General features: G+C 39.5%; 4 protein-coding genes across 11 annotated transcripts; 2 read left to right on the forward strand and 2 right to left on the reverse strand.

Annotated features, from left to right (window-relative positions):
* Positions 1-11649: 11649 nt before the first annotated feature.
* wdr27 (WD repeat domain 27) lies at positions 11650-65303 on the reverse strand. 2 transcript variants are annotated; one of them, XM_063492275.1, is made up of 24 exons: positions 65137-65303; positions 63054-63195; positions 62695-62819; positions 62157-62270; positions 61993-62044; positions 61589-61659; positions 61394-61508; positions 61202-61304; positions 59531-59622; positions 59271-59335; positions 58451-58563; positions 57455-57528; positions 53643-53712; positions 53388-53459; positions 53210-53310; positions 52706-52795; positions 51851-51972; positions 50554-50687; positions 50246-50343; positions 48418-48539; positions 43903-44000; positions 29316-29418; positions 26032-26130; positions 11650-12490 (listed from the first exon to the last, which is right to left on the reverse strand). In XM_063492275.1, the coding sequence occupies exons 1-24, from the start codon at positions 65173-65175 to the stop codon at positions 12377-12379; spliced, it is 2328 nt and encodes a 775-aa protein (XP_063348345.1). In that variant the 5' UTR covers positions 65176-65303; the 3' UTR covers positions 11650-12376. The 2 variants fall into 2 exon arrangements, with proteins under 2 accessions (XP_063348345.1, XP_063348344.1); XM_063492274.1 differs by lacking the exon at positions 65137-65303 and adding an exon at positions 64030-64489.
* A 110-nt stretch (positions 65304-65413) lies between these two features.
* Positions 65414-93192, forward strand: psme4a (proteasome activator subunit 4a). Its single transcript, XM_063492273.1, has 47 exons — positions 65414-66016; positions 67128-67268; positions 67457-67573; positions 70228-70272; positions 72264-72413; positions 76126-76189; positions 76280-76354; positions 76645-76767; positions 76898-76990; positions 78473-78738; positions 78872-79058; positions 79138-79227; positions 79345-79409; positions 79723-79873; positions 81008-81106; positions 81184-81253; positions 81368-81435; positions 81546-81761; positions 82679-82836; positions 82945-83040; positions 83199-83254; positions 83373-83429; positions 83543-83598; positions 83772-83870; positions 84018-84080; positions 84162-84257; positions 84394-84525; positions 84615-84824; positions 86611-86747; positions 86949-87002; positions 87090-87219; positions 87351-87432; positions 87528-87681; positions 87829-87898; positions 87996-88121; positions 88211-88363; positions 88603-88707; positions 88794-88885; positions 88976-89107; positions 89220-89428; positions 89528-89613; positions 89730-89858; positions 90158-90313; positions 91371-91533; positions 91626-91759; positions 91841-91981; positions 92092-93192. The coding sequence occupies exons 1-46, from the start codon at positions 65820-65822 to the stop codon at positions 91973-91975; spliced, it is 5487 nt and encodes a 1828-aa protein (XP_063348343.1). The 5' UTR covers positions 65414-65819; the 3' UTR covers positions 91976-91981; positions 92092-93192.
* A 598-nt stretch (positions 93193-93790) lies between these two features.
* Positions 93791-96519, forward strand: gpr75 (G protein-coupled receptor 75). Of its 6 annotated transcripts, XM_063491777.1 has the most exons (4): positions 93791-94003; positions 94099-94179; positions 94308-94430; positions 94531-96519. In XM_063491777.1, exon 4 carries the CDS (start codon positions 94624-94626, stop codon positions 96265-96267), a length of 1644 nt encoding a protein of 547 aa, XP_063347847.1. In that variant the 5' UTR covers positions 93791-94003; positions 94099-94179; positions 94308-94430; positions 94531-94623; the 3' UTR covers positions 96268-96519. The 6 variants fall into 6 exon arrangements, with proteins under 6 accessions (XP_063347847.1, XP_063347845.1, XP_063347849.1 ...); XM_063491775.1 differs by having other exon boundaries at positions 93791-94179; positions 94305-94430; XM_063491779.1 differs by having other exon boundaries at positions 93791-94179; positions 94308-94361.
* Positions 96501-102888, reverse strand: erlec1 (endoplasmic reticulum lectin 1). 2 transcript variants are annotated; one of them, XM_063491783.1, is made up of 14 exons: positions 102601-102888; positions 102336-102440; positions 101247-101327; positions 101020-101097; positions 100864-100924; positions 100718-100761; positions 100399-100622; positions 99676-99817; positions 99438-99599; positions 99293-99352; positions 99044-99168; positions 98873-98950; positions 98665-98740; positions 96501-98226 (listed from the first exon to the last, which is right to left on the reverse strand). In XM_063491783.1, exons 1-14 carry the CDS (start codon positions 102739-102741, stop codon positions 98155-98157), a joined length of 1449 nt encoding a protein of 482 aa, XP_063347853.1. In that variant the 5' UTR covers positions 102742-102888; the 3' UTR covers positions 96501-98154. The 2 variants fall into 2 exon arrangements, with proteins under 2 accessions (XP_063347853.1, XP_063347852.1); XM_063491782.1 differs by having other exon boundaries at positions 100864-100927.
* Positions 102889-144179: the final 41291 nt, after the last annotated feature.

Here is a 144179-nt window from a genome sequence, read left to right on the forward strand (position 1 = left end):
TGGAAGCTTCAATTTTAGCTGGCGAGCAATGGCTTGCGTCTGGAAATTATCTGGTATTGCCAAAGCTTCCCCCTCTGTGGTGTCCGGGAGAGAAACGCTGATACAACGGCTCATTCCTGGAGGCTTTAGAGGGGTCTTGTGGGTAGACCTTTGTGTACCAAAAAGACACAACTGGGGCATTTGGTTCTGCATCAGTTGGAGTTGGAGACGTGCATTCCGTTCAGGGTTGAAGAACACAAAGTTTCATACCACATGGAATCACTGCCTTTCAACAACATGGATTCACTTGACCTGACAGATATTAGAAACTGCAGCTCGCAGTCAGACACACAAGAGTATGGTAAGGATGGTGGATGAAGTGACCAGAAGAAACCTCTTAGGAGTAGAAAATACACCACAGAGTTATTAATTGTGGTTCAAAAAATGTTTTAGTGGCTTCTGTGGAGAAATATATAGTTAGTTATACTGAAGCTGTATCTAAAATGCTACACATTTTATTCCAATTACTTTTCTAAGTGATACCACCTTTAATTTCTAAAACCTGGATTCCCTCTTTTATTGGTAGTAGGCTTAAAAAGTAATGAGGTTTTACTAGGGTGGTGGGAAATGGCACAAAAAAAAGTTTACTGGCATTCTAGGCATCTCTTTAATAAGTACGGAGCTACTGCAGGGCAGATTTAAACAGCGGAAATTAAATTGCAAAATTCTGTATTCACAAGGGAGAAGAGAAGAATAGGTAGCGTGTCCATATCCATGCCATATTTGTTTGGACCAAATTGGCATGAAGAAAGAAACGAAGAAAAACAAGGGTGAGAGGTTTTTCATCAGTGGTTCTTTTTTCAACATTTTTGCATCATTTTCTGGGTCAGTTGGACCGCATTAACATCCAGTGCTTACCTAGTAAACAACAGAGATCAAATGTTAATGCAGATTCGTCTATTAAGGCTATAAACACCAAAGATCTGAAAGGAAAGAAGAAATGAAGGTGATGGATGTCAGTTAGGCTGATAAACAACAATAGTTTCCAGTTCTCTTCTCCAAGCTGTGACTTCACCATGGAGGTTTTAAAAAAAGAAAGAAAGAAAGAAAGAAAGAAAGAAAGAAAAAAGTTCAGAGTGACTCTGGATCGTAGTCTTAAAAGGAAATCTGGCACCCAAAATGTTTAAAGTACTGAGAACTGGAGAGAGTGACACATGTAACATGCAAATCTCAAAATTTCTGCAAAATACAACAGTTTTAGGAATGCTGAAGGTAGATTGCGCCCTTTTTTCTTCATAAGATTTACTTTAAATATCCCCTTTAGCACAATCGCGCCAAAAAGCTGAGTAATGCCAATGAAACACATTTGGCCGGAATGACTGGCATTGTAAAATAAGCTTGCATAATCTCCCAAATGCAATGAGGGCTCTGTTTGCATGACAGTTGCACTATAATGTATAGTGTGTCCTTCAATATCTGAGAGATTGGGGGGGGGGATGAGATGCTACTGTCATTATTATGCATTTAATGTGCACTTCACAGATTTCTATTAGTAGTTGGGGCTGCTCACATCTCCAGTAAGGTATGCCTGATCTAGAGCTGCATTTCAGCTGCAGACTCTTGAATGAAACTTTATAGTTATATATAGAATCAAACAGATTTAGTGCAGGACAGATAGCACACGCCCTTCTTAGTGAAACAAGCTGGAAAACCACATTTACCTTCAAATGAAGCGAGTTCAGGCAGAGCTCGGAAGTTGCACTTTTATAGGCTAATTAGCTTTATCTGGCTCAGTCACAACTGAGTGGCAAGCATGATCCAGTCATAAATATGCAGGTGTACACAATTATACTGTCTGACTGCACTGTCTGACTACACTGTCTGCTGACTGCACTTCAGGAAGAGACTGTAGTTTAAGATCAGGACATAAGTGGTGTGACTGGGAGGATTTTACCATGCTAATGTTAGTATTTAGCCAAAAGCACTAATATCGCTGCTCAAAGCAATTCAGCGGCACAGCGTAAATGTGCGGTTGCATTTGTTTTCTTCAAGAGTTCACACAATAGCAGTTTCCAGTCTTGCTTTCTTTGCCAAACACGGTTCAGTGACTGTCACTGACTTCATTTGTTTTTTGCCTGTATAAACATTTGTGAGCTCTGCTTTATTTTCTTTCCTTACACTTTAGACAAAACGTGTCTTCCTACTTGACCTGATGAAAAGCTTTACGGTTTACACCGTTGATGACGTATAGAGCCACAACACAACAACCCACCAATCAAACATCTGGGCAACAGAAAAGCTATGGAAAATGCAGGTCTTGTACAGAAATAGATCCTAACTCTTAAAAATGATAAACTTTTGGGTTTCTAAAAATGTCCTCGCTTCAGATCTCATCCCTAAAGGAAAAGAAAAAAGTTTTTTCTCACACTGAGATGAATTTTAACAAGTAGTAATTTACAATGTTTGAGTTGCCCAACAGGGAGTTGGGCAACAAAACAGAGCTCTATGAATTGTTCTCATAGGTTTTGTGAAGCAATTGAGAAGTCAACAGGAGAGCAAGAAGACTGTGGAAAACACTCAAAGACGTGTGTGCACACCATTAATCACTGTATTGTAACGTCACAAGACTTCCAGTTTTGACTTTTGGGCTTTCAGGGAAATTCGAACTGTGCAGTGACATGCTAATGCTGCCTGCTGGTCACCCTGTATCTCTGAGTAAAGGGGGGGCTGATACTATAACGAGCATGGCTTATGCAGTCATCGCTTGAAAGGCCAGCAGCTGCAAAGAATCCAACATGATAAGACAAAAACAGAGTTGGTTTCATTACGTGACACCACAAGTTTGCTTTCAAAGCATTTTAATAGCCAGTTTTCAAGTAAGAATGGCTCACATACCTTGGCTTAGAGCAGACATTGCATCAAAGTGAGATAGCCAGTGTTTGACTTGTTCTCCTCCCAAAAGTTTACGTGTGACCTGTGTGGGTGGGATTTGTTGACACACGATTTGTAAATCCAGCACAACAGAATGTTTCCTGCATGATATTATGCTTGGGATCATAAGTGGATCCGGGCAACTTTTAAATTGTATTGAAACAATAAGAGCAAAATCAGATGGTTCTGGTCTTTGTTTGTGTGCTCAGCCAACATCCTAAGCGGAAGGATGAACAGAGGGAATCTTGTTTACTTCCTTTGTTGCCTGCAGGACCGTTGAAGGATGGCAGGCTGTGACGGCCCCATTAATCGCCTGTTGGTTGCTCATGTTTAGCGAGCGCCGAGCGCTGCCAGCTTTACGCAGCGTTGCTTGTCGCAGTGATGTAACCCGGCCTCGGTCAACTCAGCGGGTTAAGACTTATTCCCAGATGTGTATTTGAACCGTTGGACTCGAACGCAGGCAAAACGTCCCCAAATTGCAGGTCTCAAATACAAGTTTGGCGTTGAGTACTGAACTTCAAATAAACATGACATCCTTTCAAAGAATGAAAGAAAAAAAGGGGGGGGGGGGGGGGGGGAAGAGAAAGTAATAGCAGTGTTTCCCTAAATTTACTTTGACTCACACTTCCCTACATTTAGGTTAATATGCGAGTGATTACAAGAACAATCCCCATTTTGCTTTCACTCTCTTTTCTCACAAATGCATTTTCATTACTTAGATGCAATCATTTGGTAATGACTTCCAGATTCCCATTTTCCTCTTTGAGCTGATGGGATGTGTGGAGTTATAGCAGAACAGTAAGATCTCTTACTGGAAATTTATGAGAGCCTAAGAACTGTGAGAATTATGGGTTCTTTTTACAGAAGACTTGTGCAAGAGTGACTAAGAAATCTACAGGGAACAGCAATGTGAAACCTACAAAAAAAAAAAAAAAAAGATTGTAGGTATGGACAGTTAATGCAAGAATTAAGAGGAGTGTTGTGTGAGAGAGTGAACAAAGTGAGAGTGAGATCTCTTCAGCGGAGAGGAAAGGAGGAGGAGCTCTGGCCTTGGGTCCCTGGGCACAGAAGGTGCTGCAGCATAGCTGAAGCTTCAGTGCCGATACAAACTCATCCTGCATTTTAGAGGCTCAGGGATGTAAAATGCAGGTAAAGGTTTGAGTTTTTGAGTACTGTAAAGTACATACATCACAACAAGGCATCCTGCAGAAGTGTTGGAGAGTAGATAGCACAATATTTCCTGGCTTCCATTTTTCATTTATATGGTTTTACTTCCTTACAGTTTAAAAGTATTGTTTCATATTATACTTTTCATTTTGATGCTTTGACAGTTACAGTTTCATGAGACAAAAAAGAAACCTGCTTTTATGTACCCACGAAACATTTAATAACTACAATTTAAAAAAATCCACCCCTTGACCAGTAATTTAAAAGTTTGAGTAATCAAAAACTGGACTACATAATATTTTCTCCATTTGCAAAGGAAGATGGTAAACGTGCCTCACAGAAAAACAGGAACATGAGCACCACGCAGGGTTTTATTGTCTTTTTTGGTTGTTACAGTACAGGTCACTGCTCACCGCTGTTTTCAGAAGTTCTTCTTTCAGTAGCCATTTTCACACATGCACAGCAGCCTTGAACCTCTCTAGACTTCAGGCTATATCCAAAAAGATGCGTTCATCTTCCAGATCTGACAGTTGAAGCCAACCGGAGACATTATAACCAGAATTCTGAATGTAAATCTATGGAAAAAATCCCCAAATGCTAAAAACTGACGATTGTTGCACTCCTGTCACCAAGGAGCAAATCAACTGCTGGAACAGGAAACATATTAGTCGACCATGTTGTTGCATTAATCCGTGCATGCAGCAGAGATTTCAGAAGTTGTAACTGTATACCTTCTCTTGGCATACCGTATACATAGGGTGAATTAGGATGGCAGTCTGTTAAGTGCTCTGCTGGGATGAGCCAAACATATTGATTGTGGTGGTACTCCTAACTGGCCTGTGTGTGCCTTTGCACATGTGCAGTAGAAGTAGTGTACTTGTGGAGGAAATATGAGCTTTTTAAAGCTTACTTTGGCCCACGTTGCCAAACTTGATGGATTTGAGAAGCAGTTCATGCAGTTTCTATCCATTTATTTAGATAGTGGTTTTATAATACAGACAACAAAGTTCACAGGAGGCCTCCTTGTGACAGTCTTATGAGCATTAATTGTCCTTGGTTTTTTATCAAGAGAGCAGCACTGAAAATGCTCCAGTCAAGTCATCTTTTACAAACAGTCAGTTTTTTCTGACATTACGTGAACGTGCTGTATGTGACCGGGCAAAATGTAGGAACATCAACAGTGCCGTTAGTCCTGACTCCTGCACGCTGTGCTGAGGCAGCATCCTCACCTAAACCAGAAGGACTACTTCCAGGAATGAAACTGTATCTCATGCTATTACCTGTTGTGTGCTGCATGTAAGAATGAGGAATTGAAAACTTGCATATATTGTTCATTACTCAAAGTGAATTGCTTTATGAGCCACAGGTAATAAATCTATTTGGTATTTGAGTGGGGAAACAAGGAGATAAATTCGATTTATGAAAAAGGCAACAAACGTATGTGGTTTTAAACAATAACTTCATTGTTTTAACACCTAATTTGAAAGCAACAAATCTGTCAAGTGGAGGGGAGAATGTGCTGCATGCTGGTTTTTGATATAACAGAAAAAAAAAAATCACTGAATCATACACCGAGGGTCGGTGCAGTTAGAAGGAATGTTCCAGAAGAGAATTTCCTGCTCATTATTGACTCCAGGTTTCATTGCTGGCAACCTGACTCTGTCTGTACACCGAAAGCTTTAAACATTTGAGGTGAGTTAGTGTGACGCAGCTATAGTTTCCTTCAAAAACCAGCTAAAATTCGATTTTGAGATGTTTTCCCTTCTGCTGAACCAGAGTTCATTCGAGGGTATGAAAACTTGGCACCTTATGAAATGGAGTTCTGCCATATACATACTTTCTTCCACAGATTTAAGTTACCCAGGTAGGTGAAAGCCACGGCTAGTTGGCAACCACATAAGCTTAAAACTAGGCTCGCAAGGATGACACATGATGTATGTATGTGTGTTTTTTAATATCTCTCACTTTGATGTGTTTTCAAACACTGCCGGCACACTAAATTGGAGCAGAAATATTGATCACATCTTCCTCTTCAAAGCTTTCCCATTGTTTGTTTTATGGCAAGCGTAAAACTCTAAGAACCAGAGCTTAATGTTATGTAGCAATAGTAATATTAAAAAAAATGACAGATTAACAGGCTACACAGAGACACATGCACTGAAATGGAGCTCAAGCACATGTGCTGGTAATTTCCCAGCTTACTTAAACATGATTAAAGAGGAAAACATAAAATTGCCTCTTTAAGGAAATAAATTCAGCCATAAAAACAAAGGAATTCACTAATGGTAGAGGTTAATGTTCAAATGCTATCTTTGTTCAGCGAAAGGTTAGAGTTTAGTTTGATGAACCTGAGAAATGGGCAGAGACTTGATGGTTTATACTTACTTGCCAAACTATCATCTTATCTCACCCTTGCGCCTCGGCTTAATGGAGCTGACGAAGTGCCTTAACCTTATAAATACTGTGCGCTCAGTGAGGAAGTTCTTGTTTTAAGGCCATTATGACACCTCTGGATTTCATGTTATGTTTAGCTTTTTAAAAGATCAACAGTATTTGAATGCATTTTACCTCAACAGGGTTTGTTCACGGATCTGGAATCCTGTGTTACGTGCTCCTGTTTTTCCCATTTATCCCGCTAACTCCGCAAGGGTCTCGTGTTGATTTATCAGAGTGTTAAGGGTTTCAATGTTTATGCCTCGTACCCTGGATGACACCATCTGGTACTAATCTGTATTTCCGTTGTTGTCTGCACAACGCAGCCCAGAGCTGCTCAGGACAGAGTCAAGTACAGTAAAGACGCTAATTGCTTGTCTGTCTTCCTGTGTGGCTCCATCGGGATATTTCACCAATATTTATTAGTGACTTTAAACCTTATCTTTCATGGTCATTATTTACAGTTACCTTGAATGTTGCAGTCAGAAGGGGTTAGGCTGGGACATGCGCTACACCGTTCAAAATAGAATCTGTAATTTGTGGACCGCAAAAGGAGAAACAGAGGGCAGCGACTACACAGCATGTTATATCTGATGTATGAACTAATGTATGTACTCAGGGCCTCATACTAGATGGTTTTCAGGAAGGGTGTTGGGTCAGATAAAGTCAAAAATGTTCTTGACTGGCTGAGTGACAGATTTAATGTGAACTGGACTCTGAACAGCCATAGCTTGTTGTTTTACACAAACGAGGTAAAGTACCGTACACGGGTGATCAAAAACAAGCCTTCTAGCATTGACACCATCAGCAATAATCTTCCCTCTTTTCCTTCTCCGATGTTAATGAGCATTGATTGGTTCATTTTGATAAGACTTGAGAGTTTGTCAATGTGGTGGGGTGACTCACAAATAGGTTACGCCGTGCTAGTCTGAGGTCTCCCTTAGAGGAAGGATGAGAAGTTTGGCCATTTTGGAGAGTGTCAGATCAGCGCTGCAACTCCTCCACATGGAAAGGAGCCAGTTGAGATGGTTTGGGCATCTGTCAGATGACTCCTGGGCACCTTTTAGGTGAAGTGTTTCAATCATGTCCTACCAGAAGGAGACCAAGGACACGCTGGGGAGGTTACGACTGCTGACTAGCTTGGTGTTCTGGGTGTCCCACCAGAACTGCTGGTAAATATTTTCCCAGTGAGTTATTGATCTAAATTGCTAGTTGCGCGCCTTATTTAATAGAGAATTATGTTCATTTTGTAAATTATAATCACACTCAGAGTAAACTACAAGATAAATTGGGTTATGTTTCCAGACGTAGCTACTTTGTGATTCCCAAATTGCTTCCGTATGAGAATCCTCTGTTGCTGGCTTCTCAGTCTGAGCCACCTCTGGTTTCAAGAAGATGCCAAAATGCCATCATCAGGTGGAACAAACTAAGATGGAAGTAGCTAACATAATGCATAAAGGTCACATTAGCTACTTCCATCTTTTATGTACAGCTTATGGTTGTATGGTTGCTTCCACTGTAACACACTGATGCTCGATGACTGATACCATCATTAGTGTCTGAACATTTGAAGACTCTCATTAAATAGATTGCTTATAAGCTGAATCACAGTTATTTTTCCTGTAATTTATGTATAGAATATAAATCATTACAGATATCATCAGTTTGGATTTCTTTGGCACAATTTATAGAACATTATAAGTTGTTCCGTTAGCTTTGCTTATACTGGAATGAACTGAGAGAGCAGAACAGCAGTTTTTGACACGTGTCCACTCCCTTAGCTTTGAACTGTTGAGAACAAAAGAGCAGAAATCCTCACGAGTCTGTAGATCATCAGTAAAGTTCACGTGCCTCATTATGACCCAAGGGAAATGTGTTCAGAGTGCTGATGAGACTGTGACCAGCGAGCCAAAAGACCACCAAACCACATAGCGGGGAATGACGTCTACATATTTGTATATTATGCTGGGGGCTCTGCATATCTTCCTCCAACGTTACACCATGTTCAGTGCTGTCATATCCAGCGTCTAATAATTCCAAAGCTGGAGACAAAGTTCTTCTTTCTGTCAGTTTCAATGACAAAAGACTGTGAGAGATTGAATGTTGGACACTCATAATGTTTGGGTGTGGATATCATTGAAGTCCTTTTTATTTTCAAGTGTACTTCATTCTTTAGTGGTGAGCTCGATGAAGGGAGTGGACCCAAAATGACCTCACACAGACAAAGGATTTGCACATATGGCAATATATTACTTTGTTTTGAGAGCACATGCTCACTGAATTCAGGTTAATTAATTCAAGGAAAGACACTGAATACACACATTCCAGGACGAAAATAGAGAAAGAACATGGCTGCGTCAATTTACCCCAAAGACAATTTATCGTTCTGCTCCGATAAAAAGTGTCTCCTACTTGCAGGAACACTAAAGCTCACCGTGACAGGGAAAACGCAGCGTTGCCAGTACATACCTATCTTTGTGGCATAAACACACGCACCTACACACACACACACGCACACAGTACATACATAATGTAATGCATGACAAAGCAAGAGGTACCACCCTATAAATCCTATCCATATCTGGCAGCTGGTACTGTGCAACTTCAAAGCTATACTTCGTGATCTAGCTGATGATCGTGCTGCACATCTTCACAGACAGCCTGCCTTGGTATCAATTAAAGTAAGCAGTCCAAAAAGGGCAGAGTAAATCAAATACAGAATACTGGACAGGGGACAAGACACAGATGAGCAGTTTTCGGAAAACAGTCTGAGGAAGTTAAGACTGAGCAGACTATCAGTGGATTTAGCGCCATCACATAATGCGTCAACTATGATATCTTTTCCTAATGGACAGGGGATGAGTGATGCTTGAAATTATGTCCCCCTGCAGATAGGGGATGAGTGTTCCTCCTTTCTGTCTGAAGACTGAGTTAAGGCTTATAATATGGTGGAGGTAACAGGAGCAGCAGAGCAGGAGATAGTAACTGTTTTTCCAAAGAAAATGAAACATCACCAGGAAACGTTACTTAGCAATAAACTGTGGTATTAAACTTGAGATAGAAAGCTTAATGTTGAACCTAAGAGGACACGCGATATAGGATTCATGACTTTGTGACTTCAAAAATTATTTTTGATTTTATTTCCAAATCAATGTAAGAGAAAACATATTAATCTGTCACCTTGTTTGGAGATATAAGAATGACACAAAAGAATAGAGACAGTGGCCTCTGGCTGAGCCATTTAAGGACTTTCACAGAGTGGTCCTGAAGCCACTACTTTGTTATATTAACTGTGTGCTTAGGTTTGTTGTCCTGTTTGGAGCTGAACCTTCAGCCAAGTCTGAGGTCCAGAGCGCTCTGGAGCAGGTTATCATCAAGGATGTCTGTACATTGCTGCATTCATCGTTCCCTTGATCCTGACTGGTCTCCCAGTTCCTGCTGCTGAAAAACATCCCCACAGCATGATGCTGCCACCACCATGCTCTGCTGTAGGGATGGTATTGGCCAAGGGATCAGTAGTGGCTGGTTTCCTCCAGACATGATGTTTGGCATTCAAGTCGAAGGGTTTAATCTTTGTTTCAGAGAATTTTGTTTCTCTGGTCTGAGAGTCCTTTGGGTGCTTTTTGGCACTTTTTGGTTGTCATGTGCCTTTTACTGAGGAGGGGCTTTTGTTTGGCCGTTCTGCCACACAGGTCTGATTAGTGGAGTGCTGCAGAAATGGCTGTCCTTCTGGACCTTCTCCTCTGTCTACAGAGGAGCGTCATGGCTTGGTTAATGCTCTGACATGCACTGTCAACTATGGTACCTTATGTAGACAGGTGTGTACCTTCATGTCGAATCAAATTAATTAACCACAGGTAGACTCCAATCAAGCTGACCAGCAGAAACAGGATGCCCCTGAGTTCAGTTCTGAGTGTCATGGCAAAGGCTGTGAATGCAAATATACATGTTATATTTTAATTTAGTATTTTTAATAAATTTAAATTTTTTTGTAGAATTTTGAGGTGAAGAATGAATTGAATCTATTTTGGCATAAGACTGTAACATCACAAATGTGGAATAAGTGAAGAGTTTGAAAAAAGCTCACTGAAAATAAACTGGAATCTTGCATCAAATGGGAAACATCCATCCATCCATCCATTCGCTTCCGCTTATCCTTTTCAGGGTCGCGGGGGGCGCTGGAGCCTATCCCAGCTGTCATAGGGCGAGAGGCGGGGTACACCCTGGACAGGTCGCCAGTCTGTCGCAGGGCCAACACACAAGGACAGCCAACCATTCGCACTCACATTCATTCGCACATCCACACCTAGTGATAATTTGGATTATCCAATTAACCTATCCAGCTTTCTTGTAAATACTGTTGTTTACAAGAAAGGCAAGAGGAAACCTGAAAGAGGAAAACTAAAGCTAACTTATTGGTGCAGTTCCTTAACTGGCCACTTGAGGTTTGCTTCAAAATTGAGTCAGTCCCCTACAGCTGAAATAAGCATGTTTACAGTGTTGTGCACAAAACTGTTTTGGTCTCTGCAGCTAATTTCATCTTTATACTGAACTGTGCTATGGAAACTATTTTATATAGGATTCACCGATTTATTTTGTAATACATCTCAAAGGTATGTACAAATAGTGGTATGGACATTTGTGTGCCAACACAGGTGGCTACAGCTGGTAGCAGGTTCAAATGTCACTTCTTAACTGAACAACAATCTTTGTGTTGTTATTGAGTTTTGGAACATTTTAAATGTTTTTAATAATCTGATTCATAATCAGAGGTAGGAAGTAACATAGTACAAATAATTAATTATTGTACTTTATCTGTACGTGAGTACAAATTGGTTCATTGAACATGACAGTGAGTTCACTGTACTCATGAACTCCACAGTCACCAAATCTCAATCCAACAGAGGACCTTTGTGAAGTCTGCAACTGTGTGATGCTATCATATCAACATGGACCAAAATCTCTGAGGAATGTTTACAGCACCTTGTTAAATGTATGCCACAAAGAATTAAGGCAAAAATAAGTCTGACCCAGTACTGATGTCTCCTGAGTGTAACATCAGAGTATCAGAGCAACATATTGTTAAACACAACAATAAAAATGAGTAAATATAATACACACAACCAGGATGAAACAGTTTATTCATACGCCACACTCACATTAACATCAACAATGTAGCCATGTCAAATGTAAATTTCACATTGAGCCTTTATATCCTCTACTATGTATTAGAATACCTGACAGTTTGTTGTGACTGAGGTAGAAAGGACTAAACGTCCAGCACAAACAATGGAGATGGGTGTATCAGTATGAACAGTAGGAGCATCTGTGTGTCTGGCAGCCAAAGAGGTTGCACCCAGTTGATGTCATAGCTCTACGTGCTGATCTGCTAAGTGGAGGTCACAGCCAGCGATATAAGAAGTACATCTGTTCCACATACTGAACAAACTAAACGTTATGCTTGACCATTCAGAATGTGCAACAGATGTGAATAACTGCTAATAATAATTGTTTTTGGCAAATTTAGCGATATTATGTTTAATTGACTAAATCGTGCATCACAAAAAATGTGGCTAAACGAGTTCAAAGAAAGCACCGCGCTTCCTTTAAATAAGAAATGCGCTGGAAGCATGGGCAGGAAGTTTAACAAAGACGAATGATCTGAAATGGCTGGTTTCTACTGACAATTTTAAGCACTGAGGAAGAACACACAAGAGCACATTTTTATATAACTCTACCTGTTTTTCATTAAACCAAGAGCAAAAAAAGAAAACGTTTAAATTCTTCTTTCCCAATGAAAATCCCACTCATTGGGTTGGAACTGCATTAATAAAACCTGCATGGGCTCTGCAGGGGCCAGCTGTAATTACACAGTCTTGTTGAGGACACTGTGCACGGCAGCGCTGGTGTCACAGGACAAAGAAGAGCCACTGCTGGACTTAAACAGCCTGAGCTTCCCATCCAGGGTCCCAGTTAGCAGCTGTGAGGAAAAGAGAAAAAGCATGGCATCATATTACGCTTTTATTTTTGCACACTTTTTTTCTGAAACCGTGTCAGACATCACTCTTCTTTTTACCACCTCTCTATTTAGAATACAGAGTTTCATAACGGCACACCTAGATCCCTGAAGAAGAAGAGCACCACTGAGGTCAAGATCATACTGTGTTCCCCACCAAAATTCTTGATTTTCCATACCTGCCATTTATCACCAAAACCCCCCCAAAACATCATGTTGCCAGGCCTTAACTCTGTTATATAACTTTGTTTATTCAAACAAGGAGATTGAGGTTCCTGCCAGCAATACTCTCAGTGAGTCAAACATTTGGAGATTAATAAGGCACCCACACAACAACACAACAATAAACTAGCATTAATCCACACCCTGTAGGCAAACACACACGCACACACTACACACTTAATGACATGTGCAGGCTGCACACAGATGAGCACAAATACAGACAATCAATGCTTGACTATAATTTTTAGTGAGACGTACACAGTGAATCATATGTCTCTATCAGCCAAGAGAGCAGATGAGGCTGAGGAAGCATTACCTCAGCACTCTGACAGTCCGTCAGAAGCAGTGGGAAACCCTCTATGTGGGCTTTGCAGTGAGACCTATAGCACATTTTTACATGTGCAATTGTTCAGAATATAAAAGTATACCATATTATGGAAAAATAACTCAAGATAGCTCACAAATAGCGGTTATAACCTCTATTTCATGCCACTTCAACCCAAGTGTATTTTTACCACCCAGTCTTAAAGGACAAATGAGCATAGACTTTATATAAAGTAACGGCCTCCGGGGCCTGAAAAGTGAATGCTGAGGTGCCTTTAGCTTGCATTCTTTCTAATGGTCTAACAGGGGGTGACGCCTCTGGCTTGAAAAAAAAAAAAGAAAGACATCTTGTTGTATAGAAGTCAGGGGTAAAACAAACCTTAGGCTCACTTTGACCTTTGACCCTCAGTAAACATCTACATGATGAGTTGATGGTCTTAATTGTTCAGTTCTTTTTCATTTTTTTAGTTCATAATTTAGTAAATTATGGTGTCCTCCAGAGTCTTAAAGGGCAATAAGACAGGTAATGACTCATATGTGACTGACAAGTAGCTACCATGTGAGCGTGTCCAGTAAGATCCACTCGTTACTTTCCATGTTTCAAAAACCTCAATGATGACACTCAAAACACTCAGACTTCCCTAACCAATGGATGATGTCACAGTATGTCCATCGTCTATATGACACCTTTGTAGGTAAGTGGAGAAAAACAAAGAACCAATCAAAAAAAACCAACATTTTACAAAATGGGAATACTCCATCAGGGAGTTTTACCTATGGTGATTATCTAGACCTGAGGTGGCTGTAAAGACAGCATCTTTTTTAAAAGCATGATAACATCAGGAATCTTGGCAAACAATGATTTGCCAAGTTGTGATAAAAAACACATTTGGTACAACAATGGTCCAACATTTTTTCCCTTGTACTAAAAAGGTTTTATGCGGGAGAAATAATCCTTTACCAGCAAGCAGATGCCTGTGCTGGGAAAGGGAGTCACAATAGCTGAGGTCTGAGGATGACTCAAACACACTAAACTGGGCTGGATGCATTCTTCCTTTGAAGAGTGAAAGTTGCAGTTTCTCTTCTATAGACACATTAAAGAATTCCTGGCGAGTGTGAATCCCAGAGACAAGTTAACTTCCTCATAAAGGCGACCCAGTGAGCACAAACATATTACATCTAAATATGCATAGTATGTGATCGTGAGTCTTTGTACACCATGACGTCCACCTCAATGACCTTAATCAACAACAGCCAGGCTGTCTGGTTCTTGCTCCCAGGCAGCTGAAAAGCCTAAAACAGGGATGTCAAACATAAGTCCCGGGGGCCAGAATCAGCCCAGGAAAGACTCCAATCTGGCCCACTGGAAGGCTTTGGAAAATGTGAACTGTATTTTCATACGTTTTATAGCTTTTCCTAATAAAAAAAATACCTCCACCATGGCCATTCATATTGCACAAAAGTAAAGCAAAAAAAAGAAAGAAGAATTCCTGATTTTCATTTTTTGTTCACAACTGTAGACATTTCCAACTTTTCCAGTTGGGTCACAGTTAACAGTTAAAGTTAAAAAAGTCAGTTAACAACTTTCTACTTTATTATTACAGGACTTAACTGGGGAATGAACAACTAGAACATTTACTGTCATTTTACACATTTATTTCTGACATATTTCTTTAATATGGCAGATTTATGGCACAATTAGGCAAGATTTTGTAATTATATAGAAAAACTGAGACTTATTGTCAAAATTGCACTTCATTTTCATTTTCTTAGGGATTAAATGTGTAGTTAAGTTTCTTTACACTAACAGAAAGGGGAGTTACACTGGTCTAGCCCACTTAAGAGCTAAGTGGGCTGTATACAGTCCACAATGTAAAATGAGTTTGACATCCTTGACCTAAAACCTATGAGAGTTAGACGACAGCTACAGTAGCAACCATGGTTTTGGATCAACTCTGATCCAAAACCACTGTTACTGTGATAATACACCAATGTAAGCATGTAGTGTTAAGAGATATACACAGAAAAGTCCAAAAGAATCCAACACATTCCATCTCCGCAACCTTAAACTTTTATTTTGCCCCAAACAAGCCCAAATAATAAGGTTAGCTGAAGGTTTTATGTGACCTTTGGTATCAGATGTTTTTGTTAAAAATACTGACTTACTATAGAAACACAGAAAGGAGTCATTGTGGGTCATGACAGGTTTGGCTGTCATTACAGCTTCATTTTCAAGACAGACACAGTTTTCATCAAGTTTGATTTCTGTGGAATTTTAGATAACCTTACGCACATAACCTGAGGCTCCATTTGTGAGTTTTGTTCATTTGTTTTCAGGTTTGGTTGAACAAAGTCCAAGTCCAAACTTTTTAGGAATTCTGAGTAAGATCAGAAAATCCTTTGCATGGTTTGTCACGCATGTTGCATAATTTATTGTTAGCAACTGGCTCAACACCACGGAAAAGAGACCACAAATCAACAGTTCAAAGCCAGAATAAAAATGCCGATTGAGAATGCAATGTGGATTAGATTTTCAATGGTGAGTCAAATTTTGGCACTCTGGATGACAGAAAGTATATGTCTATAGAAACCGGTATGAGCAAAAGCTAAGGATTTGATAATATGGCGAACAATGTGTTTTCCCCTCCCAGAGGATGCCATTCATCAGCTGTGGAGCACAAATTTCACAAACGCCAACGTAGCAAGATGTTCTGTAGTGAACATGCTGAGAGTTGAAGGAGGATCCAGATGACAGATGGAAAAAGGGGCAGACGGTCACCACGGTTATCTCAGTCATGACTTTACATAGACATGGGATCAATAAAAGAAATGTATAGTCTGTTGCTCGTGGTGATAAATAGTTGGTAACTTATGGATATATTCACACTCAGAACCTTTTAGACATTAGACAACAGACAATACCATCTGGGTGAATATAAGAAAGTAGTTATATAAAATATAATGTTTTATATCCTCCGCTTACCCTTATATTTTTTAAAAGTAAATCTTTATATCTGTGTATCTTTAAAACATTACAATTGCATAAAATGAGGGAAAATAGAAAAAATTGAGAAATCTGATTGTACTCACGGCTCTGTACTTAACATTTTGAGTACTGGGACAAAGGAAGTTCACCATTATTACCTAAGACCACAGCCAACTGAAGAAGTTCTGTCTAATGCATGTGAAAGGTTTCGATACTTAAAAATGTCTCTTGTGACTTTGAAACTTCCTGTTCATTGCAGTTCCAGCTGTGCTGAACACAGGCCAGGCTGTCTCAGCTCAGTCTGTGTCTCACTGTAATGTCACATTCTGGAGTAGACAGCAGTCCACCTCTGTATTTATTCTCTGGCTGTGACAGTAAGAAGGGGGTAATGTCTGAGGTCAAGAGGAAACATATCTATCTATCTATCTATCTATCTATCTATCTATCTGTCTGTCTGTCTGTCTGTCTGTCTGTCTGTCTGTCTGTCTGTCTGTCTGTCTGTCTGTCTGTCTGTCTGTCTGTCTGTCTGTCTGTCTGTCTGTCTGTCTGTCTGTCTGTAATCAGCCAATCAAATGGGCAGCTCAATGGGCAAGTAGACACATTGAAGTTGACTTGAACATGTCTACTTGAATGAGACATGGTTGTTGGTGCCAGATGCTTTGGTCTGAGTATTTGAGAAACTGCTGAATACCACACCCAGACCACACTGGGTAGCACTTGTGTCAGCTAACAATAGGAAGCTGAGGCGACACACAGGCTCACAAAAACTGGGGAACCGGAGACTGTAAAAATGTTGCTTCCTCAATTTATGCTGCAAGGTTTGGATGGTAGGGTCAAAATTTGAAGTAAACAACATGAAAGGAGGGCTCCATTCCACCTTGTATCAACAAATTAGTGGTGTTATAGCGTTGAACATCACTGAATTGCCACAGTTTTCCTGCTAACTGTGTCATCCCTTTTATGCTCTCAGTGTACTCATCTTCTGATGGCTGCTTCCAGCAGGATTATGCACCATATCATGAAGCTCCAAACAAACTTCATCCAACAGAGTACCTTTGGGATGTGACAGAATGGGAGATTTGCATTTGGATATGCAGCTGGCAAATCTGCAGCAACTGTGGTATCATGTCAATCTCCCAGGAAAGTTTCCAGCATCTTGTTTAATCTGCCTGCAGTAGTTCTGACGGCAAAATAATGGTCAACCCACTGCTAGAAAAGTGTGCCTAATAAAGTGGCTGTGAGTGTACAATGTACATGAATCAAAGTGTTGCGCTGACATCATTGGTATTCGTGATAAACCAAGATTACTGATATATTGGCTTGTGTGGTGCTGTTAGGTAAAATAGGTAGCAACAACCAATGATTTTTACTGTTAAATAACCTGAAAACCATTGTAAACTAATAAAGTAATAATGTAACAGCATCAGAAAGTGCATCTTATTTCACTGGAGTCCTCAAATGTGCTACTTTTTCCAACCAGCAGTTGCAACCACGAAGATATAAAATTGAATTGCTATTCATTACAGCTGTAATTGTGCTGATCGTACTGTGCTGCATCCCAGGGAAAAACTCCAATGATCCTTTTATATCCTAGACCATCCCTGCTGTGTGAGTAACAGCTGCCAAATGGCCACGAATTAAAAATGATACAGTAAAAAATGTCTACTGGGACAACAGCTGGGTTTTTTTTGCCCGGCTGCGAAAAGTAAAGATGATAAAAGCTGACATAGAGAGACAAGAAAAGCACTTAGCATGAAAAGTCACAGATATGACTCACTCTTTGTTCATCTTAGTTTGGATGATCGTACGTGTTAAAGTTTTGCAGACAACTGATTGTGTCAGCAAGTGGTCATGGTCCTGCGCTACCTCCAACACACTAAGTGCAAATGAGAACCAAGTACCTCAGAGTTCAAAAACGTTCACTTAGTCCAAAGACTCTAAAAGGAGACAGTAGGTTATAACAAAAAACAAAACAAAAACAGATGTATGACTCAGAAACTGACCAGACGTGTAGCGAGGTGGTCCAGTAACTTACAGTAAGATACAGTGGTGTGAAAAAGTATTTGAGCCATTAGTGATTTTTTAGTTTTTTTGCACATTTGTTACACTTAAATGTTTCAGATCATCAAACAAAGTGTAAAATTAGATACATTTTAAATGTTAAATTATGGTTTTATTTACTAAAGAAAAAAGCTATCCAAATCTACCTGGCTATATGTGGAAAAGTAATCGACCCCTAAATCTAATAACTGAATTGCACTGAATAAAAACAATTTGGCAAAGAAGAGTGGGCCAAAATTCCTTCACAGTGATGTGAACGACTCATTGCCAGCTATTGCAAATGCTTGATTACAGTTTTTGCTGCCAAAGTGGTTAACCAGTTATTATGTTTAGGGGGCAGGGCTGGACTGGTAATCTAGCATACTACGCATTTGCCTGGTGGGCCAACGTACTTGTGGGCTGATGGGTCAATATTTTTTTTTCTTTGTTGATAATTATACAGGCTACAGGCCGGCTTGTGGGGCTGCTGCACCCCGGCCATGCAAGCACTAACAGAAACCCATTTGTTCATTAGTGACACTGGATTGCCCAATCAAATCTGGCCCCTATGTTCCCATTGCACTCATGCACCTTGTAGAGTTTATTGTTGAAGACGCTGATAAAGATGGACAAACAAAAGTGAAATGGTGCAATATATGTCAAATTAACGGACATATAAGCAGCAATAGTACCAGCAACAACTGGCAACAACCCCTCGTAGTCACAAGAGGCGCTAAACAGAGAAATGCAGGAGAAGGGATAGTAGTCTCAATAACAGAGTGAGAAAGAGATGGAGGAAGGTCTAAATAACATGGTAAGAAAATGGATGGAAAGTAGAGATTCAAATTTTAAAGTAAAATTAATGACTACTAGTGATGTGTGATGCCACAAATTTCAGTACAATACCAAGTAAATACAGGACCACTTTTGCCAATACTAATACTGATATAAATACTTAACCTATGAAGACAGCCTATGTAGAGGAGTGCAATGTGTCATGACTTATGAGATGAATCATCATGAAATGCATATTCTGAACACATTTTAATAACCACAAAATCACTGTGATTTTTACTTTTCACAATAGTTGCCTAACAGAACAAAAGAGATCTAATCCCAGTGGAAGCATCAATACTATCAATATTTTGATCGATCCGTCTCCCGCTTAACTGCTTTGACTAACAGTTAAAGAGTAGTTTTTCATTGTCACATGCATGCAGTGCTACTAAAATGTCTGAATCCAACAACAACTTTACAACCTGATTAAAAAGAAAAACTTTCAATATCAATAATCCAACAAATTGAAATTGAAACATAATACAGTATGTGTATGCATATTATATATACATACAGTTGCACTGCAGTTTCTACAGTATGTGACAATTAAGAGCTACACTTTATATTTAACTAGTATCAGCTAAGATGTCCTAATCCAACAACTCTACCAACCAGATAAAAAAAACTGATACACATAATGATAGTTTCAAATATTTTTATGTGCGCATATTTAACTGGACCATTTGCGACCAATCATGGTGGCCTGCTTGGACCAAAAATGCTAGGGCTGATTTTTTTTGTCTCAGTCCATACCTGTTAAGGGCCACTTATTATTTTACACACAACGAGATAGGTTGGTGGCTGATTTTTCCCTTGATAAATGAAATCATTTTTTAAAAACTTTTGTATTTTCGTCTAATATTAAGCAGATGTTTTTTTTTTCTATCCATCTTTTTACCCCTATAAATATCTGAAAATTAGGTAGACCAGTGTACCCTGCCTGGGATAGGGTTACCGGGGCCCCACCCTGGAGCCAGGCCTGGGGAGGGAGCCAGAGGGGGAGCATCCAATGACTGAGCTGTAGCAGCCTTGGGGTCTGGCCGGTGCAGCCCGAAGGAGCAAATTGGGCCCACCCTCCTGTAGGCCCAGCACCCGCAGGAGGCGCCATATGGGTTGGCTGCAATGTGTGCCGAGCAGCAGTCAGGGGCAGAAGCCCATGACGATCTGATCCCCAGCTGTCAAGGCTGGCTATTGAGAAATAGAACGTCACCTCTCTGGTGGGGAAAGACCCTAAGATGGTGTGTGTGGTTGAGTTATAGTTGGGTTCACCTCAACACAAGCCTTTGGCTCTGAACCAGTCTGGAATCGCCTTCATTGAGAATTGGCGGGCAGGGGTGGGTATTCTTATATCCCCTCAGCTTACTCAGTATGTGGCCCTAACTTTTTGGGGTCACACACCGTCATTCTTCTGGGAGACTTCAATGCTCATGTGGGCAACGACAGTGATCCCTGAAGGGGTGTAATTGGGAGGAATGGCCTTTCTGATCTGAACCCAGGTGGTGTTTTGCTATTAGACTTCTGTAGAAATCATAGTTTGTCCAAAAAAAACACCATGTTTGCACATAAATATGTCCTTAAGTGCATGTGGCATCAGGCCAGTGATCGATTATGTAATGGCATCATACATAGCCATATGTTCTGGACACTTGGGTGAAGGGAGGAGCTGAGCTGTCAACTGATGATCACCTATCAAGGGGTAGGGGAGGATGCTGGAAAGACCTGGCACACCTAAATATATACTAACAGTGAGCTGGGAACATCTGGGAAAGGCCTTAGTCTGGGAGATCTTTAGCTCCCATCTCTGGCAGAACTTCGACAGCATTCCGAGGGAGGCTGGGGACATTCAGTCCAAATGGATCATGTTCTGTGCCTCCATTGCCGAGGCAGCTGCAAGGAGTTTTGGCCGCAAGGTGTCATGGTGGTAATGCCTGAACCTGATGGTGGACACTGTAGGTGAAGTGAGTAATCAAGCTGAAGACGGAGTCCTATTGGGCTTGGTTAGCCTGTGGGACTTTGGAGGCAGCCAATGGGTACTGGCAGCCGAAGCTCCACTCACAGGGTGTACAGTGTAAGTGTGGTGCTGCTGAATTCAACTGAGGATATAGTCAGGCAGTCATGGAATACTTTTAGGACCTCCCTAAACCCACTGACATGCCTTCTGTAGAGGAGTCTGGGGACTAGGGGAACTTTAATTTTCGTAATTAAAATGAAAACTTTATTTCTACAGAAACAAAATTATCTACAACTGATACTAACAACTTTTATAGGAAAAAAATTCCAATGAGGAGCACAGAATTAGATGCAGGCTTTCAATATTCATCTATATTCAGTGCTAAACCAAATCACTGAGAAGGCATCAGTAGGCAAAAAAGCAACACAAAAAAAAACACTTTAAGCATCAGCTGGCTTCAGTTTGTTTGCTAAATTACTCACTGAGGTTTAGATGAACAAGGTCCTTAACTTAAAGATCAAGTGTCAGAAAGAAGAATGACATGTCTGTAAGGTTCTCAGTCATCCAGGTCATCGTAGTCTAAAGAGCTTGGAAAGAAAAGCGTCTGGACTTCTTTAAGTTTCTTGAAGACGTTTCACCTCTCATCCAAGAAGCTTCTTCAATTCTTAGAGCAACTGCTTTTAGAACCGAAGAAGATGAACCATTTTATTTGCAAGCTCTTTAGACAAAGAAGAGGGACATTTTCAAAAAGAGAGTAACAACTGGTTCAACAGATGCTTAGAAGAGCTCATCTACACCAATAATGAACCGTCTTTTGAAGTGAACTGCTGATAGTCAAGCTATCAGCAGGTCAGGATGACACAGTACAGAAATATGAGTAATCCAAACAGTGTGCAGCGCCATGAAATCTGTGCCCCTCATCTGACCCAGTGACCCGTTTCTTCACTTCTGGCTAAAGCATTTTTCTTTACATATGAATCCAAAATTCCAAATTCAGTGGAAAAAGTACCTGTGGATACAGTAGCATGACTGCCTTGTTTAAAGGCACTACTAAATTGTAATCTCAAAAAAGAAAAAAAGAACATCCTATTTTGTATTATATGCAAGGAATGACAAGAACACCCCTGTTGCATGTGAAAATCCTTCTGCTGTAGCACATTAAAGTCCAACACGGGTAAGCAAACAAATTGCAAACAAATTTACAGCTGCATACAATGCAACTCCCACACAATTTTATAAGACAGCATTGTGAAGTGACAATAAAAGCTAAAACCCCTAATTACAGACTAAAGTACAGGAATAAACCTAAGGGAATAAACCCTGAGGTGGATCTGTCTGCTTGATTCTCTTTTAAGTATTCAGGTGGAAAACATGAGTGATAAACGAGTGGAAAATATGCATTGCATTATCTGTCTGTGTCTCCCATCAGAAGTTTCTCACAGCTGTAAATATGGAGAACATCTGGCCCTCAAATGTAGATCAACAGCAAGGTGAACACAGGTTAGGGACATTTTTTTCCAGCACTTTGTCTTAGGAGAAAGCATGGGCACAGGGAATACCGCACATTTCCAATATATCACATGGTTAACTTTAGAACTAACCGGCCATTTCTCAGGACTTCTTGAACTTAAAATAACTTTTGACTTATTGCTTTTGGCTCACAAAAATTCAACCACAGATAGGTAAGCACGCAATTCCACACAGGCAAACAAACCTAGATAAACTGAGTAAAGTATAAGTTAGCACCAGGTGAACAGGCACTTCTGCAGGGTTAAAATAAACTATCTGCTTCACAAGTAAGCAAACAAGATTTGCTAATGATCACATCTGGCAAAATTATGGACAAAGGGAGTAACTGAACTTTTGAGAAACTGAGGAAAAATTAAAGAACCAGTAAATAAAGTCATACCAGTGCTATGGATGGAATCATAACATTTACTGAGCTTTTATGTCATCAGACCCATCTCCAATGACAACTGAACAAAACTGCCTCCCTAAACGGGTTTTGTCAAACCACCCTGAAATCATTTTGGGAACAGCGATCTGTGGTGGATGCATGCAACTGTGCCCAGCTGTGTACTAACCGCAATCAGATAATTGGTTGACAAAATGCAGAGGACAATTTACCAGTAAGCTAAACTTGTGACGTCCACTAAAATTCAACAAAACAGGCAAAAATGACTTGACTAATCCACAAGACTCAGATAAATTACCTAACTAAACATTTAGATGCCAGTACGTCTTAACATCAACATAATTCTTATATCAACTTTCAGCCTAGTTTGACCTAGTTTGTGGCAAGGCTGTACTGGTTTTTACAGCAAAACCCTCATTTTTTATAATGTATTCTGTATGCAAAGGCCTGTTACATGAATGGGAGAATTGAAATACTACTACTAGAGTATATGTTCATCATTAATACATTATATACATTTACTTTCTGATAAGATATATATCACTATTTCAATCTACAACCTGACACCTGTGGTGGAAACTAAGATAAAGATCCAGTCTATTGATTCAACATGTCTTGTTTTTGAATTTCTGCTTTGTCCCATCAAGTAAAACAAAATGTACAGAAGTACTAATGTTGAGCAAGCACGCCCTGACTGATGAAGTGTGTCTTCAAACTCTGCAGATCACTGTACTTCAGCCAGATAATGGCTATGAACCAAGCTTTCCACTTTCAAGCTGGGAAATCTGAATGTATCATTGTGCTCCAAAATTTCGCTGAATTGAGTTACAAAAATGGACATGCAGATTTAAAACATGTGCCTTGAGTTGACAACACAGTCAACAAATCTTAAGAGATGTTCAGCAAAGGCTGTGATATTATAACATAGAATCTATATTTTAGATTTTATTTTTTATAAGTATTCTTGCTTTGGATATTTTAAAAGGAATGCATTGCTTTATTAAAAAGGCACTAGATATGTTGTTAGTCACTAAAAGCATGCTGGTATAAAGCAGCACTGTAATGGCAATTCAAAGTAAGCACATATCTTTTCTGTTTTTCTTTGGTGCAACTCCCCACATTCCATGAATTGTTTTCTTCTAGATTGATGGAAGGCCAGGCAAAGAAAACAAACAGCTTTAAATCCTTTATGTGGATAACTTTTAATAATTCATAGATCACAGAAAAACCCCTGCAAGAGACTGGCAACCTGTGTAGGGTGTACTCTGCTGATCTGTGTTAACTTTGATAAGCTCCGGCCCAACCATTAGTAAAAGAAGATGGATGGATGACAGCACAAACTAAATCTTTCAATAATTTTGTAATTGAAAGCAGCTTTGAGTCACAGGTGAGTGAAGATATCACAGGTCACATGATTTTTCATTACTGAGGCATTTTGACCGGTTATAAAACCGTGGGTGATGTAACTTAGCATTAAACGATTCATACTCAACGCTATCGAGTACAGAGCTCACAGTGTCTATGATCTGAAGATTCCTGCATGCATATGCACCTATGCCCTGGCTCCACGGATTGGATTCTGTAGGGTTTTATCCCAGTCAAACAAGTGCAGGATCAGGAAGTTCTAGTTTCAGAGTTTTGCTGACTTATGATCACTTCAATGGGAAAAGGTTGCCCCAATAATAAAACTGGCTGAAGTGCCATTATAGTAATTCCAGTCTCCAGTGTGGTACTAGAATCCAGACTGAACACTGGCTGGCTACCGGAAGCAAAGATAAAAAAAACAAATGACAAAAGATCCTGTAGCAATCTGTCTTGATGTGTTACATTGTGTACAGCAATCAACCAGCTTGGAAACCAGCTTGTTTGCTTTTGCTTATTTAGGTCTGATGGCTGCAGTGTTTTGGTTCCCTGCTGTGTGTAGTCTTTCGTTGGCTCATTTTCATTCATCTTCAGTCCTGAAAGTCCTTGAACCTAACCACCAGAGGAATGTTTTTTCTTTGTTTGGCCTAGGAATCATTTAAGCAAAGAAACACCAAACTCCCAAACTCAAGGGATGAACCAGTGTTGTATCTACACATCACAGACAATTTAACTGGAACCAGTTTTAAACTTTGCTACCAGTCACAGAGAATCAGGGAGAAAAGGATGAGTTATGCCAACTTACAAAAGAACTGGACTGAAAATCATTGCCAACAGGTCTTGTGGAATGATAAATTCAACATTTTTATGGGGGCTTTTTAGCCTTTATTGTGATAGGAAAGTCCAGAAAAGACAGGAAAGCTGGGTGAAAGACTAGGGGAAGAATGCATAAAATGGCCTTGGGGCAAATTTGAAACCAGACCTCTGCATTAGCCTTATAATATATGGGCGGCTTGCTGAACTTACTGAGCTAAACTGGCACCCCAATGAATTGTTGTTCTATGTATGAAGGAGGTAAAGAGAGAGGTACAGCCATCTGTAAGACACAGAAGGCTCTGTCATGGCTTGGGGCTGGATTTCAGAAAATTACCATCAATGGAACACTTTCAGTCATGAATAGGCCTCCCCAGAGCTTGGACCTCCACATTATTGAAGCAGTTTGCGTCCATCTTTACGGAATCAAAGGAATCAAAGGCAGCCAACATCCAAAGAAGCAGAGCTTTGGATGTTTTTAAGAAGCCTGGAGAACTATTCCTGAAGACTACATAAAGAGGAGTTCAAGATGTGTTGAAGAATAATGATTGTCATACCAAAAATTGACTTTCAATCACTGGAATTATAGAATCTGTACTTTTGGCTTGCATGAATTCACATGTTTCAAAAGAAATGCTGCACCTATTTCTTATTTTCATAGCATAATGTAAAGAAATGAGCAGTACCTCAAGATTTTTGTATAGTATTGTAGATATCGCACTATAAACTGCTTGGTTACATAGGCTACCTTGTTCACTAACCTAGCTAGGGTTAGGTCCCTACAAAAAAAAGGTGAATATTGCTAAAATGTTAAACTCAGTTCAATCCACAAACTGATGGGTGACATCAAGTCAATCATTTGTCACATTTAAGGTATTGTGTTGACTATACCACGCAGTGAGTACAGACAAAGACACCTTAATAAGTTGTGGCATGTGATGTTACCCAGAGGAGATCATTCAGTTTTCATTGGAATATGAAGCAAAGATATTTTATCGAGGCACGTCATTGCATATTTATCTATACACAAAGACAAACAGTAATCAGAGTCTTACCTGTGGAGTAGCAGGGTTGAAAGCCACATTAAGCACAGTGTCTGAGTGTTTTTGTAATCTGTGGAGATAGTTGCTGCTACGGATGTCATACACATAGGCCTGCAATTAAGGACACAATGAATGTATACAGAAGCTTAGTGTGTACTATTGTACATACAACACACAATTATGTTCTGATCGAGCATGATGATAATGCAGATCAACTTGAGTATCATTTCAGCTTCAAGGGTAAATTTTTATTTTTTTTTTTGTACTTTCAGACACAAATGACATTTAATATACAGTGCATGTATATAGTAAAATGTCCAGCCAGGATTGATTGCTAGGGGTAAATGTCCAAAGCCCAAATTTCTTGTAAACAGGAGTATTAAAGTGATTAAAGCTTTGGAGTTTGTCCAGAAATCAGACATGTAGCAGACACTAAAAATCATGCCAAAGTCAATCATCCTCCGTGCTCGACGAATCTCAAAATAACTGAAGTTCAATAGAGTAAATAAACACTGAATTTTAGCAATTTTTCAGTAATTAACAAAATCTGTAATTTATCAAAAAAACGGTTTGCTTTCTTTTTATGTCCTATGCTTCTTCTTATATTTACTGAGTAGTTTCCTGATTCCCGAGTGCTCGGATAACCTGTGATATAAATAATGGTAAACAGTGATGAAAACGGTCACTTTAAACACCTGAGTGTTGGATGCTGATTTTCAGCTTTAAAAACTGTGTAAGTGTAAATTGAAATGTTAAAACATAAATACTCATACTGAAGTTTGTTGCACAGACAGATCTCAAAATAGTGAACATCTTAAAATCAAGCTGCCATTACCAATTATAACAAAGCCTTGCAGATACTGCGTGTTACTAGTGTATTTTGCTTTGAGGTAGTTAGGAATTGTTAATCACCCCTGTGGGAGTTATACTTACTCTCGTTGATTTAAAAAAGAAAACCCCCAAAAATCGTTAGCGTACTGAGTGTCTCCATCTGTTTCATTTGAGACCTTAGAACAGAAAGTTTGTTATTTTATGCTTTTTCTAAATATAATCAGTAAGTTTTTAGAAAAATGTATTAACCTCAGTGCCATAAGGACAGATAAAAACAGATGTGGGGATGTCTGCTACAAGACGAAGACTCATCAAATTCCTGCAGCTGTTTTGTATCATGTTTCCCCGAAAAAAAGAAAAAAAAAAAACCCCGCTTCAATTGAATCCTGTCAAAAGAGTGACTCCTGTCTAAGGCTTATGAAGTGTGTGATGCCTGAAAGGGATTTAGGTATATGGAAGAAAAAAGTTCTCTTAGGAATGTTTTAATATCACATGGATCACATGATGTATCAGTTTATGTCAATAGTAACTGAAACGGAGCAGAGCTTAGGGTCAGGAGGGTTTGCAATATATCACTGAGCATATATTCTGATTAATAAATTGATAATTAAGTCACAGTTTCATGATAAGAAATAATACATATTTCATCTGTATATAGAAAAGCTTAATATCAGCCATGCTAAAATGATATTCCACTTCGGTTACTTTTGGGCTAAGTTTTTTGGAAAATGTGTAATATGATCTAGGGAGTCTTTTTTAGACTATTCAGGTTCCTTTTTTTTTTCCATGATTGCTTTTTGATATATTAAGACAAGTACAAATGTGTCTGGCTCATATAAGTCTCAAGGCAGCTACAAATAAATACGATGTAGCTCACTACCGTATACTCTCCCAGTTTCCAAGAAACGTTGGAAATGACCGATCTCAACAGAGATGCAAAAGTCTGCGCTGTGCTGAGTCCCCATAATTAATAAGAATCAGCAGCATGCATATATTATTCCACTGCTTTCAACAAGCACGTATACGAGAAGAACAGAGAGATGGATAAGGAAAAGGGAGGCTGTCTTCTGAAAACGTCTTGAAAGTAAGGCAAGCTCTGGAAAAGCAATTAAACAGTTGTGCTTCAACATGAATGTTGACTTCTTTGGAAAAAGGCTTGAATCCAAATAAAAATCTCTGAGTCAAGCACAAACAGTCCTTTCCTTAAATGGAGGTAAAACTGATAAAGATATTAATCATTTTTGCTGCTATTTTTACCTTCCTAAGGTCAGTTATGTTGTAGTTTCAACTTGGGTGACAACATTTATTAGCCAAACATTAGGAGGTAGAGAACTCTAAAACTAGGGTGCCACATGTGAGACAGCTCTGACATCCATGCGAGCAATTCTGAGACTGAAAGTGAATCTATAGGAAGGAGGATCGGGAGAGCAGGCGGTGAGGAGATACGGCATCTTGGGAGATATGAGAAGGTTAGGGTTTGGGAATTCATTTTTAAAGTTAATCTTGTAGGTCTCAGTGATTTTGCGATGAGTAGAGGTATTATATAATTAGTGGATTTAGAATCAGTCTTGTTGAAGCCATCACATTTTGCCAAACCAAGGCCATAGCTTTTTTTCTTTGTCCCGAACTGAAGTTTAACCACTCGGTTCTACAGTGCACAAGTCACGTGTTTGGTTTGCTTTCCTTCTTAACACCAGTTTGAGTGATCTTACCTGCAGTGTCCTGTAATGGTACAATTTAAATTTCCATTTCTACCAACTCCTCCAAAAGCCATTCTGAATACCTGTGCCATGGGCACAGGTATTAGCCAAGCAGGATCATGTAACATAAATGTTTTACAACCAGGACATGTATATCTATTTTATGTCTATATTATGTCTAAAATACTTGGCCATCTCTCAGGTGCTGTGTCAGGTCTTTGCTGGATTATTCCTGTTTCTTAAGGACACGAGATGCACTTGATCAGTGTGTCCGATGACATGAGAAAGCCAACTCTGCTTTTAAGTGCTTTTTACGTTAGTTCTGCATAACCTATGCAGACTTTATCAATCAATAAATAAATGAAACAAAACGTCTGACACTTTGACCTCACCCTCAACCAGGTTGCCCATCCCTGAGCCTGGTTCTGCCAGACATTTCTTCCTGTTAAAAGAGAGCTTTTCCTTCCCACTGTTGCCAAATGGATGCTTGTAGTGGGTTGTTTGACTTGTGGGGTTTTCAGTTATTGTACAATCTTTACCTTACATTATAAAGCACCTTGAGGCAACTGTTGTTGGTGCTATATAAATAAACCTGAATTGAACTTTTATAGGAAAAAACAAGATGAAGAACAGCCTAAATATTGCAAAAGGTCAAAACCTTTCTGTTTCACTTTATAATGTTTTAATCCCTACGGTGAACATAATTATTATCTGTTTGCAATGTATACAGGTGGCTTTGATGGACCCAACAGTGAGACTGCTTACACAATTATCCTCAGAGCCCGTGGCAATGAAGCGTCCACATGGCGAAATGGCTGAAGAGCAGGGTTGGCAGCGATTTACATGGTTCTCATAACGCCGTACACACCTGGTGAGAAGAAGCACACAGTGGTAAGAAATCACCAGAAATCACTGATGTTAATAAATTCAAACAACTTTATGTGACGGACAGACTTGATGCCTGACCAGTGATCCTTTATATTAGTTTGTATGTTATAAGGCAATCTAAAAGGTTTTACTGGGTCTAGTAAACGTAAAATAAATGTTTGGGAACTGGGATATCTTTGGTATGCATGCTATTTCACAGTGCACCCATTACGATGCTGAAGCGTTGAGCTGAAGGTGCAAAATATATGGAACCGAAGGAGAATGGCACTCCATGGACTGCTTTACAAACAACTGAACCAGCTGAGCACAGGGAGTTGAGCATGACTCAAGGAAAACACAGGAAAGAGACTTCGTTAATGAAAAATGTTTCCCTCATGCAACTTCTGTGCTGTTTCATTTGGTTTGCAAAGGCATGTAATGTCTTTACAATGCCACTAACAGGTAACTAAGCTAGTGCCTCTATATGGGCTGGCATACTGGCAGGCCAGTGCTTTGACAGCATCTGGTGAGAGCATGTCTTTGACATTCACATGCTAATGTCATTAAGTTGGGCTAAAAGTAGGGCATATTCACTGACCATAAAGAAATCTGATATACCCAGTACCAGAACTTTATGGAACTTATAATGTTGAGTTGGTGCTAAGACTGTGCCAGAAAACTGTTGATTCAGTTTAATGGCATGCTTTCTTTCATTGCTCTTCTCTCGTATTCAATGGGATTACTTAATTATCTATTTTTTTCAGGATGACGACATTGTCAGCTGACTATGACATTTGCTCATGTAGCCCTCAATAAAAAGGCCATATGACAGAACAAAAGCAACAAGATGGGACAGCCCATAGGTTTTGCTCTTCAGATTTTGGAAAGATTTCGAACAGTTATTTCTTAAATAATGAACTTTTTCGTCACAAAAAAACTTCTTTTCTTTTATAATACACAAACTTTCTGTCTGTGTTTGCTTCATTTTTCATCAACTCCTACAAGATCAGGAGTTTAGCAGCCAAACTTGACATGCAGGTACATTTTAGGCCCATGAAGGTTCTTATCTATATCAGCAATGGGGTAAAATGACCTTTGAGTTATATGTAACACAGTAAGGGGAATTGTTGAAAAGAATATATCGATGGGCCAATAGGCTCGACTATAGGAGCACAGGGGTGTGTTTAAATAAGATACAGAGACAAGAATGTAACTCAAAAGAACCAGACGACTTTAGTGGAATACACTATAAGGTTGACAAGCACAGGTTAATGACACTTTACAATGGTAGAAAGGAAACTTATAAAAATAAAAGAAAAGTAAAACACATAAACTACTAGAACAACGACTTGGCCAAGTGTTACTTTTGGTTTTCAATGTTCGGTTTCAACATTCGGGTTTCAATGTTCGGGTTTCAATGTTCGGGTGCACCCTAGTAACCTGACTCCTTAACTCTTATAGAAACAGATTACACGAATCTAATGTACATTCAAATGAAAATCTCACACTCTTTTCACATGTGGAGAATGTTCTACACAACAGCTTATTATTTAAAGTCCCAAATAAAAAATGTCCAAGGGGTAAAGTCCAAAATATTCCCAGGGTGTGAAAGAAAATAGGGGTGGAAGAATGTCAGTCAGTGGTCTTATGTATAACCAGCTGTGTGTGAAAGTGTGAGTGATACAGTCCTACCACACCGCAAGGTGCAGCAGATCATCAAGTGGAAAAGAAGCGAATCTCAGTCTCTCTAAGTCCAGGTGGGAAGGCTCGCCATCTATTTCACCAGAGGAATCCACCTCAGGAACAATTCAGCATACAAAAAAAACCTGACCTGTCAACAGACAGGGTCAGAAGAGCAATTCAAATATTAATTATACTGTTCTAGCTATAGTTCACAACTTAGAATTTTGTTGACATCACATTCAACATCAATTTGCAATTAAAATACTCAAATTTGCAAAAATAAAACATCTCTCTTACACAAACTATGCATTAACCCAAGTAAAGTCAGTGCATATGCGACAACTATTAATCAAACAATTCAGTTAAATTCAGTTTCTCAACGATAAAATGTGACACAGACGTGAACTAACTGAGACATACAACATGTGCTCACCGATCTCAGTGCATCACGGCCGAAGACAATGGTATGGTGTCTCTCGGTCGGAAAATGCGGGGCTCTAAATAACGTAACAGGACATTGTTTTTTCTCTTTAATAACAGTAATACGACGTGAAGGAAAATAAGCATAAGTTGCGCTTCAAGTGTTACCTTACTTCTGGAAGCAGATTGAGATGAACTTTAAGGCAGTTGATAGCAAATAGAGCTAATGAAGGCTAACAGTTTAGCTCCACGCGGTACTTTCTAAAGTCGCCAGAAAACTGCAGCATTCGCCTGTTTACTCACTGTGGCTACTCTTACCATGGAAGGTAGCTGATAACCAGCGAACTTATGTGCAGCACAGTTGGTTGCAACTAATATCTAACACTTTTTCCAGCTCGAAAGCTTCAGACTCTCTTTTCTCCTGCCAGCACGCGACTACCTCCACACATAGCAGCGAACACAGAGCAGGTGGGTGGGACACGCAGCGGCAGGCTGCTTTCCCATTGGTCAAAGCATACTGGGACCTGTGCATTTCGATTGGTTGGGCAGGCTGTCCATCTCTCCTCATATCAGTCCTTAAAGTGGTACCCTCATTTTATGTGGGTTACACCCTCCCCTCTTGATGGTATGCCCGTCCCTGGGCATCTGCAGTGTGGCACTGAGTTACACTGCTTTAACCTTTCCAACATAATTGCTGGTTGGATCCTCAAATCCATTTAAAGAGCTAGTCAATGCCTCACTAAGGCCTTGGAAAGGAGAATTCACCACTGTTATCAGAGGATTGCCAAGTTTTACATAATGCAATCTCTTGGGCTTTGCATGCATTCTGTTAGAACGACGGAGAGGAAAAGATGGCTCATCATCTTGAAATCTGTTATTCTGGATCGTCACAGGTTCAGGCTGTTCGGTAACAGGTCTGTTCACATCACTCAATCCTTCATCACATGCTGCATCAGAGCTCGTCTCATCATCTGGAGGAGCTTCCTCAGACTGCTGCAATTCTGAACTTTGAGGAAGTCCTTTGGCTGAGTCAAGCCCAGGCAATATGTTTGATTCAGGTGAGTTGTCACGTTCAGGTGAGTTGTCATGTTCAGCTACATCCTGAATCACTCCTTCACCTTCCTCTACTACAAGGGATTCAGTGGCAGGAGGATCAGGTGGAAGTGAAACTATAGGCACCTCTGGTTCTGCTGATTGTCTGACCACACAAGGAGGTTGACTCAACTTGTGAGTTTCATGTACTGGGACATATACGTCGGGCTTTGATGTAATGAGAGGGCGAAACGTCCAATCAGGTACATCGTCCAGATCAGAGGGAATTTCATCTTCACTCTCAACAACGGAACACTGCCTTGTTGTGGGTCTCCTGTTTGGGTGGGTTTTGACTGTCTCGGGTTCTGCAGCTGCTAACAGAAATCCACATGGGAGAAGCAAGTCACGATGTAGAGTCCGCACAGGTCCATCTTTACCCTCAGGTTTAACTGTGTAGACTGGCATCTCTCCAGCTCGCTTAAGGACAATGTAAACATCCTCTTCCCACTTATCTGCCAGCTTATGTTTTCCACGGAGCTTCACATTTCGTACAAGAACTCTGTCTCCAGTCTGCAATGTTGATTCAACAACTCGTCGGTCAAATCTCACTTTGTTGCGACCTGCATTCTTTTGTGCATTACTGGTGGCAATCCGGTAACTTTCTTCCAAACGAGATTTTAGATTACCGACGTACTGGGAATGAGTCTGCTTAGTAGCATTAGTGGGCAACCTAAAGATAAGGTCGATGGGCAGTCTTGGTTGCCTCCCAAACATCAATTCATAAGGGGAAAATCCAGTCACGTCACTCTTCGTACAATTATAAGCATGTACCAGAGGTTTGACGAAGTCTCTCCAGTGGAGTTTATCTGACCGATCCAGTGTCCCAAGCATCTGGAGAAGAGTGCGGTTGAATCTCTCAACCGGATTCCCTCTAGGGTGGTAAGGAGTTGTACGCACTTTCTTCATGCCAGTAAGTTCACAGAGTTCCTTGATGGTCTTTGATTCAAAGTCAGGACCCTGATCACTAAGAAGCTTTTCGGGAAAACCATAATGGACAATGAAGTTGTCCCAGAGACACTTTGCTACAGTCCGTGCTCGTTGATTTGGAGTTGGCACTGCTACTGCATACTTTGTAAAATGGTCAGTTATGACCAATACATCTTTTGTGTTTGAGCGATCTGGCTCTATTGATAAAAAGTCCATGCACACTAGTTCGAGAGGTCTGCAGGTCTTAATGTTTATCAATGGAGCAGCTTTCTTTGGAGGCGTTTTTCGACGAATACATCGCTCACAAGATTTGACCATTTTTTCTATGGTCATGTGCATTTTCGGCCAATAAAATCTGGCCCTTGCCAAGTCTACTGTTCGTTCGACTCCAAGATGGCCCATATCATGATGAAGGCTTGTAAGTGCTGTGGCTCTTAGCTCCTCAGGGAGCACAAGCTGATATGAGATGTTGGGACCATCTTGCCGTTTACGATAAAGCACTCCGTTCTGCATTTCAAGCCGATTTAACTCTCTGAGTAACAGAGGAAGTTCTGGTAGCTCTAACCTAAGGCTGGGAGGTGGAGTTTCGCCAGTCTCCAAGAGTACAATTACTGCATTGATAGCAGGGTCCAATGTCTGCTTCTGCCTCAACTCCTCCTCAGAAATTGAGTGGACAATGGGAAGCCCATCCACCTGCTCCTGTTGGAAGCAGTCGGGAATAGCTGTGGACTGGTGAGTGAGGGATTCAACTAAGGTCAACCCAGAAGTGGTGGATTCAACATTAGCTACGGCTGAGGTGACCATATGGCGTTCACAAATGGCCTGAATTACATCCGAGGGAACAGTCTCTGGACTTTCAGGGTTGCTCAGATGGTACAGTGTGAACTGCCGGATTCTCTCACTCTCCTTCTTAGATGCATAATCATCCTCTGGTGGACTGTGAGGACGGCGCGAGAGCGCATCAGCATCCAGATTTTGTTTTCCCGCTCTGTACTGAAGACTAAATGAATAGGTGGAAAGACTGGACAACCACCTATACCCTGTTGCATCAAGCTTTGCAGAGGTCAAAATGTACGTAAGAGGGTTGCTGTCAGTCACTACTACAAAGTCTGTACCATATAAATAGTCAGAGAATTTTTCCGTGACTGCCCACTTAAGGGCCAAGAACTCCAGCTTATGGGCTGGGTACTTCCTCTCACTTTTTGAAAGACCACGACTTGCAAAAGCTATGACCCTGGACTGTCCATCTTGTACCTGGTACAATGCAGCACCAAGGCCAATGGTACTGGCATCCGTATGTAAAACATATGGAAGCTGGGGGTCTGCAAATCCCAAGATTGGAGCTGAGGTTAGCTTTGCTATTATTTGGTCAAAGGCCTCCTGACATTGAGGTGTCCAACGCTGACCAAAGGGTTCCTTTGGGTTGCGATACTCTGAATTTGCGTTTGTCCTTGGCTTGTTGTTCCGCTTCCTAATTGGTGGATAACCTGAGGTTAGTTCGTTAAGTGGTCTGACAATGACAGAGTACCCCTGAATAAACCTTCGGTAATATCCAGCAAATCCTAAAAAAGACTGAAGTTCCTTAAGATTTGTGGGGATAGGCCAGGTCTTTAAGGCCTCAACTTTGTCAGGGTCAGTCTCTACCCCTCTTGCGGAAACAATGTGACCAAGGTATTTTACCGAGGTCTGAAAGAATTTGCACTTTTCTGGTGCCAGTTTCAAGCCATATGACATCAGTCGTTGCAGGACATGCTTCAAGCGCTGTTCATGTTCCTCCAGGGATGATGAGAAGACAATCAGGTCATCAATGAACACCAGAACCTCTTTGAGATTCATATCTCCCACACACTTCTCCATCAATCTCTGGAATGTCGAAGGCGCATTTGTGATCCCCTGGGGCATCCTGCTAAATTCCCAAAATCCAAGTGGGCAAACAAATGCTGTCTTATGCTTGTCTGCTTCCTCCATCTCGACCTGATAGTATCCAGACTTGAGGTCTAGAACCGAGAACCACTTAGAACCTGCAAGAGCACTGAATGCATCTTCCAATTTTGGAAGGGCATAGGCATCTTTGATGGTCTGCAGGTTCAGCTTTCTGTAGTCCACACACAGACGAACAGACCCATTCTTTTTGCGAACGACAACAATGGGGGAAGCAAATGGAGACTCAGATTCTCGTATAACACCAGAATCAAGGAGTTCCTGTAGATGTTGTCTCACAGCATCCACATCATTGGGATGTATGGGGCGCGCTCTTTGTTTAAAGGGTGTCTCATCACTGAGTTTGATATGGTGTTTGACTTTGTCAGTGTGCCCAAAGTCCAATTCGTTTTGAGAGAAGACATTTGGCATGTCGTTTAACATGTTTGTAATTCGCTCCTTCCATTCAGTGGGTAAAGGCGAATCTCCAAAATCAAAGCTCAGTTCTGAAGAAGACTTGGCTTGAAATTTAGAGCAGTCTGGTTCTCTGACAGTTTGCTCTTTGTGTAGCACTTGCACTATAGCATTAACATCTGCCAAAGGTGTTTTGGGGGGTATGACAATGTCATGGTTCGTTTCATTTCTCACTACGACAGGGAGAAGACACTGACGTTTGCGTGGTAAAGTAACTACAATTGCTGAAACTAGCAAACCATTTGGTAGTGAAGAAGCTGAAGGATGTTCAAGGACAACATCTCTTTGCATGTTCACAGGATTTACATTGACAGAGGCCTCCAGGACAACTGTCTGTCCTGCAGGAACGACTGCAGGCATCTTACCTGTTAGTTTTGCACAACCAAGGCTACCAGAGCTAAAGTTTCTTTGTCGTATCGCAAGTATTTTGAGAACTGCTTGATACCCATTAAACAAAGGCTGAAAGGGTGAAAGCTTCTGGTAATCAGCATAGAGGACATCAAGGGTGTTTGTGCCTATGAGAACCTGCTCATGGGCTGTAGAGCAGAGATGGGGGATAACCAAGGCCAGAGTGTGAACATCAATATCAGAGCCTACAAACTCTTTAGGAAAGGTGATGGTAAGCTCAACATATCCTAAGTAGGGGACAGACTGGCCATTGGCACCCTCCACTTCAAGCAGCTCATTTAAGGGATGAATGGTCAGATCTGCAAGATGTTCTTCATAGAAAGACTGGGGTACAGTTGTGACTTGTGAACCCGTGTCCAAAAGACAGTTTGTGTCTCTTCCGGCAACAGTTACTTGAGCTGTGGTCTTAGTTCCTACAAGGCCATGTGGAAATTTTGATCCTTCCACTTTAACGTTTTTAGTGGCAGATTTCATGATTTTGGGACTGACATTGTGAGACTCCACTCCCATATGTCCCTCTATGGGAGTAGACTTCAGTTTAAATGTGTCTCACTTCGAGAAGCATTAGAGGCTTCCCAAGCAGCCTGTTTTTCTTTCAGCTGTTTTTTCTTAGCTGCTACAAGCGAAGGATTTGGCGCTTTATCACAAACTGAGACGACATGGCCATCCTCCCCACACTGGAAACAGTACCATGGACGTGGTCTGCTGTTGGTTTTAAATGCGGAGGGATGCTGACTGGCCACTTTTGGTCTCACACCGTGGGTGTCAGGTGTGACACACAGAGGGACGGACCTCGCTTTTTGCTGCTTAGGTTGTTTCGGCTTATGATTCTCAGATACAAGACTCTTAAGCTGAACGCTTATGTCAGCAACTTGTTGCTTTAGTGTCTCAAGATCAGACTTGTCCACCAGATTATTGGTGGTGTGTGCGAGTTGCACGTGTGACATGGCGTGCTGCTTGCTAAAGTTTTGGGCAGACTTAGCATGACTAAAATGCTGCCTCATGCGACTCAATTTTGCCGCCTGTTTATCTTCTTCTGTCCTAAGAAGAAGCAGCAGCTCTGCAAAGGAAGGTGGGTTTTCCTTTTTTTGTTCTAGTTGAAGATCGATTATTAATGTATTCTCCCAACAACCTCGAATGAACTGCTTTAAGAGCTGTTGGTCAAAATCATGAGCAGACACACCACCACGTCTCATGGTTCTACTTAATGCAGTGTGCAGCCTTTGCAGGAAAACAGAAGCTCTCTCTCCATCATTTTGAAATGTGCTCATGAACCTAGCGTACAGCTCATCACCATCTTCGACTGTTCCGTAGGCAGAGTCAAGCAACTCAAGATAAGCAGAGGGTCTAGACTGTGGACTCAGATGTTTAATCATCTCGGAAGCAGGAGGAAGCAGACTGTCTAGTATACGTTGTGTGCAGTGCAGATCAGACACAGAAGGATCTCTAATAAGGATTTCAACACTAGCTCGCCACGTATCATAATCTGCCTCATGGCTAGGACGTGGGCTCTTGCCTGAAAAAGCCCTGAGTCTACCAGATGAAGCGAACTGGGGTGAGCTCTCATTGCTGCGCACTACATGTTCAACAACTACTCGCTGAACAGCAGTTGGATTAACATCAATTATGGGGCTAGTAGTGGCCCCAGAAGAAACTGGAAGAGTCTGTGAGGGGCTGAAATCAGTCAGGTTTTCACTGATATTGGGAGAGGTAAGAGGCTTACTTGCGTTATTTGGTGATGTCAAAACTGTGGAGTCTAGGGGTGACACTGATTGAGGGTCCTCAGAAAATGAAACGTCTCCCTTGCTGGTTAAGTCTTTCTGTGGAAGTGGGCTCTGTACAGTTGAGGATTCTGGACCAGTTTGAGGTGATTGGGAAATAGCACTTCCTGCAGATGAAACCAGATTTGTAAGTTCTTCCTTCAACATCTCCTCTAATGAATTTCCACTAAGTTTGGCAATTTCACGGAGTTGTTCCATGTATATTTTAGTGGCTTTGTTTCTGGCATCAAGGGTATAAACACTTCCTAAGGCCTGTAACTCATACACAATGCATGCTTGGGTTGTGCTTGGAAGCCGCAGAGGTAACAGTGGCTCCAATGTGTGCATGGCAGTCTCATGAGTAAACTCGATGATCATGTGCTTATGGTAATCTGACTCAGGATCATCTAGACGAAAGTAACGGTTGATGGAACCATATTTTTGGAGGAAAGTGGACACTTCCTCATCAGTCTCTGATCCTGTAAGCCCACTAACAACTACAGAATTGGGAATACTGACAGATTCACGTAGTACAACATCCATTTTTTCTCTAGAAGTTGCAGCTCAGATTAAGCACGTTTAAACACCACACACAAATTGTTTGGCACTTAAACACACACAACCATGCTCCTGGCTGGCTCGCCAGAGCTCTCACTGTAACACAGTAAGGGGAATTGTTGAAAAGAATATATCGATGGGCCAACAGGCTCGACTATAGGAGCACAGGGGTGTGTTTAAATAAGATACAGAGACAAGAATGTAACTCAAAAGAACCAGACGACTTTAGTGGAATACACTATAAGGTTGACAAGCACAGGTTAATGACACTTTACAATGGTAGAAAGGAAACTTACAAAAATAAAAGAAAAGTAAAACACATAAACTACTAGAACAACGACTTGGCCAAGTGTTACTTTTGGTTTTCAATGTTCGGTTTCAACATTCGGGTTTCAATGTTCGGGTTTCAATGTTCGGGTTTCAATGTTCGGGTGCACCCTAGTAACCTGACTCCTTAACTCTTATAGAAACAGATTACACGAATCTAATGTACATTCAAATGAAAATCTCACACTCTTTTCACATGTGGAGAATGTTCTACACAACAGCTTATTATTTAAAGTCCCAAATAAAAAATGTCCAAGGGGTAAAGTCCAAAATATTCCCAGGGTGTGAAAGAAAATAGGGGTGGAAGAATGTCAGTCAGTGGTCTTATGTATAACCAGCTGTGTGTGAAAGTGTGAGTGATACAGTCCTACCACACCGCAAGGTGCAGCAGATCATCAAGTGGAAAAGAAGCGAATCTCAGTCTCTCTAAGTCCAGGTGGGAAGGCTCGCCATCTATTTCACCAGAGGAATCCACCTCAGGAACAATTCAGCATACAAAAAAAACCTGACCTGTCAACAGACAGGGTCAGAAGAGCAATTCAAATATTAATTATACTGTTCTAGCTATAGTTCACAACTTAGAATTTTGTTGACATCACATTCAACATCAATTTGCAATTAAAATACTCAAATTTGCAAAAATAAAACATCTCTCTTACACAAACTATGCATTAACCCAAGTAAAGTCAGTGCATATGCGACAACTATTAATCAAACAATTCAGTTAAATTCAGTTTCTCAACGATAAAATGTGACACAGACGTGAACTAACTGAGACATACAACATGTGCTCACCGATCTCAGTGCATCACGGCCGAAGACAATGGTATGGTGTCTCTCGGTCGGAAAATGCGGGGCTCTAAATAACGTAACAGGACATTGTTTTTTCTCTTTAATAACAGTAATACGACGTGAAGGAAAATAAGCATAAGTTGCGCTTCAAGTGTTACCTTACTTCTGGAAGCAGATTGAGATGAACTTTAAGGCAGTTGATAGCAAATAGAGCTAATGAAGGCTAACAGTTTAGCTCCACGCGGTACTTTCTAAAGTCGCCAGAAAACTGCAGCATTCGCCTGTTTACTCACTGTGGCTACTCTTAACATGGAAGGTAGCTGATAACCAGCGAACTTATGTGCAGCACAGTTGGTTGCAACTAATATCTAACACTTTTTCCAGCTCGAAAGCTTCAGACTCTCTTTTCTCCTGCCAGCACGCGACTACCTCCACACATAGCAGCGAACACAGAGCAGGTGGGTGGGACACGCAGCGGCAGGCTGCTTTCCCATTGGTCAAAGCATACTGGGACCTGTGCATTTCGATTGGTTGGGCAGGCTGTCCATCTCTCCTCATATCAGTCCTTAAAGTGGTACCCTCATTTTATGTGGGTTACATATAGGTGCATCTTCACCATATAAAAGTGTTTTATCAATTTAAATTTACGACGATAAAGTCTTATTCATATCCACAAAAGCTAAATTTAAAATCTTACACTATAACTATATAGTGTTGCCTAGCAACAACCTAGCAACAAAACCAATTTTTGTATTTATGCACTGAAAATTATGAAAGAGGATTAGGGCCACTGGGGAAAAAAAGTGGTCACGTCTTTTTTTTCTTCTTTTCCAGACTGACTTTTTCAGAATTCTGACTTTTTCCTCAGAATTATTTTTTCTCAGATTTCTGACTTTTTCCCCAGAATTTCGAGATTAAAGTCAGAATTCGGACTTTTTTCTCAGAATTCTGGAAAAGAAGAAAAAAAAGACTTGCCCACTTTTTTTTTTCCGGTGGCCCTAATCCTCTTTCGTAGAAAATACCTCATAGAAACATCATTTTAATTTCAACAGCACAAACAGGCCAAACAATACTGTAGCACATACAAGTTATTTAGATGAACAGCGAGATAAATGGAAATTACCTGTTCTGTTTTCTTACATTACTACATCTTAACATTTCTGCACTGCAACAGTGCTTACACAAATTGTCACTACTGCACTTTAAAAAACACTTTAGCAGTTCACAGTAAGCACTCATCTGGTTTTCTAGGCCAGTGTGTGAAGCTAATGTTTTGACTGAAGAAGGGAAGATGAGTTACACACATACACACTCTATGTTGTGTAAGTGATAACTATCTGGCATTTTACTGATGACTACACCAGAGGGTATGATCCTCTTGAGTGAGAGCCGATACAGTTATTGAATCCACTTGGGTATTCGGTGTCAGTCATCAAGGTAATCAGCAAGGTAATCCTAGCTCATTATATGCTGCCAATACATTTCAGAATATTTAACTGCCCCAGAGCATATCAGATAAGAGCTGGCTTTTTCTTAATATTACTTCATGTAAATACATTGTTTATGTATTTCTTCACATAGATTCACACTGATTAAATTATGTAAAGAGAAGCAGATCACCATCTGTTCTCTATTTTTAGAATCAGCATGTCAGCGATTTTGAATCATGCTTAATGCTGGTGTGTACACCCTTCAACTGGAACATTGCATACATATCAAAATACAAGTGGTGACTGAAAGGTTATGGCTTTAAAAGTACTTTAACCAATATAGTGGATCTATACAGTATACTAAACTAATTGTTTGGCAAAGTGGCCATGGTCATCACGTGCTGATGGACAACAGCTGTCCTGACAATCCTGCAGCTGTCAAACGAAACATGACCACTTATTTAATCAGCACCTTCTAAGAAAATGCCTGGTCTGATTGAGTTCCTGAGTAATCTTATTCTCTGCTTGTCAGCACAAATTCAGTGCATCATCGTATAAAATTTTTTGATGAAAAGACATTTCCATTTTAACTATTGTGCATTTCCCTTGAAATAGTTTAACGCCATTACAATTATCATGGGATAGAGACAACATTTGCGTCACATATCTGAAATGTCCCGGTACATATAAGGGTCAGTTCATCAAACTTACACACACACGCACACAGTCGTGTTTTCATATCCTTGTGCGGACATCTAATTGACAAAATGCTTTCCCTAGCCACTTACCCTAACCCTAACCATCAAAAGTGAATGCAAAGCCCTAACCCTTACCCTATCCCGAACCCATAACCTAATTGTAACCCTGACACTAAAACCACATTTTGAGTATCAAAAATGCCTTCAAACTTATGGGGCGATAGATTTTGTCCCCATAAGGGACTTGTTGGTCCCCACAAGTTTAGTAAACTTCGAATTTTGGGTCCCCACAAAGATATTTGATAAACAATTTTAACATTGATTTGATTACTTTGATTAGCAGTAAACAAGACTGAAATATTCATTTAGTGGCCTTGCGCCATGTTTTGTGGTTAATAGTGGTTAATTGTTTTCATCCATGCGTATGTTTCACCGCCAAAGAACTCTGCGTACTGAGGGATGTTTGATAAAACCTCTTAAAATGAGGGGTTGACCTAGAAACGAGCCACAAATATTTATCAGATAGCATTAAGATTTGATGGAGGGACGGAAGAGGAGTTACACATGGAAGCAGCTTCAGACATGAAAGAATGAAATACTCAATAATGCCGTTCAACTCGGCCAAAAAAAAAAGAAGAAAGGAAAAAAAAAATCCAAATCACTGAGGAATGTTTGTGTAAGAAAATGTTGAAGTTAGTCGAATATAAGGTCATCTTTAAAGTCTCAACAAAAGAAGTGTAATAAAAATGATTTCTTCCCTAACGTTCTTGGATTTATGAGAATCTGGAGGATTTGGTGAAATAACACTAGACTCAGAAGCCAACCTTCATCCAGGTTTGTCAACAGGTGATAAAGGTTGAATAGGAATGTTACAAATTTTGGCAAAATAATTTCATAATGAAAAAGAAATTTTCAGAATTTCCAAGCATATTGATCACTATTACTTCCTTCAATGTATAGTATTAGGAGAAAATCTTGAGCTAGCCCTCATTTCCTTATATTTTGCTAACAAGGAGACATTCTAATCCTTTCTTAAAGTAGTCTTGTGCAAGAGTTATCCAGGCTTCAGTCCAATGCTTGTACCTGACTGTTTGTTTGTTAAACCACTTAACTCTGACCTATGAATCATTTAAGCATAAAAAAGCTACTAAATCAAGGGATGACCAGGAGTGTCTTCATCTTTATCTTTTGGCACTTTATTACTAGCAGCCAGTTGCAAAGACACACATTTTCTTCCCATTTCTTTATCTGGCTTTATCAAAATGCTAAAGATAAAAGAGTTTTGCAGATATAAAATAGTATTTTTGCACTAACAAGGTAATTCCAAAAGAGCTATTAGCTGAAAACTTGGCATGTCTCTACATGTTGTGCAGTATGCCCTTAAAAAAATCAGTGGAAACTAGACAAGTGCAGCACAAAAGATGAAGAGGCATCCGAAAAGAATTCTTTCATACTGATGACTCCAAATTTGACATTTTTAGTTCAAATTGTTGTCAGTGTGTCCAGAGGAGGTACAACAACGAGAACGTTAGCTACTGATACAACAGTGCTCATGGTGTTGAAAATATGAATGCCGAAAAGTACAATCAGATTGTGATCCACCTGTGAAATACCATCTAGAAAGTCGGCTACAATGCTTACCAATTTAAAAAAACTAAAATGTTAAAAAAAACAAAACAACAGAAGTCGACAAACTGATGTGTGACATCAGGGTTACTTGATCTTTTATATACTTTGCTCAAAACTTTTGCAAAAAGAAATCTTATGTAGTAAATCATTTACTACATAAGATTGTTGTAGTACCATTTACTGTAAATGCATTAGTTACTGATACAATAGTGCTTATAGGTTTTGAACATGATTTCCCTTTAAGAAGCAAGAGACTACAGTAGACTACAGTAGATTATAAAGCACCATTTTCCTTGCCTTATGATCACATTAAGAGTACAATACAATTCAATACAAATCGCACAGAATATGTTACAATAATACAGACCTAAGTGTTCGAAGGTCCCAAATCTTCATACCATCAGTGACAGCACTGGTCAGGAAGAGGTTGTACGAATCTGGAGCCTGTGAGCTAAACGCTGATCCCTTTAATGATACACAACGAACAAAACAGCTTAGTCAGCACAAGCTTTACCTGAAAATGGATATAAATCTTCTTTTTTTTCCTAAATTTTTTATTATTATACTATTACTATAATGCAGCGGTCCCCAACCCCCGGGCCTCTGACCGGTACCGGCCCGTGAGTCGTTTGGTACCGGGCCGAGAGTTGAGGCTCAGGTGTGAAATGTATGGTTTTCAGGGTTTTTATCGGTTTTCAGCGTTATTTTGTTATCGTTTTTATCGTTAACTCGGTTTTCCTGGGTCTTTTCACGTGTGTTATGAATAAATCTTCTTTTTTTCGGTACCGGTACTAGTTTTATTTTGTTGTATTTATCCGCGACACCTTAAAGGCCGGTCCGCGAAAATATTGTCGGGCATAAACCGGTCCGTGGCGCAAAAAAGGTTGGGGACCGCTGCTATAATGTATACTACTTCAGAAGGTGATATTTTAAAAAACAATCATGCTGGTCTGTAAAAACAAAAAACGGAAGCAAAAGTGAGGTTAGGTGGGAGTGTCTTTGTGTCATCACTGTTTTTTAGTTAAATAGAAAAGCAAAGAACTTCTACTAAAAATCTATCCATCTATTCCACACAGCTCTTTCAGAACAACTTATTGAATGCTATAGGTAAATGTGTAAGAGAGAAAAGCTTAGGGAGAGCTGGAGAGAAAAAGAGTTAGAGAGAGAAAGAAGCGGTGGGGGGGATTGTTTAGATTTCCACTGAAAGTGTGAGAACGGCAGCCTGAGAGGGCATTTCCAGTTCTTTTTTTTCCGAGAAGTCCTGCGCTGTGATGAGTTCCAGGTGAATTTTGTCAAAAAGGCGATGGAAATTTCAAGTAAGAAAAGCTGCTTCTCAAAATGCAGTTCCTGATGTTTGGTGAGCCTCAGGAGGAAAACCAATAGTGAAGGGAAAAAATGTGTGTAGACTCCAAGCAGGAGCAATGCTACTAATCCTACGGCACCCAAAGGCCCCTTAGGCCCCCAGGCGGAGAATCCCATAGTGACATCAATAGCCAAGCTAAAAACAACACACCACAGGCTTTCCGCAATGTAATGCACACAATAGCTGGCGTGACAAAGAACAAGCACCTCTGGGCTGAAGGAATAAAGTCAGCTGTGTGCAAGAGTGAATTGCAGTTGAATGCTTTAATGCACTTCATCCATACCACAAGGTGCAGTGTATCCAGCTAATCCAGGCTGGCCCGAGTGTAAAGCAAGTTGAGGTAAATGTGACCAAAGTCAGTATCTAAGGGTCAGTGGGTACAAGCCTCCTTCACACCAAAACATATACTTTTCTGTATCTACTAAGTTACATGAGCATCTGTACAATAGGTAATTATTTTTATATATTTTTTTATAATAAAAGGTAATGGGTTTGTTGCTGTTACAAAGCTGGCAAGCATTCTTATGACTCTTGTATGTAGAGATACCAGTCCCTCCATATCACTGTAAAATGTGAGGCAATAAAAATGCTAACTATATGCTGAATAAATAAATGAGACTTGAATAAATGAATTTTATAGTTTCACTGCGAGTGATGCAATATTCTTCATAGCACTATAATAGATGTGGACGCCGGCCCAAGCTGTCTACTTATTAGACACCAACAAATTGAGTCCAGATTGGTTCAAGACAGTGATGTGGAAGTAAGGCCACATAAACCCAGACTGCATCATGGAACAGCTTTACTCCAAGGCCATCATCCAGCATGGAATCTCCTCCTGCCATCCCCTATGGCAGTCTTAATCCTCCTGCGCTACAGAGTAACATTCAAGATGAATGATACTGATGATGGCATGTCCTGTCTGTCTGTCACGGAAATGTTTGTATAACCATGATTTTTGTTTTTAACCATGACCTTTTTCATTCACACCACAAACTTAACACTTTTATTGCCTCAAAAACGATCCGTGTCTTGTGCCTTACGTAACTTGCGAAACACTCATAGATGCCTTATGTAAGACTATTACATCTGCCAAATAGTAGCCCCTTCAAGGGTAAAATGGAAGATGAGGCTCACACCAGTAATCGGTTCCAAGTCAAGCAAATTCTTCGCTTTGTGGGTTAGATCTCAACGTCATCCAATCTGCGTATGGACTGAGGAGATGTCTCTGCCTCTATCAAAGATTGGAGGTTAAGGCTAGGTTTAATCAGACTATGAATGAGAAAACACGTGAAAAAGATTTGACAGTGCTCAACAACATAAAAACTTAAATATGTGCCTTTAAAAAAATTGCATTTGTATTAAAGAATACTATCATTATCAGGATAAGTGCTATGTTTATGGTTTAGGGTGAAAAATCTTTTTTAGTAAAGAGTTCTGGCCCTTTAGGCCACGCAATAATATGAATTCAATTCAGTTTTATTTATATAGTGCCAAATCACCACAACAGTCATCTCAAGGTGCTTTATATTGTAAGCTAAAGACCCTGCAATGCAAGAGAGAAAACCTCAACATCAAACAACCACCTGTGAGCAAAAACTTTGCGACAGTGGAAAGAAGAAAACTCCGTCAGAACCAAGTTCAAGCAGGGGGAACCATCTGCTGCGACAGGTTGGGGGTGATGGGAGGAAGACGGGACAAAAGATATAGTGTGGAAGAGAGCCAGAAATGAATAACTAAAGATTAAATGCAGAGAGGTGTGTAAGCACACAGAGAGCAGCCTAGGCCTATTGCACTAAGGGAGAATTTAGGGTCACCTGATCCAGCCCTAACTATATGCTTTATCAAAAAAGAAAGTTTTAAGTCTAATCTTAAAAGTAGAGATGGTGTCTGTTTTACAAATCCAAATTAGGAGCTATGAGGTCTTTAAGTTAAGATGGGGCCTGATTATTCAACACCCCGTATGTGAGGAGAAGGAACTGAAATTTGATTCTAAGAAAAGCCAGGGTGGAAGAAAAATGCTGTCTCTTTCTAATCTCTGTCAGTACTCTTGCTGCAGAATTTTGGATCAACTGAAGGCTTTTCTCAGGGAGTTTTAAGGACACCCTGATAACAATGAAGTAATAAATGCATCGACTATTTTTCAGCATCACTCTAAGACAGGATGTTTCTAATTTTAGATATATTGTGTGAATGTAGTCGTACATATTTATTTAACGTACACACTCAAGGACAAAAATGGTCAAAAATGACTCCAGAATTCCTCACAGTGTTACTGGGGGCCAAGGTAATGCCATCAAGAATAAGTATCTGGTTCAACCCAGTAACATGACAAAACGTGTAATAAACACGCCAGTCCACCGTGTCCATTTCACGCTTTGGCTAGGCAAAGCGTGAAATGGACACGCATGCAGAAGTTGCATTACCAGCAGGGGGAGACGCTCCCCCGTGATTATTTTCATGTTTACTTGGAATAAAATATCTCCCTCTGCTGTCACTGCACGTGACTGCAACTTACTGCAACATCGGCATGCGTTCATGTGTGAAATGGAGATGGTGGACTGTCTGTTACACACTTTGCCGTGATATCATGCTCAATCATCTAAGGTGAGGACATCCCAAAAAGAACGCTGGTTTGAACGGGGAGTCAAGGAGGCCATTTATGTGATCAATGGTCATGACAATTTGCAGTCAGCCCATTGTTAGTCAGTTGAGCTAGAGTCAATGATTATGCAAATGTACTGTTTATAGGGTTGGGGAAACCTCAACTGACGCTGTGGAAGTCACTTGGATGAGTGACGAAATATTTCTCCAACTGGAAAAGCTACGTCCACATGAACAGAATGAACCTTTTTTTTGGATTGGGTTGTCTGGTTAGACATTTTTAAACACTTGAACTTACACAACACTTACACCTAAAGCTGTTTCTCTTCAATTATCTTACATTATCTGCTAAAATGAGAAGCAATTGGAAATAAATTGTTCAAGCACTTGATTTAGAGCCTGGAGCGTTTCCCAGCTGTCACAGGGCGAGAGAAAACGTACCAGTACACCACAAGGAGACAGACATTAGCATGCATGTCTTTGGACTGTGGGAGGAAGCTGGAGTTCCTGGACAGGATCCATGCATTCACAGGGACAACATACAAACTCCACACTTAAAGACTCTAGTGGGTATCAAAAAGTCCTTTCATACTGTAAGTCGCTTATATACACTTTGATGACTGACATTGCAACGTAACCAATTACAATCCATCATGCATAAAGGCTGAAATAATCATACAGGAAGTTATAAAGCTGGGTTCACATCTACTTCTTTAAATTGAATTTTCAAATATACCGCATACCCAAATGGAAATATTTTAACAGAAATCCAAATACATATAAGAGATTTGATTTAAAAAGCATAATAGTATTAGACAAAGATACAATCGAATGGAATTATTATTACACAAGACAAATACATGCATATATGTAACAAGGGTAGTTTTTTTCACATGAACAGTCGAATCGCCTCACCTTGTTCTGTGTGATGCAGTGGATGGCTCTGCTGTGGGCATCAGGCACCTCTGAGGCAACTGTGCCTTTGTTCATGTCAAATACTTGAATAGACCGATCTGACCCACACACCAAAACAATGTCTGAAACAGCTTGTTAAGTAATGTTTTAACGTTTATCTCAGAGGACCAGCACCTCAAACAAAAATAACACACATTTAATCAACTATTTTCTATCATTTACAAGCTTGGTAGCTTTTTAGGGGCATGTGATGTATTCAGTCAAAAACTGAATACAATGGTTTGCCTTCCTGTAGACACCTTAATTCATTCCATGCTGTTTTATGTAAGTAGACAGAAATGAAAAGAAGGCCTTGTAGGCCTTATTATGCTGTACATGGACACTCCTACTAAAGAACTGTTACAATCTCATGAGATATTTTAATAGTTTTAAAAATCCCAAATATTTCATACACACTTTGACCTATGAAGGCTGCCATTATTTTATGTGACCAATCAATTTTATGATGTAAACCTGTTGCATCCCACAGCTATCATTACAAAGTCGCTATTTCTGACAGACTGGACAGTTTCCAGAAGAACTTAACATTACTCTGTCTATGCAACTGATCCATTTCACTAAGAAAAATAGCTCACAAATGCTGTTGGTTATACGTGACAATTTTCACTTATGAGTCTAAATGCTCTCAGATAGCAAATGAAACTTCAGTTTTTTGTTTTCTTACCCTTACCAATTCAAGTGCATAATCCTTGCTAAAGTGGCCACTTCAGGACAAATAGCACTGGCTACCATTCATCTGCAATGAGTGTTGGCTGTCAGTTCACTGTTTACCTCAGCTGTCAATATGTGTCCATGTCTATTTACTATGGAGGAAGCAGTAAAACTCTGTGAAAAGAGTCTGATAAGAGTTGTTGAGGATATCCTGAACTTTTCTGTTAATAAATGCTGCTGTTAGTGGAACTTTCTTTAAAATAGATCAAACACTTTTAGACACTAAGTGAATAAACTCTTACACGAATGTAAGCAAACTGTTCAGAGGGAAAGTGTGATTTTTAGGACACTCAAGCCTAATGTTTGCTGGCATAATGCTGTAACAACCAGCTGTTGTTGTTGTTTAGCCGGCTTGTCAGCTGTGCTGAGACGGGAAGGTCGCATGTCTAATCTGCTGACAATAACTAATTGCACAAATACTGGGAATAAAAAAAGCATGTTTATGCATCTTTGCATGTGTTAGATCCTTGACTTCGGTTCAAGAGATAAGGTGAGGTGAGGAGGAAGAGGATGAATGCAAATTTATGAATACAATATTTTTTTACTTTTCTTAAATTAACTAAAATAAATAAACTAAACATTTTGATTGAATTCCAATTATAATGCATAAAGAATAATTTATGCATTTTTCTTGCTGTATGGTGTTCCTCACTTTAATTATATATGCTTTTAATGTTGCATGGATTCTGAAAAGACTTTAAATATATGTATATCTGCATATTAACATATATCATCACCCTATATGCATATTCTTTTTGTTCTGTACATCGTAGAGCAAAGTGAATTAAAGTGGAGCAGAACTGCTCCTGAGAGGACCTCTTATTAGTGGATTTATTGGAAAATAAATGCATTGTAAACCCTCAAATTCCTCACATTCCTAAATAAACTACAGAAAACCTCATTCATTTACAGGTAAAATTCACAATGGAAGCCCTGGGGCAACATCTAAAGACACCATAGACGAACTGCTGTGGATGACATAGGAAATGTCTGTATATGTGCAGTCTGAACTGAAACACCTCTGCTGTACGAACAGTAACAACAAGAGAAAGGATACGCGAAAAAAAATCATTGATCGCAGACAAGGCAGTGATGTCTGTTGCTGATGTTGTCGTAAAGCATCCAGCCAATTTGCTGACACTCCGCTGATGATATCTAAGGAGAAAAAACAGCTTGAATTTGTCTCACTTTCTTCACAATACATCCATGTGTATACAGCTTCATGACAAAAAAGATTATATAGCAATTCAGCTGAAGACCAATGAAGAAAATACATACATAAACCAATAGTTTACGTAGCATTTATAAGGTTCACATGGTAAACTGTTGTGTATCTATTTACATGTATAAATCACTTGCAATTACCTTTTTATGTCATCGCGCGTGATGTCCAGGTTATACAGGTACAGGTACAGAGAGGGCCCGGATGCCAGAAGTACAAATTTGTCGAGATAATAAAACTGAGCACCTCTAATGGGTTTGGAGAACATTTTGTCACCCTAGCAGAGACAAAAATCAGCCTTAATAGTATTTTTTTTTAATTACTGAAACATTTGCAAGACTTCAGTTTTACTTCAGTTTTTACTTCAGTCTTACTTATACCAGTATACCAGACCACATCTCATCAACACAGACTCACAATTTGGAGTGGTTAACAAACTTTTTCTCACAACTGCAACTCTCAGAAGCCGTTTGTGATCCTGGCTCACCCAGACATAGCCCTTGTCCCTGAAACGACTTGTATTCATTGCCAAGCTGTTTCACAAAAATACCAAGCAGTCAAAGGCTGTAGACCCAGCCAAACTGTCTAACTGAGTGAAACAAAGCAGGGATGATAAGCATCAGCTATGGGGAGACCTTGGAGCTTAAGGACAGACCCTTGTTTTTACTTGGCATGACAGAGCAACTGAGTGTCCCATTAAATATGATACCCAGTGAGGTAAGGAGGGTCTGCATACGATCAGAGTTTTGGATGCTCCAACTTCAGTTGAGGCTTTGATAGCAAAAGTGCTATCACTGCGCCAAGAAACACATTATTTCATAATTGCATTAATTTGGCTTTTTGTGTTGGCCTCCTTGTTTTTAAATTCCATTAGTTTTCTAATTAGCAGTGGAAACAGTGAATTGAGCAAGTTCTGTACAAACATGTCCAAGATACAATCTGATTGTTACATAGAAATTGTCCTATTATAAAGGTGTGCTATGACTGAATTTTATGAACCACAGATGGAAATGGAAAAAGTTTGAGCATTTTACCTAACCAGTAACACATCGGAATGACAGAAGGAGATCTGTAGGGGACTAAAATCCTTCCAACAATCACACTGATCTTTGAAAACACAAGAAAAATGTGTGGAGCTATCTATTAGTTATCTGTAGTCATTTTATTGAACTTCTACATCTATTTTAATTTTTTTTAGACCTTCGGAGAGAGGACATTTTTGCAATATGAGGTCACTCTGGCTGGTCTTTATTACACTGGTTTTTATGGTTAGAACTTGGACTTCCAAGAAATGAGGGAAATTTCATAAAGGCTTAAAGTAGGCCATGTAGTTGTGATGGGAGATTAAGGTGACAGGGAGTGAAAGTAAGATAAAAAAAAAAAGAGAAGAAAAAAAATAAGACACCGGTATAAGTGTATGTGCATTCACTGGGGATTTACCATGATAATGGCAGGCTCTGAGTTACAGTGAGTCCAGATTTGGAGTGACAGGTCTTCTGACGCACTCAGCCACCACTGTCTGCTAAGGCTCCAGCTCAAACTGCTTATTGGCTTGTCATGCCCTAGATAAAAGAAGGCACAACTTTAGTAACCTGGTAATACAGAGTGTGGCTACAATATCTACTTTTATGGTACTGCTAAGAGAGCCAGGCAGACAGAAGAGAATAGGCTTGTGGTGACCTACGTGTCACCTCAGCTTCTCTCCTTTTATCTCTGCTGCCCCCTTGTGGAGACCTGTGATCCAGCTGCACTTCAGCCATCGAGTGATGCCTGACATGCACGGGTATTCTTTCTTTTTCTGTCAGTGTTAATTTTACTGCCCGGGACCACTCGTCTCAGAAATGCTTTAATCTTTCACACTGTATATAATAGCGACATATGCTTAGTTTAAACCTAAAAGGTCTCAGAAGAGAATGTGAGCCTTTCAACAATTATTGCTCTGGAACATAAGCAAACCACACTATTCTGGTAACAGAGAGCTCAGTGTTTAGTTTTTGACAGTGATAGCTTAGTGAGTTAACTAGAATTTTCTTTAAAACTCTCATGTCAAGCCACACACCCATTTCAGAGTAGGTCCAGGTCATTCAGAAGGGCCCAAATGAGTTATCCAAGCCAAGAGCAGACTTATGATTATTAACATCCTTCTTATCTCTGTGAGGTGCCAACTCTTAAACCTTAGCATCATTTGAATCAGTTAGGGAAATTGTATGTCGAACACAAAAAGAAAAACCTCTTTTGATGAGAAACACAAAAATATCAAACAAAAGTATGGGTACTCATCTCTGCATCGCACACCTATATAGACAGCTGGAGCGCCAGTAAGGCAGGACTTGTACAGTAACAGTGTGCTGTCTCCAAGACCACACAGGATTTGTTTTCCATCACCTTGGGAGGGACAAGGAAACACGGGATTGTTTTATTAGGATTTTTCAGTCCGCAGCTGATTTATTACAGCCAAAAATAGTAAAGCAGCCTTTAAGACACAACTGTGAAATGTTGTGTTTGAAAGAGGAACATTCATCTTCAGGAAACAGCAACAGTGAAACTGTTTCTAATATACTGCCAGCTATTTTTCATAAATTATTGTTACCTTACTTCACCCTTACAGCACAGGATGGACAATACTCCATGCAGTCGACAGTTATTAGATCTACTAACGGTTCGACATTGGCAGGTGTTTCTAATACAATCCCAAATCTGACTAATAACCTCAACCTTTAGCATTTCAACTGTTTCATTAATAAAAAACACATAATAATAACAACAGACAAAAAGACAAAATTACTCATATTGACCTACCTGAATACTGAAGGCATGAGACATGCTTCTTCACGCTCACATCAGCACATGGGATAGCCGGTGCCACACCGTCTGCTGGGTAATCTTTAAGGAGGGAACCTCTAAATGGCAAAAGTATTTTCACTATTCACGTTTTATTAACACTGTCTTTTAAATGAAATTAGCTTAGGTCGCTTACGTATTTCCGTCAGCCTTTTTCCTAGAGGAAGAATTTTTTTGAACATTTGTTTTGGGTGAAAACATGATCCTCCTGAAAAGAGGATAAATTAAATAAAATAAAAAAAAACATATACAAACAACCAAATAAAATATATATACATATAGCAACTATATTTTACCTAACAAAAAGGAAATATGAGATTAAAAAATAAAACATTGGACAGTCCAATAAACTGTAATCTGATTATCTATCTGGCAAAAAGTTATTCTGTACCTCGGGGCACTAGTATATCCAGATGACTTCACGTTACAGTGGAAAACCAGAGGCTGGTCCTTTACACCTCCTTCATTAAAAGATAAGATGCTCATTAGGACACCAGCGAAGAAGTGTGTATTATAACGAGTATATACTGCATTTCTAAAACACGAATCAATAGATGGTGCAGTGGCAGGATGAGGTAAGACTCTTTAATATTGCTAAAATGACAATATATCTACCAGTATCGTGAAGCAGTTTCATATTTTAAAAGGAGGATTCAAGATTTCTGGGTGACCACTCCATGCTGTAAGCATTAAGTGTATCCATAAAGCCATGAACGGTGATGGTTCACTATGAGCTCATTTTTTCCACAGCCATTAAAATTTGTGAGCTCTTCCAAAAACTGTTCTTCTGTCAAACAAAGGGGAAGTAGGAAAAGGTCATATAGTCTCCAGGGCCAGGCGTATATATACGTACACACTCTCTGGTCACGTTAGGTACACCTTGCTGATACTGGACCTAACCCTCTTTTGCCTTCAGAACTGCCTTAATTTTTGATTATATAGATTTTACAAGGTTCTGGAAAACTTCTTTAGAGATTTTGGTTCATGCTGACATGACAGTATCACACAGTTGCTGCAGAGTTTTGCACTGCACATCCATAAAGCAAATCTCCCATCCCACCACATCCCAAAGGTGCTCTATTCGATTGAGATCTGGTGGCTGTGGAGTTGATTTGAGTACAGTGAACTCGCTTTTATGTTCCAAGCTTATCCTGCTGGAAGCATCCATCTAATGTGCAAACTGTAGCATTTAAATGATGCTCAGTTAGTACAAAGGTGCTCAAAGTGTGCACAGAATTCATGCCAGTGATGAGAGGATGGAAACCTCTGACCACAACTGTATGTTTAAACATGTTTCAGTGTACAAAACCTGAATTGCATAATTCACCCGGTATCACAACAGTTATGTAGTATTTAAATGTTAGGTAAAACATTAGTCCTTTTAAGTTCTGTGAGACTGGTGGCTTACATGCAAAACCACCTTCCACTCCTCCAATGTATTGTGAGGCGGCATACTAAGTAGCTTTTGCTGCTCCAGAACAGATTACATGTTGAAAAGTAAGCATTTTAGGCCAATTAAATGGAGACGCAATCACTTGGCGTTGCTTAATGGCCCTATTGATCTCCTGCTGATGTATAATGGTGCTTTAGTTTTATGGGGCAGTAAAAATCCCATAATTTACGCTGACTTTACAGTAGACAGTTATGTGAAGCAAAGTGAGAGTTTCAGACGAATTTCCAAGGAAAGTCATATGTGCGTAAAATCACAGCAGTTTGCTGTGCGCTTGTTTTACGGCATTCATTATGAATTAGCCTAATGACAAAAATTATTCAAAGATGTTTCTTAATATTCAAATCCTTTAGTCTGGTTCAGCACATCAGGATGTTCATTGTCTAATGGAACAGCTACAACACCCCAAAACTTTCTGCTCACAAAGTGAGACAGCTGTATGCTCTCCTTAGGTGTTTACCTCCTGAGTTACTAAATAGGACATTATTCAAATATTCAAACACTGAGGTCAGCATATGTGTATGTCAGGAATCCCGATGATCCAGATTTCAGGTTGTAAACGCTCAGAATCTGATAGTTGTTCCACTCTTGTCTCTCTTTATCCCTAATATGGTCATTTGTGGCACAGATCTCTGGATCTGAGCACAGGAGCCCCACCCACCCACCAACCTGTTGTTAATGAAGGGAAGCCAAATACAAACAAAATTACTTAAAGGGAGCCAAAATGGCTTGCTACAGATAAACGCTATTCTAGCTGAGCTTAAAAAAAGCACATAGAAGAGCCCCTTTGAAATGTCCGATACTCTTTTGTTTGTTTATTTGTTTTATACGAATTAGCCAACCAAGTCTTGTTCTCAATCAGTCAACTCAGACCTCATTTTACATTAGCTGTGTCACGGCTTTACTGACCTGTGATGAGAAGAGCAGACAGTAGCAGACAGCAATGCGAGTAGAACTAAAAGTATCAGAGGCTCCTTAGTAAGGTGTGACAGAACTACATTACAAACATGAAGCTAAAGTAAGGCCACAGTGTGTGTCTGTATCAAGGTAACTGCTCTTTTTTATGGTGACGCTGAGAACCTCAGTTTCTCTCTCTCTCTTTCATCTGGTTTCACAGAAAACAAATTTCTCTGCCAATACAGTGGAGACAATTAATATTGCTTGGATCACAATGTTTTATGGGGAAATACAACTCATACAGTGGGTCCAATCATTTTCAGTTCATTATTTGCACTTTATTTTCTGTTTATTCTGTGAGAGAAGATCCTGTAGATCACAGCAGTTTAGTGGGAATTGTAGGGTCCAACGGCTTCTAGTGCTTCAAGGAGTAGGCATGACGTGAAAAGGAAAGGAAACTCTATTGTGCTCCACGTCATCTGCCTTTCTTTGTTTCTTTATTTCATTTTATTCTTAATAAATTGTGACCACTCAGGTCAAACAGTAAAGCTGTCTATTCTCCCTGACAGAGAAATCTAAATGAATCAGATTCACATCTGCAGTATTTTCATGCTGACTGATAGGACTGATCTGATCACTCTCCATGGAAAATGTGTGTTGTGCATTGCTCGCAATTTATTCAGTCCTTCTGTTTTACTAGTTCCCTGAAATCCTTTCTATAAAATGACTTAATTCAAGCAACAGCACTCAGGGGTTATAGTACACATCATGCAAAAAGTAACAGCAGCTGATTATAATCATCTCAAAAAGCCAGGAGTCCAGGTTCAGTGCATGATTCTGTTACACAGACATCTACTCTACACTCACAGCTCTTTTTTTAAAGGCACCTTCAGTGGTCTCTTACACATGCAGTGGAAGAACAATTCTATTTCCAAGGATCTTGGAGGTTTATTGCATAATTTGTATACAATTGTGTAGATAACTTTACGAATACAGAGGTGCGTGGAGAGCAGCATGCTGGGTTAGTGTGTAAACGTTTGTGGTTTTTGGTCTGACAGTGCAGCCGCACGGCACTTCTAGACTCTTCAGTACACCCCCTGCACAGTCTGGCACTGGCAAATTCCTCAACTCCAGCTGTGAGGAGACAGCTAATACTGCCTCTCAGCACTACCTCTCTGTATGATGTATGTATGTAAATGTCAGTATTTAGTAGGCCGCTCCAGGAGAACAGTTCTAAGTCGCCAGATCCCAATCATAAACTTTATCTGTGATCCTAATGGTCCACCAGAGAAACACAAACAGGCTCACTTTACCTATGAATCCACAACAGGAAGAAGCAGCCAGTCAAAAAAACGGGTTAATGTAAAAGAAACCATCAGTCTGCATGTGCTGCTCTAACTGAAGTACCTGTTTATGAAAACAGACAGTCGTATAAAACCCCAACAAAATGAGGGGAAAGAATCTTTAAATTGTGAATGTTTGCAGATAATGAAGATGTTCTAAGTAAATCCTGAAATTGCCAAGCAGACTTTATTAGCCCAACAGTAAAATTTAAGAGGAACAAATCCCCCGAGATTGCATCAGAAAAGACCTCTGTTAAATAAAATCAAATAATAAAATTGCCAAATCAAGCATGCAGAGCTACCTGCTGTGGCAACCCCTCGTGAATAAGGGACATGTTGAAAGTGGCTTTTATATGTGGTCAAGCAAAAAAAAACAGATAATGGGCCGGTCGTGAAATAAACTACAAAAAGGGTCACATTTTTAAAGCTCAAAGTCATCAGATAGTAGTAGCAGCTTCTTTTTATTCTGTGTGTATGAGTATAAGTGAGAGGTGAGTGTTCGGGGATGCTGACCTTTCTTTTTAGGATGGCTGGGCTCCTTCTTCTTTAGCTCAGTATTGAGGGGAGAATTGGGCAGCGGAGGAGAACTGAAAACAAGAGAGGGGTGAAATGGAGGGGAGGGCTGGGGGAGTTACTGGAAATGAAGGAGCACAGCATTTTCCACTCTTATGGATTATTAGCCCCTCTGATTTCCAATGCCATGATATTGTTGACTCATGAAAAACCAGATGGCATGAATGTTTGTAATAGAGGAAGTTAATATGGAAATGTCAGAGTCAGAGGGCATTAGAGGCAGGAGGCCAACTTTAAAAAACAGCCCACAATCATATATAATACTGCCGGCAAGCTCAAATGACCAGACTAACAAAACTGTATAAAGGCATTGTTTTTGCAAGTTGTAACTATCCCAAATGATTATGCTTTGGCTCACAAATAGCATATTTGTTAAAGGAGACAAAAAGCACATTACGTTGATGAAATTAGTCCTTATTGGTGCTGCTGGACTTTGCTAGGTAATCATTTATGGAGTTACGGGTAATGGCTGAATGAATGTTCCTTCTTTCTCAGAGGACAATTTAAAACCTTTGGCATTTAAAAAGTAATCTTATTGTGACTGTTAGCTTACGTATGCAAATTTAAAAGTTTAGAATCGTATAAAGTGCAATCACTCACTAGCCAGAGCAGTTTTGTGCTTATTTCAAATAGTTAAAAAACACTTATTTTGTCTGTCATTTGTAGACTTTTTCATCTGTTTTATTTTATTTTTTACAAAACAAGTAGCTGAAATGCTTACTATTATACTACCCATAAAAATAAAAAGCAAAACACAGTTTTAGACCTCAAGTAGCTACACTACAAGGCCACAGTGTCCCTCATCAAGTTCTCTTAAACTTGAATTTTGGTTTTGATCAGTAAGATGAGTTGTGAGTAAGAAAAAAGGTTTTGTCACTGTAGATCATCAAAATATTGTATCGCTACCTAATATTTTTCAGTTAACTCCAGCTTTACCTCGGGAACACTGAAAATCCTTTGCCACAAGCCAAGGGCCTTCCTAGGTCACATAGATGCACCTCCAACATGACCACACATGGGGTAAACAAAGAGCTCACTAACATCAGCATCTGTGTGGGAAATAAATTCAATCAATTAAAATTTTAATAAAAGAAAAAACACTATTCTTTTAGTAATAATATATACATAAACATGTGTTTTAAGCTGTTAGACTGAGAGAACATTAAATAATTACTACTGTTTTACATAAAAGTTAGCCATAGGTGAACCATAAACGCGGTTATTTAGTAGAAGTTTTAAAAAAAAGAACAAAGCAAAGCTGTTTAGGGATCGGTTTTAATGCTGCAGCCATTTTCAAAAATATTGTATGTTTACATACCAGATATAGTACCAGACATGGGGAGAGGTGGTGGGTGCATTTACACTCCAACAATCATAAAAGTTAATTTGTTAATATTCTCCTGCTGAGAATACGTGTAACTGTTTATTACACGTGTAACATTTATTTCCTACAGAGTTTATTATATTTGTCAATTATCCAAAAGCCTATGGAAAACTACTTTTATCTGGCCTGTCTACAAATAGACTGCTGCACTTTATTTTAATTTCTACTTGGAACCTTCAAAAGTTCAGTGACTGCATGTTACATGGTTGTGACACCAATGAAATCGGTTTGCAGACAAACACACATTAAAAACATTATATCGCACTATCATAACTTTGTAAATCCTATATCTTTATACTAAAAACAATACCAGCAACACTGTATTAATGATAGAAGTCAAGCTGAAAAGGCAATTTTAATGGAAATACTCACAGAGTTATCACACCCTGGAGAGATTGTCCATGACCCAGCCATGGTGATGCTCAGCTTAGGGTAATCTACAAGAACGAAAATCATATTCATGATCATGTGGTATCACATTTAAAAAAGAAATGACAGCAACTCTTAAATTTATCTTTTAATGTCTCACCAGTGGAATCTCTCAGGGGAAACCACATGTTTTATTGGAGGCATACCTGAGTTTCTTAAAGAAAGACAGAAAGATCGGAGAAGCCATGTCCCCAGCAGCCTACCTTTGAAATATAGCACTGTTACCAGTTCAGACGTAGCCAGATCAACCACATACAGACCATCAGAGCTTCCAATACAAAACCAGCTGTTGTCACTGCAGGACCCCCAAACAGAAACATATGGAAAAACCGTGTTAAGGGATTTTCTCGCAAAAGAATTTTTCATTTGGGGTCAGACAAACGACACAAAAGATCAACATACTGATGTGATGAAGTGGCAAGACATGTACACCATAAAAGTATAGGCTTTGATTCAAGTTACCTTTGACTTCATGTAGTCTAAACTATATACATTCAGCACACTGGAAACTAATACCACAGAGAAGAAAGGAGCTCTGCTCTTTTATCCACTTCCTGCTCTGGGCTGCATGCTGAGGTTTTGAGTTTGCGGGCAATTTATGTTTGGAAGGTTTTACATTTTTGTGCATCATTATTTTCATACTGCTATGTGGAATCTTACTTGAGCAAAGCCCGTGAGCTACTTTAGTTTGGCACATCAAGCTGCACTGTGACAAAACATACATAACATGCTTTAGTTCCCTAGTGTCATATGCCACACATACTCCCAATGTATTTATATATTTAAGCTTTCCTTTTCACTCTGACACGTCAGCATCACTGCTGCTTCAACCCCTCCACCACCACAACATCCACAAGTCTCCAGAGCAAGATTTATTTATCAGTACCCAAATTTATAGAAACATACTTGCAGGGAATGATGAGCTGGAAGTCCAGATGCCAAACTCTGTTGTGCCAAACTGTACTGCTGTAATAAATCAATTATTTCAAATGTGTGCTGTCTGAATAGTGTCTAAACATTGATGCTAACAGTGACTATAAATGATTACTTTGTCTTATACAATGAATATGTGGCTTGCAAAGAAACGTCAACAACTTCAAATGATCACACACGGACTCTGCTTCCACTTGTTCTATATTTCACTCTAACACTAAAGTGTGAAGTCAGTAAGTCGCTGAGCTCTGCACTGAGATCACAAGCTTTCCTTACAGCAATTAGGAATCATACAAATCTAGTCATGTCTGGGTGTTTTTCAAGTGCCTGCCTCCTGTCACAGCAACAATATGTTTCAACGGTCTGAAACTTTATGCTTCGAGACAGCAGTTTCCCGCGACGTGTGAAGTTTCCTTCAGGTTTCCTGTGAGTGTGTGAACACGTGCAGCAATTAGTCCATACGGATGTGGCATGTCGTTAAGGACTTTTTTTTCCCAGGCGCTTGTGACACTGTGTTAATGGCAAAAATATGCAGCTATTTTTTTTTTAATTTGACATATGTGTTTTAAGTCATTTTGCTAATATTTTCCTGGATGACATACCATTTGCACTTTGTGGAATAATGAACGAAATAGAGCCCTTGAGAATACATATAGCTGACAGTCATGCTTTATTAAGATTCCCTGTCAAAAATGAAGAGAACCAGATCTTCCTTGTGCTAAAATCAAACAATATGATCCACTGAGAGGGAGGAAACGAGTAAATGAAAGGCTTAGATCTTGTTTTTTCTTGTGACTAATGATTGAAAACTAATTGTAAACTACATCTACAATTCTGTGAACTAATCCATTCATCCACACTGTTTAGTTCATGTAGTTTTACCAGTTTAAAGGAAGTTGTAATAAGGGTCAAGACACCTATTCCAGCTAAGCTGTACTTACTTTTCTTGGTCACCATTGATGTCTGATAGAGGCCTACATAAAGCCATTTTGAGAACAGGTTTTGAAGTCTCCACTTTATCAGCAGACGATTTTAAAACACACCCTGGAAGAAAACATCCAAAAGTAGCATCAAAGTAATTGAGTGAACTTTTCCAACTAGTTTAAAGAACTATCTGTTTCATGTCGCGTCACCTGCTTGATGGCTCACAGTCTCTTGGTGCATTTGATGTCTTTTTTCCATCTTCTCAAGGTCCATTTTGGTCACTAGGTGACACTTGTGGTCGTCACTGAGAGAAAAGCACCACACCTAAAACAGACAGTTGTCTTTCAGCTTGTGGAATTTCAGTGTCTGAGCCTTTTGAGCTGCCGCGTGCCTCAGTCACCAACCTGTCCATCAGTTGAACCGGTGATAAGATGCCTGTCCTCTTCCAAGAAGTATGTAGTGAGCAGTGGAGAGGCTAAAGGATTAAGGAAGTTCAATATTTTCAAACCTTCAAATTTTAGAAAATTGAAACCTATGGTTGAATAATCATAACTAATTTACTTTATGCTAATGGGGTGGCTTCTATCACAGGAACCCTGGGTACAGAAGGGAGAAAACCCCAGAAAGAGATACCAATCCTTAACCAACAACCTAATCTGACATCCCAGTTTTTATAGTCCTATTTTAAAATAGAGTTATCATTTCTACTGTACAAAGTGAATAAGAGTATTTCAGGCTAAAGGGGCCAAGCTCAAAAGAATGAGTGTTTACCGCTTCACCAACATGATTTAAAATATTTACATCATACCTGAAAGCACAAACGACTGGAAGAAAACAGCTTCAGTTTTTAAATCCCACACCTGACGAGACAAAAGTAAAAAGCTAAAAGTCCAAGTAAGGTGTGCACAATTTGTTTTTCTAAACCATTACACATCACTGTGGCTAAATAAAGTGTAAAATTTAAAGTAATACCCTAAAGGTGCGGTCTTCTGATGTGGTGACGAGGATATCGTTATTCCAGGGACAGAACTCTGCTGATGTTACAGGTCCCAGGTGGCCCGTCAAGGTACGGATCGTTTCTGGTCTCTGATGTGGAAAACAACAGTAAAACTTGAGTAAGAACAAGTGGTGATTACTGTCTTGTAGTAAATATTTTTTTAAAAAGTCAATGAGGTGACTGTAGCTCAGCAGGCAGAGCAGGTCATCTACTAATCTTAAGGTCAGGTTTAATCCCTGGCTGCTCCAGCTTGCATGCAAAATATCCTTGCGCAAGATCTTAACCTCAAGTTGCTCTCTGCATCCATCAGAGTGTAAATGTGTATGAATGTTAGACAGAGCATAGAAAAAAGTGCTTGTATGAATGTGAATGTGAATTGGTGAAGGAGGCACATGTTTTAAAAGTGCTGTGAGTGATCAGGTAGAGTAGAAAGTATAAGAACCAGTCCATTTACAACCCTTTAGCTCAAATACATTGGCCAAGTGGAAGACGTGCAGCATGATCATCTGGTACCTTTGAGCTGAGAATACATGCAGTTGCTCCCGTGCATGCAGCCACTCGTGCATCAGAGAAACAAAATGAAAGATGAACAACCTCCCCCAGCAATGTCCCGATAACTGTTCCAGCTGCAACTTTACCTGCAAACCAAAAACTTTGTCTGCTTACATTTAAACTTAACTCAGGAAAATTATCATTTTCACTACATCACGTGATATGAAGCTTATGCTAAAGTGGCTCTGCAACATTGCAAAACAGAGCTTTATAATGGGGAAAAATGTGTGTGATTTGGGATGGAGAAACTCTTTACTGCAGAGCGCTGCTCACAGTATGCAACAATTCAGGGTCAAACACACAGAACTATGTATCTTTACCCTCCTGTGTTCTCTTCTGGCACAATTCAATATCCCAGACAATGACGTAATCAGCAGAGGCGGAGCAGAGGATAACAGGACTGCTTCTTTTTCCAAAAGTCAGGGCACTGATGTCACCATGGTGACCAGTTAGTACGAGGGGCTATGAAAAAAAAAAAAATATATATATATATATTTTAGTAAAGCATAAAGAATGGTCAAGAAGGTCAATGACATAGCAGCTCATGTATCTCACGATCCATTACAATTCACAGCCTGTAAAGTGACAAACATGACCTTGATCTGTAGCATAATTTTAAACAAAGATCTATTTAGTAGGTTCCCTACTGTCCGACAAAAACACCAGGCCATTTGTGATTGTGACTAAATGCAACATTAACATATATAAAAGATGAGTGGATAATGTATAAAAATTTGTTTGCCTGTTTGTGCATAAAAGTTTCACCGGTTTTTACCATTTTTAAATGAACTATGCTGGAATCCACATAATCTGGCCCAGGGCTAGTAAATGTGTAAAACAGAGAAGTTAAACAGCCACCTGCTGGCCTATTTGGGTTAGTGACACTGTTTCTTCCAGATTAGTTCACCTTGAAACAAACTGGCTGGCAAAATGACAATAAAGTCCTCCATGTACGAGGAAAAGCAGTCTGCCCACACGTGGCTTGTTCTCGCGGTCATGGCACGAGTGAATTAAGTAGCGAAAAAGAAAGCTGTCTGAATGCAGATGAACTGTTTGTTTAGTTTGCCATGATATGCTAAATCTAACGTGCAAATCTGGTAGATTTATTGTAAACTTTGCTGCAGCATTTCAGTAGGAATCCATCTCTGCGGGTCAAACATTCGAATATATACTTTTTAATGACATTTTTGTACATATATGATTTTTTTTTTAGATATATTAAATTGTTCTGACGCTCTGTAGCCAGAGTGCGGACCATGGTGCAGACACTAACAAATTACTTAAAAACTAGCAAACCTTCTGCTGTCCGTCCTTTGTGCTGTAAACGAGCACTTCCTTGCCGTGCCGTGGTATGCTAAAATAAGAGTAACAGCATGCGAGCTGCCGGTGTGACAGGAGTCTGTCACAAGTCAAACTGAGCTTTTCAGTCAGCATCTTTGCCATCTGTCACAGGCTAACACCGTGACACGACCCTCCGCCTGCTGTGTTACGATCGTAACGCTAATTATCTCCTGGAAGAAGTAGGTGGAGCGTCATTATTAACTGTGTGTGCATACTCATACAGTTACTGTCGTTATTATTAACTGCCCGTGCTCGTCGACACTTTAATCGCTTTAGAAATGTTGATCGTTGCTATGACACCGAACAAATTTCCGCCACGACAGATCGTCTATGTAGCAGCGCTTCACTCAAGTCGTAATACTAATGCTAGGCACGCAAACATGCACTGATTCCTGGTTTTGTTCTCTCACGTGCTTTAATCACGTTTGTTGTTTTAAAAATGTCTTCACGCAACATTTCGATCATCAAAGCTGTACGCTTGGCCCAGTTTATGTAGCTTTTGCATCCAACTCCAGAAGTATTTGGAATTAGGGTTCGAGTGGAGCTTCTCTAATAAACCATCCGTACTTGTACTTCACCATTGGACCGCAAGATGGCAGTCCCCGCTAGATTGTGTGCTGCTTTCTGTTAAAAAGAAATACAGTGATTTGAGTAACAATCTAACATATATTTATACAACAGAGTTACTTAATTCAATTTAAATATGAAAACTTAGGTGGCATTATTGATTACAAGGTTATTTTGAGCTTTTGTTAATGTTGCTCATCATTATTAAGCTATAAATACTTTTATATTAAATATTTTATATTATTGTTAGTTGTAGTATTAGTCTCATCAGAGAGAAAAAAAGATGTTCAAGCTAATTGCATAAAAAAAATATACAATAAAAACACAGTCCGATTACTTCTGTAAATAAGCTCGTTACAAATTCAACTTTGCAAAGTAAGCAAGTTAGGCAATGATAAACTGATAAACGGGGACAATATGCTCAGTGGCATATTCAGTCTGCTTACAGAAGTTCACTTTAAGCATTTTTAAAGCAAAATAAAAGCATACTGCAACCTTGTGCCTAAAGTGTTCTGTAAAAAGAAAGTTCTTCATGGCGAAACGAAGAACCAATTTCTGCAGTAGAAGACATCAGAGGACAAGAAGTCTTAAGTGGATTTCGAGTCATCCTGTTTGCTAACGGTTTATAAAAAGCACTAACGGAAATGGGGGCTGCTGGGAATCGTAGTTCTCCCTTTGAGGTAGCGGACATGACGCATGTGTTGTGCAGTGGGTAGCTGGGTGTCGTCCGCAGTCTCCTTTGCTGTAGTTGGATGAATCAGTCGACGTTGACAGTCAATGGGATATGACGGTGCTTTTGTAGTAGACCGCTAACTTTAGCTAGACCGTTAGCTGGCTGTCAGGTCTTTAGGAGTGCGTTAGCCGAAAGAGAGAATTTCCAGTGCCAAGGCATTTTTGAACAAAGTTGTACAATTCGTCAGCCTTAATATCTTTATAAGATGACGCTGATGATGTTTTCGGCTAAAGGAAGCCAATTTAACTTAAGCTAGATGGCTAGCTACCGTGTCATCAACTTGTGAATGTTATAACTTAGTCACTGTGCGGGCCATAATAACCTTATTCATTGGAGAGTGTAGCTAACTAGCCGTTGTATTAGCCGGGTAGCATTACAGCGTGAAGTGAGAATCGAAACGAAGTTAAAGTAGTGCTAGTGAAGCTAGCTAGTTTTAACTCGTAGAATGAAAAAGACACAGCCTGACACATTGGATTTTGTTCCTCAAAAAGACATCGTATACAACAAACTTCTGCCGTACGCGGACAGGCTAGACGCTGAATCCAATGATATTTTGAGTAAGATAAAAGGAAACTTGGGCCGAGCTGTTCAGCTTCGAGAGATATGGCCCGGTGTCCTGTTTTGGACGAGGAAACTTTCCACGTAAGTAACACTAATCTCTAATGTCCTAATGTAATAGTTGTTGCTCACTTGGTAATGTTTGCAACATTGAGCCTATTGAGAAGTAACGCAAACAACAGATATTTTAACACTGTAACTCGTAAGGTGTAAAATGCGGTGTGTTTATTATATAATACGACGAAGTGTTTTGTAGGAACTGTGCGCACACTGATCAGTCAAACCGAAAACTTTGATTTGCTTTGCGTGTTTTACGAAACACGGTCGTTGCCTCACGGCCTGCTGTGCTTAATTACTTATAAAACGCTACACAGCTTTGAATGCCCGGTAGCTACATTCTGTCGGGCATCTGATTAGGGACGCTACAGGTTTCATAATCAGGCCAGTGTCAAATACGCAACCTGACCCAGACAGAGCGGCACAGTAGTGGGTCATTTTAATTGCTGTTCTGCAGCTGACATTTTTATTTTGAAGCAGCGAGTCAGATGACGGCTCACCAGATATCGCAAAATTTTAATTTTATGGTTTCCTGTCAAGCTGCTTCAAAGGCGGCCCTTGTGCATAACCACCTTTTGATATGCATTATAATAGTTTCAGATCATGTTTCAGCGGTCCACGTGGCTTTCTGTTGAATGTTTGTGCCAAGCTCTTCAGGTGTATGGTCTTGCTTAACTCAGTGCATAAACATGACATTTAACATTTAACCCCCTGATTTCATCAGCAAAAACACATTGTCAGTATGGATAGTTGATTACATTATGCTGTTTCATGTTGTTGTACGTGGTTGCGGGGCTGCTTTAATCCGTTTCAGTCCCAAAAGCTGGCTCATTGCACTGTTCAGGAGTGACTCACTGCCGGATCAGGCAAACGGAAAGTTGACTGTTAGGCTGACCCAGATTCTGTTTACCAGTATTTTTGCACTTAAAGATTGATTAAAAAAAAAAAAACACCTTTTCATTTTAAATTGTTTACAAGCTTTATTCAAGTGTAGTATTTATTTTAAATATGACTTTTCTTAAATTATATTGATTACCAAGTTCATTACATTCCTGTGTCTTATACATGTAAACACTTTTGACCTCTTATTATCTGTCCTGAAACTGAAGTAATTTTCCCACATTCTCTTCTCCTTAAGGTACATGAGACTGTATGGGCGCAAATTCAGCAAAGAGGACCATGTGCTGTTTATCAAGTTGCTCTACGAGCTAGTGATGATACCCAAACTGGAGATCAGCATGATGCAGGGCCTTGCTCGGCTTCTTATTAACCTCCTCAAGTAAGAGTGGTTCCTGTCTGGTTTACTCAACAACTTGTACAGATGTGTTTTTGGTTTCTTCAAGAGTGAAGTTACATTTAAACATGCCGCATACTCACCAGTGATGATTTGTCTGGTGAAGACTGCATGATCAGGTAGCTTTTGCGTGTTTCTCAATTTCTATACATATGTCATCTTCATCTTAACAGGAAACGAGAACTCCTGTCAAGGGAGGACCTTGAGTTGCCATGGAGACCGCTGTATGAGCTATACGACAGGATTCTTTTCTCAAAGACGGAGCATCTCGGCCTCAACTGGTTTCCCAAGTATGCTTGTGGTTTTAAGTGAAGCCTGCAAATGTTGTTATTAAAAAATAAATAAATAAAAACAAATGAAAACTGTGCTTAAACTTAGAAATGAGGTATACTTTTTGGTTTAGCTGTTGAGTCAGATTTCACAAATTAGGTGGGATCTTTTTTTAAAAGCAGCAGAAAATGTGCTTTAGGCAACATTTATTTCACGGTTAGTCTGAACTGCACATATGATAGTCAAATTGCACTGAACAGCTCCTCCACCTCTACATTGTTTTAAAATATGTGATGCAATCATCTTTATTAATCCTTCTTTGTAACTTTTCCAAAAAAGCAACTATTTCCTATTCACCACCTCTTTAACACAGCACTTGACCAGCTGTGTGGAGATTGGAGGAAGTCTGATTCCCTCCAACTCTTCTGCTATTTGTTAGTCAACTATTTGTTGCAGTTTTTGTGTGCGCAGCCCCATGCAACGCTGTCTCAGAGAAAGAATGTCCTGAAATGTGCCTTATCATATTTATTGTTTTAAAATGACTCATTTCTCATCTTTCTCTAAGTTGGCCAACTCTTCACTCTGCCTGCCAGTGCCATTGTCAAATGTTATCAGGAAGGATGTCTAAAAAAAAAAAGAAAAGGAAAAAAGCTTGCTCCGAGACATCATGATCTGGCCATTAGAAGTCAAATCTTTACTTTACATTTCATAACTTCAGTAGACTGTTTTCCTGGTGTTCACATCCATTTATTTATTTTTCTCAATTCAAATTAAAAGGGATCCCTTGTGTTAGTTGCTGTTTAATTCAAATTATGGCCTGGTTATTTTCAAACAGACTCGGTTTGTTATACCTCAGGTGACAAACTTGTCACGTTTTATGCCACGTAATGTGGCATAAAACGTTTTTACCAGGAACTATAGCCGCTATGATTTTTACAGTTTAGCATGTCTTCAGAATAGTTTTGTAGAGATTTTACAATGTTGGTCTGTCCTGTGCAAGACGTTCCCTGTCAAGTTCTTAGCAAGCAGTGCGAGGTGCTCTTTTAGGGTGCTATGGGAACATTGCTACTTTGCTAGCAAAATGCTTTCATATTGAGCCAATGCAAGCAAGCTGCTTTGGTTGGTCAGCTAATCCTTGTCCAGCCCATATTAATGCACACAAAAAGATAATATGTTGTATAAGTTGCTGCACAAGTAATAGGCACTATCTTGTGTGCTGAATGGTTTTTTTTTTATGCCTTTGTCTCCTTTTACATTCAGTTATCTACGGCCTCGTTCATCCTCTAAACACGTAATGATAAAATTGGTTCAGAGGTGGTAAGGATAAACATTTCTCTTTGTGTTTTTTGTTTTGTTTTGTTTTTTTTGTTTTTACTTTGAATTCATCCTTTGAGACACCATGTTGCATGTGAAAGTAAAAACTGGACACCCCATATGCAGCTTGTGAGAGAAGGGGAAAAAAAAATCAGGAGTTAATCAATGTTAACATTTCACCCATATTGGAGACTGTCGCACTGCAGCTAACAAATTTTTGTATCATTCTCCTATTCCCGATAGCAACCATTAGCTCATATTAATAGATGATTATTTTATTTAACACATTTTCTTAAATGCTTCTAATCTTTCATGTTATGTTATGACGGCATCAGATTTTGATGACCATATTAAGATGTAGTACAGTTTACAGTATTTATGACACATTGTGAAGCATTCATTATGTTTTATGCTTGACTTTAGTTTCATTAACTCATAAGCTGTCTAGCTTTTTGTTGTTTTTCTTGTTACACATCCCCACTCTAACCTGCTTTGAAGTCCTTGGTTTACTGAGCAGCATTTTCAAGAGTCAAGATGTTTAGGAGCCCAAGTTATAATTTTTGTATTTATTTATTTTTTTTTAACTATAAACATTTTTTTCTAGTATTTGTAGGTTATATAGAGTGGTCCTTACCACAGAGTGCGCTCACTCACATTTTTCTGCTGTTGGATTTGCATATTTTGGGGTTTTTAGCTGGTGTCTTGTGGGCTTACAGTGTAAACAGTAGATCAGTAGGTTGCAGTTTGGCTTGCACAGCATCACCCATAATGCGGCTATCGATTAAGAATTAAATCTGTCGGCTACAGCTATGTAAAGACTCGAGTGATGCAAAGACGGATAACAAGCTGTTGAGTGGTATTTTTCAACCAGGCATGGTTTGACTTTGCATGTCAGTAGATAGATGGGATTGTAGAAAGGAGCCTAAGAACTCTGGTTATATCATTCCCTGTCATTCAGTCTTTATGTGAAGATAATCAAGTCAGGAGTTTTTAATTATTTTTTTAAACTAGTGGAAAATTTGTAAACGACGCTAATGTATCATATTTGTAACTCTGTTATGTAAGAGTTATGGTGGTGTCAGTTAGAAACAGATTAACATGTACATCTTTATTTTGGCTTGAACCCAGTTAGTAAGCTCAGACAGTACAGGTAACATTTACTCTGCTTGTATTATCACTATACACCAACCTGTAAACTTTCCTTTTTCACAGCACGTTAGTCAGATGTGTCAAGAAGTTTCTGTGTGCATGCAATTAAACTGAGATTGCACTGATGTGAAAGCTGATTAACTGTAACCAACATCAGTCTTTTACTGACAGCCTAATAAAAAAAACTTTTCACTCCTTTTTTTCATTACAGCTCTGTGGAAAGCGTGTTGAAAACACTTGTGAAAAGCTGCAGACCGTAAGTACGCCTTAATATATCAATTCATGAATGTCCTCATTTTACCTTGTCTTTGGATTTAGGAGTTTAATAGCACTGCAGATGTTTGGTTTAATAACTGCGTGTCAGTCAGAGAATCTCTTGTTTATATGCATATTGCGTTTCTTAACCCTTTGTTTAAAAGTTGGGCAAAGAAGCTCTATGTTGTGTCATTTTATTATTGCAAAGCTTCAGGTTCACCAAAGTAGTACACTTGCAGGTATCTTAGGTGAGCACTAGGATTCGTCCTTAAGTTTGCACTTAGGTAGATAATCCTATTATCTTATCTAATTCTGTCTTGTGTGAGAGTTTCCTCTTAGTGTGAGAAGCGAGAATGATTTGTGGTTCGCTGCTGAGACGCTGTGGATCAGCACTGAGGGAGAGGGAAGGACACTTGGTTTTGTTTTATTTATTGATTTTTCCCCAGGATCACCAGTGAATACAAAATCACAGAGATGGCTAGGTGACCTGAAATAACCTGCAGAGTTTAAATAAACGCAAAACAGACCATGAAAATCCTCTTGGGTCTTTGACCCCTGTGGAACCGTAGGATTTATCCCAATAGCTAAAAATGTGCCAGGTGTATGACTTGTAATCTCCCATCTGTGGGACATTGTGCTCTAACACTGGAATTTCAGTAGCTGCTGCTTGTGGGTATTTGAGTCACTTGTCTGTAATGTGAGCACAAACATGGCAGAGATGATCTCAACGAATAGATACTCAAATGAAGATAATGGGTTCACAGTTGAATGCTTTTGCTCTGAAGCCATATAAGTCTTATACTGTACTCTAATGGTATTGTGAATAGAATAATGAGGAAATTTAAAAATTTATATTGATTTATTTTTCACATGTAAGCATATTGCTCTCATGTAAAGAAAAAAAAATATTGAATGCAGGATTTTTTTTTTCCCTGGCAGGATTTTTACAACGTGATATTATCTGTTTTAATGAAGAAAATTACTTTGTGTGCTTCTACAAATGGCAGTATTACTACAAAAAAAACCCAGAAAACAAAACAAAGTAAGACGAGAGTTTGCCTGGATTTCCCAAATTACCAATTCGGCCCCTGTACTCTTAAATTTGATTTCCTGATCGATAATCCAGAGAATATGTTGACCATTTCAGGCGGAACTTGTGATAAATGGTCACCCTTACATGCAAAAATGACTCCTTAAAGTTGCTTTAATGTGCATTGTCAGTATCAAATCGTATGACTTGACCACACCTCTGAATGTTTAATTCTCTTCTCCGCTGTTCCCAAGAGTAGCCTGTGTATCTGTGTTTGTGTGTTTATCATCAATCTGCTCCTGTCCTGTCTGGATTTGTATTAGCAAAAATGAATGAAAGGCAAATGTCTGAACCTTACTACAGATTAGAATTCTTTTCTTACATTACAACGTAATAAAATGTATTCAGCAATTAGAATTAAGAAATCGTATTCAGCATCAGGCAAACTGTTATTTATAATGTTGATAATTTCATAATAGATACATCTTAATTCACTTAAGTAGAATCAGCAGTGTTGAAGGTTATTATTAGTCTAGTCTTAAGTAATTCTGACCCAGGCCTTGTTTCATTGCTGGTTTTAAGTACTCCTTAGAAGTTGTCAGTCTCCAGACCTGATGTACATGTTCAGGTGCGTGAGCAAGTGATTTCTAAGAAGGTTGTCCATCTTTGAACCGCACTTTAAGCTCCTTTGAAGGTTGAGATGTTTCATCTGTTCATGTACAGTGACTGGCCATTTTATTAGGTACAACTGTGACCGGCCGAAAACTGAAAATGTAAAAGTTTGTTGGTTCTAGTTGAACTTGTTGTGTTTTTGAATTACATATTAAACATTTCTCCAATAAAGTGGATGGTAGTGTATTTTTATGAGCAATCATGTGAATGTTGGTGGTATTGTCACCATGTGTATATAATTTAAAAAAAAGCAAGACTCTGATTTTGTTTCTCTCTCTACCTTCATGCAGGTACTTTTCAGAGGCGGCTACTCAGGAGATGCTGGATGAGTGGAGACCACTCCTTTGTCCCTTTGATGTCACCATGCAACGAGCAATCAGCTACTTTGAGCTGTTTCTACCAACAACTCTGCCTCCAGAACTGCATCACAGGGGCTTCAAGTATGAAACCTCTTTTCTTCTCTTACATGTACACTGCTATTCAAAGTTTGATGCGACATCAAAGAGAAAGTAATCAAAAATGAGCGATGATATTTAACAGTATGTCTACACAGGCCTACACAGTCATGTGTTCCAGTGGCAGATTGTGTTACGTAATTCAAGTTTATTAAAAAACTTCACCAGTTACGTTGGCAGTCCTTGTGTTGATAAAGAAAGATTTGCACTCTTCTTTCAACTTTGGCTGCTTGACTTTATGAAGAATCAGCCTTTGTATGTGAGGGGGGGGGGGGGGAGCGCTTCTTCTGAATAAAGAAGAGATGAATGGAAAGACAGAGTCAGCCTTCTGCAAAAGTAGAGGGTCCCGATACAGATGTCATGACTGCCACTCAGAACTGGCAGGCATAATAGAATAAGTGACTGTGATATGCAAGGGGCGTATCCCATAGTGAGACATAGAAACAAGTGCTATAAAAGAGAACAGAGGCACAGTTTTTTTTCTATTCTAACCAGCTGCAGTGAGACATATGTCGACTCTTTTTTAATACTCTGTATTTTTAAAAATGCTTGTTTAAAAAGGATTTTTTTTCAGTTCATTACTATATTAGCTATGTCCTGTCCTTGCACATTATCATCATTATTATTATTATTGTTATTATAAATGATAAATCTCATTGAGATTTAGAACTTTTTTTAAGCAGATGTGTACAAAAACAAACATTAATACAATAAAAGCGCACTTTATAGATACAAATTAAGAAAAACATGTAAAAGACTAGTTTCAGTTAGACAAACCTTTAAAATGTTTCATTGAAATCAGAATCCAGTTTAATTAAAGAAGTGTAAAGATTTTTCTCCTGCAGTAACCATTACTGACTATTATCCTGACTTTTAACAATGTTTAAGAGTGCTGAGGAGATGCCATCTGTCCATCTAAAGCGTGCTGCACTTCTACCAGGGCAATAAAATATCCTTGAACATACTATTAATGTTTTAATTTATATTAGGAAACCTCATTCATGCACAGCATAAGTTTGGGCAGCCTGAAGCAAGATAATAACACTAATGAGCTTTACTAAAGCTTTAGCTTTAGCAAAGAAGTAAAACTTTGTTTTTGCACAAAACCATCAAGATGTCAACCTTCTGTTTCATGGGTACTGAGTAGCTTTTATTGCATTATTGCCCCTTATACACAGCATTAAACGCTGTGTGGTTCGGCAGTATTCTTTAGTACCCTTTTACTTGTAAAGCCTTGTTTTGTCTTAATTAAAACAGTGGACTCCTTTAAATGAAGAAATGTTAGTTAACATAAACTATGTAAGTCAAAAGAAGACCTGGAAAACTCTGAGGATTAAATTGCTCATCTGCTAATCAGAGAGACAAAGTAGGACTGCAAATAGATCAGCGGGAATTGACTGTAATATTGTAACTAGTGGTGGGAGTGATCTCCTGGGGTTTGTGTGACAGCCACAGATAAAAGGATGATGATCCACATGTTTAATTTGGCAAAGATTTTACACCAGACACCCTTCCTGGTGCAACCCTCATCATTTATCCAGGCTTGGGAGCACTAGGAGTACTCCAGCACTAGGAGTACACAGATTTGTGGTGTTGGGTTTCCTAAAAGGAAAAACGTATTCCACTTAAGTTAGTTCCCTCTGAATGCAGATGTCAGTTGGTTAAGAGCTGAAAAACTGTCTGATACAACAGGGACAATGATCTAAAGAAGACCTAAAAATCCACCAGGAACTCTTGTCAGAGCCACATGTTAAAGCTTTTGGCCCTCACAGCCTCTTGACTTAAAAATATTTGAAATGGTGGGGAAGATCTTGAACTTGCTGTGTGCTTAAACTCTGACATCTTCAAAGAGGAGTAGTTACTAAGTGCAAACTTGTGGGTACTTCTAACTGCTACAATATTTTCGTACCAGTGCATTGAGAAAGGGTTAATTTATTCTGTCTTTGCCATGGGGGTTATGTTACTTTTTCTGTTTCCAACATTTGTGAATTGACATAAATGTATATTTTTAAACCTGTAATCAAATTTAATTTGAACTGCTGTGCAGTAGATTGACCCAAACATGGAAATGAGTTTTAAATTATTAATGCTCACCAAATTCTTTGCAGGAAATTTATAAATAATTCAATATTATAGAGTTAGAAGATAAAACACTACCCTACATTGTTTTCTGCTTATAGTAAGGGATTCACATCATGTTTAACCAGTCCTCCTCTCCCTCTGCCTGAAGCATACTTTCATTGGTCAGTTAAATGTCACACGTGTGTTATGAACTAGAGATGGCACGATACCACTTTTTTATGTCCGATACCGATACCGATATCATAAATTTGGATATCTGCCGATACCGATATTAATCCGATATAGTGTGTTTTTTAATCAATAAAACTGTTTTTTTTTTAATATCTTGCTGCATTTTGTATAAGTTCATATTCAAGTTTAAATAAACAACAACACTAAAGCTATTCTGTTATACCTGTATGTAAAAAATACACTGCACCCAAAATATTTCATAGTTCAGCAATACTGATCAATCTAATAAACTTAAACCTGCACCATCCTTCCTATTCTGGTATTTTAAAGAGTACTTAGCAGAAATATTAAGCAACCTAACTAATAGGGTTGCAAACTCCCAGCAAAAAAAAAAAAAAAAGGGAACCACCCCCACCCTCCACCTCATGATGCTTAATCGACGTAATCAACTTTAATTTGATGCAGTGTGAAAAAAATGCACAGAAATAAATTATTTTTCAAGAATAATTAAATATATTCAACATCTTTCTTCTACAGAATTGCAGACTGCACAGATGGTACTTTCCCAAAGGAAAAAGTACTATAGCTTACTAGGGTATATTAGACTTAACAGTTACTATATACAGTAATGGACTTCTATACATTTTACATCAGATTAAAACTTTGGGTGTAAGATTCAGATAATTATTTATTAAAAGCTAGACATTTTAAATGAGAATAAGAAAGATAAGTATGTCTTTGTGCCCCCTTTTCCCTGTTAATGCCCTATCGGCCCCCCTGGCTAAACTTTGCTAGATCCGCCCCTGCACAGTTACCAGCCGTCACCTACGTAGAAAAGGATCCTGGTCTAGAAAGTAATATTAAATAAATTCTAACAACAGCTTATCAAGGTTAAACGTGCTGCTGTTGTTCAGCCGCTGGTTTCCTCTTTCTGATGAGAAGTGGGCCAAAAACAAAGAAGAGAGACGGACTCGCGACAGAAAAGCCGATCAGCTGATCATTAAGCAGTTTCACGATTGAAGTAGCAGCAAGAGAGGGAGAGAGAAGAGGCTCCATATATCGGTTGTTAAGCTTAACGTAGGTACGCTTTACAAACATTCAGAGATGAACTTACACACTTGCTTTACTTCTCTCTGGGATAACTTCCTCGGAGATGAAATGCTGGATTGCTAGCGAGGCTACAAATAAACACAGCCGCTCTATCACGTGAGCACTGCTCACTGCTTCGACGTGCTACGGTTACAAGCCGAGTTACGTCGTGTCGCAAGTTTTGTGAGGTGCTTTTTTGATATTTAATGGATCGGATTACATTTTTGAATTTCTCGCCGATATCCGATCCAGTAATTTAGGTCAGTATCGGACCGATACCGATACTTAATATCGGATCGGTCCATCTCTATTATGAACTTGAAAGATTTATTTCCTGATTTTGCTTTTCTGACAGGTTGTGGTTCGACGAGTTGGTCAACTTATGGGTATCTGTGCAAAATCTTCCGAGCTGGGAAGTTGTAAGTGCATGAATGTATAATATTTTTTTTCATATGTACAACATTTTTTTTAACCTTTCTTATTTAACATGTCATCATACATCTTTGCAGCATCTGGTTAATCTCTTTGCCCGCTTGGCCAATGACAACATTGGCTACATTGACTGGGACCCTTATATTCCTAAGGTTTGTTGCTCCTTCCCACTGCACATTACACAACTTAGCACTTGCTTGTTTTTGAGGATTTTGGCACATGCTCCTATGTTCTCTGGGTTTGTATGTCATGTCTATTGCTGGTTATCAAGCAAACAAACTATCAGGTTTCTTTGTTGAGCTTGCTTTCCTTCTTGCATCATGTTTGCGTATTTCCCCCAAGTGGTACCAGTATCTGTCACAGATAAACATTCAAAAAACTTGTCAATATCCAGGTAAACACACAAACAATATCCCTACTAATTTTGTTTGTCACATTGCAGATTTTCACAAGAATTTTGAGGAGCTTGAATCTTCCTGTTGGGACCAGTCAGATGATTGTACCACGATACGTCACCAATGCCTACGACATCAGCCATGTGGTGCTTTGGGTGTCAGCCCTCCTGGTTAGCTCGTAGACCATAAATCATATTATGTTACAATATACCATATAATTTCAGATATACTGCATTTACTGTACAGTTTGCAATTAGGCGTATGTGATATTCTCAGTGATATCCACTGTACCAATTTCAGGGAGGACCCAGCAAGCAAGCTCAAGCTCAGCTCAGTGGCCTTTTCAACAGTATTACATCCTTCTTTCACCCGTCAAATCATGGCCGGTGGTTGGTGAGTCATTTCTTTGTACTTTTGGATGACTGGAACTAAACAAACCATAAATGTAGACTAGCTTATTATATAAATGGCTCAAACTAGCTTGTAAATGGAGAATATAAAAATATATAATATATATAAATAAACTACTGCTACAGTTAAAAACCTTTTAGTAATGAAATATTAAGAGTTGTGCACTCAAATTGAGAAACTCTCCTTTGTTAGAACTTAGTTCAGCTAGTTTAGTATAAATAGCAACAAAAAATAACCCCACAACATTTTGCTCGGCTCAGATTGGTACATGCAAATACACAACACCATGTTTTTATAACTGAAACCTTGCTACTACAAACTACCTGGTGGCACACATGGACCACTAAATACAGAAATCTGTCCCAGTAAACAACCTAAGCTTGCAGAACTTTTGTGTTTACATTCTGCCACACACTAACTTAAATTACTAGTTCAATTTAGAGTCTGCAAACTCCATACTTTTTGTATTATTTTACCATTGATGGTAATGCAGGATAAGAAAAAATCCACATTTTCAGTACAGACAGTCTGAAAGTGTGTTGAACTGTTGATGGTTTAAAAAAAATGAAGAAATTCTTTAACTTTTTGTCTTAATATGTGAGTTAAAGCTGTTATATAACCATGAGACTATCATAAATAACTAAATCAAAGAAATCTTGAGTCATGTTGTTTTGATTTCCTTCAGTGAGTGTAATTACATCACTCATCCAGCTTGGTCCAACTATAATTCCAGCGTCAAATTAACAGGGACAGGGGGAATAGTTGCATATCTTTTTCCAGGAAGCCTCCTGAATCTTTTTATGGATTATGTCAGACTCTGGTTCAGAAATAACAGCAGGACACGTGAATGAGATAGCTGTGATACTATTAAAGGTCACTGGCACCCGGGCCACATGCCTTTCTGTTTTGAGGATCCTGTCTTTAATCACGGCAGGTAGCAACATGTCCTGGTACACAAACCTTTGTTTTGATTAGGGCATGAGTATGTGTATTTAAGGGTGCTGATTGCATAGATGTGAGATGTTGTTTTATTACACGTAAACATTGTTTTGCAATCAACTAAAAAAAGAGTTGCAGCATTAATCAGCTGACGATCTGGTGGGATGCGAAACCGAGAGTTGAAAAGTTTGACCACCACATGACTGTACTTTGTTGTTGTTGTTGTTTTTGTGAAATTTCACTTACACTCTTCTGATTTTTATGGACCTGAGCTCATGTACAAACATATAAAAATGTTTTGGTATTATATTGTATATAACATATAAGATGGAAAAATCAGAATGGCAGCATTGCTGTGAGCCAAAAAGCTATCATGATCTCTAAATTCTCAGCTGGTATGTTCATGATGTCATCTTCTAACAGCACCTTCTACCTTTCAATTTGTCCAGAGTACATGGAAGCCCCCCCCCAGTGTCATCTCTTTGTCATGCATCTGTCTTTCTCCCCCTCTGTTCGCATGCACAGATGAAGCTCATGAAACTGCTCCAACGTCTCCCAGCCAGCGTGGTTCGGCGGCTTCACCGAGAGCGCTACAAAAAGCCCACATGGCTTACACCAATACCAGACAGTCACAAGCTGACAGAGGAGGATATCACAGACTTTGTGGAGAGTATGATGCAGCCAGTTCTGCTGGCCATGTTCAGCAAGACGGGCAGTCTCGATGCAGCCCAGGCCCTGCAGAACTTAGCGTTAATGAGGCCCGAGTTGGTCATCCCCCCTGTGCTAGAGAAGTAAGTTTGTACTGAAGTAGAGAATCCAAAACAAACATTTGGCCCTGATTGTGCTTCAGAGTAATCGATTAAAAAAATAGGCTAAATTTTGTGATGAAAACAAAAGACTGATTGTTCTCTCACTTTGCCACAGAACATACCCTGCTTTAGAGACTCTAACAGAGCCCCACCAGCTGACTGCTACTCTGAGCTGCATGATTGGTGTGGCGCGGAGCCTAGTGTCAGGTGGGCAGCGCTTTCCTGAGGGGCCCACTCACATGCTACCCCTGCTCATGAGGGCTCTGCCTGGCGTCGACCCAAATGACTTCAGCAAGTGCATGGTGGGCACCACTGATGTTCATCTCTATGTTATTGCTGAACTTCCTAAAACTGACACAAACTTCATTTGTGTTCCTACAGATCACATTCCAGTTTATTGCTACGTTTGTGACTCTTGTGCCTTTGGTGGACTGTTCGTCCACCCTGCATGAACGAACGGACTTGACAGAGGTGAATTTCTGTTTTGTTTTTTTCCCTCCATCTTTCTGTATTTAAATCAAAAGTGTTATATTATCCTTACGTATGACTTCTGTTCCTTTTTTTTTTTTTTTTTTTGGCACCTTTAAGGTGGAGAGAGAGTTGTGCTCAGCCTCAGCTGAATTTGAAGACTTTGTGCTTCAGTTCATGGACCGGTATGTGCAGCATTAATGCAAAACTGTCTACATTAAAGGAGAGCAACTGTTCAGCAGCAGTACAATTCTCCGTCGTTGGGTCATAGTTCCCATTCGGTATTCTTGTAGTCAAAATTTAGTTTCATATCATGGCAGAGGAAATTAAAATGAGTGTGGTAACAAATTAGATAAATGATTTTCCTCTTTTCTTAACAAATAACTAGATATACTTGCCCTTTATAACTGATTTATCTATATACACCAGGAGTATTTTCTATATTCAGTATGTATTTAAACATTTTTTCTTCTTTTTTTCTCATTTTCCCCTGCATAGATGCTTCGCCCTGATAGACAGCAGCACTCTGGAACAGACTCGAGAGGAAACAGAAACGGAGAAAATGACTCATCTGGAGAGCCTGGTAGAGCTCGGACTGTCTTCAACCTTTAGCACCATCCTCACACAGTGCTCCCTGGACATCTTCAAGGTTAAGACTCAGGCTTGTCTTTTCATGCTCTTACTTGTACATAAACAGTACTATAGAAAAGTCTAATATTGAACAAAATGCTTTCTAAATAATGACATGTGAGTCTGAGATGTCTGAGAGCATGTTTTGGGTCATTGTCAAGTTGGATAATGGATTTTGGGGCATTGTTTGGTGAATAAGAATTCAATCATTTATAGTGAATTGAGGTTTGTGCTTACCTCAACTGCAAGAAGGCAACAAGTCTTTGTTTTAAAAAGCATATTTATATTTTTAATTGAAGTTTCCTCTGATTTAAAACTATAAGTGATCAAATGTCTGAAAGAAAGATGTCCCTAGATGTCCTATTAAAGTTGATGCATTATACTCAGCCCATCCTATAATGGTTTCAAATTAAATACCTTCTCTGATTTGAGTTCACAGGCATCCTTTGTTTTTGTTTTTCTTAGTTTGTAATTGAGCTTTTATTGTGAAACATTTGCAAGCTTACCATGTACAACAACATCTGGATGGGATTAAAGGATGACATGGTGAAGAGGATCTGAATGAATGAATTAAACAGCCTTATTTTGTCAGTTTGGCCCACCTAAATGTACCTGGCATGTTATTTGGAAATATCTTAAATTATATAACAAAATATAGCAATGCAAGATTGTCTTGCTTTAAACAACCAATACATTTTTATCCAGGGGCTTGTTTTTTTGCTCTTTAGAAGGTAAGCTGAGGGCCAGCTGTCATATGTTATTGTTAACTACACCCTAGACATCATCTGAGAGGTGGCTGATATCTGGCTTATTAACCGATTCTTGCTAATAAACAATGACAGTGACTGATGTTAGTGGGCAATAGCAAATCTTTGAAGCTTTGCTCAGGGCTGAATCTTCAAAGACGGTTTAATTATGGCTTTAAGTTTCGTTACTTTCATTTTCCTCAAAGGTGAGGGGACGAAAAAAAAATCATCATTCAGCTAATGGAGGCATTGTTGTTTAGAACATTGATATCTGCCCCAGAAATTCACTATTGGTGCATCTCTGCTTCTAATTGACTGTTTTGGTTTCTTTTATTATTAATGAAAATATGTTGCGTGTCTTTATAGTATTTATACATATGAACACATTTGTCACTTTGTTTTAATAGGTGGCTCTAGAAAAGGTGTTCAACTTTGCAACCACGAACATCTTTGAGACTCGTGTAGCCGGCAGAATGGTTGCTGACATGTGTAGAGCTGCAGCTAAGGTAAATATCATCCACTCAAACTCCTTGTGGAGCTCCTTAATTTATTTGTTTCATTTTCATTCTGCTTCTGTTTTCAGTGTCACCCTGCAGAGTCACTCAAGGTGTTTGTACCACACTGCTGCAATGCAATAAATCAAATTGCCGTCAGTAAGTAATGCTCACACAGGAATTGCCATACATAGTTGATATTTCCAAATACCTGAATCTGGTTTTCCCTCCCTGAATTGATATTATTTACCTGACGCACCTATTTTTGAACAGATGAGGAAGTGTTGAATGAGGAGGAGCTTGACAAGGAATTTTTGTGGAATCTCCAGCTGCTCTCTGAGGTGAGTTCACGTCTTTATAATTCCAGTTAACTTCTCTGTTTGGCAACTCCTTACTTAAATAATTCTGTGCCTTAATATTTATTTTACCTTGTTGCTATTTGCACCTGCAGGTGTCTCGTGTGGATGGCGATAAGATCCTGCCTTATCGCTCTGAGCTGGTTCAGATTTTGCAGTTGACACTCCACCTCAAGTGTAAACAGGGCTACACTCTGGCTTGCAACCTGCTGCACCACATCCTTCGCTCAACAGCCCTCATCTACCCCACAGAGTACTGCAGTGTGCCAGGAGGTTTCCATCAACCAACTGGTGACTACCTACCCATTAAGGTACAAATACCAAATATGCTTTATATATAATACACATTAGTCTTTTTGTCAAGTGCATTTACTCTCAGAAACTGGCTTCAAAGACTACTACTATACTCAACTGGTGAGTCAAGGTCAAAATCAGGCACTAGCAATTAGAGACATTTGTCCTTTAACCAGATAAGTCTTAGTGAAGCAATGACCTGGTTTGATTAATTGTCTACTACTTTGTTTAGTCCTTTGATCCCATTAAGTCTCTTCCTCGGTAGAGGCATGGGTAGTAGATCGTCTGGGTGGATTAGTGTCTTGGACCATAGAGGAAATAAGATGACTCTTATGTGGTTACCAAGTTAAGAGCAGTTGTCAAGTGAAATGTGCTGTGTGCATCTGTTTTAACCGGTAATAAAGAAATCACATACTGATACTTTTTTAACTATTAGTAGTGAACATCCAAGAAATAAAAGAAGATTTAATGTGTGTAAAATGCGTAAAATCTTCAATCATTAACGTTTTTTTTTTTCTTGAAAAATTAAATTTTTTTGTCTTTAGACCAAAGTTGCTTTTGCAAATAGCAGCTTAAGTTGTTGTATCTACACGTGGCCCAAACCAAAATAGAAAATATCAAATTCCTGTGATTTATCTTTCTTAATATAATGATGGTAGTGTATGTATGTATATATGTCTCTATGTACTTTATATCCTCCTTTACAGGTGTGCCAATCTCAAATGACCATCATCACATATAGAGCAAATATTAAATTCGATATTTTGATTTTTCATGTTCATCATTCCCCTGCTGATGCATGTTAACCCTGCGTAACTTAAATGTCATCAACATTTGTATCTGCAGCAGAATTTTCTTGATAAAGCACTGCAGGGCTGTAGGGCGGGTTTTTGTTAGATTAAATAATAACTTGTTTGATGTTAATGTCATGCAGGACTGGGGTCGACCTGGGGACTTGTGGAATTTGGAAATCCAGTGGCATGTACCTAGTGTTGAGGAGATCTCGTTAGCGTTTTATTTACTGGACCTTATTCTTCAGCCTGAACTTCAACGCCTTAAGAGATTTGCAGAAGGCGAACAGGACATGAGCAGGTAAGGAACTGCTCTGCTGCCAGAGGTCACTAGCTGTAAACTGCATTTTTCTTTATTTTGGTGGATTCTGTTTGTGATAGATTTGTGTTTGTTATTTTGTACTTTCAGAGATGATGTCCTACAGAGCCTCACCATTGTTCAGCACTGTCTCCTAGGAGCCGGGGGTCTGATGCCTCCACTGAAAGGAGAGCCTATCCCTGAGCTGTAATTGCTTTGATATGATCAAGAAAACCAGATAAACACATGAGTGATAGTCAATAAAATACAGGGGATACAGGGATCAGACAAATCCTCACTTTATATCTGCTTAATTTTAAATGTTAAACAGTTCTGTTTTTTGTTTTTGTTTTTTTTTCTCCCAGGGTTCATAGCATGGTGAATCTAGATGAGACCACCCTCTATACAGGAATGGAGTATGGTGTGTTAATCTCTTCTTAAGACCTATCGGAAGAAGTTTTTTTTTTTCTCACATTAGATATAAATTATAGGGTTTGTTGAAATATAAACTTGCACTGTATTATTATCTCCACCCACAGATGAGTCCAGAGAGAACTACAGAGATGCTATCTGTAGTGTGATGAGACAGCTGCTACGTACGTTTTCACCCACTTATACCCCCTCGTAGGCTTGTGATCCCTCTTTATTCTACAGCTACATCCATAACGTCACTGTTCCACCATCTGACTTCTGTTTTGTCTTCCTGCAGAATATATCCTGGAGCACTCAGAGGATGACACCAAGTCTCTTTTCTCCATCATCAAGGTGGGCAGCCAGTAAAGTAACAGCCAAAATAGAAAATACTTGCATTATATCTGTTTGGTAAGCCACAGTGGAGCATGTCTGAGTTGTTAGGTGTGGGATAATGTGTGGGCATCGGCTATCATGGTTCCTGTCTCGCCAAACACAAATCAGTATTTTTGTCTGTGACGTTTTAGATTATCAGCGACCTTTTACACTTCAAAGGTTCTCACAAGCACGAGTTTGACTCCCGCTGGAAGAGTTTCAATCTTGTGAAGAAATCAATGGAGAACAGAGTGAGACTTTTTTTTTTTTTACTGCTCTTGTATATTTGTACTGCTGTTATCCTGGAAGATGTCATTTAAAAAAAAAAAAGAAGCACATTTTCAAAAGTTACAGAAGATGCACTAGTGACCGTAGTGACCTCACCTTTGTATTTACAGCTTCATGGCAGAAAGCAGCACATCAGAGCTCTTTTAATAGACAGGGTCATGCTTCAGCATGAAGTAAGTCATTTATAGAGTAACGGCCTTGTAGGTTAGCTTTGGCGTTTTTGCATTTCTTGACTTTGATTTTGTCCTTATCAGCTGCGAAAGCTGACGGTGGAAGGATGTCAGTACAGGAGCATTCACCAGGAACTGATGAGAGATCTGTTGAGGCTTTCCACAAGCACCTACAGTCAAGTGAGTTCTGCACGGCACCCTCCAGGAAAAGCATAGTTTACATCTTGTTAATACATTGCCAGTGTGATTTACTAGCTTACTGAGATTTGAGTAGTGTTTTTTGAATGATTAATAATTGAGACTTGCTGCCTTCCAGGTACGCAGCAAAGCTCAGAATGTGTTGTTCACTGCACTGGGAACCTACAATTTCTGCTGCAGAGACCTCATCCCCCATGTCCTCCAGTTTCTCAACCCAGACAACAGCGCTGTTACTCAGCAGCAATTCAAAGTATGGCAGTCAGCTTTGCACCACAGAAATTCTTAAACAGTTATTTATATTTGTAGATTTATTTTAATACTATATCTGTATCTCTCCAGGGTGCCTTGTACTGTCTTCTGGGGAATCACAGCGGCGTGTGCCTGGCCAATCTGCATGACTGGGAGTGTATTGCTCTGACGTGGCCTGCCATCGTACAGTCTGGCCTCAGCTCAGCCATGTCTCTGGAGAAGCCCTCTATTGTGCGGCTCTTTGACGATCTTGCAGACAAAATCCATCGGCAGTATGAGACCATCGGCATTGACTTCTCTGTGAGTTGAGCGTTAAGAATCCTTTCAAAAGTGAATCATGAAATGAGGCATTTGCCTTCCTATAAGTGGTAAAAGCACAATAGCTCAAAAGTTCCCATCTTGAACACAGATCAGATCTTTAACAAAAACGTATTATATTTATGTTTGAAAAAAATGCAAAAGGTTAGAGTTATATGATTAATATAGGCTTAAAGTGCTGACTCTTAGCTTTTAGTTGGGGAACTGACCAAACCATTGAGGAATTCCATCCATTTTTTAAACACATTTTTATATTTTCAGAGCTCAAACTTAATTGGACAAATTAACATACTGATGACATTTTTACATTTTGTCAAGAATCTTCGTGGGCAGTGACTTCCTGATATGTGATACAAGGGCGCCACTAAAAAAATAGGCTCTTCTTCCTTTTTATGCTTTTTTCCAGGCCTTTCAATTCATTTTCAGTTCAGCATGTGAAATGCACTTCACTTTCACTGAGATCAGGTGACTGACTCGAATGTTGCAGAACATGCCACGTCTTTACCTTCAAAAGTCCTCAGTTGCTTTTGCAGCATGCTTTGGATCTATTTGCACTGTAAGGCACTGTCCAATCAACTTTGCTGCATTTGGCTGAATCTAAGCACAATGTATATATCTCAGTCTGTTTCTGTCTTTTTTCACATAATTATTAATTGGAAGTTATACATATCGTACCCTTCCCACGATGAGCTATTCCAAGTCTTCTCAATACGGTCTTGTTATTATAGTTCCGGTTGAGCTTAGGTTTCTCTTTTCAAAGAATGCTGTTCCAGAGCTGGTCTAGCCTTTTTAAGCTGTTTCTAATCTATCTAATCTGCCCTTTGTGTTCTTGAGACTGATTGCTCTATGTGAGAAGAAAGAGCCTTTCAATTTGCTCTAATGAAGTCTGGGTTCTTGGACTGTATATCCTGACAGGAATTTCCTTTATCATGGGAATAATCCGGCAGACATCAAAAACAAGTCTTTTTACGCCGCCAAGTGTACTGGTTCCCACTTATATATCTGGTGGATTTGTTTTGTATTTAATGTAGCATGGTGCACTTGAATTTGGCTGTACGTTTTGGGTTCACAGCAACAATTGTCCAATGCAGATGCCAATCTTAGCCTCAGAACTTTTCATAAAACTTTTAGCTGAATTGTTCAATCCCATGTAATTCCTCAACAGTTACTGCCAAGGCTTTGTTCAACCCCATCGGAAGCTGCACTTTAAGCCCTTTTTAATGACACAGTAACTTTAACATGGTTTGGTAGTCGAAGGAATTAGAAATTTTAATTTAACAAACAGTAAAAGACACTGAAGGTTTCATGATGAGGTCTAATTGAACTAGATCATCAGGTCTCCAAAAGTTGATTCTGTTCATCTGGACGTAGCGTTTTGTGGGAGAATCGTTTTGTCACTCATCCAAGATCAGATCAGAAGGCAAAAACAAAGGCACAACTCTGAAATAAACACACATGTTGAATTTGTCCATGCATTGGAGGAGTTTTGAACTACACTGACCTTACAAAGGTCTCACTTAAACTTAAAAACTTGTCTGTTAAAACAATTGTGATAATATTTAATTAATTACTTACTGTCTGCCATCATTATGAGGCTGACTCCAACACAGTCATTATGCATACCAAGACAAGAGCTTTTATCTGCTGTTAGTCTGAGTTTACGGATTACTCCCTCCTTATGGGGAATAATCCGTAAGCGTGTCCTTTACACGTTCAGACAAAATATTTTTTACTATAAATTGCGTTTTATCCTTTTCCATACTGTTAGATCCCCGGTGAGTGCTGTGATGTGGCCAAACAGATTATGACTACTGGGAATCCTTTACCTAAGGAACATGTTCCCTCTGAGGAAGAAGTAGCACAAGGTCTAAAGAGACAGGAGCTCAAGAACTCTGAGTCTGTCGGGTAAGTTTTACATCAACAAAAAGATGAAGATGACCATACCAACATCCTTGCAGTTGAACACTTGAGCAGCAACATCAACTTCTGAACACTGGTGTAACCGTTCTATTAAAATGCTGTTTTAATCTGCATTCACCCTTACTGTAAGCATCATAGGTTCGACAACAAAATGCATGTAAATAATTACATTCTACATTTTTGTAGGAAATACAAGCAGCTCATTGGCGATCTTCTGGACTCTCTCAGCAACGGGAACTTGTGGGTTTTTTTTAATGCACATGCCATATATTTGTGCTAATGTTTACTTATGACTGCCTCTCACTGTAGTTTTGTTTCTCATTCCAGACCTTGGAAGTTTGAACACATTGCAATAGGCTTCCTTTCTTTGCTACTGAGGGATGACCACCAACTCCCTCCAGCTGCTGTTTTGTTCTTTGTGAAAAGCCTCAACCATGAATCTCTCTATGTCCGTAAGGTGCGGCATATACAATGAATGAGACGCGTAGGAACAGAGCTGTGATTTCTTTTCTTTTCCCAGCATTATATGGATGTAGTACAGCCATTGCTGTAAGGAGTTTGCTTGAAGTGTCACATTTTGTCCTTTAGGTGGCGATATCAGCTGTGGCTGGCATCATGAAACAAATAAAGAGATCGCATAAGAAAGTCCCTGTGAGCCCCTTGGAGCTCTGTAAGCATATGTTTTTGTTTATCCCCCACTACTGTTTTTGTGTATTCTTACTGTTTCTAAAGGTCATCTCAAAATCTGGATTTTATCTTTGATAGGTGGCTTGAAAGAGCTTAGTGGCACTGTAGCAGGGGATCGCGCAGACAACCAGTGGCTTCAGTATAACAGCAGTACCCTTCCACGCACACAGAAGGACTGGGATCAGTGTGTGTTTGTGGAGAAAACCCACTGGGGATACTACTGCTGGCCAAGGTTATGATTTTATAATACCTGCATTTCTTTGTGTTTTCCTTATGTGACTTTTTAGCTTTCATTCATTCATTTCTTTTGCTTATCTGCTGCTTAGCAAGAGATTCTCTTCCACACTTCTTCTTTTCTAACTTTGTAATTGTTCTCCAGAAACCTGATGATGTATGCGCCACAGGAGGAGCAGCCCACGCAAAACCTGGCCAGAGAGGAAATGACAGAGGTGCATACAAACAAGCCTGGGAAAAATATAACACACAGAGGTGTGAAATCATGGTAACTGCAAGTGCAAAACTTTTATTTTCCGCTCTTCTTGACAGTGGGAGCAGATCATCTTTGACCATTTCTCAGACCCAGTGTTCATTAACCAGTTCATCGAGTTTCTCTCACTTGAAGACCGTAAGGGCAAAGACAAGTTCAGCCCACGCAGATTCTGCTTGTTTAAGGTGAGGTAGTAGATTCAAAACCAAGAAAAAAAACAAAGAACAGCTGAAGTGAATAAATGCAACTAATTTGCCTTCTGTTTTTCGCCTAGGGATTGTTCCGTAATTTTTCCGATGACTTTTTGCCTCTGTTTCGGCCACATATGGAACGTCTAGTGGCAGACTCCCACGAGAGCAAGCAGCGTTGTGTTGCGGAGATCATCTCTGGACTGATCAGAGGCAGCAAGCACTGGAGCTTCTCAAAGGTACAGCTCCAAAACAAGTACAGTGACTAAGATGATCCTCATCATTCAGGTCTACAGACTTTCTGTATTTATCAAGCTATAACTTTGGAGAAATCCACATGTGGAGATTTTTTTTTTATTGGCATTAAACTATGTGTGGAGGCCATTTAAGTGATCGCACCACCACCACTCTTACTGTGGTTGTTTAGGTTAGTTATCATGTGTTAACATTGTCCTTGGACATTCCCTTTCTTCAACAGGTCGAGAGCCTTTGGGAGCTGTTGTGCCCATTGCTCCGCACTGCCCTGTCAAACATCACAATAGAAACGTATGCAGACTGGGGTACATGCATCGCTACAGCCTGTGTAAGCCTTGTGCTCATTATTTTCTATCCTTCCACCTTCGTCAGTCATCGTACCATCCAAGTAACTGTTGTTTCTCACGCTGACAGGAGAGCAGAGATCCACGCAAGCTTCACTGGTTGTTTGAGATGCTAATGGAGTCCCCAGTCAATGGAGAGGGAGGCTCTTTTGTCGATGCCTGGTGAGTAAAAAGTTACATCTTTGAGGAGATGCTGATGCCGTTGTTGGTGGGACTTAACAATCTGACACTTGTAATGGTTTTTCTTTCCAGTCGTCTATACGTGCTCCAGGGTGGTCTAGCTCAGCAGGAGTGGAGGGTACCTGAGCTACTCCACAGGTTGCTGCAATACCTGGAGCCCAAGCTCACCCAGGTTTACAAGAATGTACGCGAGCGCATTGGCAGGTGAGGCGCTTTTCGCACCCAGATTAAGCTTAAATGTATTATCAGGTTATTATAACTTCGTTTGTATATCGTTTTTCTTTCATCCTCCCTCTCTACTCTTCTATCCTTCCAGCGTGCTCACGTATATCTTCATGATTGATGTCAGCTTGCCATACACTCAGCCCACCACCTCCCCACGCATCTCGGACTTCACAGAGAGAATTCTGTTGCGGCTGAAACCTTTAAATGAGGGCGATGAGGAAATCCAGAACCACGTGATTGAGGAGAATGAGGTGGGAGTGCAGGATGAGAGGACTCAAGCAATCAAGTTACTCAAAACAGGTGGGTGGTTGATCTGTTGTCACTAACCAAATCAGTTTCTTTGCGAGACACACCCGACTGTGGCATTTATGAAATGATTCGTCCTGTGAATTTCTGCAGTGCTAAAGTGGCTGATTGCGAGTGCTGGTCGCTCCTTCTCCACTGCTGTCTCAGAACAACTGCAGCTGCTTCCCCTGCTCTTCAAGGTGAAATACTCACATTCAATCTTAGCTTAGCTACCTTCGTCACTACTACCTTCAAGTTTTCTTTTTTGTTGTGTTGTATACACTATAACATTTAACCCGTTGCTGTCCTGTTTCAGATTGCGCCGGTTGAAAATGATGACAGTTATGATGAATTGAAGAGGGATGCAAAGACCTGCCTGTCTCTGATGTCTCAGGGACTCCTCTACACAGAGCAAATCCCCATGGTCCTCAGTGTCCTACAGGAGGTAGGTCACCTGGCCGATGTGGCTGTCGCTCAGCTTTTTACCTGCATCACATAACACTGGGGTTTTCACTGATTATCACTGATCATAAAAGAAAGGTTCAGTGGGAAAGACAAAAGAATCAAAGGCATCTGATTATACTTAAATTTCTTTATGACATTATGTAATCCTGTATCTGTCCATGCCTGGTATACTGTATTCATCATTGTTCCAATAAAAGGATTGCAAAGACAAACATGCTTATTGTGTACACCTGAAGTATGTTGCTGATGTGAGGCTGGCTCTGTTGCTGTGTGTTACAGATTGCTGGCAGCAGCTCCTGGCACGCTCGCTACACGGTGCTCACATACCTCCAGATAATGGTTTTTTACAACCTGTTCACATTCATGAGTGACCAGAAGGCAGTGAATGATGTGCGGGCGCTGGTGATAAAGCTGCTGGAGGACGAGCAGCTTGAGGTAACTCGAAATGTAGAGACGAATGCAGAAACATGTACCTGGAGTGGCATGAGCAGGAGCTGGAACCTAGCTTGAAGATAAAGAAACATGTGACTCTCGGATTATGTAACACTCGCCAAGCAACTGGCCACTATGTGCTTGTTTATGCTAGCAGGCACTCGCACTGTCTTTCAGCTTCACTGTAGTGATTCAGCGCGCTCCTCGTGGCTCTCTACTCTCTTCCCCCTTCCAGTCCTCTAGCTGTTGCCATGGAAACCACAGGCTGCAGTAATCTGTTGCTATGGAGATAACGTTTCGGATTGAAGGAGAGTGAAAGGGAGAAGGATGGAGTGGAGACAAAGAAGAAGTGGGGGATGGAATTTTTGTTTGGCCACTTAAAGTCCCCTGAGCCTAATTTATCAGCCTTAGTGATGCAATACGTTTGTCTTGTTGTATTTAAAGATGCCTGTCCACTGAAAAACACCGGTCTAAGATTTGCACAGTATCCATTTCTTGCTGAGAACTCCATTGAGAATAGAGCTAAAATAACGTGCTACGAAGCATTTGGCTCCCATTATAGAAAAGCACTGAGTCCCCAGCTGGCTGTTTAAGTCCAGGTAGCCGGTGTATTTCCTAATGGGCCACCCTGCTTCTGACCCCGATACTGCAGCTATGGCATGCCTGGTACCGCACAGTAGATATCGAGGTGCCAGAGCTCATGTGTCAGTATATAAATGTACTTATGCTGTGCCACTTGCGGCATCGTTTTGGGTGGAAATATGAATTTGAACCAGTGTTGTTTGAATATGAAATTCTTAAAAAGCGTTCATTCTTTGATGGAGTCACATGCCTCTGGGAGCACCAGTAATGATTAACACACAGGGGTCCATGCATTATCATAATTGGATGATGAGTCTTAAGCCTTTTAAATGCATCAGTTGGTGGCCAGTTACCAGATGCAATCCTAACCCATTACCTATGAGCAAACGTCAGCTTTTTAATCTGTTACCTCAGTTGGATTGTTTTGTGTCTTGTAATTGGTATTACTTCCATCTCATTTTCGGCCTTTGTTTTCTAGGTAAGAGAAATGGCCGCCACTACACTCAGTGGCTTCCTTCAGTGCAATTTCCTGTCCATGGATGCCCCAATGCAGGCACATTTTGAGGCTCTATGCAAGACTCGCTTGCCTAAGAAGAGGAAGAGAGATCTTGGCTCTATAGTGGACACCATCCCATCGGCTGGTAAGGAACTTGCCAAGAGTTACCTACAAACCAAAGATTGTGTGTTTTTTCAGTGTCATTTGAATGGAATCTCTACTCTTGTACGTTTGCAGACCTGGTGCGCCGCCATGCTGGTGTTCTCGGGTTGAGCGCTTGCATTCTTTCTAGCCCATATGACGTCCCCACCTGGATGCCCCAGCTGCTGATGGACCTGAGTGCTCACCTCAATGACACACAACCCATTGAAGTATGTGTGGTCATCGATTAATCGCCATGTATTATGGCATATCCAAAAGCTAACCATCACTTCTGTGGCGTCTCCTTTTAGATGACTGTAAAGAAAACTCTGTCAAACTTCCGACGGACGCACCACGACAACTGGCAGCAGCATAAGCAGCAGTTCACAGATGACCAGCTGCTCGTCCTCACTGACCTGCTGGTCTCTCCCTGTTATTATGCCTAAAACCTGGTAAAGAATTATTTTACACTGTTGCCAAGTCATTACTGTTCCTGACTGTATTGTCTTCATTTTAACTAACTTTTTACATTTAATCTTTTTTTGTGTTTCATTGGAAACAGTTCGGAACAGCTCCAGTCTGTGCAGACATCAGCCTACATTGGGGAGAGGACCTGAGTGATTGACTGAGATAATACACAACATCCCAGCAGCGTCAGATGAAGAGTGGCACTCAGAAGGATTAAAATGTTGTGTATTTATGTATTTAGCTCATTTGCATTTCTACTATACTTAATATTTAAGGATCCATCATAGCAGGGATGAATGGCCTGCAGTTTGTAACATTACTGTACAGATTTTTTGTTTTCTTTTTCTTTTGTGGTTTGCGTGCATGTCCACGTGTGTGTGTGTGTGTGTGTGTGAAGGTTGATGGATGCTTGAAGACATCAGCCGGTGTCCCACACATTTCTCAGGATTATATCCCAAGTATCAGCTCTGAGCCAACACATTGTCCAGTGTAGGACATACTCTATCTTCCAGCAGTGAAGTGTTTGGTGCAAGCCAGAGAGAACTGAACAATGGTCTCTTTAGTTTAGACTTACAACTTGCAACACACAATGTTTGTGTGGTTGTTTGATCTATATATGGTTATATGCATCATGTATGTGTATATCATGGTATAGCAAATATGCACAAACATTTATTTATTTACTTTTTTTTTTTTGAGAAGTGCTAAGTTTTCATTATTGTATTTTTTCTTTTCATAGAGAGTATATCTGAAATTAAGTAGATGGCTGAGCTGTGGGCAGCGGAGCCCGTTGTCAACTACTCCTGCAAAGATAGGGAGAGCACAAACTCCCCGCTGCTGTGCTGTGTGATTCGATTGCTGTGCGGATTCGAGCACAGTGAGATCACTGTTTCATGTGTCTCTGTGCACGAAAAAGAAAAACTGCCTGTCTATAATTATAACCCTTTCCTTTTTATCACAGGTACTATTTACTTTTTAACAAAAAGTAATGACTTTGGTTTGCAGTATGGTTTCCCCTGATGACTTAAAATCAGTCTAAGCATCGAAGCATTTAGTACCTCACTAGCTAGTGTAGTGCCAAAACTGCAGTGTTTTCTTTCCCTTCTTTTTTTTTTCTTCCTTTTTTCTTCTTCTTCTTTTTTTTAGATATACTGTTTGCTTAATTAAAGACAATAAAATGAAAAAATGTTTTTATCAAAAATCTGCATATGAGCGTTTTCTTTTTGTCACATTTTTATCGGGATATTATATCAGATACTGAACCAAAAAAAAAAAAAATCAAAGTGTGCAGCATTAGCTTCAGTGTTGATATTTTTAGAACTTGTTTGTTCCAACATGCAGAACACTTGATCCCTGCTCACAGTGTTTCAGCTCTTTACAGGGGGATTTGTGACCCTGCTTGAAGTGTTGTCTGTGAAAAGCGGGAAAAATAATAATTAATGCTCATATTTTTATTTGTCATATTGATAATGCTGAATGACACCTTTTACAAAAATTTATATAATTTTTATTTTAAAAATTTAATCAGTTTTTGTTGAAATCAGTCTAAATTGATACAAGGTAAATAGTAGTTAATAGTTATATATTTATGTGTATAATTTTGTTTTGTTTTTTTCACGTCCTTGGCAGAGACTGTTTAAATAGGGGGCCGCCATTTTTCGCATAAACTATAATACGTTACCATGGTGAAAGCAAAAAAAAAAAATGCTGCGGTAATATATTTGACGTGTCGGATAATGGCGCTTCTGTCAAATTTCAAATGTGTGAAATAAATCCCGCAAATTCTCCTTTCTTACTCCGCCAGCTGATTCCCAGTGAGGGAAGCGTTTCTATAGACGGACTACTTGAATGCAGTGGTTATGCTCATGCCCGGATACGTAGACGGTGACTTCATACTCATTTTTCAGTGCACGTCCAGTGGCCGTCGCTCCTCTATTTGAATGGATTTATCGTAAAGAAAAGAAACAAGCTGCCATCTACGTGTTCGCGCTGATTTACACAGACATGTAAGGAAACGTGAAGATTATCGATTCTTTCCGACGGACTGTTGCGTTTAGGTGAGCTGCTAAAAAACATTTTTCCTTCTTTGTTTCCGAAGCAGCGGTGCGTTCACTATCGCACTGCCTTAAAAATGATGAAGATGGGCTGTATGAAATAACGAAGATCGCACGATCTAGTACAGGTAGTGTGCTATATTTTCTAAGCATTAGTGAATCCCGGATTGTGCAGCCCGTTAAAGCCTTAAAACCAACATTCGTTTTGATATTCAGAGATTTTTCTTTTTTCTTTCTTTTTTTTTTGATTAAGCAGACGCTGCTGTGTGTGTGTGAGAGAAAGAGAGAGCTAAAGGGGGCTGATGGGGAGGTAAGGTAATTGGCCAAATGCAGTGGTGCATAGCCTATTATACCCGTGTCTAACGTTTCTGATCAAATTGTAAGTTATCCATCCATTTCTCCTCATTATCATTATAACTGTATTGAAGACGAGCCCATAGAGCTGATTGTATTTATATTCTTTGTCGTTTTCTACCAAGGTGGCAGCAATGGTGGAAGCATGTGCTCCTTCCTCTTAGAGGAATAATACTGAAATTGATGAATGTGGAGTCGCTCTAAATCATCAGAATACAATGAACACCACTCTTACACCTTCAGACCTGGTGGATGTGCCAAGACTGCAGACCTTCAATGGCACCCTGGGTAACCAGACCCCCTCGGGCTGGGCCGTGATCCACACTGCTACCTTGACTTTTTGTTCCCTCCTCCTCATCTTTATCTTCTTCCTGGGCTCTTATGGGAATCTTGTGGTGTTCCTGTCTTTTTTTGACCCGGCGTTTCGCAAGTTCCGCACCAACTTTGACTTCATGATCCTCAACCTGTCCTTCTGCGACTTGTTCATTTGTTGCGTGACCGCTCCCATGTTTGCGCTGGTGCTCTTCCTGGATGCAGGCGGAGGGGATGGCGTGTCAAAGAGTTTCTGCTTCGCCTTCCACTTGACCAGTTCGGGCTTCATCATCATGTCCCTGGAGACGGTGGCTGTCATTGCTTTGCACAGACTCCGCATGGTTTTGGGACAGCAGCCCAACCGCACTGCTTCCTTCCCCTGCACGCTGGCCCTGACCGCCCTGCTGTGGACATCCAGCTTCACATTGGCTGCTCTCCTCACCATGCGCGCATACCCACGCAAAGATGGACCCTGCTTACCCCACTTTGGCCTGGGGAGTGGGCAGGCCAGGGTTGTGTTGTACGTCTACCTGGCAGATTTTGCCTTTTGTGTTGCTGTGGTGTCTGTGTCGTATCTGATGATTGCTCAGACCCTGAGGAAGAACGCGCAAGTAAGGAAATGCCCAATCATCACTGTAGATGCCACCTGCCCTCCACCCCCACCACCTCTCATTGCAGCAGGCTTTGAAAGCATGCAGTGTGCCGTTCAAGGCCCCTCTCTGTACCGTAACCAGACTTACAACAAACTGCAGAATGTACAAACGCACGCCTATGCCAACAGGACAAACCAGCCGGTGGTTCCAGGGGCCGCCCAAGGAGCCACCTGCTGTCAGCTGGTCTCCACAGTCAACTTAGCCACAGCCAAAGACTCCAAGGCAGTTGTCACCTGTGTAGTTATAGTGTTCTCTGTGTTACTCTGCTGTCTGCCGATGGGAGTTTCACTGGCACAGGATGTTTTGTCACCAGAAAGCAGCTTTGCACATTACCAGTTCGAACTGTGTGGCTTTGTGCTCATTTTTCTCAAATCAGGCATCAATCCATTTGTGTACTCGCGCAACAGTGCAGGCCTCCGCCGCCGCGTACTGTGCTGCATTCAGTGGGCCGCACTTGGATTTCTGTGCTGCAAGCAAAAGACACGCCTTCACGCAATGGGGAAGGGGAGCCTGGAAGTCAATCGCAATAAATCCTCCCATCACGAGACCAACTCGGCCTACATGCTGTCACCTAAGCCTCAGAAGAGGCTGGTAGACCAGGCTTGTGGACCCAGTCATTCCCGGGATTGCGCTGGCAGTCCCAGGGCGACCGGTACACGCAAACCTCGCCTCCCGAGCACCTCTACACCCATCAACACCCGGATTGAGCCCTACTACAGTATATACAACAGCAGTCCCTCAGCAGGGCCCAGCTCCCCCACCAGCCTACAGCCTATCAGCTCTCAGACATTTGCCTTTGCCAAGTCCTATGTAGCCATGCACTACCACACTCACCAAGATGCTCTGCAGGACTTTGAAAGCACCTCAGTGCACCAGATTCCCGTGCCCTCAGTATAATCAAAGAACAGAAAGCTTTGGACAATCTCTCCATGACTTTAAATCCAATGTGAATCAAAGGAGGAACGTGTAAACAGGCCATTTTTATGTCTTTGGACTCAGTATTAACATTTTTGTTCTCTCCTACATTAGAAAGATGTTGCACTTTTTTGACTGGAGAAATGACAAGAACCAGAATTACAGTATAAACTTCACCTTTGAAACTGAAATGAGAAACAGATTTAGAATAAAAGTTTATGTTCCAGCAAGTTATTTATTGATATTGAATTGATTTATTGAGGTTTTCACTGAAGCCAGAGGTACCAGTTGCTAGTTTCAATCCCAGTTCCACTCCTAACTCCAGCTCTGGCTGGAGTTAGCAGTGAAACCAGCTTCTTCAGCATCAGGCCACTATAAAACCCCATACGGCTGTCAGTGGCACCTGGATGGACTCTCTTCTCAAGAAAGAAAAAAAAAGAGTCTGAGCCTCATACACTTTTTTTAAACACAATAAATAACTGGCAAGTACAAATGTAATGTCTGTGAGATCTACACCTGTTACTGTGCTGATGTCACGACACATACACATAGCATCGGCGCCCTCTGGCGGCCGAATAAATAAAACACTAAATTCTACACTTAACTTACTTGATCAGGGGTGTCAAACCTCAGGCCCAGGGCCTGGAATCTGCCTGCTAAAGACTCCAATCCAGCCCCACTGGACAGATTTGAAAAAATGTAGAGAAAGGCATAAGTTTTGGGGCTTTTAGCTGTTTTTTCACAGGTTTAACAGCTTCATTTTTACTGATTTAAAAACCTCCCATATAACCACTCAAGCTACACCAAACAAATTCGGTTATTAAAAAATAAATGACAGAAAACTTCCTGTGCTTTTCATTATCTACTATAAAAATGTGTTATACACAGGGTACATTGCGTATCCATTGCTCAGATGGATGCATTTCTTCTGTAGTTGAACACATTTATGCACAAGCCATTCAAATTACTACAGTAGAATTTCTTTATCAAGTAGAAAAAACTGACACTTTCTGTTGAAGTTGCACTTTATTTTTATATTTAGATACCTTGAGTATTAAATGTGGTGTTGAAATGGTCCAACCCACTTAAAATCAAAGCGGGCAGTTTGAGTTAGATATCCCTGAACTACATATTTCCCTAATGTCTTAAATCTATTCTTTTCTGTGGTAATGGAAAACTAAAATAAGGTTTCATGTTTTGATTTTTTTTAATTCTTTGCTGTAAATGCATTGTTTTTTATTCCAGAGATACAGCAGTAGTCGGATCCCAGTGTGCATCTTCATGAAACCACAAAACGAACCTTTTAAATGAACCTGCACACACTCTGTACATCCTACAACCTTACACTCACTTTTATTGTTATTCCACAGCAATCTCTAATGCATAAGTTACACTCACACAGCACACAGTCTCCCTGCTGTGAAGCATTTTCAGATGTTTTTTTCCCCTCTCATATCTACAAGTAAAAAAGTGCCACAGTCAAGCAGCTAATCATTCCATATCACACACACACACACACACACACAAACAATAAAACCACTATGAATATTGTTAATTCCCCTGATGATTCGACACCCCTTTGCTTGCAATCAATCATCACAAAGTGAAGCATAGATATGAAGTTCAAGCAATAACTCCACTGCCTGAATTTGATTTAAGTTAGAGTCGGGCTGATGTAGCGTCACCCATCGCACAGGTCATGGGAGTGTGGGCTGGGCCTGTGCTCCTGGGCTACATGAGGTCCAGCCTCAGGATCGAGTTTATTCTCAGTTTTGGCTTGTAGCGCAGTCTTAAGGGCGTTTTGTTTACTAAGTGTCCTCGTTCTTTATGTCCTCCGTGCGCTGCTGCTGTTCAAAGATCTCCGCCAGTTTAACTGGAGAGTGACAGAAGTCCATATTCATCAGCAGTGTCAAGAATCCTGCATATGACCGGTGACTCAACCTACAGAAAAAAAAAGTCATCTTGAATACGGTGCCTGTCATTTAGGATGATATGCTTGCACAACGCCAGTATAGTTAGATAATTAGATCAGTGTCATTTCCTTTGTCAAATCTACAGGAAGTACTGCAAATATTTGCAAATATCTGGGCATGTTTATAATAATTCCTAATTAAAGAAACCAAAAGTTATATATTTTAACTTGTCACAGTGAAAAGGCATGAAGGGAACAAAATAACACCAAGATTGGCTCATGTACATCAAATTTATCCATGCAGTTAAACAATCTGCAGTTTCTTCTTTATATTTATCCCTAAAACTGATATAAATGTGTTTTACAAAGGACTAAACCGTCACATAAGATTCATAATGTTACTAAGCAAATTTTACGGTTTTCTTTTTTTGCACTGAGTGCCACTCTGGAGTGAAACATAAACTTACCCCAAGGATATACTGACAAGTCTGAGGCTCCAGCATATAGACAGTGACAGCATGGGGAGACTCAGACTCCTTACATCTGACAGAGAGAAGAGAAATGATATGAGTGAATCAAAATGGGAAACCCTGACAACTTAGTCTTACTCATCCGTGGACTCGGGCTGATGTGCTCCACCCTTGATCCCCTAGTTCTAGGTAACTGTTCACTCACTTGAGCTTGACGATGACCTGTCTGGGCTTCCCTGTCAGGTCACACACATCACCGTGGCCATAGAAGTGGGAAACCAACCTATTGTGGAGTAAAGGGGAAAAGAAAAAGTAGTGGGTGAATATTTTTGTATCCGTTTACAGCGATTAGTGTTCAAAAATCTGAAAGGCCTACTTGACTTTCTGCACTCCGTCCTCTCTGAGCTGGAGGGATCGGGCGACGTTCTTCTTGGCCCAGTCGAGGTGTTCATCTGCATTCCAGTTCCCCACCACTACAATGTTCTTCCCTTGCTCTTTATCCTGCAACACAAAGAAAAGATAATCTGGCTGATACAGAAAATACTCTTGCTTACTGCTTCATAGCCAGCGTACAAGAAGTGCATTTGATCATTTACTTTTTCCACGCTTGAATACACTCGCTTACCTCATGGTACTGATGGACGTGCCTTCCGTAACAGAATTCATATTTCCACCATCCTACCCCCTGAAACGCACACATTAAGATGATTAGTCGTCACTGAGCAGTTTATGTATCAGTGCTCAGCTTCTAACACATAAACACGCCTCACCCCGTGCAGACAGTACGAGCCACTCAGAAACTCCTTAATTAGCTGTTCGTCTGTCAGGCGAGAGATGTGCGTGGTACCAACAGTGACCTGAGACTGCCCTCCGACGGTCATGGGTTTGTGGGTGGAGGTGAAGGCTTCTTCTCTCACTGCTGACGTCTCCTCCTATGATATATCACAAATGTAAATAAGCCACGTTTCGTGTGCTCAGGTGATCACCGTTTATCTTTGCACGTCTTACCTCTCTGGGCTCAGATGTGGCACCGAAAGGTGGTTTAAGCTGCTCCTCTTGTTCTTTGTCCAACTGGGCGAGCCGCTGAGGCCGCAGAGGGGAGCCCGCCAGAGCCTGGCAGAAGATGGCGTTCACCGGGGAGGATTTGAACCTGCGAACAAGTGACGTGAGCAGGTGAATTTTATAGCATTTATTGGGAAATATATGAAAAATAAAAAGTCTCAGTTTGAGTTTTTCCTGTAAAATGTTGTCTTTATACAACTTTCAGTTAAATATAAGGTTAAAATGATCTGCAAATCATTGCAGTCTGCTTTAAAAGACAAGCTACACCTTACTGTTTTACAGCAGCCAAAAACAGGCATTAACTAAATAGCTCAGTGACTCCATAGTTAACACATTTACCTAAACTGCTAAACATCTGCAGTTAAAGACCGAGAGGAGACACAAATCCCAGGGGACGTTGCATCAGAACAGCATCTGTTGCAAGAATTTTGCATGATATTTAAAACATGCGGAGCCAAATCAGCAGCCAAATAAAAGCCTATAACAAAACAGCTCTTCTTTTGTGTTTTGTGTGCTATTAAAGCTTTTTTCTATTTGCTGGTGCTTTCTTAATTTGCAGCGAGTTTGACCTCTCAGGGCCACCATCTAAATATAATGAGACAAACTTACAAACAAACTAAATACAGGTGTCGCGCTCTATTAAAGTGTAACCATCTTAACAGATCTTACCTGTATTTTGGGTGTGCACAAAGCAGAGGCGTCAGCACCACCACCTCATATTCGCAGGTAGTGACCTCAGCGACAGACAAGATCTCGTGCTTGGCCTCCGGATGGCAGACGTACAGCACGGCTGTGGAACGAGGCTGGTCCTGTTTCAGCAAACACGGAGTCCCGTTTCCCATCTCCACTGAGTAGTAGGGAGTCAGCTGACCTTCAATGTTCTTAGTGGGCACCTAATGTTAGAAAAAGGGGAAGGCAACAGGAAAGATATGTGAGACATGAAAAACTAGACTGGCAGATTTGCTTGGTTACTCAGTAGAATACTTGCTTTGGTTTCGGACGGTTTGACACTGTCTGTCTTCTCAGCTTGATCTGAAAAAAGAAAAAGAAAGGACAAATATGATTAACGTTCAATTAAAAAAAAAAAAAAAAAAAAAAAAGCAGTGTAAGATATACATATATATAGAAACTTACCTGTCTCTGTTGAGGGGCTCTTTTGAGCCATATTTCCCAAGAAGTACTCTTGTACACTTATCTTCTGTGGAAACATGCAAGCTTAGCGAACCATAATGAGTGCACATTTTCCATTCCAGTCATCTAAAAATATTTCAAATAACTCAAAGCACTGACCTGAGAAGTCTCCTTCTCTTCATGGTACTGCCTTACATGTTTTCCATGGCATACCTCATACGTCCAGTACGACTCAATCTGCATTGGTATAAATATACGCTCAGCAATACACTCAAACAACATGATTTTTGTCATGCTCTGCTACTATAGTGTGACTGTGAATTTAAACTGCATGCAGTTTCAGTCTCTGTGTGGAGGGATATGAGATGAAAACAGAAAACTCTCACCCTGTAGGAGCAGCTGCTTCGTTTGAATAGCGGTTCTAGCAGTTCACCTGGACTGGGCCCGCCGTACTCCTTTTCATCATCCTGCAGCACCAAACAAATGCAACATGAGTGAGGAGAGACAAGAGACAACACATGCTTTTTTTTAACTCTAAACTTTTTTTATTTCAATAATTTACCTTTATTAAAGGCTTATTTAGCATTTTGTAACTGATGTTTTAGCATACCTTCCTATTAGGTTGTATTGGTCTTCATTCAAGACAGAATTACAGACACAAATATTTCAGCAACGTTTTATCGCTTAACACAGCTCTATAGTGCTTCTTCTATGAGGGTTGCTGTGTCACGGCACAGTTACATAGTCTCTGGTTTAGAATATAAAAAAATAAAACAGTCAGTGCTTTCCACATAAACCCCTTAGAATCAGATGATTTTTTGCCACAATGCTTTTAGTATGTTTAATGAAACCACGCAAAATTTTGCCTTCACACCATGAAGATTTCCTGCGTCACAGGCTCTCAAGATACAAAGGGGTCGGTGGAAAAGCTGAACTTTTTATTGCCTTTTTTCCTCCCCTTCAAGATTCTTTGAGCCCTTATTACTGAGTAAGTACCACAGTGAGTTCTTTTCGTTCAGGACAAACTTTCCCATAGGCAGCAGTGAGAATCGGTAACACAGGATAAGTCACAGTTTTTGTCGTTTGCACCAACGTGACAACAATGTCGCAGAGTAACAGAAGCAAGCTCTCGCACCTTGGATGTTTTGTCTGTTTTATGATAATTTACTAGAGATAAGTATTTAAAAAAAAAGCCTATTAGCAAACATTGCTGTTCACATGTTGTATGTAACAGTTTGATCAAACAACTTTAGGTCCTGAAGAATTCTGTGGAATGACTCACACTTTTTAATGCAACTGTATCACAATTTATCTTTTTTCCTGACATCTGCAGGCAGGTTATAATTACTTGTGCAGAAACAACACAAAATTGCTCCCTGCCTAGCTCTGCTAGTGCAAACTAGTTCAGTGACAAGCTCTCATAACTCTTTAGATAAACAGCTGTGCCATTCCCAGAAAGTGTTAGGAGTGCTCACCTCCTCTCCAGCCGTCAGTGAAGGGAGGAGACATTTGTACTTCTCCTTCTCTGTTGTGGTCATGATGACAAAGTCTTCCTCACTGTAAAGTGCACCTGAAGTTGGCTGCGGGCGGGAGATAAACATCTGTTACTTCAACTCTGAGGTCTTGTGTGACAGAAAGAGAAAGAAGTCTAAAACAAACGCACGATAAAGTGACATTTACGTCTCCTGACCCCGTTACAGCAGATTAGTTTCTTTAGTGACACTAAAAGAGGAGACATACCAGCGTAAATTCAACGTCAGGCCAGGTGATTTTGAAAGGGATTTCGTCTGTGAATGAGGGATAGCCTCCTCTGTTGGCTGAAACACCGCTGCAGACCTCCAGCAGCCCCCCGAGTAACGCCAACAGCAGCCCCGCCATCATCTCTCCTTCCCCGGCTGCTGAGCTCCTACAGCCCGCTCTTCATGTAAGGAGGAAATGGATTAAAAGCTGCTACAAAGGCTGAGGAAGTCTATTTAACAGACCTAAGATATGACACGACCGTGCAAGACGGATGTCAATACGGTTAAAAAAAAATACACAGGAAGTAAACTGCCACGTCGTGTTCCGGCTGCGCTTTGGGCTGAAAAAGAAGCAGCGCCACCTGGCTGCGATACTTGGCATGGACACACAGTTAGATCCAAATGAGCAGAGATGTTCATTTCTGTCTTTCTTATTCAACAGCGAGTAGCACTTTATAATATACAGCAACAATCCAACTGTTTATTATTATTATTATTATTATTATTTTACAGGAAAGGAGACACAAATAATACTGTAATCGCTTTAAATAGTTCATAAGTAAATGTAAATACTGCGTGCTTACACTAGGAAAACACTATTCTTTAGACTAAAATACCTGAAGTTTCACACTACTTCAAATTACACAGTTATGTACTGCTTATATATTACTTAAAATTACTTACAATATAATTTGTGTAACTTTGCATGTAAAATACCCAGAAACTATTCACTGCTTAAAATTACTTGGACTATAATTACTTTTTCACTCTTGCAAAAACCTTAACTATTACTCCCATCTTCTAGCATATCACCAGGGAAGCATTTGTAGGTAAACATAATTACAATGTAATTTCAGGTAAAAGTACATTATAATTTGACACATGACTAAGAATGTAATTTCAAAGTGCTACTCAACAGTTATATTAGGCTTTTGTTTTTTATGATCCCACTTTCTATCCCAAGACCATAACAAAACTTCAAATATAATTAAGCCCTGATAAAATATTTCCATATCCCAGTCTATTATGCACACTAAAATGAAAGTCAAGTCAAGTTGAATGCCAAACATTTGTAACCAGGCTATAACAATTCCAATAATGTCTCTAAACTCTTCTCATTAGTGAGGTAGTGTAAATTAATCTTCCACTTGACGTGAAACAAGGCTTATATAGTGACCACATAGTCATTGTAAAAGATAACGTTATGCTGCGTAGTCAAACAGCATGAGCCCAAATACATTTTATTTGTAATTTTATTGAAGATTACAAATTATCACCAAGACTTTGCAGTTTTGTAATAATCACATGATTTTTTTGCTGAACCTTAAACCAAAAATAATATAAATGGATGATAAGGCATTTATGAACAGTAAAGCATATAATCTGAATCTGGTCTTTCACAAGAAGATGAAGTGGCTTCATGCAAGTCCTTTTATTAACCATTAGCATGGATGATGTATACCTATGATGCTGTGAAAAAGTATTCGTGTTCTTCCTGATTTCTTTCTCTTTTTTGTGGAATATTTGTCACACTTACATGTTCCAGATCATCAAACTACTTTTGATATTGGACAAAGATAATCAGAGTAAATACAAAATTCTGTTTTTAAATGCTGATTTTCATTTTTAAGGGAAAAAGCTATCCAAACCTACCTGGTCCTGTGTAAACCTCTAGATGTTTCTTTAGATCGTCAGATGTTGTGTTGCTTTTTGAGATCTTTTAGCCTGCTTTAGTTTGTCAGACAGGTTCTACTGAAGTGATTTTGTGATTCATTAGGTCTGGCAGTAATCAGGCTTCAGCGTGGCAGGTGGAATCAGCTTTCTAAAACAAATGTGGTTAATTACAGTTAATTCACGATGTAAGAAGGGGTCAATTACTCATCCACATAAGGCCAGTAGGTTTGTATAGATCATTACGTAAAAACTGCACTTTGTATTTACTTGGAATGTCTAATATTAGATTGATAGTTCGATATATGTAAGTATGGCAAATGCGCAAAAGAAGGGAGCAAATATACTTTTTTGCAGCACTGTAGATATATTTCCAAGGTTATGATGTGGATATGCTGGTGAACATGAGCAGGGCTTTTATCTTCAAACAGATATCCATTCATGCCCAGTGCATCTCATTTACAAGCGGAAAATAAAAGCATCCGCATGTTGCGCAGTAATATTTTAAATATGTCACCCTGTCCTTCAAATTTGCCTGTGTTGTGAGAGATCACAGATCACCACAAGATAAACTCTCTTTGCCTCACTGCTGCCTCCCGGTGGAAGATTTGGGAAATTTAATTTGCGTTTGTAAGGTCTCTCAATTATTTTTAATTGCGGCTCTATGCAGGACTGAAGATGAAAGCCAATATGGAGATACCCACTGAAGAGTCAAATGTCGAGAAGCTCATTTATGCCTTCCGCATATAGCATTTCAGTTCACTTATGGAAGCAATGACTGAAGCAGCTCTGTCCCAAAGTGCATTGTCCCATAATCCTCTGATGCTGTTGAGTCGGCATTCCTGCGTGTTGAACGACTATAAATAGTCTTCCTCCACTTGAACAAAAAAATGTCACAGTTCACAAGGAATTTAAAACATAGACCCTGAAAATGTGTGGCTGCTGCAATTCAGAGTCGGCCTGTAAATGCACATCGACTTGGACAGTGTTCATTTGAGACTGGCATGTTTTCACCTGTTGGTGGAGCTGTTGATGTGAGAATGCGCAGTGTGTGAGCCAGGAGAAAGGGACCAGATTATAACAGAGATTTCCAGACAAAGAGGGAGAGGATTAGGATATAGAGGAACAGGGAAGGATACACGCGAGAAAAACATGCCAGTGGATCATCCAGCTTCTGAAACCACTTTGCTCTGCTTGTATATATAGAGCTTATACTCTCACCTGTATATGAGTATAAGCCTCCTGTGACCATACAGTATCCGTATGGAAATATTTATGAGCCTGCCTTCATGGATACATATAGAGAGTCTTCTTCACCATTTCTTCCTTGATAGTCAACACTAACAGACTTTGCAGGAGCCTGACTGATGGGAACTTAGCTGAACTCCCCACTTTGAAATGAGCATTTTCATTTATTTCACTGTCATCTGTGGGGTGAACACGATTTGCATAGATCCCTTCCTTACACCCTCACCTTTTGCATAATTGATACAACTGTCATCTCCCCAACCATAATAACATCATTCCAAAGGGAGCAGAGAGAAATGAATCTTGGCATTTGAAGGTCTCGAGCAAAGATTAAGATATCTCCTGAGCTGTCACCTAAAAATATACATAGAATATGTCAGGAATCAAATCAATACTGGCACTTTTGCTTGATTTTCCTAATGAAATTCAGTATTGATTTGCATAAAGTGCACATGTTGAATTTCTTTGTAAGTCACTACTGCAGCGAGTGCTGCCATGGAAGCTTGAACAAAGGCATGTGTCAAAGTCTATGGAGTCTTTTTTTCTTAACTGAAATCGTGAAATGAAGTCACACACAATCATGACCTCATCTGTAACATGATGTTTCCTAGCAACATGTGTCTACAGACCAGCGTGCACCTGTCCATGTTTAGATGATTTCTATCAACTGCTATCAACGTTACGAGAACGATTGAGGGAAATGCAGACACATCTTATGAACCGAGCGATAAATTCCACAAATCCCATCACGATAAACATTTTTTCCATTTGGATCATAGAAGAAACTTCACATCCAATTTGGTCTCGGTGTAGCTGCTTTGCCTGACAGATACTCTTATAAAACAATTATTACACCAAATATATTGAAATATGCCAATTCTGATGTGCTCACACTCAAAGCCTCAAGCCTTTAATATGAAAGTTGGGACAGTTTTTAGATCATAAGTCACGACGTATAGCTGTGGTATGTCTACTGCTACCTGTAAGTTTGCAACCAACATGATGACTTCTTTAAATTAGCTCTGACTTAGAAAGCACTAAATAAATATTAATGATAAACACTATACTGTTTTACAGATAGTCTGGTCTTTCTTTACCAGTAACCATGGATTTATCCTGTGTTATTGGTAGTGTAGTTTAGTGTTTTAATCCTTACTAAGTTAAGAATTGCTATTGATAATTTGGTAGGATTTGACCAGACAGAGCTTACACCCCTGCTGTTTGGACAGTTTAATTTTTCATGTGCTTTGCTTTCTGTTTCACCATGTTTTTATAAGCTCCTCCCCTAAAACAGAGTGGAGCAGAGCAGAGTTGATTTATCAGCGAGCTTATGCAATATATTTAACGCTTTAAAAGCACTTCCCTTTCAGAGTCTGATTTCCTTACAGATACTGATAGCTGTGGTGTGTTTAGTATTGATTGTGGTATTCATTAATCAATACCATTTCTTTGGACTTTGTGGAGAATTTTTAAATGATGATAAACACTGTCAGTGTCAAAATTATCAGTTTGAAGACTCTTCAGTAAACTGGCAGGCCTGTTTACCGGTGTCAGGATTGTAGCGTCAGAACTCTTGATATTTGCCCCAAAGCTGATGATTGAGGAAACTTTCCTAATTCTGTCAAATCTGCATGGACACACCCGTCACTCATTCACCTGTTGTGCTTCCATCAAACTAAAACACTGTGTAAAAGGCTAAAGGAATCTTGTAAGGGGTTACTACTCAAATTCTGGAGAGGCAAAACAACAAGTCAGTGACACATGAAAGAGATGGATTTAAGCATGCCAGTGGATCAGAGTGCCGCTCTGCACCTCCCTGCAGAGAAGGTAATGAGAGAGTATTTTTGTTTGGATGGGTCTGGATGGGATCCAGATACTGACAGAGCTGGTCCTCGCTTATTTGTCTGAGACGGAGGATCAAATCCTACACGAGAAAAGGGAAAGAGCCCAGAATTGAAATGCATGCAGTATAAACCAATAATGACAGGATGCATATTTGTGTTACTGGGCTGACCCAGTCCTTACGAGAATATAAACTTGGGCTTTGTTCTTTATTTTGACGTTATATTTTGTATTTGCGGGCTTTTCTTTCTCCCCGGCCGGGGAAAATCTCGAGAAGTGGCTTCATCATAACTAAAACACCCTATGCACCATGGCCATTCTCAAAAGGTGACCATGGATTTTTATGTTAATACCATTATAATACCTCATTGTCTGAGACTTTAAGCTGTTCGAAAGAGTCTTGCAATGCCACACTTGAATACAAAAGTCAGTGAAACCCCAGAAGTGTCCCTTTTGTCTACAAGCAAGAGCAGAAAGTGGGTTAGCTGCTTGAAAATGCATCCTAAGCAGTGCGCATAAGCTAGAAGAGCTTAGTGAAGCTAGGAAGACTTTGAGAGTGAAAGTCATTTGGTGTCTCTTCAGAGTTTGACAGGGAACAGCACAAAAACGGAGAGGTGTGGAACAGAGCTCTCGACTGACTGGATGGAGAGCAGAAACAGATTACATGGCTATTTGATCAATATCAGCACATCAGCTGCTAGGAATAATGTACAATGAGAGCAGTATTAGTAAGTGAGCATATGCTTAACAAGAGGAATCACAGCTATGACTTTAAACAGCATTTATTAAAATATTCTTAACACACATGCTGACAAAACTTTGTTGGCTCCAAGCAAATAACACTTGTGAAATACTGGATGGCAGATTCTGTATACTTTATTGATTCCTCTATATTAGCATATCTGGGAAAGATCACTTTAACAGCAACCCACATAAGCTATTTACAGAGCAAATAAATACATTGCTTTCCTAACACAGTTCTTTATCCCCGCCGAAGTACAGTACGCGCTGCATTCACCAAGTCATTTATATTCACCCGGCTCTTGTGTAATTGATTCAAGCAAACGCCACACAATCCATCATCATTTGAATGCAGTCACAAGATTTCATTGGCACCAATTTGGACTGCAGATAGGTTTAATTGGCTGAGATATGTGAGAGATGATGGCTTCTTCCATATTATGTATGAGTTCACTACAGTCTACTGGCTTGGCTCAGACAACTAAGTGAACTAAGCGAAAACAAGCAAAGGCAGCAATTTAATGCAAAGAATTGGAACGGTAGCTTTACACTTATATAAGATAACAAGGTCCTGAAAAAAGGCTCCAAAAGTAATAGATATTTATATTTCAGCAGCAAGTTTGCATACTTGGTCCTTGGTTAAAAAAAACGTCCGTATGTAATATTGAGCACATGAGGCCACTTCAAGTAATATGCAGACATTCCTCTTTCTTACTCTTTAGTTAAGAGAACGCTAGCCACACTTAATGATATGCATTTTCCAAATGATACAGGCATCAAGTAATTATTGCACTTAGTATGCAGAGCATTTTCCTCCACTACACTTAATGCTCATAGTCTTTCCATCTACTACCCCTGCAAATTAACTGGCTCACTATCTGATCCTAAACTGACATTTCTATTCTGCCAAATGAGAAGTGGGGAGTCAAGAATTTCCATAACGCATGTCATCATGTACAATTGTTATCCTATTAATTTTGGTGTATTCGCTGTTGCGAAAGGGCACTCTCGGAGTTGTTCATCGTCTTCTCCAAATGCTTTTAAATGTTTTGGCTTTCTTCTAAAGTTCTTGTCACTTGAATATGAAAACACAAAAACTATGTCTTCCAGGTTTTTTTCCCCCCCCTGCTCTGTGTACACAACTGTCGCAGCCGCGGTGCTATTTTCAGTTCATTTTCATTCAAGAGCACGCGCCTTCCTTTTTCAGCCCCTTCAAAAGTTTTTCCCAACTTTATTCCAAACCTCAGTTTGCCAGCAGTCATGCAGCCACAGTAAACTATTCAGTAAACAATGTATGGTGTTAACGCTGAGATGAAAAAGACGTGCTGGAATTATATTGGCAGGTTGGTATCACACTGCCTCTTTTCTAAATGGCACAGAGAATCTGACCTTCTCACGATCTCAGTGCTGTCAAAAGATGACCTTTGTGCACAGCATCACGTAGTCAATGTCTTCGTCTTTAGACAAGGCAAGCTTTGCCTTTTAAAAAATCACTTGTCAGTAGCAACACTGTAAGCAAAATAGAGGGGAAAACAGCAGTTTTATTTTGCATGTAGCCTGGTTTAGCTGACAATAATCTGGTGTTTAAGGACTCTGGGTTAGAATAACAGTGGGAAAAAAAAGCAGAATGATTCAGAGGCTAATTTACTCACAGTCCAGTCTCTCCAGAGAATAAAAGAAAATTCACTTCAAACACCCACGTAAAATCTGTTAATGTTTTTTTTTTTCCAGGACATTCTCACACCTCTTTTTTGGGGGACTTGTGAAACTTGGTAAATCAATAAACTTGTGTTATACTTCTCGGGCTGTGGGTGTAACCTGAGGGAATTGCAGGAGGAGGAGGAGAAGGCGGAGAACGGCCAGCTTGGCTTCCCTGGTGGGTCAAGGTGAGTCTGTTAGCCTGATGGCTTGTTCACTCTGCAGATGTCACCTGGTCATTATCCTGAGGCAGCCATCTGCCAGTTTGTCCTGCAGGGCCTGGCCACTCAGTCTTCTGGGCCCTTTGTGACTGGCAGGATCTATGCCGCTTTCTCTTCTTCGTCTGACCTGCTACTCCACCTGCCTCCAGTGTCCAAAAGGCCAAGCTGGTCAGGGCCAGAGGGAAGAGAAAAGACACATATAGGAGATCCCAAAAAAAAGAAGCAAGCTTTGAACTGTCTGCCACAATGTAAACTGGGATAAATTAATGATGCAACCTCAGTTTTTACCTGGGCTAGCCTCACTGCCAACTGCCTGGCTTCTCACCCTCGGTGCCGGTGGGATGCACAGATATGCTGCCAAAATAAACTCCAGCCTCCCTCACCGTCTCACTGATTTCACTCGTTTCACTCGTTTCACTTGATTTTACTTAGAAAGTGCTTGACATGATTATTCCATTTCTTAAAAGTATCTATTGAGAAAATCCTCCGATACTAAAGCTAATGAAGGCTGTGTTACATCACCAAAGTTAATTGCCAGGCCTTAAATCTTCCCGAAAGTGTCTCACAGCGGGTAATTTTGTAGGAAAATTAGAGCCTTACTTTTGGACACACTTAATCATACCCTCCTTCAAGGTGCAGGATTTGGCTGTGGCTGTTACTTTTAAGATGTAATTTTGACTTTATGGGGTTTTAGCTTGGCTGGCTGACTACAATGAGATTTAATTCCTGAAGTGAGGAAAGGAATATTTTCTGGTATTGCTGCAAAACAGAATAGATTCTTCGGCGCACACATATCCACTTTCTAAGTAATTTTATTCGCTGCAAGCCCTGCTACACTGATGAATGTGCGTACGTGAATTTATTGAATTTGAGTTAGCGTAGACACTTAGTTAATAGTTTAAAATTGCCCTCCAAGACTGATGTGAGGCATAATAGCAACGGGAACAACAAAAGAGCTCGTAGATTAGCTTAGCATAAACAAAAGAAAGCCAGGCCAAATGCAGCAGGAAAAAGAAAATATATCAGTGTCAGTGATTTTTGTATCTTATGCTTAGCAATAGAGGTATATAGAGCTATAGAGGCTTTGCAGACACGTGACTGCTTACCACTTTTTGCCCATTTTGGACCTGTAATAATCCTGAAACATAGAGAAAAACCTTCTAAACATTAAGGAGATGAGATAAACTATGACAACTATGAGTAAACAAACAAGTTTACTCACTATAAAACAGTGGTCGAAGGGTGTTTTTCACATCTTTTAACTTTACTTTTGAAAAAATGAGAAATTTTCATAATTTAGCTGTTATAAATACTGACACTGATGTATCAGCAAATAGCAAATATCGGCCATTATATCGGCAGCACCAATATATCAGTTGGCCTCTAATTTAAAGTGCATATTTAAACACTACAACCAAGAAAGCTGTAGGAGTTAATGATTAATAGGTGTGTGAATAACTGGATATTTTTTTTTCCTACAACAAAGGAAATTAGTAAAAATTAAAAAAACAGCGTGTTGTTAACTGCTAAATGTCACTTTCTTGTCAGAGCAGTGGGAAAAAGAAAATCAGCGACTTTCTTAATAAATGATAAAAATGACCTGTGCAAAATTTGTTTAAAACAAAAGAACACCATACACTTTTTTTCCCTTCTGCCTTGTGGTCTCACACATGCTGACAGCAGGAAATAGTTAAGGGCAGAGCCACAGATAACCAATCAGGCAAAACCCATAAACGTGCTCATCTTCTGCCTGCGAGTAATGTCCAGGAGGCTTTGATTTTTTTTCTTTTTTTTATCATCTCACACTTTTATCATTTTTACTCACCACAAAATACCATTACTGGCTAATATGCACACACACTTGCGCACACCTTTGATCTTGTATGCCCAGTGATTCTGATATTTCATCCTTGACCCAGTTTGAACTCAGAACCTGCAATAATGTGCTGGACATGAATGGCTGCGTGGGCAATCTGCTCCTCCTTTCCTTCTGTTGTTTTTTTTGGATCTGTTATGCTGTTGTTCTGGAGGAAGGCTCACCACAACTTGAGGCTTGGCTGTGTTTCCAGCCCCTGATATAGAAAGGAGAACCATGATTGTGGGAGGCCCACCCTCTAACCTGCCTGTGCCCCTGGCAGCCAGAACGGGCCAGCTGGTACTGTCAGGAACCTTGACAGATGACCTGCTGAGCAGATACTTTTAGTTCATGATTCACCCATCATTATACAAACATACAGATTAATGTATAATGCACTGAAACTGTAGCATCCTCCAAAGGTGGAGGTCTTGCCTGATAAAATTTACTTTAGAGCACCATCAACTGCCGCTTACGGATCTGTTTTGTTGTAGGTGACTAGATTTTTATGAGCCAAAGTAGGTAAACGTTTGCAGAGTATATTTTAAAGTGGGATGAATATGAAAATTAATGTGCTCTATGATCTGTTTGAGGACCTGGATGAAAGAGAAGAATGTATGTAATTGTCAAAAAAATTGGCTCAAATGTTCAGGAGTCTCACAAGATTCCTTCATTAGCCAAAAACTGTAAATTATACGCTATGTTTCATTTTCTGCTTGATTTCCAAGCCCAGTTGCACTTCCTACTGCAAACAGTCTTGCTCTCTTGCTCTGTTATAGCGTGTTTGTGCAATCTCTCTTACAACTCCAACCCACACAGATAACCTATGGCTGGATGCCATGTACTGTAGTTTGTGACCATACTGGAGGCTGTCAAAAGGCGTTATGGGGGAAAAGTAGTGTAATTCAAGTAATGCAAGTAAATACAAAATAATAGTAAAAAAAAAAGCACACAGACCGCAGCAGTGTATGTCAATTTAATATTAATAGCTGTCATCCCCTTGCTTAGAGAAAAAAAAAATAGATTGGTCTCCAACAGCAAAATTTGTTACATAGGACTCTGCAAAAGTCTCAAGCCATCTCTTTCTATTTTGATAGGTAAATGGAAATAGATGTAGCAATTCATTGAGACATGCAAACATAGATAAAATGTATAGGCAAAAAAAGAGTTTGTACAATTCTCCTTTATTTTTCAACATAGTCTGAACCCTGAACTTAGAGTTTCCTGTGTTTTCTTGAAGTAGTCTTCAGGAATAGTTCTTCAGGCTTTTGTTTTGTTTGCTGTCAAGATGATCTCACACTGCTTCAGCAGTGTTGAGGTCTGCACTCTCGAGAGGCCAATTCAAAGAGGACTAATGGTGCTCAGTGGACACACTGGACACGATGCCAAGATATACCAAGTTTTTGATTAATAGCTCTTTTTTTGTAGAAAGAAATGGGAACAAATTATGTGTTTTTGAGGCACACTGCTTGTAACAAAGTGGCTAAAGATGCTCTTTAAAACTGGTTCTTTGCTAAGTTGTCTGTTATGTTTGAACATAACACTGGTTAGGTGGCTTTTTATGCTTGAATGAGTCATAGGTCAGTTAAGTGGCTAAGTACTGTTCTTTAACTTCTGTTTAATTATTTGACCACGATGACACCTTTGATGAAATTTGATCTCATCATCTACCTTCGACTTGACCAATTTAATTTCTTAAATTAGTCTCAGTGTTCTCATACTGCAGGTATCCTGTCCTCTGCATGTGTGTAGTGGCTGTAAAATGTATTAAATATGCTGTCTGCTATTATGATACTATGTGATGTGACACTTTAATCAAAATAAATAGAGATCAGCGTGAGCATAGCATGAATCTAAAGTGCATAAAAATGAATTTATTGAGCTTACGTGGAGTGGCTGACAGAGTTCTTTTTTTTTAATGCAGCAATTTAGATCTGAAAGCAAATACTTCAAACTGCAAGTGACAATTATTGAAATTAACCAGCTTACAGTTCATTTCCCTATTCATATTCAGATTTTATAATTCAGACCGAGCTCGAAGCGCCAGAACATCTGGAAGGAACTTTTGTTCCCTGAGTGACTGGGAGACAGCTGCCTCCTCCAAGGTTGGTAACAGTGGTCTGACACTCTTCACGTAGCCGACTGTAAGCCATGTGGCACGGTGCCCTCCGCATGTCCTCAGCCAATGAACAAGTCGTCTTTGCACTTGTTGAAAGGGAAGCAGATTGCATCTTATAGCTGAAAAATACTTTGGTGAACAGGGCACCCTCATGGAGGGCATACAAAACAACATCTTTCCAGCTTGCACGTGCACAATTTGCTTTTTCTTCCATCTTTGAATAGCAAGCTACATACAGAAAACGGCTGGAGTGTACACACAGACATGATTGCAGGTTAAACAAGAAAAAAATAGTACCAGAAATTTCAGCCTCTGCAGTATTGCAGATTTGAATGGAGTTGTAAATATATTATTTAAATATCATATATTTATTATCTATTTATTGTTAATTTAGTAAATTAAATGATGTTATATTTATATATTTAAAGCTCTTATGATAATTTTTTATTTTTGTTTAATGAAAGGGCATCAGACAAAATCAGTGGGGGAAGATTAATAAGACACACAGGCACATTACCTTTTACTAAATAACACTAATTATTTGTTTGACGGCTAAATAGTCAGAAATTAATAACTGAAATCAAAGTGACGCTGAAAGATGAAGGGAGCTGGTCTCACTCTGTCAACTATACTCTGTGACGGAGGAGTTTCATTTCTTTATAATAGCCTGCTGATGTCAGAGGAATGCAAAGCGACTCCAGGGGATGTAACACAAGACAAAAACATCCCCGTCTTTAAAGTTTTATCTTGCTATTCAACAGAGGATCTAAATGCAACCAAAACAGACAGATAAGCAGAATTAAATTACTGGATGATAACAGAGGTGATGCTGACATGAAAGCAGCTTGTCGAAGATAAATTGCTGTTTAATTCTGAAAAGTTCTTCAAGGCCAGATCTGGTATTGTGAAATATTTTAACATTTAAGAATTTTAAGAATTTTCTTCCCAGTTCCTCTACTTTTTATTTATTTATTTTTTAATAGACACATAATTATTCTCCTAAGGTTTCCACCAGTGGTGATTCTAGAGTCTATTGGGGCTCTGGTCAAAGATTCACAGCTACCCCCCAAACATCATTCATACCATTATGTAATAAATAACCTGACAAAAACAATATAAAACTGCAGGTTAAAAATTACTTTAGAAATGCCAGGCACATGTTTAACGATGCCTAAGACCTTTAACCAGATGGCTTGTTATCTTGTGTTAATACAAACAAGGCAAGTCTACCAGGTCGACTGTCGGTGTTCTGACTAGCTGCAGTCAACTTTGTCAGAAATATCATTACATGACTAATGTAACATCCACTAGTGATGCCAGTGGAAGCTAGATTATTCAAGTGTTTGTACACCTTAGTCAAGGCCAGACTAGTAGCATTTAGTTATTTAGCATAGTCCCCACTTGGGGACTACCGCTTGATATCATCCATCATATTGTACTGTTTGTATAAGTGTTTAAATACCATAAAATCCCAGTAAAATTGATTATTTTAATCATACATGCATATGAGCCTACCTTGTACCTATATATAAATATATACATACAAGATTCCAATACACAAAGGTGAAGACAGGTAATTTGGTACATCTGTCATAATGGGACCAAGACAAATGTTTTTTTTAAAATCTTGGGCTTGCAGCCAAACATTTTATTAGAATGTCTCTACAAATGACCTTTACATGAAACAATTTGTTTCACAGGTGTGAGATAACTCGGCATAAGCAATGTGGCATACTTATTTTCTGGCATATTCAAAGAGGCTTACTTTTATCCCCCACCCCCTCCAAAATAAAAGAAAAAAACCCCAGAAACTGTCATTTAATTATATATTAATAGCAAATGAATGTTTTTTGATGTGAACGGAGCAGCTGGGTTCTACCGGTTAAAAAAATTTATGAACAGAAACTCTGACCTCAGCGTGAAGACTCCCGAAACCCTCTCTGTAGCAAGAACTGCAGGCATTAACCGTGAAGATGTTGACAAGTGGTTTAGGCATTGTGGTGGTTTAGGCTCTCCAACACGACCCGCAGATCACCAAGTGCATCTGTTATTGTGATAAATCTGGACTGCAACACCAGTTCTCCTCTAGGCAGTTAGGCTACATTAATAAATTAATGAAACAAGCAGTAAAACCAGTATAAAAAAAAAACAAGCATGAAACAAAACTGGTGCTGGTTTATTGTTCTGCATCCTTGTTAACCACCACTGGCTGATGCATTGTACCTTACCTGCAAATCTCATCTGAGTGAAGGTTTCTCAATGTGTCGAAAGTCCAAAGCTGCTAAAGTATTTAACCAACAACAGTAAAAAACAAAGATATAGGAGAAATCCATAATGTCTTTAATTTACCCAAAAGCGTCCTGATTTTCAACATTTTAAATAATGTCTTATTTAGCAAAAGAATAGACTCGGATTTAATTTAGTTATATAAAGTTTTCCATGTATGCAAGTATTAGCCAAAAAGGTATAATGAGTAATAAGGGGCAGTCTGGCTTTACTCAGTTTATCTACTTGTGCAATTGCACTCAGTAAAGCCTAGAATCAATAACAGAATTGTTAAATACACCCAGAAAAGATTTATTGAGCTCTCCAAGACCCTAAGGAAAGTTTCTGATATGCTAATTTAATCACAGCTGAACAGAGCCATGTGTCAGTGACATCAAAGCAACTGCAGGGCAATCCTGTACACACAGAGTGAGCTGCAACTTGGCAATGCGCTCATTTGTCTCACTAAGCATGTAGGATATCCACAACACCTGCAGGACAGACATACCATAAATGTAATGCAGATGCCCAAAACACAGGATAGTGGATTTTGGCATTTTTGCAGTATTCACAGAGACTGAGCTAGGCTTGGTAAATTCTATGTGAGTAGTGCTTTTAATTAATGTATAATGCAAAAGCCTCTGACAGGGTCAGTGCTCTTCCTGTTGTCTCCACTCTTTCCTGCAGGTAGGGATCGGCAATGTTAACCAATGCTCTTTATCAGGTTATTTATGCCAACTCCTCTTTCTGTCTTGCTCTCTGTCACCCTCACTATATAACTCTTGGTTTAGCTTTTTCCTTTGATATCTGCTCACACTTCACTTACATCCATCAACACACCAGTCACTGACCTACATACAACGGATGTTTTATTGTTATTGTTTAAATAATTCCAATTCTGTGTGATCGCTCTCTCTTTTTGACCAAGTCTGGACTTTGCTGGAAACTCAGTGAATAAATATGGTTAAAGAAAATTGCACTAAAGCTACAAATACATGTAATTTGTGAATCATATGTCCTGTTTGCTTTCACTTTATATAGCATAGAAAACTGGAAAATATATGCACTGTCATATAAAATCATGTGAGTGGTGCTTGAGGAAACACTGTGCAGGGCATTTATTGTAGGGTTGTGTATGGTATAAAGAGCACATGCTTTATTCTCATAAGCACCGAGCATTACAAAAAGCTTTGTGAATTAAAAGCCCAAATGACCCACTGTCTTCTCATTGATGAGCAAAACAAAAAGCTCTTTAATGAATAAGATATGCAAGTGAAGTGACACTGGTCACAAATGCGCTTTCTTTTTCATTTTGAATTGCGCTTTGACATTACAGGAGCAATAAATAATAAATCTTATTTGAACAGCAGTGTAAAGTCTAACAGTGCGGCGCTGTTTGCCTTTCAATGGAAAAAAAAATCCCTCTTCCCTTTTGTTTGAGCTCTAAGGAATTTTTCTTTCCTTTCACAGCTTTACATCATTTATATTTTCATCACTTGCATTAATGAAACATCAGTACAACGAATAAACAAACACCACGAGCTCATTGCATGAGGGCTGCAAGTGCAGTTACTGGCCTTGTTTTATAGTGTCTGACATGCTCTTGTGCCATGACTGGTCATTTGTCAGCACTAACAAAATGTATCAAAAAACTGCTTCCGTGAGTGTTTTCTGAACTAACACTGTTACCCCATGCTCTGTACGTTCTCTAAGAGCTTATGTGGCGTTTTGACAACATCCCACTGCTCCTGTCTTTGTGTCTCAAACTGAATAGATGCTTGATGCAATGGGCTGAGGCATTCCTGCCATGAAGCGTAGATTTAAATTTTTACAGTAGCAAGGGATTTCTTCTTTGATAAGAACGTGAGAAACATGGATATGTTTATGGCTTAGTGTCTTCAACTATTTCATTCATTCATTCACATTCATTGTATTTGTCAAAGCAAATTCTTTTATTCATGGCACGCTGCGGAATAGCAATGAGGTGTGCAAGCGTGCACATGTTTTCCCCCATGTGCATGCGTTTTCCCCATCGCGTTTCCTACCGCTGCATTTCATTATGTGCTTTGTATCTATATTATGAAGAAAAAAAGATGTTCCTGGTTCTTGTTCCTATTTAAATACAATTCTATGTGTGCACACAGTTTGTTTTTACAACTTGCTTGGTCATGCAAAATTAATATATGACATTTGAAGATGAAACAAACGCTAAACTTCCCGCCATCAGCTGTTTCATCAAGCCAGGTGACAAATACATTGAACATAAAAATAATAATAATAATAAAAAAAAAACATGCATATGTGCCTCATCGATATGTTTCTTAGGAATTGTGTCACTTTTTCTAGTGCATCAGGCCATTGGGTATCTTAAAGTTAAGTTAAACACTTTGATTTTGGAGATTTGGAGTTTATATGATCAGTCATGTCCAGAATGGACTTTGTTTAAGGCACTGGAAGCCCTGGTGTCAGCTGGGGGGTTCTGCTGGTAGGAAGCTCTCAGACTTCCTTTCTTGTCATCTGCTTCCAAAATCCAACCCACCCATCCACCAACTTAGCACACCACAAAATCCCAAACTTGAACTCCTACCAAATGGCAAACAGTGACAGTGCACTTTTGAAGTGTTTTGTATAACTGTTGCCATTCATATCTGTCAGGGCACAGATTCACATCCACACAGTAATGGATATTTTGCAATGAAACGTAGCAAAGAATATTGTGGAATGTCTTTCTAAGCCTCAGCACACACGTGATGCCCCCCCGCCCCACATACATAAATGAGAATCCTGTCCAATCTCCATTTACCCACATGCAGCAACGTGTAACTGTGTAGTGCTGAAAAGGATATATGCCAAACAAAACAGGTGCAGCGCTTGGCTTAACCAAGCGTACTGCTCTGCACTGACTGTCATAAGAAGCTTCTCCACAGTTTGCATCAGAAGACAATTACAGTCAACATTTTTTTAATTCACAATTTAGCCTAGCATTTTGGGCTGTCATTGTGATGGTTAATGACACGTCCATAAAATATTTATCTAAAATCTTAATGTAAAAGTGTATTCGACAAGTGCCTAATTTAATACACTACACTTAATATGAAAATTAGAGCTGAACATTATATAACTATTAACAATGACCAAAAAAAATGGTGATCACTAACTGTGCAAAATGCTGTTAATTGCTGAAGGAACTATCAAGTGTTCATGACATAGAGATTAGTTAATAGCTGAAGAAGTAATTGATTTTAGACACATGAAATTCTTAAACATTGAACAATTCATTTGATTTGTTGCATTACTCTCTGTAATCTTTAGTGAAGTGTCTTTAACTTCATATTAAGTTGCTACAAAAAAACTATTAAAAGAAAAATTCTGAACATCAAAATCTGAGATTTCAACTTCAACCTCCCCAAAAAATTTAAAGATGGGGGCTCCTGCTTTACATCTACAGGACAAGTATAGCTACTTAAACCATCCGAGTTTTTTAAAAGACTACAAAATGTCAAAGCCTCCTAACATTTAATATCACAAAGGTACACATGTACACGTGAAGGTCTCAGAACCATTTTCTGAACAGCTTTCTCAGCTGCTTTTATAAAATCTGACAAAAGGCCCAGCTTCTTTCGTGGGTGCTTAAAGTTTGGTCAGCGTGCCCTTTACACACAGAATATTTGATCTAACTAACATTTTATGAAGTTTATTTGAGGACTAAAACATTCAAATTCTGAGTAAAAATCCCCCCAAACTTTCCCATCAAGCTGGTTTTCATTTTCATTTTCAAGTACAGATCACCTTTGAAACAAAGGTTGGAGTTTGGGCTGGAGTGGGGTGGGGAAGGTCCATTAAGATCTGTCTGCTGTGACTCACCTAATTAAACAGACAAAATTTAGCCTAAGCAACAGTTTAATGAATACTTCATTAATTTTTTTTGGATTACTGTATTATTATTTTGTCAGCTTTATTGGTGCTTTATCATAATATATGCAGCGCAACTACTAATACATACAATACATAGGACTGTTCTGAAAACAGAGAGATTGAATATATGCTCACGGGAGTAAGACGAGCTCTTTTAGTCAACAAAATGTGGATTTTTTCATAAGAGATCTGCTTCTGTCTTTGATAACATATCTTTCCATTTGAAGTGTACTGAACTATGAGAGGCTATGTTTTCCTGTCACACTATATCATCTCTACATTTAATCTTTATCAAAGAATGCAAAAAGCAGATCACTGGCCAAACGTCAGAGGAGCATCATAAGGGACTATATGATAGAAAACAGTCTTATCAGTAGATACAGGATTACTTTCAGTGCTATTAGGATGTCATATTGAATAAGGCAGACATAATTCAGATCAGAAGATAAACAACAAGGTCGACACAATGCAGGAAAAAATCCACACAGAGAACAAGTGTATAAATGTTAATACAATTATTTGAAGAAGCTCTGAGGTCACTTCTTTGAAAACTTTCCAGCTCAAAGTTGCACTGATTTCCTAAAGAAATTAATGAATCAAAACACAGTCAAAACATGCTGTGAAGTTCGTTTTGTATCAAAAATAGAGGAAAAAACAGTTTGATGATTTGAACATAGGATATAATTATTTACAGCCTGTCAAAAAACAGAAAAGTGTAAATGTGAGAAAAATTAAATAAGATTGAACTTCACATTAATTTGCTGAGAAGATTTAGGTAATAATGAATAATTTCTTTCAACCCCTTTCATGGGCCAAGATTAGTGCCAAATGCAGGATGTGCATGTAAGCACGAAACAAGCAGCAGAGACGGATTCATACCTGCGAAAGAAAGCCTGCCTCTTTTCGCTGTAGAGTTGCTATGGTTCAAAAGCTGCAGAACAACAATTTAAGTTTCCCAAGAGAGGCTTCAGCAGTCAATCAGCTTGGACAGGCTGTGAAATGATAGTGGAGGAACAAGTTTCATACAAGTGGCAACAAAAGCTGTCTGCTCCACCACAGATGTGAAGTTAAGGACTCACTGAGATGCAGTTAAACGGAGGAAGCTGTTGCTAAAACCTGCCAGGTTTAGGTAATGGAGTCTATTTTATAAGGATCCTTGTAAAATAAAGGGTTAAACCCCCAAATCTACTTCCACTCTCTACTTCTGTAACCACAGCTGCTACAAAAGGAGCATATTAAGGCTCAGAATTAATTAATACAAAAGGTGCAGTCAAAACATTTCGGGGACATGTGAGGCATGAAAGCTTAACATGGGAAATGGAATAAAACCAGCAGACAACTTGAGAAGTAAACGTACAAAAACAACTGCTCAGGAGAACTGTGGCTTCATCTTCAGCCTTTTAGAAGGGTTTGAGAAGAAGGAGGCTCTGTTCCGCTGGGCTCCACCGGCATCAAACCCGATCGATGGCTCTTTGATCGCCTTGCACTAGCTCTCTTCTCTCCTGCCTCAGCACACCGGGGGCAAACAGGCCTCTTCATGTGAATCAAAACAGTCAAGAAATGGCTTTGGTGGGATGTTGGTAAGCGCCTGGTTTAGCCTCCTGCCTCACTCGTTTCTGGCGGAGCAACCACTTTCTTCACTCTCCCGCATGCAGCTCCGAATGACAGGGATCACTCTAAATATATGTGCACTAAAATGTAGCTGTGGTCTGCCACTGCCAGGAGAATGCATGTGTCATCTGCAGTCGCCGGAATTCAGAATGACATTTCTTCCAAACGATTGCCCCTGGGCAAACATGCCATGTTTGTTTACACATGAATAACCCATCACTCCTCATGTCTCCTCACTACGTCAGTGAAGATATTCCCAACTGTTGAACCATATACAGGTTAGGCTCCATACAGAACAACAGTGTTCATTAATACAGTGATAATATCTAAAGAAGCACGAAAAGACTTATGCATGGAACTGCAGAAACATGCATATATTTAGATTTTTAGGGCCAAGCCAAGCATAAATAAAGTGGCATGAGTTTATGGTTCATTAACACCAATTTGCGTGTCAGTATTTCCATAATTTTAAACTCAAATTGGCTTCTAAGAAAAGTCTAATTTTTACAAATGCGTTCTTTATGTCAGCTCTGTTGGATTGCAGTGAGCATTCATTTCTATTGTTCTATTCACTCACTTTACTTTTCTTAGCTAAAAAGCCTGAGCATCAAAAACTAATGAAATATTGCTATATCTCCACCATGATTTGTTGCCATTGCTATTATTGTTGTTTCTATGATTAGTCTATTTCCGCCTCCTAAATCGTTATTCTTTCATGCATCTTAAAGAATAGACCAATGTTGTTGTGTGACATGATGTTCTATGTTTCAGTTTCAACAGGGTCTCTCAGAACTGTCAGGAAGGAAGAAAGGAAGGAAGGAAGGAAGGAAGGAAGGAACGAAGAAAGGCAACATTATCTTAACTTTTAATTCAAGTGATAGATGCTAATTTGGGGATAAGTGCTCAATGCTCTCCAGCTTATAGCATAAAATAGCCCATCCATTCATTTTCTTCCATTTATCCAGTTCAGATTCCTGACAGGTTGCAAGGCTAGGACTTTAAATTATTTCAAAAAATAAAAATAAATAAATCACACAAAAATGAACAAAAGGTGCTCAATTCAGGCTTGTAACTTTCCCCCCCAATTTGCATGGTTGCTTGTTTTTTTGTTTTTCTCAGTTGCAGTGCGTTGAGCTCTTTTGGCCACCATAATTTTCAGCTGCAGATTAATATACATTGGATGCACTAGAGGGTATTTACAGCATCAGGATGATATATGTGACTCACAGTAAACCACTGTGTGCATATTCATGATAATGAAAGAACATGTCAGCCAGTGTAGCAGTGCAGTTCATTTGTGTGTTTTTAAACAGTGGAGCTTTATGGCAGCTCAGAAAAATAAGATATCACAGACTTGGGTTCACTGACAATCCTTTTTTTCTTTTCTTTTAAATGTATTATTGGTATTGTAATTTTTGCATATTTGCAGGGTTAAGGTAAACACATTAATTGCTGGATGTCTTATTTAACTATTTTTTAGAAAATGAATTCATTGCTGTAATAGCTTAAAGGTACAATAAGTGATTTTTGAGGTTGTTCAACAGAAAAAAAATGTTCTACTCATAAATATACACTGATCAGGGTGTAATTACATTTTTAAACACACTGATGCATTCTCATAAACTTTGAATTAATCCATAAAACATACATATCTAAGCAGGCACCATTTTGTACTTCCATCTTGGATATAGTGGCCAAGATTAACTTTGTCGTTCTGCCTAGTCCCGTTTTAACTATGTGGCCAGAGACTGGCCGCTGCTCTGTCAAGGTATACATGACCATTTAAAATTCATACATGTATGTTTTCATCATACATAGACATATGATCCTCTCACTTGACAGCTGACAACAAGCTAGCTAAACAGCAATAAATAATATTATTCCACCTAATGTTAGACTTGAGTGTCTCCAAAATCACTGTTTTACTCTGATAAACAGTTTGATGCTTAGTGAATGAACTCTCATACAAAGTGAGAATATTACCCAAAGTCCAACAATGTCCAACAGTGGCGCTTACCAACAGGAAAGTTTAGAATACCTTAAAAAACTCACTTCAGTGAAATTAGCTTCACTGACTTGTACTCCTTTCATAAAGTTTTACAGCCTCCTCCAGGGTAATAAGATCTGGACACCAGGCATAGTGACACCTGTGGTCCTATACAGTCACTACAGTGTTGTTTGTCCTACAGCGGCCACCATAGTTAGAATTACGCACCTGATTTGGGAGGAGCAAGAAAGCAGAATTTAATCTGCACTTTACTGACATCTAGTGGTGACATTTTACAGACTATAACTTTAAAGAAAAAATTAAAGACTGTCAACATGAGCAGATATAATATGCTTACTTTATGGTATTAATCAAATTTTAACATGGCATCACATATTATTCCATTGGAATAATTGATAGTTGTAACTGATTACTAAATACCTAATAATCTTAATTGCTTTAAGATATTAGACAACTTTACTTAAAAAATCATCCGTTTTAAGTAAACTAACTAGATAATTAGTTGTAAGTATCTACACTGAATTGTAACACTTGTGAGGTAGAACAATTTTTCATAAACATGACTTCCTAACTCCGTTAACACAAATCAAACATGCCACTTTTATCTGGCAGCCGATTGTTGCAAACACACACACACGCTGAGAAACACGACACAGGAGCAAATAGGTGAAAAAGAAGCAAACATGATCTGTGCATTCCCTTTGATCTGAGACTCTGTGAACTGAATACCAACTTGTCTTGCCCCCAGGCAGCGCAGTTCATTTGAAAAAATAGCTGTCAGCATACTAAATAACAATTCATACTATTTGCGAGCACGGAGGAAGCTTTGCATTTGTGGCTTCCGATTTACTCTGCGAGGCCAAATGTAGTCATTTCTCCTGCCAGTCGTTGCTGTCTTCTCACTGGCGATGACATGTCTCTCTGCATTCATGTGAAAGAGTGTTTGGTTAGTTTCTCAAGTTGGAGTTGCCCTCCTGCTTTCCTGAATTGCTCGTGTGCTGGGTTCACTGGAGTTGAAAGTCTATCAGATTTAATTGATGGAGACCCTCCAGAACCAATGAGGCTAGAAAAGCAGGACAGCCCCTCTCTTTGGCAAGCCAGGAGGCTATCAGTGAGGGAGGCAGGATGAGGGCTGTGTGTGATGTTCATGCGTGAACCTGGGGCTTTGGAGTAATGGTGTGTGTCTACCCCGGTGCCACGCCACATAAACTTAGGACCTCCCTGTCAGATGCAGACACAGGGCCTTCGGCAACACACAGGAGGAGTCTGCAAAGAATAGACTCAACATCCTGAATGCTTATCCGTTATCACGTGGCTGTCACAATAAAGACACATGCTATGTAAGGATGCTGAAACGGTAATGGTGCCTGATTGCATGTTGGCTAAATTACATTTAGTCATGCTAACATTATGGGATTGCCCTTTTCACATGTTATATTTATAACTGGGTGGCACAGTGGTGCAGTGATTAGCGTTGGGCCTGAATCCACCAGCTGACTGGGGACTTTCTGTGTGGAGTTCCTTGTTAGGCTAACTGATGTGAATGTGAGCATAGCTGCCCTGGGATATACTGGCGACCTGGCAAAGATGTACCTTGCCTTTTGCTCTATAACAGCTAAGATAGGCTCCCCTCCCCCCAGGACCCTGTATTGTACAAGCGCTTAAGAAAATGCATGGATTGATGGATGGATGCACTTTGTGGCATTTATCTTGCAGTGGTCCTAGAAGAGAGCGCGAGTGGATGACCCTCTGACAGTCTTTAAATTGAGCAAATTTCAGAGCAAGCACAGTCATCTACTAGAGAGCCAGCAAGCAGCACTGGCAGTATACTTAGAGCTCCTCAATGTAACATCAGCGGTGTAAATGGACTGTGCCTGCTCCCAACAAGGAACATCAGGACAACCAGTCACACCACATCAAAATGATCGAGCTGCCTTGACAAACCGGAAATCTGACCTATTTCATGGACAGTTATCAGTCCAGAACTGGAATTAAATGTTTCTCTGTGTCAAACTTTGGGCTTGGGATTTGGGGAATAAAGTGAATGTCCAAGAGAAAGTTAGGATAACTGGCATGAGTAGGTGGGGGAATATATGTAATAAATACGTCTGTGTATTTTAGATGCAAGGTAATCTGTAAGTTTAACAGTTTGCTTATAATTCATAAGTCTGCAGTAACACAATGTGCCAAATCTGGCTTATACCTTGATGTTTTTTACATGTGGACTAACATAATAACTGCATAACCTGTGATGATGGTACTTTCAAACGGCTATCATAATGTTAATGTAAGGGCTCACATTTTAAGTGAGATATTATTTAATTGGTTCTCAGACAAAATATCATTGTTAGAAGAGCCTGGCAGGCCATCACACTTATAATTGGTAGCATGATCTGTTGCTTGCAGTGTAGAACAAGAAAACTATGACAGCTGGAATTACCATACCACAGGCCTGAGGCTGACATGAAGTGTGTATAATCACCTGTCTGTTGTGTAGCTGCTATAACAGCCGAAGGAACACTGGGATGTTTTAGAAAAGTGAGTAATGGCAGAGAAATTACAGGAATAGTGTTTGTTAAGGCCAGCTGACTAGTACAAGGGCATCATTTGGTCCAGGAGGAAGTTCACGTGGCAATCAGAAATAAATCACCCTCACCCTCTACATGAGGCTTACAACTCTCCGTACCCTTTCAGGAGCACCAATCATATACAAGCGTCCAGCTGAACAGCAATCAGCAGCAGCAGAACTGACCCATCACTTCTCAGAAACTAAAGCGTTCTGATAAAACCTACTGTGAAATCCTCAAGTCTGCATAAGCAAAATTTGCGTGTGGATCTGCTGTTATTTTAAGACAAATGCAAATGTTTTTACATGTGCTGAATTTAATTTACATAAAACTGAAAACCTTCCCCGACCTCACTGCCACCTTTTTCAGTGGGTAGACAAATATATCCAACCTCTGCATTGCTAGAGGTGCTCCTGAGGTTGAGCTTAATGTATAAAGATGGGGGATGTGGAGAGCATGTAGGATGAGACGTTCCTGAGTTGCACTGGACCCATAAATAAGGGAGCAGCACAAAGCTATCCCCCAGGACTGCTGTCAGTTGGCATCTTAACACAGTGGATACTAATGAGAAACAATGCTGCATCATACACCTTATGCAACATGCAACACCCAGATGGATTAGGTCTTACAGGCATACAGTAAGATGGAGGTCTGCAGTGTGAGGTTTGCAGCAGACATGAAGGATATAACCCACATATGCTTTTCTGTGAGTACAGTTTTCCAGATTTTTCCATTGCGTGATCACACAGAAACACACACTCCCATTTCCTATTCAACTTATGAGTTCTCATTTAATTCTACATAGGTTGGAGTTTCCTTTTTTGTTACATTCAGCTGTGAATTTTCTGAAAGAGCAGTGTTTTATAAAAACGGTATGAGAAATTTAAAGGTATGTCATCAAGGAAAGAGTGGGAAAGGGGTTATTATTGCTAGCGTTGATTTTTTTCCCCCCTCCTTTCTCTTTTAATGAAACAAATTATACATTGTGATGGTCAAGTCCTCAGAAGCAAATAATTTGACTTTCAACAAAACTTTACATCCAATTAAATCCAGTATTAAGGCAAAAGATTACTGAAGGCATGTTCAATATAGATAAGCAATCAAAAGATTCAATTTGTGTATTTTAGACTAAGTTGACTAAATTTTGACATAATGAAAATAAAGCTGTGGTAATTACAGATTGTAGATGCCAAAAAAGATGCCAACTGACAACATTATATTGTTCAAATTACACTTTTTTGTTGCCTTAAAAATAGAATAGCTACTATAGAATAGTAATAATAAGGTTCTTTATCTTTACATTATAGGATCAAACTAACCCGAAACTGGTGATTCTAATGACTCATACATACTTCCTTGGTTACTTCCTTGGTAGTGTTTGCACTGATTGTTTTCGCAATAGATTGTAAGTAGTACCTGTGGAGACCTGCTGGTTGGGTAGACGTTGAGAGTGGCCACTGTCGATTGCAAGGTGATTGCACAGGCCTTGTGGGAGGCAACCTGTCTCCAAACATTTGTCGTTGGACTCAGACTGACTGTAATAGCTCTCAAACAGATTTTCTGGATTTCTGTTTTAAAATCTCTGGGGTTCTTAGTGGACTCTGAATGGAATGGTTTTAAATGTAAATTTCTTTATAATATGAATTTCTGTCTATGTAAACAGCTAAAGATTTGCAATTAAAAAAAAAAAACAAACAAACAAAACAGTTAATTGCTTTATTATCGTAAACAAATAGCATGTAGTTGCCAACATAACCTTTTTGATGGACTAAAAACACTGAAGATGGCAGCTAGAGCACAGACCTGGTAACATGGTTGTAACGGTTTTCTTTGTGCCGCAGTCTCCAACCATGGTTTACTCTAGTGTGACTGTAGCATAAAGAATATGCTCAATCTAAATAAGTTAAATATTCATACCAGATGTATGCAGTTTTCATTATTTAGTCAAAATTTTCCAAAGCACCCAGTTAGCTCAGCATAATGGGTCATCATGGCTAGAGGACATAGCCTGAAGCTTTAAGTTTAGCATTTGGGCTGTAGCCATTTTTGGGTATTAATCAAATTTTAACATGGCATCACATATTATTCCATTGGAAAATTTGATTTGTAACATAGGATGCAAGATGTAGCGCGATTTTTGGGAGAAGTGACCATTCTTGCTAGCTAGCTTGGTTAGCTAGCATGTATGCTTTTTATGAGTGCATTTAATCCTGAGGCCCAGAGGCTGTGGTGTCCAACTAAACCAAAAGTGTAAAACAGCTAGCTTCCTTTGAATATAGCCAGGTTAACTTTGTGTAATCTTTGAGCTAAATTAAGTTAGCTGGATTTTTAATTCAGCTAGCTTCAGTTCATTTTTATTTATATAGCACAAAGTCACAGTAACTATTAACCCAGTAACTGTTAACCAAAGGTGATGATTTCCTTAGCTTCACATCAAATTTTAAATATTGATATTACTCTCCTGTCTGCAGTTGTCAGCCCTAAAAGTGAATGAGGTTATCTGCTAGATTCTTGATATTTTCACAGGTTATGACTAAATATTTCATGTTTTTTGTCATGTTTTGGTTTTGCAACATTATTTGGAGAAACTTACCCAATAGACCTACAAGTAGAAACCATCTTAAGTGTCAGTGTTGAAACTAGATGCTTTCTTTTGCACATTCCTGGTAGTCAGAGTTCAGGTTGAGAAAATGAGTTGCAACAGAAATGAGAGAAATGCTGTCCTCAGGCTCCGACTATGTCTGTCCAATGCAACCACTTTAACATGGCATATCCGTTCAGATCAAGGTTTCAGGAGCAGACATGGGTGGCAGCAGACTCCCAGTTAACATGATTGTATAGGGCTAATCCCCTGCAGCCACTTCTGCACCACTGACAAAAAAAGGGAAGAAAACAGGAAATACAACAGCATAAGCTGAAACACAGGGGGATGAACATATTCAGCATTTCATTTTATATAAATAAAATTGCACAAAAGTCAGACATAGAATAAAATTCATTCTCCTTTTCTCCATGTGCAAATTAAACTGGCCAAACCTTAATAATGCTATGGCGATGAATACAAAGAGCAGCTGTAAACAATAGAGAGACAAGAATAATACAATCTGAACAGAAGGCTTGGCTTAATGTAATTAGCATAACCTTAATGCTCACTCTCGATGGACTCTCAAAGGGCTCGAATCTGTTTGTGTATTTTGTTATTTGTGACTTGAAAATTCCCCGGTGATGCACAGACAATGGAGGAGCAATAACTGCTTTTTACATTTCAGATCAGTGGAGCTCTTACGTGTGAGACGACTATGACGGGAGGGGGTGAGGCATTCTTAAAGGTCCGACAACCCAACAGCAGTGAGTTAGACTAAATCTGATTCTTGTTCATGGCTGTTGAGACAGCAGGAGTCTGGTTTAGTTGGAAACTTGGAAATAAGTAAAGATGGGACGAAGTTGTTTTTAGTAAGGGGGAAATAATAATTGATTTGATGAAGCATGAAGTTTAACATTGTAACTATTAAATTCTGAGCTGGTGCTTTAGTTCTTGAAAGTATCCAATTCATGACCTGATTTAATGTCAGATTTATGCATCTTCACTACAGCAATACGAGTGTATAATATATGGAAATTGTGAAATTGCTATTTGCACATTTTTTGAGTGCTTTGTCAAGGCAGTGTGGTTTATTAAAGAAGATTTTAATGCATCCTCACCCCATCTGAGATGGATGACATACACAGGATCTGTGCAAATGACTTGAGAGTATGGCAACCACTATTTGTAGCCCTTTGGAACCACCAGTAAGCAAAGCTACATACTACTGGTTTGTGATAGTAAAAGATGCGAGTGTTCAGATAGGACATGCAGATGTAAATCTTTGGACTTGACTTTTTGGATGCAAAGTTACGCACTGATAACCTTTATGTCCTTAGAGTGTAGTGACACAGAGAGATGGAGCCACTGGCAAAGACCAGCTTTTGCAAGGAGAGTTGCTGTAGTGTGGGCTGTGGAGAGTGAACACCAAGGCTACGTGTGTGGTGATGCGTAATAAAGACATGTCAGAAAAAATAAACGTTACATGCAATCACCAGATTCTGACACTGATGTTTGTTTACTAATTAAATACAAGTAGCCTTTTTGCAGATTACAAGCTATGAAGGTATACTGGTCTGGAAATATAGCTACATTGCGATAACCTTGTCCATTTCTAATCTCCAAAAAAAGATGCGTGGGAAGTTCAAGTAGACCTGCTCGTATTACGCCCATTATAGGTTCATAATTCAATTTCTGCAGTCGACAAGAATGTGCACACCTTGCTACTGTCCTCTTTATATGAAATCAATTTACCTTCAATATATATCTCCCACAGAAATCAGTCCCATACGTTCGCCATAAGCTGCACTGACAGGCTCAGATAAGTGCATTGCACAAGAGTAGACAGTTGTAGGTGGGCATTTTCAAGATGTATTACATAGTGACGTATACAGAAAAGCCAGGACTTCAAACACTGAGCTTCTGTCACTTCAAAAGCGATGTTTTCTTCAAGGAGGAGTAACTTTCTTTGGAGTGGACTAAGGTTTTGTAACTTTCCACAACTTTCACAGTGATGCTTAACGTCATGGATAAGGTTAGGTTAAGGGCATTGCTAATGCCATAAAATTACTTGTAAAGAAGAAAAAATGGCATACTAAAAGAATGGGAAAACATAAGAAAAAGACTAAATGCTTGAATAAATGCTACATTAGAGTTGTGGTACAATATTTGCAGCTGGTACAATGTAAAACTGACAACTAGCAATTGTTGATCTCAGTAAAGTTTTCAAATTTATTTGACTTACACACACAAAAAAAAGATTTGCCACTGGCAACGAGCAAAAGCTTATCAGTCAAACAAACTTCACCCTGTAAGTTGGCCTAACACACAATTTCAAAGCTGCATAACAAGGATTTCTGTGCTCTCAACTACAGAAAACTAATTTTCCCTTGAGGACACCCTGTACATCACGACATCATGCATCCTTGTGAGAGCAGCGCATAACCAAAATGATTGTTAGTAAAACTCGAGAGGATGTGCAAGGTTTAGCTGCTCTTGTTCACTTCATGTGAAACTGAAGTGAAATGAACTTCCACACACACTTTAGTTTTCAATATGCATGCCCTCTTTGCCTTTGAAAAAAACATATTTGTGGCATTAATTAATTCGTACAACACTGACCTTTCACTTCACCACTAAAAATGGTTCAAACTCTGGAAAACAGGGGCGTAACCGTTCTCCATAACCACAGTTGAGTTAGTACCTCGACTGCTGGGCCACAGTTTTTGTTGATACCTTGATATGTCTTTAGTGGGAAGGTCTAACATAAAAATAAACCTTTTACTATAGGCCTGATCACTTGTTTATGAGCGCATGAACAAAAAAAATCCATTATATTTAATTATAATTATATATAATGATTTTTTTTGTTTGCACACTTGCTAAAAGGGTTGCAAGTTTACATCTTTTACCAGACTTGCTTGCTTTAACTACTCATTGACAGCTCCATGTGGGTGCCATGGTGTTAGCATATATTTGTAATTGTTATCGGTTCATGTGAACTGATAACTCTTTTTCAAAGGCGAAGGGAGCTTGAATGCTAAAGATGTGACAACAACTTTTATTTTAATCAGTTTTCTGGAGTAATTGAAGCTCAGCAGGATTTGGATTGTATTCAAGACTTCATTCAAAAATAGTGTATAAGACACGTGTTTCATTTAGGCGCGTTGTACTTGAAGCCAGACAATAGGTTGTTTACCTGTTCAGAAGCATGCAATGTTTTCAGAATAAACAATGTTTCTGCTAACTTTCAGCTGTGTCCTCTTCATATTCAACATTCCTGACAGCTGTAGCAACACGAATAACCTTGATTTGACAGGGAAAAGCTTCTATGTGCCATTGTTAATGTCAATACTGCGATTCGGTGAACAAAAAAAAATTCAAGTTGCTTGAACTTTTGTCTAAACCTATAAATCTTAGTCACAAACAACAGTTAAAAGTTAAGAAAAACTCAAAAATGTGTCGAGTGAAGTTCACTTGATATTTTGAGTTTTTAGGCTTTTTTTCCCCTTTTACTCTGTACCTTCTCCCAAATGTACAATTTTTTCTTTGCTTGTAAGTAAGCTATAGAAACACTACCCTCGGGCATGAAATAAAGATATAAAAGGCAATATTTCTTCTTTTTCTTCTTTTTTTAATACAGTTATCTCAAAAACAGTAAATAATGTAAAAATTGGGTGAAAAGAACATTATTTTAGAAACCAAGTGTGGAGGTTTGCATGTTCTCCTTGTGGGTTTTCTCCAGGTGCTCTTTTAGTGATTGTAAATTGGCTGTAGGTGTGGGTGGATTAGAGTGTCTGTGTGTAAGCTCTGTCACGGGCTGGCAAAAACTCCAGTGTCAGCAGGGATAGACTCCAACCCCACTGTGATCCTGGTTTGGAAAGCGATTAAGCAAATGGAATTGAAATTGTTCCAGTTTCACATCTGAAATCAGATGTATTTTCTCTGATGTATAAAAGAAGTCGTAGTGAAAACTGATTTAAATGATATTAAATGATAGAGATTTCTGTTAAAAGAAAAGGGAAGCTTTTAGAATAATAACAGTGAAACTGAACAAGTTTAGTTTGTAAACTAGACAAAATTGAAGTCTTAGTAAAATACTTCAACAATGCAGATTTAAATGTGGGTAAAATGGATCATCTACTAATCAGAAGGTTGGTGGTTTGATTCCCGGCCCCCTTATTCTGCATGTTGACGTATCCTTGGGCAAGACCCTCAACCCTGAGGTGGCCCAATGCATCCATCGGAGTGTGAATAAGACTTGCAGTAAGAAAGCGCTTTGAGTGCTCAAACTGAGTCTATTTTAAATGTCTTTACGACCTGTATCAGAAGATATATTGTGCACTGTGACCTATGATCATTCTGTGAAAAAAAATAATCAAATATGAATTCTGAATTAAAAATTTTGATATTATTTCCCACACAGTGTTATTTTTTACCATGTTGCACAGTTATTTCAGGCAGAAATACCAGAATAAAATTCAGTTTAATTCATCAACTAAGACTAAGACTGCTGCTTTATCACTGCATTACCACATCTTGACTTGTCTGAGAGTGAGTCTAGTGAAATGGAAATGGATTTCATATAGCAAACTACAGCACAGGAAAAAACAATCCTTAAATGTCTTTAAAAATCTTTTTTTAAACAGCAATGGTGTGAATAATTTTAATTACCCGGTTTCAGTTCATTAGACATTCATTTATTCTTGTTTCCAATGTCATTACCTGGTAATTACTTTACTTGTTATTAAGGGTCATGCAGGAATGGAGGCAATCCCAGACACGTTGCTAGTCCACTGCAGCAGAGCTGTGGAGTGTTTACATACTGTGGTATGTGCTGAACATAAAATCTTCATAGGCTGAGAATCTCTGACGTCATTTTAGGCGAAAAACAAAACAAAACAAAAAAAGCACAATTCTCATTCTCCACTTGTTACACGAACATAGATATTAGATAAAACATTTATACCTTCATCTCAGAACTTCACTTTTATCTGACACCAAGGGCATTTAGATGAAATAACAATGATTCTCCCTGATCAGTAGGCAGAATACACCACCCAGGAAGCTAAGATGTGACACCTGTCAGTGCCAATGCATAAACAGTGTCAGTAGCTGACTAGTTATATGCTGTGGTCTGTGAAAACCGGGGCTGCTGATCCACTATGTTCTGGAGGCCTTTGATCAGCCTGCATCCCTGGCCAGTCAGATGAACAGGCACTGAGGCAGAACAGGGCCTTTGAAGATCTCAATCATCTGTTACTGATAAGGTTATTATGTTGTTGCTCTTTGCCTTCAAGGCCGTAATCAAATGTGACAGAGACTGCCCTGCTGTTGCTCCCACAGGGAGGCAATGAGGTGTACAGTAGCAGAATTTTGACAAGGGAGGCTGAAGGGTGGGGACACCCGATGAATTATTAGATGTTTTCTTTTTGGTTGCAAAAATCAGGCAACCAGCTTCAGCGCTAGAAACCACGCCGTGCTCGTGTCTGCGGGCAAAATCTGTCAAAATCTGTGTCAGCTGACTACAAGCTGACTGGTGATTCCAAGATACATTAACACATGTGACAACAGAGTGTCTACACATTGTCCCAGGAGTCGTAAGACGAAATGAACAATTTCCTCTCTCGTGAGATGCTAAATGCCGATCAAACTGCAACCCTTACCTGTGGCTTTCCCCTACAAGCTGTCAAAACTTAAGCCGACAACCCCAAAAGAGCGCCTTTCTTCAGGAGAATCAAAGGCTTCTAAAGAATGCTTTTATTTTGAAACGACAGCTCGGATAAATCACGAAACTTTGCTCAGCTACCTTTAATGTGCCGTTAGTTGTCTCTCAAATAAAGGCTTGTGTTTAATTCTCTGTGCTGCTTCTCCGTGTAAACATGAATCCGAATCAAACGAAATCAGTCAGATTAAACTAATTGCTCTCTGTATCTTCATGGCTGTGTGTTGTATGTTCAGTAATCACTTTTAATAATTCCCTCTGCGGAATACTGAAGAGATCGATTTTTGCTGTTGAAGTTTGTTTATTTCCATAATCCTGTGCTCAGCTCGTTCCTTCGTCTTTTTTTACACAAAAGAAAAATCAGCCTTTCTGACATCACAATAAACTCAGAGAAAAACAAGACAAGAATAACAAGTGAGGGGAGGACTTTAGAAAAAAAAAAAAGAAAAAAGTTTTCCTTCTAATCTTCTCCATCACACATCCAAAATCCAATGGATTAGGCTCTGCACCCCTGAGCTCACTATCACAGTCGAGACTACTGGTGCATGAAACATCTCTTATTACCTTCGTTTTATTTCTGCTATTCACGCCAGGCATTCTTGCTCTAGGTCTTTAAAATGGATGCTATAGAGTCCACAGTTTTGGGAGATTTTTCAGCTGGATGCATGCAGCCCTTTTATAGGCGAGCTGACAATATTTACTTTTGAAATTAGCGCTTTAAAGAAAGCAGGGGAATAAAGGTTGGACGACTAGCTGAGTAGAAAAGGAGGGCGGTAGTCTGTAAACAAAACTCTTAGTCAGGGCAGACAAACATGAGTTTAGGAAACGGGAGTGAAGCCAGACAGGGCAGAGCTGAAGGTCACCAATCCATCATCTGCTTGTTAAATAACTAAAATGGAAATCAAAGAACAATAAAACAGGGAATCAATAGCGAGTGAAGCTCAGGGATCAGACCCACTCCTTTGACAGGGATTATCAGCCAAGCTCACTGGCTTTTAAATGGCAAGCAAGGCAGAGAGCTGTGCCGGCAAGGCAACTAACCACAGCCATTTCACGCACATTTCTCTCCCCTCTCTCTGGCTGTTCCTTCAGGCAATGACCTTTGCAGTAATATTTCCATAGACATGCTGTTAATGGACAGGGCTGACATATAAGTGTGCTTTGCAAAGTTTGACATCAAGGATTATATAACAACCTCATTCACTGACAGTGTGTTTAGGGGGGAAAGTGCCTTTGTCCTTTTCAGATTTTGGTCTCAGGGCAGTTGTTTGCTCACTTGATTAAATGATTAGCAGTAATTAGATAATGACATTCTAATTATTTCATTACAGCGTAGAAACAAGGTGGAAACATTAAAGTCAGTAATGATGCTTCGATTAAAATTGATTGGCTGTCTGTTCTCGATTTCCAGACTAACTCTTTATTTCACTTTTCTGTATTTCCTGTACTTGAAAAGGTTTCTGACAAACTTTGTTGAGTGCTTCAATCATGCATTTGTAGCAATATCTTTGCAGTTTTATTGGTAACAAAAGCAGACAAACTGGATGTAAGGTAAACCATTTATTTGCTTTATGCTGCATTTTATCATCAAGGAATTTTATCCAATGTGAAAAATTAGGTCTTAGGTCTCCCGATGTACAGTAATAAACAATGCCTTTAATTAAATGTAACATTTTACCAATATATATTTATACAGAGTTAAATGCAGCTAATTCAAGTGATTTTTCATTTCAAAGGTTTAGCCTTCATGGCCGTTACATAATTCATCTAATCCATCAATACCTGCGCTCCACAACTATGAATAATGACTAATCAATAGCAGTAATGGTCATTAATAATCTGCTTTAGCTATAATCTCATATTGATTTGGTTGAATGGGCAAAAAAAAGAAGAAGAAAAGGAACGAAAAGAAAAGAAAAGAAAAGAAAAGAAAAGAAAAGAAAAGAAAAGGCTTTTAAAAGTTGTGGAAACTCCAAACACTTACAGAAATCTCAAAATACCCAGATCATCAGTCTAATTAGAACATGTTTATATGGCAGGTATGGCACAGTAAAGTACAATAACTAACAGTACCACAGACCTTTTTTTTTTAAAGGATAGTATAGCTAAGAAATTATTAGTGATTGGAGAAGTTAGTTGCATGAAAAACCAAGTATGTCCATGGAAATTGTTTGACATGTATAGGCCAGCCAATACTTATACATTTTGAAAATGATGCCTCTGGATAAAAAGTGTTATTTTCAGACAATAATTGACATGAAAAGTTCACATCTCTTTCAAATTGCTGATATCCAGTCTATGAACTTTATGTTGTCACAAACCGGCTTAAAATACATGAGGTTTGCTTGGATAAAAGATTTACAAAAAAAAACACAAGACACCAAGGAAGGCTGAATGGAGGAGAGAGGCCTGAGTAATTCATCTCGACCAGCCTTTGTAGTCTGGAAGGCCAAACACTCACAAGAGTAGCAGAGGAGCAGCAGTGGCATTGATATCGCAACGTCTTCATGCCAGACTCCAGTTGTGGTCAGAAGTTCACATATACTCAATGTAGACATGAATGTGCCATACTTTTAATGATTTCTTTGAGCTGTTCTTTTTACAGGGTGGAATTATAGTACAGCTTACATCTTTAATGACTAAATAACAAGACGCAAGTGCACAAGTTTGAGTTTATTTGGAAGGCACACATTAGTGATTTGTTTGACAGCATTCACTGGATTGACCAATAGAAAAATGAGAAAATTCGAAGAACAACTGCAGATTCCAAGATCATCAGTTCAAACAGTTGTATGGGGGCGATTGTGGCCAAGAGTTGGCAGTTCGTCTTGTAATCGGAAGGTTGCTGGTTCGAGCCCCGGCTCGGACAGTCTCAGTTGTTGTGTCCTTGGGCAAGACACTTCACCCATTGCCTACTGGTGGTGGTCAGAGGGCCCGGTGGAGCAGTGTCCGGTAGCCTCGCCTCTGTCAGTGCGCCCCAGGGCAGCTGTGGCTACACTGTAGCTTGCCATCACCAGTGTGTGAATAGGTGAATGACTGAATGTAGTGTAAAGTGCTTTGGGGTCCTTAGGGACTAAGTAAAAGTGCTATACAAATACAGGCCATTTACCATTTTGTATGTAAGTACAAATTATTTGGATGTCGCCACTTTGTCTGGAATTCTGGAAGAAGATCCTATCTGTAACTACCACCGTCAGATTAGAGGAAATTGGTTGACAAACACCCCAGGAACCATAGACCATGGCATGAACTGGAAATTGCTGACTCAAGTTTTACATTGGCAAGGACGAAGAGGGTACTAACCAAGAAAGACGCCCCTGCTCCAAAATCGACAGCTTCAAGCTTGACTGAAATTTGCAGCTGCCCACATGGACAAGCCACATTACTTCTGAAGAAAGGTTTTATGGTCAGATGGGCCAAAGATTGAACTATTTGACCACAATGACAAGAGGTATGTTGGTGAGACTTTCAAATCTACGAACATTGTACCAGCTGTCACGCTTGACGGTGGTAGCATCATGCTGTAGCACTGTTTTCCTGCATGTGGTTCTGGTACACTCCACAAATTGGATGGAATAATGAACAAGCAGGACTACCTCCAAATTCTTCAGCTTCACTTCAGACAGCTTCGACAGCAAGATAGTTGAAACTTGGACAAGGTTGGGTGTTCCAACAGGACAATGATCCACATTTCAGAACTACTAGTTGCTACTGGAATGGATAAAGCAGGCTAACGCTAAGCTTCTGGGATTGTTTTCCCAAAGTCCTGATCTTATTTGAGATCAGGACTTTGTGTGTATACGTTTGAGCCTGTGTGGATTAGAGAAAACCCCCCAAAATTCCAACTTGTGCACACAGTTCTTATTTTTAGACCCATTAAAGATGTACACTTTACCTTGGAAAAAGAAGAGTTCAAATAATAATTAATAGCATTCAAGCCCACAATGAAAAACGTCTGATTACAACTGTAAATAAGGCCTTAAGAAAAAGAATAGATTACTTTGTCTATAGTCTTATTGGGCTTTACTTTATCAAATGACTAAAGACAGTGTCAGTACTTGTGTTCTTGTTTAAACATACAGTATATAAAAATGCCTGAAATACAAATGACTCAGTTATCTAAAGCATGATTATCAAAAGCAGGTTAAAAAAAGGGAGTAGGTCTGACTAGTCTTTTGTATTCATTTGCCCTCGAGATGATGCCTTAGTAGAAAGTGTCTGGTCAACGGGTCCTCAGCATTCAAGTGAGAATGCAACACTTTCACTTTGCATTCAGTTTGATTACCGAAAACATGGAAACTTAATTACACTCATTGTTATGCTTTGTCACTTCACTGGTCAACATGCTGCTGAATATCAATGAGCCCCTGATAAATCGTGTCTTTGCTGAACACTCAGAGGAAGAGAAAGGCAATTGCCCAGTGTTGCTTCAAGGACACAAAAATCTAAATTACTCTCTTACATGTGCTAAATGACAATAACACAGAAACTAGTTGGAAATAGGACTTGCAGAATGTTTTCTAACAATTTGATCGTGACAAATTAGGTTAAATTTAACCTAATCATGGAGTCTAGGGTCACTTTTTTTGGTCTTCATTACAGAGTCTGAAATGGTTCCAGCCTCCTACAAAGCTATTTTCTACAAATGTATTTTGGATAAATAATGTGAGACAAATACACACTTGATGCATGATTAGGTTGCTTTTCTTTTAAAGAACAATCACTCTGCACTTTACTCTGCATGGACACTGAGGCAAGTGCAACATTACATCCTCATGACAGATTTAAATGTTACAGAGTTTTACCTTAATGGAACTGAATACACTGCTCAGAACAAAAACTGTCTTTTAAATAGGAAAGAACACCAAACTCATGTTCCCTGCCTATTAGGCTGAAAAGAAAAGCCCCACACAAACAAGAAAAACTAGCGTCAGCCATTTCCTTAAAATGACGAGGCACAATAGCAACCACTTTTGAGAAATTAGTCTGGGATCATGCAGGCTGTCAGCAAAGCAGCAAGGTCTTTGGGCCAATGGTCCATGAGCTGTTTAATGAGGACTAGGGGATTCTTCCTCCATAGCTCAAAGGGCCATATGGCTTACAGCAGCTGCTTGCTATGACTGCAGATCACATGTGGTGCTCACAGCTCAGGGCGATCGTAACTATAGCACCACTTTATAGCTGGGTTGTTATATGGTTAAGTGTTTAGAAAATATGCAAAACACTCACTTTCAGAAGTCTGTATCATCAAACCGCCCCCCTCCCCGCCCTTCAGTGTACTTACTGTATGTAATTGCACGCTTGACTTCAATGAATAATTGAATCAAGTCCTTATTTATGTCATGAACACTTGAAACTGAGAGTCACCGTGACAATACCTTGACTGTGCGAGTGTTTAATCAGAAGCGGCACGGTTAAAAACAGCGGGAGATCTCGCCTGTATGTAAATTAAAGCTTAGGCAAAAGGTGTGAAAATTTTTTTTTAGAAAAGGTGCTTTGAAGAGAGAAACAATTTATTTGAAATATATTTTAAAAACACACTCTACAGCGTTTAAATTATGCTCTCTGCAATTAGACATTGTTCATCATTTCACATTTACGAAGTATAAATAACTGATGAAACACGCAATGTTTGAGTTTTATTATGCAGTTGTGGGATTTCCACGGCGTCTTTCACCCTCTGTTTTTGCACACAGAGCTGTTTACAGTGCCTGGCATTCTTACAAATTTTTATTTGATCTTCCTTTTTGTAACAGGGGAGCCACTGTTAACAGCTGCATCTCTACTATACTGTAAAGACTTGCTACTTTTTTTCTTTTACCCCTGACAATGCCTTTCTAAGACCTCACTTTCCACCAGTGCAGGAAATAAAATGGCATGCGCGGTACCTAATCAAGAATGCTATCATGCATCTTCACTACACAATACTAAATTCAGCCTCTGCCACACATACACAAAGCAGGGCAGGCTGTTCTACAGAATGAGAATGTCATGGCTCACAAAGAGCAGAGTGGCCCATTTTCATCAGCCAACTGTGGAATTGTAAGATATGAAATGAAAACCCCCCTCTCTTGCATCAATATGGTGCAATTATGAGCTACAGAGAAATTGCTCCTGCAACCAGGCAATCCATACTTCTGTCACTTGCCACATCTCAAATGCAATCAGACACACAATAGGCAGAGCTAGATTCTGGCTGATACAATGCTATTTTGTTGAAGCTAACATTTGCACATTTTTTTGGTAAATTACTAGGATGGACCTGGTGGCTAAAAAAAAAGCCTTCATAGCCATAGCTAATAGCAGAGAAAAAAAAGGGGGGGGGAGAGGATAAAGTGAAATTGACAGAGTGCATGAACAGAGTACTGCCAGCTTCGCTTCTCATGGTTCCTCAAAAATCACACACCAGAGTGTAATGAAGTCAAGGCTTGATCAAAAACTTGGAGTGCGGTGAAATGGAGCAGAACTAAGCATCTGGAAACAGCAAAAAATAGTTCCCCGAAGGTTCTCAGAATAACCACTGGAGAGCAGGGCCAGCTTGCACGGTCTCTCCCTGGGAAAGTAACTGTGATTAATGTCTGCTATTTAAGCTCTGGTTTGTTTTGTCAAGAGGACAACAGTGTGACTATGCAAGGATTTAACACAACCTACTATTTTTGTTTGTCTGTTTTTCCTATATTTGGTGACTTCATGCACACTATAATATCTGGAACATTTCTGCAGGTGAACTACTTCAAAACAGTCTGGATAGCTTTTTTCCCCCCATCTATTTGAAACCTTCAGATCCAGACTGATGTATAATTCATCACTTTTAATTCTCTGGGGTTATTCATTCAAAAAGGTTCATTAAGTAATTTAATTGAAAGAATTAGCTCTGACATGTGACCTGTTGTCTTCAGCATGAATCACCGGGGCAGCTAGTTGAAAGTTATGGACAACTTTGATTTCTCGTGACCTGGACATGAGCTCACTCATTAAGACAATCTTCTCTTCTAAACTCTGCCAAATACAGCAAATCCATTTTATTCACAGGGGTGTGACATTTTCATTCTCTAACTTTTGTCTCATTTGTCTGGGCTCTCAATAAAAAATTCTGTCTTTTTTCCCCTTTTTGCTTAAAACATCAGTGAGATGGTTTTATATATATATATATATATATATATATATATATATATATATATATATATATATATATATCTCAAATGTCTCACATTTATTAAAATGTTGAAGCAAATATTTGTGCAATATGAGCACTGTTTGCTCCAGTTTCACCTGCTACAGCACATGACTCATCTCGATGTTGTTTATTGTACTCTCCTGTATTCCTTTGAACAATTTTATGAATATTTGTTGCTTTTTTGTGCTAGCAAACACAACATATGTTCATAACATATTATGCACAGTGGAAATGAGCTACCGTGGTTATATGAAAGACAGAAATACCTTATTTATCCCAGTGCATCTAATCCCTACACTAACATTAACACTTGAAATGAGAATTGAATATGAACACAAACGGATTACTTGTGCTTTAAATGTAATGAATAAAAATCCAAAAGTCTACTCTGTGTAAGAACAGAGATGATACAATCTTGTCTCTTGGAGTTAATTTTAAAATTCATTCGCCAGACTATCAGTTGTTTTTTAAAAGCTGCATTGTAAATGATGACATATCATTTTTCTATGATGTCATTCCTCAGTGTTGTTACTATTGATGACCCCTTTTCTTTGGCGCCATCATCACAGCAAGAATAAGCTCTTTGCAGGTTTATGGTAGCTGATAAAGGAAACAGGTCAACAGAAACACTTCATCCTCAAATTGCAATGATGTTTGTCTCTGTATGACTTTAGACTCGTTGGCAGGGTTATTAAGGCCAAACAAAGTGGCAACAAGACCAGCAAAAGTTTGAAGAACATCCACATACGGCATTATTTGCACTGCATCAATGGATGTAAGGCAACAAATCTCCCTTGCAAAGTCTTTAATATTTACAGAGCCCTGGCTCTTTTGGGGGAAAAGATAAAGTGAGCTGGAAGAAAGGAAATAAAATGACTATAAGAGGCATAAGGAATGTCATTTCCTATCAGCCAGTAATCTTTCTCTATAGATTTATGTGAAAGCAGTTTGGCTGCACTGTCAGCCAAGGACTGCATGCCTGACCTGCAGTATCCTCTCTATAGAAATCCACTCAAGTCGTGTCCACATGCAGTAGCAGAAGAAAACAAGCAAAGCAGTGTGTTTAACCAACACATTGGACTTTTGTGAAATAATCTTTAAAATGTTAAAATATGGCAAGTTACTATCAGCTTATTAAATATTCTTGTCATGTAACAAAGGACTTAAAACCAACAAAAAAGGACGAAGAATTAAGGGAAGAGCTGCTCTCTTAAAAATCAAACATTGAAAACAGTGTTGTGGATGTGATAGCGGTTTACGCCTTGTCTTCTCGGCTAAACTCTCAAACAATGAATAAATGTGTGAAAACCTCATTGTTTCTAATAAACTGGGAGGTGTGCAGTTCAGCTTTTCTATGCTGGTAAAGGCAAATATTGGCAGCAGTAGTTTGATGGTAATGGTGAATAACTGGTAATGATGAAACCATTTTTTGGCTGTAATAAAATCTGATATGGATAGGCAAGTTTTAATACGAAAAAGTACAGGAGCACGGACTCACAAATAGAGGGCTTTCTACTCCCTCGGGATCTCGAGATGAGTTGAGAGGAGTTTTAAATTCTAAAATTAACTTTGAAGTCAACATCAGAAATACCATCAAGTCTGCCTTTATAATTTAAGGAATATTGCCAGAGTGCAGATATTGCTCTCACAAGAAGATAATGAAACACTAATGTGTGCTTTTAACCATAGCCGTTTTGATTAAAGGCAATGCCCTATGCTCAAGTGTTATTCCAGGAAAACCTTAAACTAGCTGCAGAACTTTAAAGACATGCAGAAAGGCTCCGTTAAACCTTTTTTGAATGTATTAGATGATAAGATTGTTTTTTAGATGGTGTTCATGATCCTCATCCACGGAGGGTAAAGGAGAAAGAAAAGCTGTTGGATGAATGTAAAATAAGTTTGTGGCTTAAGACACCTACTGGTGTTTTGACACAAATAGTAGAGAATGATTTCGATGATTTAGGGTAATTTTATTACTACTACAGCTGCTACTGTTGATGTTTTCATTGCTTTAGATAAGATTCCCATTTTTATTACTGCTGCCAGTTTCCTTACATTTCTGTTTAAAGCATTTTCAATGCAAAAAAGCAGCAAAAAAAGAAAGAAGTGGCTGTCTCTCCTTAAGCTGTGACCACAGCACTTTCTGTGTCAAAGCAATAGAGAGACTTATAGCGGGGGGGTGAAGGTGATGGATGCTACTCTCAAATGTATTATCTTGCAAAGTTTTAGGCTGCTGCGGCATTTTCCACATGGTAATTTTCCTCTCTGTAAGGGTGCAGCAGTAGGAAAGTGGCTTTTGCTACTCAGAGCCGATTTGTCTGCAGAGTCAGATTTAG

The sequence above is a fragment of the Pelmatolapia mariae genome, linkage group LG13 (genome assembly GCF_036321145.2).
Source record: "Pelmatolapia mariae isolate MD_Pm_ZW linkage group LG13, Pm_UMD_F_2, whole genome shotgun sequence".
Lineage (NCBI taxonomy): Eukaryota > Metazoa > Chordata > Actinopteri > Cichliformes > Cichlidae > Pelmatolapia > Pelmatolapia mariae.

Coding starts and splice junctions, on each gene's coding strand:
- erlec1 (XM_063491782.1), bottom strand. CDS start 102,741: ATGATGGCGGGGCTGCTGTTGGCGTTACTCGGGGGGCTGCTGGAGGTC. Junction 101,098..101,246: donor GAAGCAGCTGCTCCTACAGG/GTGAGAGTTTTC, acceptor ATACCAATGCAG/ATTGAGTCGTACTGGACGTA. Junction 100,762..100,863: donor GAGCCCCTCAACAGAGACAG/GTAAGTTTCTAT, acceptor TTCTTTTTTCAG/ATCAAGCTGAGAAGACAGAC.
- gpr75 (XM_063491775.1), top strand. CDS start 94,624: ATGAACACCACTCTTACACCTTCAGACCTGGTGGATGTGCCAAGACTG.
- psme4a (XM_063492273.1), top strand. CDS start 65,820: ATGAAAAAGACACAGCCTGACACATTGGATTTTGTTCCTCAAAAAGAC. Junction 87,003..87,089: donor TCTCTCAGCAACGGGAACTT/GTGGGTTTTTTT, acceptor TTCTCATTCCAG/ACCTTGGAAGTTTGAACACA. Junction 89,614..89,729: donor TGCTTCCCCTGCTCTTCAAG/GTGAAATACTCA, acceptor GTCCTGTTTCAG/ATTGCGCCGGTTGAAAATGA.
- wdr27 (XM_063492274.1), bottom strand. CDS start 64,176: ATGGCAAAGATGCTGACTGAAAAGCTCAGTTTGACTTGTGACAGACTC. Junction 59,336..59,530: donor AACAGTGCTATATTTCAAAG/GTAGGCTGCTGG, acceptor TCGTTCTTGTAG/ATTACCCTAAGCTGAGCATC. Junction 12,491..26,031: donor TCAACCCTGCTACTCCACAG/GTAAGACTCTGA, acceptor TTTTCCTCACAG/CTGCTAACTGGGACCCTGGA.